The sequence below is a fragment of the Phalacrocorax carbo genome, chromosome Z (assembly GCF_963921805.1).
Source record: "Phalacrocorax carbo chromosome Z, bPhaCar2.1, whole genome shotgun sequence".
NCBI lineage: Eukaryota > Metazoa > Chordata > Aves > Suliformes > Phalacrocoracidae > Phalacrocorax > Phalacrocorax carbo.
Genome location: NC_087548.1, coordinates 23535988 through 23680166, shown reverse-complemented (window position 1 = coordinate 23680166; position 144179 = coordinate 23535988). Strand labels below are relative to the sequence as shown.

Below are 144179 nucleotides of genomic sequence, written 5' to 3'. Positions count from 1 at the left end.
TCAGCTGTCCCAGCTGTGTCCCGTCCCGGCTTCTTGTGCACCCCCAGCCTACATGCTGGTGGGGTGGGGTGAGAAGCAGAAGAGGCCTTGACTCTGTGTAAGCCCTGCTCAGCAGTACCTAAAACACCCCTGTATTATCAACACTGTTTTCAGCACAAATGCAAAACATAGTCCCATACTAGTTACTGTGAAGAAAATTAACTCTGTCGCGCCAAAACCAGCACAAGTTCAGAGATTTTTGGAAGCAGTAACTCAGTAAGGTAGTCAATGAGACTGTACTGCATCTTTTAGGTCAGTTTCTTTCTGACTTCTTGTACAACATTTAAAACCTGATGAAGCCCCAAGACATTCTTCTTCATTAAAAAACATTGCATGTTTTCCTTCACAGCCATGAACTGTGACTGGTATTTTAAGTGCTATTAAAACTAAGGAGTTGAATGTTGGAAATACAGCAGTAAGCAATTCTTTCACAAGCTCCTTCCTTTCTCCATATGCCTGTTTCTGTCTTACCTTCGATTCAAATTTTTGTTACTGTTCTTTCTCCCACCGTCAGGTTTTAATTGCAAGCCAGCAACACGTTGGCTATGTGGACAGCCATTAAAAAGGCAATCAAAAATCAATAAAAGCATGTGCAACATTTTACTACAATTTACTCACCTGTGTTTGGCTTTATGACAAGATATGGCTTGGAAAAACATCTTACCATGATCTACTTTTCCTGTTTCAATATAAATCCACTGTTATTCCCTACTACCCTTCAGTAACTTTTCTAAGGTTTTGCCTTGTATCAGGTAGGAACCTTGCAAAAAAACCAGGGAAATTTGCTATAACAGCTATGAGCTTTAGCCCCTCTCCTCTAGATCATAATCTGAGAAATAATATTCCAGAAAGGGGTTGGTCATGAGCTATTTTTACTTATACAATTCCTTTGGTGGGTACCTTAAGGGAAGAAAGCATTATTGTTCTCCTCTATTTGAATACATGCTACAGCTCAGAACAAAACAACCAAATGCGTGCAAAGCTGTTACATCCCCAAGCTGATATAAACAAGTACCTATCTTGCCTGCAAGAATTGATTCAGATTATAACCTATGCATTGCCATTACTTCAAGGCTGATACACACAAAGGTCTCAATGCATATGTAATGTGATGTTAAGTGGGGGAATAAGCTAGAGTCTGAGTACCCATGGCTCATCAGCCACGGCTGAGATCACCGTGCGCTGCAAAACCCAGACTGGTGCCGCGCAGGTGGTGCCCAGAACCACAGCTGGTTCTCAGCTGATCACTGTCAGCTCCAGTCAATGTGGAAAATAAAGATGACTCAGAAGGTGACTTTGCAGTGAAGGTGTAGCCTCTGGGTGAAGCTTACATAGTTTTGCAACTGCTTCATCACTTTGAATGATACCTACCAGCCACTATAGATTGCTGGACTTGGATTACTGTTGCTAGTGCACAGTAAGTTCGTGTTACGTAGACCCACAGGTTTTCTGAACAGCTGTTGCTGTTCTTTACTAGAGCTGGGTCAGCTTCTCCTGTTGAACAATGCATTTAACTTGGTCCCTCTTATTACATCTAAAAACAGATTTCAGTGTTTTCATTATTTAGAATTATTCACTGAATAATGCATGGGAACATCTTGCAGACTGTGTACTTACTCGCGAATGCTGTGCCACAGTCATTGCTTGCTCACTAGCTGGACTGTGTGATTGGTCACCAAAGACAAGCAGTATTTTTTCCGCTCTCCCTGCAGTCTACCCTCCCCAGATCAAGAAATATTGTCAAGTTGCATATTTTAAAAATCAGGCTAATCAGTCATACGCACTTTTTCACCGATACCTATAACATTTCCAAGTCCTTTGCACATTCCTAAGAGAATAAATTGTGTGTGTTCACATGTGCAGTCAATAAAATGTGAAACAAAGCTGCAAATGTAGATGAATAAATAAAGCCAGCTCTTAGCCTAGTGGGCAGAGTACTTACCTGGGAAATGGTGAATCTGTGTTCAGCTTACTTCTCAGCTTTAAGGCATGCAGTCAGGCCCCTGCAGCTCCAGAGGAGCCATCCTTCTGCAGCTGAGTCCTCCAGGTAGGGACACCTCTCACCCTTCATTTTGAAATTTTCACTTTAATGAATCAAAATTATGAGTATCCTGAAGCTGGGGGTGGGATGGGGGTTGGGGTGAGGGGTAGGAGGTGTGTGCGCAGAAAAACCAAACCAAAAACCAAAGCAACAACCAAAAAAAACAAAACTGAAGAAAACCTGATTTTGTAACCTCGTAGGCCGGCAGCTAGTGGGAGAAGGCAGCCCTGACCTGAAGCCCTTTTCTGGAGAAACCCTATGTAGTGCAGCACAGGCAGTGGCAAAGGGTAGCACTGGCACAGTGGAAAAACATTTTCCACATCTTCCAAGCAGCAAAGCCTATTTGCCCAGCACCAAGGCAGTCGCTACACTCTAGGTCCTGAGAGAATGGAGAGCGGCCCGGGTACAGCCCTGATTCAGGCACCAGGGAGGAGTGGAAATAGATGAGGATCTCTGGCTTCATGTCTCCTGCTGACTGGGTCCAGGTTGCTGCCTACCAGGTACGGGGAATTTGGGAGTTACCCTTTAGAGTGGTGTTATACTTCCTATGAAGGCACAGGTCCTGTTTTGACTTCTGAACCACCCTGCTGGTGTTGGACACCTGAATTTTTAGACAGTGCAAGGTCTACAAAGGAAGCCCTGAGCAGATGCTCTGAATCTGACCCCTTGTTCCTATTTTTGATTATTTCACTCCCACTAACCTTGGTGTTACTCCTCACCACTGGGGGGGGAGGGGGTGCAGTACATCGCAAGATCTCCAGCAGAGATAACAGAAACCTCTTCCTCCAGCTCTCTGAGTGCTGTGGCCCTGAGTACACCAAAGACACAAGGATGGGACAGGGGACAGGGGAGGACCCCTGAGGCCAGGCCCAACTAAAGGCATGAGACAGTCCTTCACACTTCCAATGAAAAAGTTTAACTTTTTAACAGATACATTTTCAAAGGAGGGGGAAGGTCTTCCAGAGCTGCCATAGAAACAAAAATACCAGAAGTGGAGAAAGGCCAAGGAGAAACCTTGAAGATAGAAGTTTTATAGGGAGAAAGGAATATAAACAATATTTGATGGGGACATTTTTAATATAAAAGCAACAAACCAGCGAAATGGGTCAAAAATCAAGCCCTGTGCAAGACCCTGTGTTTCTGATAAACGTTATTGATTTTGTAGGTGCCAGAGTTTTAGCATCAAAAAAATGATGGTGGCTACCGCACTATATCCTATGCTTTGTTACCCAAAATACCCAAGTGTAAGAGATGGTAACAGAGAGGGAGAGATACTGAAAAAACAGTTTGCATATTCACCTAGTGTGTTTCGCTCATTTGAACTAAGGTATAACATGGTGTAAGAATTCTATGTCTTGAATGACTGAACTCACACCCATTTGCCATTACCTGCCTTTACCTGTAGTGTCCATTGAACAAGAAATATTGACTGTGAGGACAACATTGTACAGCAGGAGATGGTGTCAGAGGAGTGGAGCTACACAGTGAACCACCCTTGCAGCAAATCCATCTCCCAAGAGACGTCTCGGTGTATCTCCTGCTGTCATTAGGTGGGTTTCCACAGTTACATCTTTGCTTTGTGCCAGTTAGTCCTTCTTTCTGCCAGTCTGTCTTACTCCATCCTCTTTTCCTGCTTCCTCTTGGTTTACATGGTTCCTTCTGCACTTTCTGTTTCATTACTTCCATTGTCCTTCAGAAGAAAGGGAAGTCTTATGTAGACAAAGGCTCATTTCCTCCTTAGTGGCAATGCAATAAGTCACCCGTTGATCATGATGCCCTCCAGCAGTGGATCCTCCCTTATCTCCCAAGACCCAGGGGAACAAGTTGTGTTTCCTTGGTTAAATACACACTTAACGTAATTCAGATGCTGCAATGTTTAACTAATACTTGTACAGATCATAAAATTGCTGTGTAAGGTGAGCATGGTAATAACTGATTCTCTTCTGCAGGGGTGCTGCTGAGTGAGGAGTCACAGAACACAGTGGCTGGCATGGCTAAAGCCCCAGTCTAAGCAAGCAGTCCAGCAAAACTGGGGAGCAAAGGGCAAAAGATGCATCCACAAATGTTCCTCATCCTGCCATGGGGACAGGGTAAGAAATCCCTTTTCCAGCAGCTGGGAACACTAGGATCATCACAAATTCTACTGGTGAAGCTACAGTGACTTTACAATGCATTTCAAGCTCTTTTTGACAGCAAACAGCCTGGAACCCCTTTTAGCTGAAGAAGCCCCATCCAGCCACCTCCCACCCTCATAGGATGCTCAAAAGCATTAGCTTGAGCATGATCCTCCTGCTTTGCTAGTAAGGAAAACTCTCATGCATCAGCACGAAGACATGAGCGCCCATCAAGGCAATTAGATGGCCTAGATTCTCTCCCGTTCAGGGACAATGACAGCGCCAAGGAGCTGCTCAAGCAGTGCAGTTTCCTGCCACATCTACTTTTTCATATCACTTAAGAAAGTTCTTGAGCACGGCCCCTGTAAAGAGAGGTGCAGACATTTTTGAATTGCTGCCTGCACTTGGTGACACACCACAAGCTCACACTAATGTTCTCAAGTTCAGGCCCCTCAAGGCTTGCATTTGAAGGCAGTTCCTTGTATGTGCCTATTTTCCATCTATAACATAAAAAACACCAACTATTGAGAAGCACAGCCAACAGCAATATACACTGAAATTAATAAAACTTGGAAAGTAAAGCAGCAGGCTACAGTCTAATCACTGAATGTGATGCGCTGTCAAATGGTAGGCTTGGTTTGGATGAGCTACCTGGGGTCATTTGCTCTGAGAATTAGCGGGGCTGGGAGCATCCCTGGGGTAATGATCATCACCTCTGGGGAAGAGCACTGTGCTCATAGCTCCCCTGTACCCATGTGGGAAAAATGGAGGTTGCTGTGGTGGACATTTTGGGTAGAGCTATAAAAAGGCACTCCAGTATTGTCATCCACACCAAGCCTCTGCCCAAGCCATCTCATCACACTTCTTGTCCCTACCAATGAGGCTGGGTGCTTGAGGATGTCACTGATCTGTGGCTGTCTCATTTTCCAGCCCTTGAGTGAAAGCAGGCCTCTCCCTTGAGCTGTGTGAACAATGGATTCATTCAGTTTTTGGTAACATCAAGAACACATTTGTTGTTGAGTCAACCTAAAGAAGTTTATTTGCTTTTTGGCAGGAGAGGTTTCATTGTGGATTAAAATTTTTAATTTCCCCCCAAAACAAGATGCTTAATTTCTTTCTTTGGATGGGGAAGGAGAACTATGTCTTTTTCTCAAAATTAAGAAAAAAGGTGTAGGGGGAGTTGAGAAGGCTTAGGATGGATGTCTTAAAATGAAACCAAGTTGCTTTAAGAATAATTTTGTTTCACAAATTTAATGGAGTTCCCTATTAAGCATGAGAAGAAAATGACCCTCGCTATGATTTAGTCTCACATTAAATTCATAGGGTTTAAAACTGTGCCTGATTTTGGAAAGTTTATTGTATTGCTACATACCTTCATAGCCAAGGTAAGGTGCTCGGTAAGAAAGCACAATTCCAGCAAAGATTTCTGACCATAGGCAAGGAGAGAAATCCCGGCACAGCGTGGTTTGCAAGCTCAGAATAGCACGTGCAATGCTGAATGGGGGTGAGGAGGTGGAAAGAGAAGGAAAGAGAATGGGGAAGTCTGAAGAAACACAGGATGTGCAAGAGGCACCAGTAGAGTGAATCAGTGTGATTTCCCAGTAAACATGAAGGCACAGTGGGGTGGGAGGGTGGGGGCAATGGGCAACACCCACACAAACTCCAAACTCCTGAAACCTTCAGGCAGGGGAGCAGTGGTGGGTCTTGGGTCACGGATTTGGGGTTGAGTTGTTCACGTCTAAGCAGTGTCGCCATTTGAAGAATCCATGAACCCTTTTCCTGCACTGCTGTCTCCAGCATCCTTATTTCCCCTTTCAAGGAGAGATGCTCAACAATATGTGTTTCTACACCTAATAAAAAGATGTGATTGGGCTAAAAACAAACATACAAACAAACAAAAAAACCCTGTTATAGCAAATGATTAACAATAATAAACACACTACAATATTACATTCCTTTTAGTGGCATACTTACAAGTAAGGAATGAGTATAGGATGTATTTCTGCTTGCCTCACTCCTGGACGTGATCTAAGAGAAAGAGCAGGGTTCACAGGCTTAGCCAAAACAACCTAGGCAAGAAATATCCTTCAAGCCTGGGGTAAAGACTGGGCTTCACGTAGGACCTCAAGCAAATTACAGGGCAGAAACAGAGAATGGAGTTGGACCTGGGCTACCAATGAATTGCAATAGAGTACAGCCAAACAGTGCTGCTAATCAGAGGTGTCTGGGGCTGGGAGACTGCAATTCAGGCTGGGGGACACTCCTTCCCTGCTAGCAGAAACCAGGAGGAGTACAGCAGGTAGGTGCCTGAAACATGTTCACTCCTGTCCCTGGGCCTGCAGCAGTATGAGCTGTTCCTCCAAAAAGTATTCCTAAATTCTGTCCTACCTCCTTGACCAAAGTCAGAGCTGGTTTCCCCAAGTCCTATTTGCATCACCCTCATTAACAGATTCTGTGCACGTCATCATGTTCTTAACATGACACATATCTATGGCCTTAAGTGAAGACTAGAGCAGCTGCAGAGTATTTGATGTTGAGGAAGAAGTATAAATTTTAGGTAATAAGAAATATTTTATTATCCTAATTCTGTAAAGTAAATAAGAAAATAGCCTGCAAACTAAAGATTAGAACAAAATATGCCAAAAGCAGGTTCTTAAAAAATTACCATGTTAGTAAATTATCTTTATTTCAAAGCAGTAAGGGGGAAACAACATCATCCCTCTGCCATTGCATACAGAGTCCCATTTGGGATCCATGAATAGGCATGTGCAGCCAACCTTCTTGCAATTGCCTGCAGGTTATGAATCTGGAGGTTGGTGGAAAATTTCAGATTGAGCCTGAACATTCACTTGCATCTGGACTTTAATGTAACAGCCTAAAGGGAACATTGCTTTAAATTTTAAATCGCACTGAACTTGATGAAGGGCTTGACACGGTCTGCAGGAAAAGGTCAGAAAAGCTGTAAATGTTTATTTCAATGAGATTAAACCAGTGCTTTCAATTCTGCTTTTACGCTTCCATCTATGTATTCACTTACAGTCTTTGCAGGACCATGCTAGTGCTTTTCTGTCCTAGGAAGCCTTCAGCATACGAGCACTGAAAGGCAAATCTGTGGCACTGAAAGGAATCTGTGGGCAACTGCATCTCTGTTGCTAACTCAGCTCATCAGTAGAAAAATCAGCTGGGCAAGAAAGAGGAAGCTTGGGCTGATTCAGGAACATTACCTCTTTTCCCAGGAAGGCCAAGGGCTGGCCAAGCTGGCAGGAATGCATCATGAAAAGCACCTTCACTGTTGAGAGATGATGGAAAATATAATGGACAACATAGCTTCACATAGATTTTGTAAGAGACTGTCCAAAGGGGACATGCAGCTGGGAAGTCATCACACTGTGCTACAAGTACCTATCATTTGGAGAGGGGGGGAAAAATATAAGTAGAAAATTAGACTAGACAAGACAGGCCATATTATAATACTATTCTCACAGAAAAGAGATGTCAGTATGTGCTGAGGTACTTGTGAAGGGTGCCAGAGACGTCAATGGCAACGGACAAAAGAGGAACGTTTTATCAACTCTTTGGGCTAGCTGGCTGCACACATTGCAAAACACAGATGTGCCTGCCCTGCAGCACACTTCGGAAAAACTCACTAGGCATTCCTGGTCTTCAGCTGTGTCTACTCTGGGCTATAAGCAGCATTGCCAAGCTGTGTTTGAACTCTGCTTAAATGCCAATGATTTCTACGGCCAAACTGCAAGAGTGTGAACTCAGCACCATGCACTATGTAGGAATTTGGCACCATTGTGCCTAAAATCAGCTGAAGTGTGCACTTCCATTCTTGAAGCTGGCTGCTAAAATTAGCTGGTATGGGGGAAAAAACAAAAGTAATGACAGGGGAGTGATGGTACAGTCTAATATGGTATGTTCTAGCACACACAAAAATAAGACAATTTAAAAAAAAGAAAGGGACTTCTTGTTTAAACTGAAAGAGTATTTTATGCCACTTCAACACATAAAAGCTGAGTTTAACTGTGGCCTTTTTGATACTACCATTTTATAACTGCAGGGAGCTACTTGACACTGACATGTGGTTCCTGTTCTCTTGCCTTAGGATATCACCTAGAGCACTATTCCATACTATTCGCTCTGTGCACTTTCTAGATGTTTGAATCACTGAACTAACTTGCACTTACACTGGTAACTTACCAGATCTGGGTTTTGCCCCAGCTTACCACACACAAAGTCTGATCTGCTGCCTTTTGTGTGTGTATTGCTGCTTATTTCCAAGACAAATTCACAATATCACAATATATTCACAAAAGATCACAATATTTGCAATTATTTAGAGGAAAAGCACTGTCCAAGGACAAAACACAGGAATGTAGATGCATTTTTGAGTTGTTACATAACATATAGCTAGAGATTACCTCTCTAGTACTGCTTATTTTTGTCTGATCCCAACTGTTTACAGTGGCTCGAGCACTGTCTAAAGGACCATAGCAAGCATACCTAGAGAGCATGTGCTCTCTGGTGTTGGGACCTGTGAGAGGTGAATTCTTGATTTAGTTTTCTCTATATACTCTTCCTCTTGTTTCCATCCGTACTTTAATGCATGGAATTCCTGGCCTACAATGCAAAGCAAGTAACCTGCGATGCATTAGCAGGAAGAAAACAGTGAGTATTCATGCCACAAACGTCAGGTTGCATAGGATCAAGTCCAGGCATGAATGGCTGCATCTGTATAATTTGTTGAAGTGATGCTGCCTCTCAGGATTATTTGCTGATTTCCAGTTTAGGAAGTTGCACTGCATGCAGAAATGAAGTTTATAGGTAGTATTTGGAAAACAGTTACTCAGATTGTCTCACTACATTTCCATATGACTACTGCATATATGTAATCATTATTTTTTAAGCCATTGAGTATTTTGTTCCACCTGGCCACTTTCTGAGAAATGGTTCTGTTTGTACCGGCTACTGAAAGCAAATGATGTCAATATTCTCCCAGGTCAAAAGCGAACCACACACAATGCTCACTCTGATTGAATTCATAGGCCTCCCCGGCTGTGACAACAGGTCCACAAAGCTGAGGTGCTGTAGCTAATGCCATTCATCATCTGGGGCATCTCCAGTAAAAAGAGGATGGGTGTAGGGTGAATGACAGTAGAAGTCTCATCATAATGTCTTCAGTTTATGTGAGTTCAAATGATTTTTAAATAAAGGTATCAATTCTTAGTATTACGATGCTGGACAAGACTGAAATATTTTACTTCAAAGAATGAATAGTTTCATATCTCAAGCATAATGCCAAATGTTTGCCAGATCTTTATCTTAGCCCAACTATTTTCAGTGGCTCCAATGTTATGTAAGAGACTGTAGCAAGACATCCCCAGGGGTTTATATTACTATTTGGCTTTATACTTCTTTCACTACTTCCAATAAATCATGAACTTCTTCAGATGTGTCACAGGGCATTCCATTTCCTCAACTGCAAGTGAAAAATCATGAATAATGCAGGTTGCTGACTTTTTTTCCACCCCAGGTTCCTATCTAGCTCTACAGTGACTCCAACCTTTTGCATCTGGTCTATTTTTGCAAACGTTCCCTGCACAATGGCTGTGAATCTCTCAGATTTCATGTATTAAGATAATTCTCTTCCAGTGCTATACATATGCATGCATTGTATTCAGCTCATTTACTGTAAGTATGAATTTAGCAGTTCTTCCTTCACACTTGAACATACAGAAATATGTGGAAATAATGGAAATATTATGTGGAAATAATTATTCATTGTTCCCTTGAACTAAGGCACCAATGTAATCACCCAAGTAAGCATGTAGCCAGCGTACTTTGTGCAGTCTGTGCTAAAGAGTATCACTTCAGTCTTGCTATTCAAGCTAACTAAAGTTACTGCAAATATGCCTTTAAGATCTTCAATCACACATTCAGAAAAGTTACAACCTATGTTTGGTTGGTAGCTATAAATGGAATATTTTTACTCACTCTCCATATTAAAAGAACATCAGTGGAGGAGGTGCTTACAATTTGGGGAGGGCTGGCTGGAACAACAGAAGGCACATACATCAACAGAGTCAAAGAGAGGAGTTACTAATTCTCTTGCACTCAACAGTGGCTATGATGCAAAAATGAGTTATGAAGCCAGTTAGACAGCCGCAGTCCTAACACAAGTTTTAGCAGCCTGTGCCGGCTTTGGTCTTTCTGGGCATGGTTTACATCATTTGCGAATTAGTGCAACAAAGCACACCTATGTGTTCTTCCAGACATGCAGCCCTGTTTGCCTTTGGAGCTGGCTTTGTCAGCTTCCTGCTGTGGAAAAAATTCTTGGGTGAAATTAACCTCCTTTCCCTGCAGGACCCTTGCCTGTTGTGTCCTGTATGGAGTGGGCATTACACCTGTGAGTGACAGATACGACCCTCTATCCCATCCTGGAAACTCTTCTGAGCTGACTGTGATGCTGATGGTTCTCTATTTTAAAATAGGTACTCCTAAAATATCATTTAAGAACTGAATGTGCTTCACCAAAACATCCATGAAATAACCCACAGGCATCCTCCAATCTGTCATTACCTGGTTCAGTAGGTACCACTACAGCCCACATCTGCTTGCTGAGGAGGCAATTGTAGCACTACCCTCCCAGTGCTCTTTGGAGAGGAGTACAGGTAAGGATAACTGTTAGGAACAGTCTCTGCTGCACCTGACTTTAACCAGAAACCTTCTGAATAGGGAATGACAATACATGTTTCGGGACAATAGACTTAAAAACATTTTTAACCAACTGGCGAGGTTCCTCAGCTCCCTTTAGGTTTCTTGTTTACAATGTCATGTTTAGTACTGAATATAACCAGTTTTACCTGCAAGAAATCTGCCAATAGAGCCGATGATGAAGGAAAATTTCTTTTCCAGCCATTCTCTTTAGGAACTGTGTCAAGGTGCTTTTCCCATATGTCACAAACATCCTGCCTCCTGGAAGGCACCTATAGGCACTCAAGCCTAGGAAATTCCCAAAGCTTAAACCTGAACAGGTCACTGCCCTGGCTGGCTGCATTCTGCCACATCCTGTAGATTACAGAGGGCTACTCTGAAAAAAACAAAACACCTGATTACTTTTTTGCTAATTTAAAAGTCCCTACCATGTAAACCATAGCATTTGATTACCATCATTGTCAGAAGAGGATGCTCAATAGCAGTTAATTCCCATACTCAGTTCTGGTATAAGCACGCAACAGGAGTTGCAACAGGAGCACGCATCTTGCCACAGTTTAGGAAGAGGAGATTAAATTTGATCTTTCTGGAAAGGTACATAGGTGAGGAAAGACTGGTTCAAGATCAGCTGAAGAAATTGCCTCAGCTAAGTAACCCATATTTGAGGCAATTGATTTTAATATGATCCCATCAGGAACTGTTTGGAAGACCAGCTAGTCACATTGTACACCATCATCTAAAGCATCACTTGGTTTTGCTGAGCCCAGACTGTGTTTAAACTGAATTCCCAAACTGTATTTTAACAATGGAACTCAGATGGGCACAGTCCGGGAATGCGGTTACAGCACAGGTGGTTCCTGTCAACATTACCCAAGTTGTGCTGTAAATGTGATGGGATACCAATGTTTTGTAACTATACTCATCATTACAGCAGTTTTTACAGAGCAATAAAGATCAAAACAAAAGCTCATTGACCTTCTTGCATTTAAGGATTCCATTATCTTTAATATAGAAATCCTTGAATACGGCTTACTTCCCATTACATATTTAAGTCCATGTTGTCTCTGACACTGTTTAATTCTCTCAAGATCTGAAAGCACTCTTTCTCTATGCTTATTAATTTTACATGGTACTTTGAGACAAGTTAATAATAAGATCCAACTCATCTACTGTCCCACTGTTGGGGAACCAAAATGCACGAATGAGAAACCTAGTGCTAACAGCAATGCTATTCAGATAAAGCTTTTTTTATCCAGCTGTGTCAGAAAGCTAAACAGTCTGCTGCTCCTGAACCCTCCAATTTTGTTCTGTTCTGTGGAAGACAGGAAACAATCCCACAAGTATTACCAACTTATAACTTAATTTTCCTTCCAATTATTGCATAAATTATGTTATTGCAATTTATATCTGAGGTTCATATGCTACCACACTGATACTACCTAAGCAGTGGAGACATAGATTGATTAGCCAGAGTATACTGCACAGCAGCAGCCCTACTCCTGTCTTGGAAAGGTACCAGGCTTGGGAAGGAAAGTCACCATGGCAATGCCATGCAGCTTTGAATGGAAGGATTCTGTCTGTGCTGATTCTTATGCTTTATGCTGGAGGCACAGGCCCATGCTGGGGTCTTCCGATACTAGCATAGTGTAAATGTTTACTCTTGTCTGACAACTTCAATTCAGGAATTATTATCATAGGAACCCACAAAGCAGCTCACAATGACTGATTTATTCAGGTAACATAGTCACTGCTGTATTTATGATTAGGCTAATTCAAACAGTAGGTTTTGCATCATTATTTGCAGTTCTGAAGTTTACTGAAGTAAACTCCCACCATTCACAGAAGTATGGCCTTGTTTAAAGACTGAATTTGTTGCACAGGTTTTGCTTTTTGTTGCCACCTGAGTCACATGTTGTGGGTCCCCCTCAGGGTAACATTTTACTTAAGAATAGGACCCTAACATGAGAGAGCCACCTCTTTCCAGGACTGATGTAGAGGGAAGGCAGGTTAGAGGGAAAATGAGTCTTTGGAAAGATAACCATATAAGAAAGCCCATGGAACTTCAGAATATTGAATTAAATGTTCTGGTGCTTGTTGGCAGAAGGAAGTGCATCATATGCACATGCACAAACCACAGACTTTTAGGAAGCTGGTGCCTTTGCTGTGGTTGTGTAGGTCACTTTACAGGCTGCGTGCTCTCACCTAATGTATGAACCAAAGAACTCTTCATGCACATAGATGGGAAATTGTAACTGGAAATATTGCAGATGAGCCCCTGCCTGGCTTGTTGAAAGAACAGAGCTGCCACTGTCATGAGCTGAGGGCACCTGTGTTTGTCTCACCCTGAGCTGGACCCTACCAGCCTGCAGCTCACCCCTCCGGCCTGAGGTTTTGAAGAAGGCTGCTTTGATCCCTAATGTGCCTGTTGACTGACATGGCTCCTACCTCCCCTGAGCCTTCTGGTGCACACTGGAAATTAGGAAGCTTCTGGGAGGCTGCAGGAGGCATTTGCTCAAGATATAAAATGAATTGCATATCTCCAGCAGAGGGGAAAAGCAGTCAGTTGGTTACTTCTGTCAGATTGCTTATTTTCTCCTGCCCTCAGTTGTAATAACTGTTGGTCACACCACAGCTCAGAAGACAGCAAGGACATCACCCCCACAAACAGTGTGAGTCACCTTGTTTTCTCTGTGATGGGGATTTTTCAGCATCTTCCCGTCAGCCCCCAGTTGAGCATTTCACCCCAGAGCAACCTGGCCCGCTTTTCACTTCCCTGTGAAAGCATGGCCCAGAGTCTGACTGTGCAACACTCCCTGCCTTGTCTTTAATCCTCCTCAGACATACTGCACAATTTTTCACCCTATGGTCAACATAGTTTCATCCCACAAGGTTCACTTGGGGCAGAAGGCTTTCCTCCAGCTGCAGTGGGCTGCTGGCATGCACTGGGAGACCCTGTGCCAGGGGACATTTTGTTCCATGGGGAACAACAAGGAAATGCAACAACACCACCACACAACCGCAGAAAAAATGCGCTGTCGCTAAACCTCATGCAAGAGAAAGGGAAGAGTGTGGTAGCAAGCCCCAGGAAAGGCTCCAGCAATGTCCGACAGAATAGCAGCACTCCTGTGTTTAACACGCCCGTTCCCCGCTTGCGCTGCTTTCCACAGCAAGGATGTTATCCCCAGGACCACAGCTCAAGCCCAAATCATGTCACCACACTCAGGCTTACCAATCCACTTTGCTTATCAAGCACGGCAGGCAAGCTTCATGTCTCTGAGCAACTGCACAACACTGCACAGCTGCACTGCACAGCTGCCCTGCTCCGGCCCCAAGCTGGCGGTCTCTCACTAGCAGCAGGGAAAGATCCTCTCCAAAAGTGCTCACAAGAGCTTTGGTGAAAAGTTTTAGCTACAGCTAATGCTAAACGCTGCGGTATGCTTCTCTCTACTGTTGTCTATAGGGAAGTCAAAAGCTGGAAGGTAGGTTTCTCCTGGGGGGAATTTTTAAAAAAACCAGGAGATTGGTGATTGCAGCCAGTATTCAAAAAGCTAGAACAGTTGCTCCACATTGGGATTTATTTCAGGGAATAACATGGAAGGAAGAAGCTGGAATGCCTTTATGCACTGTATCACACACACATATGTAAAATTACGTGTTCTGAAATGGGCTGTGGTTCCCATATTGCAATTGGAAAAGCTTTTAGATATTAAACACATTATTTTGCCACATACTGGCACTATCTAAAGTGTTAGCTATAATCCAGAGCTTCTTAGATGCCACTGAAGTTTCAAAGCATTTGAAGAACAGAAATGACTTCACTTCAGGCAGAAGCCAGTATATCCTCTTCTGGAACAACAGATTTTTATTTTTTTTTAAACCTCTATGGGTTTTATTATGGTGGTCCTATTAGCATCAATATATTTAAGGATGTGTCAGTGTTTCCATTCTAAACCCCTATTTTAAAGTGTTTTATAACTCAGCTGTAAACATATGGCACTTGGCAGAGCCAGACACAATTCTTCTGCTTCTATAACAGGACTTAAAAAAGTGTGCATGCACCCACGCACATATACAGCAATTGCAGGATCTTAGTCTTCAATGCAGTTCTGTAGCCCAAAATAATCTAAATCAAAAGAATAATTTGTCTTCAGCCTCTGACACAGCCCTTTATTTTCACTGCTCTCCTGTTGTAGTCAGTATAATTTGTTTTTTAAACCTTAAAAGCAACTGCTCTTACATTATACCCGCTTCTCCTGAGGGTTGTAACGTTACTGCCATGGGAGTTTCACCTAGGGAGGGAGCCTCCCTCATCCTCCCCTTGCGCATTTCTGCAGCAGGCCTATAATGAGCCGTTTGGTAAACAAGCAGCAGTCTGAAAACCTCCTTTAGCAGGCGCTTACAAAAGCTACCTTTAAAAATAATAATATTTTTAAACACTAGGCTGCAGAGAGCTTTGATACATTTGCAGAACTTCAGTGAGGGAAACAGAGCTGCCAAGAAGTAATTTTTTTAAGTTTTGATTTTCACTCCTGTTCAGCTTTTTATTTTAAGGTGTTGAAAAGAAAACAAAGGAAATTAAATGAAAAGCTTCTTCACTGAAGAAAGCCTGGCTGTTCCTTCCCCAGCTTCCCCAGTATAATCCCTCCTGTCCATTTCCAGATCTCCGAGGAGCCCTGTGTCTCCCACAGGCGTCCCAAGGCAGAGCAGACGGAATCCTCCCAGCACTTGTCAGTGGAGCTCTGGAGCGAGGGGTGCAAGTGGGGAGTCACGCCCAGCAGCTCTGGGCAGGTGCCCCCCAGGAGGATGTACTTTGCGCAAATGGCACAGCTCCCACCAGCTGGTAAAAGAGCAGGGCGTGCTCTCCACTGTTCTTCTAGGTCCTCTTTTTAGTGGAGTGATTTAGGGAAGTGAGAAGCACCACTGGCCTCACAGGGACTATTCACGCACAGAAACTCAGCTGCCTGCTCCCGTGTCTTGCTAATCCAGACACCTAAATCAATAAGGCTGTTCCAGACCTACATCTAGTTTTCATGTTAGTGATCCCTGAGGTCTGCCATGGGAACTGCTACTCACCCAATATATAGCAGAAGGATTTGTGGAAAAAAGCAGAAGCCAGAAGTATTTAGTCTTTTGGAATTACAGCTTCCAGAGACCTGTGTCTTGTATGTGCTTTCTGTAGCATCAAGAGGGCTCTGCAGTTGTGCTGCCAATCGTGAAATAAATGCAGCAAGCTGAAACCCACCACTGTTTGGAAAAGCCACACATCAAGGGCCCACTGAACAAGCCAAGGAATATTGTTTATAGCAGAATTCCAAAACTCTATAATTTCTGAATTTAATCACAAATCCACAGTGTGGAAGTTCAATAGGCAGTTTAATTCCTCACAATTCTTACCTACAGAAAGTCACCAGAATTGCTGGCAAGTTGAAACACCTGCAGAAGGCCAAGAGCTGCACAAATGAGTGTTCATTTCAAATGAAGGCACAGAGGTAGCAGTCACTCAGGCTCACGGGCGGGGTGGGATGGTGCAACACAGTGGGGCTCTAAGGAAGACCTGTGATCTCTCTCAGCCACATGCCCTGCACAGAGCTTACCCTGCTACCTTAATTCTCACCATCATTTGTCCAGTAGAGAGGCATTTAGTACTAGGGAAAGAAGAAACAAGCAGTTTCTCCAGGGCTACCTATGCCCATGGTTTATAGTTTTGTCCAGAAACAAACACATAACTTGGTTGTTTTGTCCCCTTTGCTGTGCTCTGGTCCAGCCATAGCATATCCTTGCAGCTTGTAAAAGCTGCTTGGAAAGACTGAAGCTATGGATATCAGCTAGCATGCCAGCTTGTTCCCATGCACTGGTCCACCAGTGTTTCACAGAACTGCAACACCTGAGGAAAAACTAGGACCTGTGGCTAAAAGCCATGTTTGGGCTTGGACACCCACCTTGTCCCCACACCACGAGGTGAGTCTATGTTTGCCCCTGACCACACTCATCTGTAGGCACACACTTGAATAGCAACAAGGATGAAACCCCTACAAAATTACTGGCAAATTCAGGCCCTGAACTCAGCAGTTGCTGAAGCTCAGGCTTCTGCTCAGAGCTATCAGTGCAGCTGCACTTCTCAAGCACCGGTCCAAATGTCTTTCATTTTATTTCCCATCAGTAGAAAACAGAGGCTCAGTATTGCTGCTGGTAACAGATAACCTAGATGTATTGTAAGTAAAGTGGAGTGAGCAATGAGATAGCACAGGGAGATTGCCAGTGTGGCAAGCAGGCCAGAAACACACATTATTCTCCAGTTCAGAAGGGCAAACAGGTGCATAAACTAGCATTTTCAACACTCGGCTAAATGGAGTCAGTGCCATTTTAGTGCATCCAGTTATATCTCCCACACACCCCCCCAGACTAAATAAACCATCTAGGTACTAAACAACAGGCAACTAAAAGACCACATCATCCTGTCTGGTTTGTCAGGACTTTTCTAGGAGTGGAGGACTTGTGCCTTGGCAGCGTATATGCTTAGTGTTGTTCTCCAAATTCTTGTTGTAATTACTGTTTTCCTGATTTGATTCTTTCCAACGAAAGACCAAATGTTGGAAAATCTTTGCCTTTTACAAAAAAAAAAAAAAACCAACCCAAAACAAACCAACCAACCAAAACCAAAGCTTCTTGTCAGCTTCTGGCTTTTATTGCCTGCATTTCCTGTGTAAGGAAGTCAACACGCTCACAAAATAATGACATAAAACTCTGAATAGCATCTTATCACTTCCTCATGAGCCATGACCACTTCTTTCTCAACTGAGAGCAGTATATATAGTCCCTAATTATTGCTGAGAGGCAGGAACTGACCAGTGAAAGGCTCCAGGTTTCCAGACAAAACCAAACCGAACCTGGCCAAACTCTTATTTGCTACATTAACAGTAATGCAGCCCAGCATAAGGAACATAGCATAACACTGTATACACCTTGCAAGTGATGAAATGGAAAAAGAGAATTGCAGAGGTATGGAAAAAGTCCTGGATCATTCCAGATGAAGAATACAGCAACAGCTGGGAAAATGTGCTAGTGCAAGAGTTAATCTTTCTCACAAGGAATAACCTTTCCTTAGCAGACTGACAGTTTCAGATCCACTTGAAAACTCTGTGAGTACAGTCTTCCCCTACAATCACCTCTCCGTAAGGCAATGCTGAAGTTTCTTTTTCAGTATTTAGGTATCATCTCTCACTAAAACTTCCCAACATGACTATCAGGCTTCTCAGATGCCCGTTATATGATTTAGATACAATATATGAAAGACATTCTAAATGACTAAGTAGCAACGAAGCAATACTGCTTACGACAGGCTATCAAAATTTTTAAGAGTGCTTAGTGTTTTTAATTTAGATCCTGGATTCCTGAGAATAGTTGGAGAAGTTCAGCTTTCACAACCAAAAGTCCCCAGACCTTACAGCAGACAGGAGTGGAGACAGCCTCCTCAAGGACATAAAAATTGCAGTGTGCTGGAGAACAAAGTGTGCTTAGGGTCAGACACAGAGGGGCACAAAGTCACCCTGAGTGACTGGGCAGGATCTTCCCATGGTTACTGCTGCATCCACACCATACCTGGAAATCAGCATCAGGTGGCTAGAAAAAAAAGGCTTTTAAACTCAGGAAACTAAACACCTTCCAGAAATACCCCCTTACCTTCTCCCTGACCAAAACTGGCTGGAGGGGTGATGGTTGTCACAGTGCTGTCTGTCTTTCACAGCTCTGTCTTCGCAGTGAGGCAGACAAAGCATGACTGTGAAGTACATTTGTTCCTTTCAGCAACAAGTTAGCAGGACAATCATGCCTTCCACTTTGGTGGTTATTTTGGAATATTTTTAGTTACGATACTGATCTACTAAGCATTTGTCAATTAGAGGCACAAAAGAAAACATGTTTTCTTCAGAAACCATGATCTCCACTCATTAACTGCTGTTAGGCATTATACGAATAGAATCTTGCTGGGAAAGCTTTTCATGCAGTTTTCTCTGTTGCAGCTTTAGCCTCCTGAACTGGGTTGGTTGTGCTGCTAAGGGTTCCTTAACACGCAGGCAACATGGCCCAAGCAAGGCCAACCTTCATCCCAGACCCCTTGTTTTCAGAGGGGACAGAGGGCTTCAGTGATACCATTTGTAATGCATCTGATGAGTTGCAGTCTGCCTGACTCATTTCCCTGTGCATTGGAAAAGCTAGGCAATAAAGAAAGCATTACAAATAGTCATCGTGCTGTTCAACAAGATTCAGGTCATCTGGAATTCGAGACCCCAAACCCCAAATGATTTTTCCTGCCCACTGACCGGGCAAGATTTGGCACTGCTTATCTCACAACTGTTGTTCTTACAACAGGCTTCCCAAGAGTGTCTGCCAAGATTACCCATGATGTAATTCCAGCAGTTACACCAAAGGAATATTTAGCTCTGTCCTTAATCACTCTTGTCCATTTTTTGACTTTCCAGAATCTTTCTATGAACAGTGGTTTGCCTTTGATTCCTGGGATGCCAAACCAAGACTCCTCTGTGGTTGGACAAGCAATTCCATGGTCGGAGTAGTGGGAAGGCAGATAGTGTTGGTTCTGCGTGCCAGCTGTGGCTGCTGCCTTAGGTCTCGGCTCACTGGCCCCCCTATGGTAAGCACGACTGAGCATCTCACCCTGCTCATTCAATGCTTTACAGATACTTCCAACACCATGGACCACAGGTACCAAGCAATATCTCCATTGCTTCCAAGCAAGCATTTTTCCAAATCCAAAGCTCTTGACATGACGTATACAAGACAAAGGCTAAAGGGGAAGAAAAGGAAAGTTAAAACAATGAAAGAAAGTTTGTACAAAACTCTGTAGAAGACTACTTACCAGCTGGCTCCTGGGGCAGTTCGCGATTGTGGTACTTTCTAGTCATAATTGCTCTCTTGTGAGGAGCTATAGAAATCTGTCAAGGTTGGTTTTAGAAATAACGTGCTTTATAGCCAATCCATGTTAATAGAAATCTTTGATCCTATGACCTTGCAGATGTCTGCAAGTATAGCAGCTGATGTAATTTTCTTTCTAAGGCAGGTTCTTTTTCTCAGCGCATACAATGCTCTACTTTTACTAATGTTAGGGATACTGATACTACCTGTAAGGATGGGTCACAAACATTTCAGCTGACAGGTAGGTGCTACTTGATGCTGACAGCCCGGGGCGTTAGCAGAGGTAACACTCTCTTGTCTTCCCATGTGTATGGAGTCTACGCTTCTACAGGGGAGGCAAATCCTAGCAACCTATTCTCTCAAGTAAAGCTATCCCTCACACTTTCCTGTTACAAATCTTAAAAAGCTTTTTGTCTCATATTCAGTGTACTTTGTAACATGCTGTAATACCCCTAAATCTCTATTGCCTGTTGCATTGTCACAAGGCAAGGATTGGACATAGCACTTTTTAGTTTGTGCTCCTTGCTTCCCTGCTTATCCTTGCAAAAAAGCATACTTTCAAGCAGACAAGCACTTAAAAGGGTGGAAAATGTTTTTCTGTGAGTGCTTTATCTCTAGCCAGAACTGCAGAGCAAGAGAATACCTGAGGGTATCATACTTCCCCAATCTATAAATGTATCAGCTATATTGCTATTTTTCTAAATCATATCCCACATCAAAAACAAAAGTCCCTGTAATTCATCTACTTTTAAAGCAGAAATGGAAGGCTGGATGATTTTTCAGTAAAAATCTGTATTTTAATAAAATTTAAGGCATCGCAGTGAAATAAATTTACTTCTAGTGCAAATCCACTCTGTGGAACTACAGATCTAAACTGGCACAACTCAGAAAGCAAAATTTCCCCACCATGTTAAGCAGCATTCCAGTTTGCATGCACTTCTGTTACTTATACCCATTTATATGAAAAACTTAATTGCAACTAGACAGAACTGAGAGAAAATTTAGCTCAAACTAATTTGACGGAAGACTAAAGCGTTATTGAAGTGACTTTCAAAAACTCTGTGTGAAAGCTTTCAACAGGAAACTACGGATATACAAAGAAAATGATGGAATATCCGCTTTCTATAGAAGAGAAATCTACTAATGCAAAGCACTCAGAGCATCTTCTACCCTCAAAAATACTAGGAAGTCAATTTTACTTTTTGAGAGTAAAAAAGGAAAAAAAATTAAGCAACACAGAATTTCATCTGTACTGCAAGAAGTGTTGCACCTATTAGCAGGTCTGTGCACTGTCTTGAAAGAGCTCCATCTGTTCTACTAGACAACGACAGTGAAAGAGAGTCTGTCTTCTTGTTGCAGCTCTAGCCTCAGAACATTACCTGCAGTTTCTCTCCATCTAATAAATTCCTTGTCATGAACATGCAATCTAGATCTAGCTCCACTGCCATTACATTAAAAACAAAAGATTTTGAGAATAAGACATGAAGCACTCCAAGGGAAGCAGTCTTGGGTTTCAGATGTACCTTACAGTCCGCGTCTCCCATATGTGCCTTTCTTTCTCTTTTTCATGCTGAAAAGTTGTGCAGTTTTCTCTAATGGGAAAACTGGAGGTGGGAATGAAGTAAGTGTCGAAACACTAAAAATCTAGATGAAGGTGACGTAATTCGGGTAACGAAAAATATCTCTCTTGGCTTCTCTTCTGGCAGAATCAATAAAGGCAATCTGAAGACAAACTTATGGGCAAAAGTCAGTTTCTTGGGCTGCAAGACACCCTCATAATACAGAAATATCACATCTTTCAGGATTTCACTCATCAAAAGAATGAGGATTCGATGGTAGCCTATTTGATATGGAAGAATCAGTTCCCTTCACTACTGAATAGCAATCCTGGATTTTAAAAAAGTTCTCATTTAAAGGAGTGTTGAAAAGCACCCAAACACTTGAAGACGATGATGGCAGTGGTGTTGAGCTGTGTATTTCAAATATATGGCTCCGCAGAGAAGATAAATAATTTGAGATATTGTCTTCTGACTACGCTTCCTTATGCTTCAGAATTAATTGCAACATGTAAAGCTTTAGAAATTACAGAAATATTTGATTGGATTTCACCAAAACAACCCTCAAGCTTTTTTTTTTTTTTTTTTTTGTGGAATCCCATTCCTGGGTTCTTCCTACCTCCACAAAACAAGAGCAGTACATATCTAGACATGTTTGCTTGAGAGATCAGACAAGCCTTTGTTGGTCCTTGAGGGCTTTTAACATGGAGCAAACTGTACTGCACAGCAACTCTGTTGACACGTAAGAGATTTTACTCAGTCACGAAAACAAGCCAAATAAACTTCCTTCAGTCCTGAAAGAAGAATAAGCCATTGTGCTCATCAAAAGCAGGTGGTAACCATCAGGACTGCATTTAATTCTGGAGCCTGATCTTCAAATCGGCTTCAGTTTTGCCATCTACATAACCCACAATATCCTTACTACTAAATTATTTCTAAGAGGCAAAAAAACCCCCAACCAACCCTGCCACAAACTATTACAGAATGGAGTATCCCTCTTGTTCCTTATTGCCTGAGGCAGAAAATTCACCTAGTACAAAATAATGAAGAAAAAATGTAATGACGATTCTATACTTGGAAGGGATAGAAGTCACAGAAGCTACAGGTTAGTACCATGAGGTCAGGACAACTAAGCTGTCAGCAAGACTTGGTAAAGACTCATATTTTACATCACAAGTTGTACAAAGATTCAGATATTTTTCCTCCTTAATCTTCCAGTAACACAAGACTCACTGTCAGAATTCATGAGCACGCCGGCATCTCTTGATAGTTGCTTGCTGCACACTAATTCTCTTCTCAGCTGAAGACACTAAAAAAAAAAAAGTGAAGGTGTTCAGACCATGTAGTCAAATATAACATCATGTAACATTCCTAAGATGATAAAGATGTTGGTAATGCAGAAAGCTCCTCTTCAATTTTCAACCATGCATATCCCATTCTTCGCTGAGGGCTGGAAAACTCATACAGCTCCTACAGAGCAAGGGCTCCAAAAAAGCAGAAATGTTGGCTGCCAGCTGGTGAGAAAGAACTCCATGCTGGGTGGAGCGAACTAGATGGCTCAAAATACACAAAATACTTTAGAAAACTCAATCCAAGAACAGCAAGAACTGTCCCTGTATATATTTGCAGCACATCTCAGCTCTGATGGACACTTGAGTGGGAACATACCCCAGCACACACTACCATCCTACACCAGGGCAACATGTCAAGGCTGTTGGTTGCATAGACCACATATCTTCAATCCCAGGCAGCATTTGGTCCCTCCTCTGATGCACCAGGTCTTCTTCCACCAGCAACGCTGCCATTCCTCAGCAGATTTTTGAGGAACAAAGCATGTCTTTCCTGGGCTTGGTGCTCATATTGCTCACCACCATAATGCATCAAAGTTGCAAGCTGGGCATTTAAGATCTAAGAACTACCTGTACAATTCAGCTCCAGTACACAGACACCATAAAGGAGGCAGAATCAACTTTCAAAAAACTAATTTTAATCAAAACAAAAAAATTGTTGATCATTAACAAGTTTATAAAACAGTGATTTAGTTACATAAATAAATTGATATCAGTGTATCAAATCTTAATTACTTTCAACTTCATGAGCATGTTTACATGGGTGATGAAGTACAACCTTTTTACCTATTATAATAAATAAAATGGAGAGCATGAAATAGTTTTTCTAAACAAAAATACCTACAAACATACCTCTAGCATGTTCTCTAATGAAGGGAACAAGAGACACTGGACAACTTTTGCACCAAAACATAAAAACTGCTTTAAAAAGCACAAGGATACAGAACCATCAGCTAAAGTAAAGACACTATACTGTAACCAAAGTTGGTATTTAATAATATAATGAACAGTTTGGTAGTTAGATCTCCAGTTTGGTTATTTTAAAGCATTAAGACAAGGCAAGATAGAAGGCTGCTTTGTTTGAGTAATTCTAGAGAAAATAAAATATATTAAAAAAACAAACTGAAAAGTAGAACAGTCATACCTACACAACTTTCTGTCCTGCACAAAGTCAAAATACCTATGCAGAATATATATATATAATATATATATATGTTATTTGTGCACAAAGGTTAGCTTATTATTAGCTCACTGCAAAGGCGTAATGTATCATGTCAATCATTTTGGAAAACATTTTGCATTTTCTGTCAAAAAGGATATTTCTTTAAGTCTTCTAGGCTAGGAGGCACAAACCCCAATTCTGGCATACTGTATTCTTAATGCTAAGGCTTGCTGCTCTGGCTGTGTATTTTTTGTTGTCCTTCTTTACTATAGTGCCTGTTACAAGCATGTGTGTATGTGTGTATACATATATATGTATACACAGGTTGTATAAATATATATATATAAAATTTTCCCCAATAGGTATCAGTCCAACCATGCAATCCAAAAGGTGGCTCTGCATAGATGCCCAGCATATAGTTCACCACCTGAGCCAACCCTGAAGCAAGGCGCACTTTAGTCCTTCTGATAGGTTTTCTTTTTTTGTTTAAAACCAAGCTACTGCAGCTTCAAGTATTTTGCATTACATAGATTTTTTTATAAATTAGTTAATGTTATATTTTTCAATATTCAGACATATACTATAATATATATACAGTACAATAAATGCTCTCATTCTTTTTTTAATTTTTTTTGATAAATCCCTGAGAATGTATGTTGACAGTCGCTAAGTTTCCACATGCACAAGCATTGTGTGCCATGCTTCTGGATGAACAGCACTGCAAAGCCACGTGGTCAGCCTTTTAACTATTAGCATTTCATTTGTTGGTTTGTTTAAATATGCTGAAATGTAAGGATGAGTTACAAAGGAGTAAAGCTGAATCCATTCGAGGTACTTATCACAGGATGGAGGTGTTTTGTTTGGTTTTTAAAGCCATTGCAATATATGTTTGTTTTTGAGGCTGTGAACGTATACAGAAAGAACAGGAGAGCGATGTGGGCTTTTGCCACTTGACAACATATACTCAGTGTAAACCAAACCTTTTTTAACCTCTCTCTCATACAAAACAGAAAAAAAGAAAAAAATTAAACACACAAACTTTCACAACATGACAGTTTAGTTTGCAAACGCAATATAACTATACACATATAATACCGGTGTGGCTCTGTTTCTTTAAGTTAAAAAGGATACAAAGGCAGGCTCAAGTAAAAACAAACCACCCCTCCCACCCCCAACCCCCCCATTCACACATTTTCATCAACCAAATCGCTCACGAACCAGCATCATCAGTTTCTTTTTGCCTTTGTAGATTTGCTTTAGGTTGTCAATAAACTGTGTAAACTGGATGTGACCATCATGAGCCATTAAGAAGGTCTCTCGGGCCTTGCTGAGGAACTCTATAAACTCACTATAGTGTCGCGGGCTGATGTGAGTGAGACGTGAATGAGTTGTATTAATGTAGGCTCCGATCGTGGCATCCAAGAGTTGCCGTAAAGGGGCTTTGTCCAGTGACATGAGCTTACCAGAGTTCCTCCTTCCATGAAGTCCCACCATGCCAGGAGTGGTCAAAGTACACCTGCGCAAAATGTCTGACAGTACTGTTGCACATTTGACACTTTTGACCACCAGAGGTATTATAGCTGCTAGCTCATTTTTCCCAAGGGAGTGGCTGAGCGCACATGCCCACAAAACGTCATTAATGGCAGGGTGTGTGTCCTGATTGTAACTCAGGTTGAGATGTGTCATGGCCAAAGTGGCCAGCTTGTAGGCCCGCATGGGGTAACCACGGTGCTCCATGTATCGTGCTATAGTGAAAAGCTGTGAGTAGCTCATGCCGGTTGTAGCAGCATCTAGAACGATTTGGTAAGCGGTCTCAAAAGCTATGTGATCCTTTTCACATAAGGTCAGTGCAGAGAGGGCACAGTTTTGAGGATCCTTCATGGCACACTGTAGAGCAAGCGTCCTAGCACTGCCAGCCAACTTCTCCTGCTGATGGCAGTCCAGGTGCAGACGGACGATGGTGCTGTTGGACATCACTGTTGTAGCAACAATACTAGTGGCTTCTGTTGGAGTGAAAAGTGTAAACCAGTTTTGCATGATACTATCCAGTGCATAAACACCTGGGGAGAGAAAGAAATGATTAGCCACAACTGATAAAACGTAGCAGATACAAATATTCAGCAAGAGAATACATCTGCAGCGAAGTCTAAGAGGTTGCTGTACATCCAAAGGATGTGCTTCAGCAAGAAGGGCTAAACCAGATAGCATGGCTGGAAAAGGATATTAAAACAAAGGACACTGTGCAAACTCTGTAGCAAACTCTGAAATGCAGAGAATAACAAAAAAGCCTGCAAGATAAGCTTTAATCTCCTGGTGTGACAACTGTGCTGTTTTACTTGTTATTTAAGACAATTTGGATAACAAGTTCTGGCTCATTTGGTCTCGTCGCATCACTCAAATGCAATCCTCACACTGAACACTTAAAAGAAGGCAATCTTAACTTCTTTTCTCACTGTGGATCTCAAGGCACAGTGTGTGCACAAAGATCGAAGTAGCCTAAATGGCTTTCTGAATAGAACACCATGGCATATCCTAATAGAACACACTACGCACACCTTAAGAAAAAAACAAACAAACAAAGAAACCCCAAACCTAACCCTCATCTCCTCCCAACAGGCTTTTCAGATACATCTTGTATCAAATTCATATGTGCTTGAACATTAAGATCCTTATTAGGGAAATACTCTGAGCAATATGAACTACTGGATATTATCTGAAATAGGTATTTTCCTTAGTATCACTTTATTCCAGGCATGTGTGTGTTTGGCAGGGGGAGGAAGGGGGAAACAGTGACTAATGGGTTCCATAAATTGAACCTTATAGCCAACTAGAGTGCCTTATTATTGCTAGAGGCAGTTTACGCACATCTGTGAGCCCACCTAAACCACACCCAGAGGTCCTCATTTTCTCTGTAGGACTCTGATGCTTCCTATGCACTCCTTCACTCATGTGCAACAATCCAGTATAGCCAGAAAATACCAGATCTTCATCTAAATAATCAGATTCCTTGCTTTACCAACTTGATTAAGTCTCAAGAGTACTTTGCATGACATTATAGGTTCTTTATGGGATACTTCTATTAGAATATGTAAACTAATTTAAAGCAGCATTAAAACCAGCATTTTATTTGCCAATATCCAACTGCACAAAATAACACCCAGGCACTAATATCTGTAAGATTATCTTAGCAAAGATATAAAAGCAATAAAACAAGAGCATTGCATGAAAACTGGCAGACACAAACCACTTTTTGGCTGAAGGCATACAAAGGCAAGCTATATTTTCCCATGCTAATGACAACATTAATTTCCCAGTTAAGCATAATGTGAAGAATAAACTAATCCATAGAATAAGCAGCAGCAATCTTCTGAAGTTCTGAAACTCAAGAAGCATCGATGTGAAACAATCCAACTTATAAGTATGAAAAAGGAATAAATAGGGAAACTTGCTTTCCAGAAATACCTTTAGTGGCAATTAAAACTGCTCCCTTATTTTAAGTACTTATATTGTCCCCACTACCACAGTCATTGAATTTTTTTTGATACAGCTACACAGTTTTCAGTGCACTCATCTTCACTTTCAGATTCTTTATCCTCATCTTGCAGATGGTAAACTGGAATACAGAAGCTAAGGGACACCTCATCAAGACACACAGGAAATCTATGACAAAGCCCAGAAATGAACAGAACGTCCTGCTGAGTGCACTATTCTCCCACTGCTGTCCTCTAAGTGTAAGGCTGGTTCTGCTCCCACCTTATTTTCACTTTACAGGATTAATGATGGATGCATTGGCATTAGGTTTCCGTTACAGTGCAGATGTGAGGCCTCCACATCATAGCCACAAAACAAAGAGGAGTTACACTAAGCTTGGATTGACTTAGGGGCTTAAAAAATCCCTAACAATGAGAACCCCTTCATGAGATCCTGTCTGCCACACAGTAGGAGGCATCCTCAGCATTTCATTCACCTTTTTTTTCTGGTTCCTCCTCCCACAGCTGATTAGACAGCACTCTCACCTGCCTTTCAGAGCAAGCAAAGTTGAAGCACAGTGCAACAGCCTATAACCATGAGCCTTTTCTCTACTACAGCCCCAAAACCCATGATGGAGGGGGCAAGGTGACATCTGAGGTATTTCCCATAGGCTATCCACAGCCCCACCTTGCAGGGGAAAAGTCACACTGCATTACTAAACTACTGTCTCACTTTTTTCCTATAAAAACCACTCATCATTGCCATGTCTTCTCACCAAAGGAATTTTATAGAGAACAGAAAGTGGGAGACATTTGCAGAACCTGGGTGTTGACAAGCAAGGTCAAGCCCTCTAAGATTAGCTGACAATAGAAGCATCTCAGAACATACCTACTTCTGTTGCACATGTTACCAACCACCTCACCATTTCCCGCCGTCGCCAATTCAGTGTTGACAGTGTCATCCGCATCACCTGTTAAAACAACACAAACAAAATACAAATTAATCCTATTTAAAAAAGGCAATATACCAACAATTAGGATCTTAAGTCACTCAAATACACTGAAGTTCAAAATGGCAGCCTCTTGCCCTCTCCACTCTGTTACCTCTTTTTTTAGCTGATATGTCAAACGACTTAAAAAAATATTCAACTGCAGATCCTTTAAGGCTAGGAGAGAGATTGTTTTATCCATGGGGCAGAAACACCCCCACACACACTCCCACCCTGCCCCCCATCCCACCCCCCCACCCCCCCACAAACCCCCCTCCCCTGGCCCAATCAATTATTAATTATTCTAATTAAATTATATCATGTCTCCTCCCTCTGCACAGTAATCTTTAAAGTAGAAATGTGTCAACTCCTGTTGGGCAAACTAACCCCTTCAACTTCCCTCACCTGCATTTATTTTCATTGACTTCAATGATACAAACAGGAGTTACTATCCTGTGATTTGACTGGCTGCTTATTGTGCAAAGCTATATATATACAATTCCAGATATATCCAGGTATTATTAAGATATCTTAAGATGAAGAAAGCAAGTAGTTTTCATCATACAATATCAGTGATCATACTGTGGTATTACTATTTGTAGCAAATAAAGAGCATAATAGGTCAATGATAGAGCTTTCAGCAATGATCTTTACATATTAAACTCAACAAATGCAATCACAAAACAGCCTTAAGTCAGCAGCATTTGTAAGAGGGTTCTCAACCCATATCGCCTCCCAAACCTAAGGTGACTTCAAAGTGGCACGTAGCCCTCTGCCATATTTGCTACTACTGCCACCTCCTTTAGTCCTACGCTGTAGATAGGATGATTAAGACAGAAAGATTGCTGAGGAGCACAAATGCAGATGATCTTTGAGAAGTCTTGTTATAAGCAACCATGAGTGGTTCCAAGCTGGCTTCCAAACATTCCCACCTTGAGGCTCTGGCAACTGGTTGTACATCACCCAAAGTGACAGGATAAGGCCAGCTTTGCTGGCCTTAGACATTGTGGTATCGTTTTACCTAAACAGTAATTTAAGGGCTAGACTGGAGAACAGCATTTTGAAAGAAAGCAAACTGATCTATAAGGAGCAATGCAACACATTTTAAAACATGAAAATATGGCTAAGGTAAATCATGGAACTAGCCTTTTCTTGAAGTCTGTCTAGAGGAAAAACAGGCAGCCCCAAGTCAAAATGCATCAGAGTGCAATTATCTCTTGCGTCAAAGGGAAGGAGTCTAGGTGAATTCCCGTATTGATGCACATGCAAATTGAAGGCTAACACTCTTCCATATCCACGACGAATTTTCAGCTTCCCCCAAGTAGAGTAAATCCAAGATAAAATACAAGGTTATGGACTGAATTCCGCTCTCGGTGAGGGAAGGAAAGAGGTAAAAAAAAACCAAAAGAAAACAATGGTATGAATGATGACTTCTCTAAAAGTCTTCTCTGATGACTTCCCTCACTGTGGTCTGTAAAAGGATCAGTAGTCACAAAAGCCTTCAGCATGTGTAGTGGGCATCATAGTACCAGTGTAGACAGTCCTAACTCAAGAACAAAAAAATACCATATCTAGTTTCTTGACATGGAAAAGTTTCTTGACAAACTATTTTGGAATTAGGTTCCTTTCATTTGATTAAACTCACAAGCTGAGAACAGCAAGAACAGGGCCCTTTACTGATGATAAAAAACCCAAGGACTTCAAATAAAGCATGTATTGATGTCCTGACCAAGTAGGAGCTAAAGTTAATTTATACTGCAGCACATGTAGCCAAAGAACTGTTTCAATTCTGTTCAATACATTCTTGAGCTACCTCTTCCTAAAACGGAGTTCCACTGCTGTCCAAGATCTATCCAAGATCTGTGGTATCAATTGAAGAGAGCTTCTCAACAAGTCAGGAAGTCTGAAAATGATAAGAAGCCCCTGGAAGTTACATAGCTTTCTGAAAGCCAAGCTCTCTTCCACACAGATAAACTTGACTTTGTCTTGATGGATCTTTATAAGAATTTCTTCTAGAGGAACAGACGATCTCACCACCCATAAGAGAATCAAGAAATAGCCAACCAACCATTAGCTCCTGCACCAATGTGAAACCTTTTCGTCATGCTCATTGGAAGGAGGTTCACTTATTTATTTGTTCATTCACAGGTTTGGGGGAAAGGACACCATTCGCCAAATACACGTTGAGAGATCACCTGTACTAGCATGCTCAGCAGTTCTGCCAGCAGTACCTGTTTGCATGTGTGTGGTAATACCTGCACTGATGCAGCACACAACATGCAAACAGAGGAATACAAGCCCCTGCTGTACCTGCAGATCTTATAGCATCTGTACCAGCAAGGTTCTCAAGGACAGAATACCCATGAGGTGCTCCAGGCCCATTTGGCTATGCTGATGACCTCTTTCCACAGCTAATATATAAACACTTTCCCTCTGCTGAGTCACATAATACATCCTGCCATTGGAAACAGGGACAAAGAACCCAGGAGTCTACACATTACTCCCAAATCCAGAACAATATAACAGGCTTTTCTTCGCACAGATCTCCGTGACAGAGTTGTAAAATTGCTGGTATCATCTCCTCAGCCCAACCAGGCCAACATGTCATTGCTGTAGCTGAGGCAGAACAGGATACCTGTGAGGACACTGCTGTTTAGTTTACCACATGAGGGGAGAAAGTTTTCTAGGGCGCATAAATGTCTTAAGTAGTCAGGTACTAGACAGTGCATACCAGACAATCTAATTGCCATTAAGTCAGGGGGCTAGGAAGGGGGAAGCATCTGTAGGCCACTAAAGACAGTGCTGACACAGAAGGTTTTTGCAGGAAAAGCATTAATGTAGAAATCTACACAGCTGTGAGTTACTACTAGAAGACTGCTATGTATCTTCCTCTGGAAATCAAACTACCTTTAAGATTCTTAGAACACCTTTGTAAGCTTGGGACAGAAAAGGGACAAGTTCTATACCATTTTGTTCCAAACCCTGGGAGTAAGGAGAAAGTATGGGTTCATGATATTTCTTTCACTAGACCTCACTGAAGACACTCTGATGACACCACATCAGATACCACAAAGGGGTATCCATGAATACAGTGGTATCCAAAATGTGTTGCTACCACTGAATGATACTTGGTGAATGCTTGAGGTCAATCATAACGATCTTTCTCTCTCTCTCAGGTAAACAAACATTTAAGGCAGAAACATACCAAGATGTGAAAAAAGCAGATTTTCACAGCAACCTTGGGAATAAGAGAGGCTACCGAAGCATACAGAGTCTCAGCTTTCTGATTAAAGACTTTAGCTTCTAAACGTCTAAATAGGCAAATAGTACCTTTCTTTGGCATGAGAAGCAACTGGGATAATATCCTTTCCCCAGAAGTCTTTCGAGCTTTGTTTACTGAAGCAAAGTAATAAATGGTTTTCTGATCTTTGCATGGTTTTTTGAAGAAGTCCCTGAAGAGGGATGAAGAGATATATTTTTGTTGAAATGAACTGTGTAAACTCCAAGATTCATCAGTGTCAGGCAACATTACTCCAGATACCTAAAACTTAGCTGTCTCCTTTTAGTTTGTGAAGTGTCTTCTAAGAGCCTGAAAACTGGTCTGAGGTTCTTGTACACCTCAAGCTGAGTCTGATGCATGTGACCATCCCACAGCTTGTGGAGTAAAGGATTTTTGATGAAGGAAGTGAGAAGGCTGCTGTTAGTGCAGTCTGCCTTAGAAACAGGTCATTATGGTTGACCTTGGCTTTCTCTAGTAATTCATCAAGCACGTACCATACCTCATTTAGGGGAAACAAAGGCACAAAATGCAAAGAAACCCCTTAAGGCCATGCAGAAAATACAGTGCATTTCTGGCAAGCAGAATGATTTTGCTTTCCAGCTGGTCCTACATATACTCCTGAACCCATTGCACTGGTCCTCTCTCACCCCTGGACACAAAAGTGGCCTGCAGCCAGCCGCTCCTAGCTCTGTGTTCCACCCAAATGGCACAAAGGGGCTGCACAGACCCTTGGTCTCTATTTACCAGTCCATTGAGCTTTGTATCAGGAAACAGAATCTAAAAATTACAGACAGAGCCTGAACAGGGAACGGTCCTCAGCACTTAAAAGCTATACCCACCAAAACTAGTTCAAATTCCTTTCTTTTACTGTAATAGTAATGAACAAGGGAAATACCTGAAGGCCCAACTCCAGGGAAACTTTCAGAAGGGTGATGTCTGGCAAGCTGTCCATGAGCGTTGCTATTTTAAATGCATCCTGGGCAAGTTTGAAGATGTGTGATGATGAGTGGATATTCTTCTGGATAGATTCTAACACTGTTCCCAGCCTTTGAACATCACCTGCAAGATGTAAACAGAATCACCAAAATGGAACAAGCTCACAAAACATGCAGAGATGCATTTTAACTGAGCCTGCTGTTGCTATGCAATAGTACAATGCTTCAGTTATACACACTTTGTTTCTAGTAACCTTCCACAATTAAATTGCATATGAATGAAAGACTAAAACTCCTCTAGTGCCTGGTGATGTTAGTGCACCACATGTCAGAAGTCATCCTGATTTGTGAATTTTAGAAATGATTGTCCACTCCTCGGTCTCACAGTCTGCATCCTGTGTCAGAAGAACAAAAAGCTGTCTCATCAGCCTCAAATCAAGCTACCACCAGCTTAACTACTTTGAAAATAAAATTAAGCGACAGGTTTAAGCTAGTTCAGTTTGTTGTACCCATTTCAAGCTCCTGTCGGACTGCAATTTGGATTCCTAAACACAAATTTTATAATCTGTTTACTTCCTGCAATATTAAAAGCGTACATTTAGTTGAGTACATAACTCACAGTGATATACCTTTGGCTGCTGTTAGCATGGTCGATGCCAGCTCACACTGCTGGGATTCGATGTGACTTAGGGTGAACCAGCGGGGATACCGGTTTGGAACAACTGACGCAATGTGGTGCGGGCGGGACATGTCTCCTGAAGGAGCTGTAGATTCCAATACTAGCAACCTGAAATAAGGAAGAAAACTTCCTTCATTAAATTATTATTATTAGGTTACGCATGTGCAAAACTAAAGCTGCAAGAACACTTGGACTTGTTTATGAAATGTCCCTTTTTGATTAGTAAGAAAAAGACTGGAAAACCTCTTCTCTTCTTGGGGAATCTTAAAAGTCCATTTGCCAAACTTGCCTAGATCAGTGAGCACGTACAGGAACTCACAAGAGAATTAAGCCGCCCATTAGTCAATACAGCAGAGACCTCCTACCGCATCAATACAACTGAATCTCTTCTGCTTGCCTCGTTTCAGTCTTTGAACTGCAGCCCTCAGGAAAGGAAGTGGAACAGTTCTCAACTGTGCTGAGAACGTGAATATTTTGTGGTATTTGGAACATACTTTCTTCACTTACAAATGCTCAAAGTAAGGAAGAGGGATATTCAACAAGTCATTTGGATTTTGATCTTGCAATAAATTCAGACATGAATTTATGTCCAAAAAGGACATTCTACTGGTCAACTATGACTACTTTTTGAAGTCCTTAAATGTTAGCCTACCAACATTATAAAATACACCATAATCTGATGTTAGGGTCCCAAACAGCAGTGACAGAGGAAGTTTCCTTTAATGTTACTCTTCAGATTCCATTTGCTAATTCTGAGGCAAAAATTTCTTTGAATATGCACCAATCTGCAGTTTTATCCACCAAGGAGAGTCCATACTTAGAAAATGCAAATTACTGTGTTTGTTATTGACTACTACAACACAAGTGATGGCCCATAACAGAGACTCAACCGATGGCCCTTACAATACACTAGATACAACCAGTACAGTAGATGCTACATAAATGCCAGTGCAAAAAGTAGGAGTGAAGAAAAATAGGCATTTTTATTCAACACAATTAAGCATAGTTTCAAGACATGAATGGTTAATGAGACGATGTCCAGAAGACAAGCCTTTCCAGTGCTTAGCTTCTTGATCAGCTTAACATCTGAGTTCTGTTTCTACCAGCTTTCATATGCAAGTGATTTTCTAGCAGGAAGTCATCTGGGAGGATAAAGGAAATCAAATCTCTTTTCTCAATAAAATTGCGATTACTGAATATTGAAAATCAAACAAATTGTGATTTTCTGTGATATGATATTTCTTATGCAATAAGCTCAATGAAACATAAGTTACAATTTCTTGCACTTAATTAAATACCTAAGTTCTTAAAGTAACTGGAGTGCATGTCCTTTTTTTTAAAGTAAGATAATTTTAAATGCCATCAGTTTTCCATAGGTTCCTCAAGCGTATGACAGTATCTTTAAGAATTCCCTGACAAATATAGTTTTGAATATATGGAAGGATATCTAGCAGGCATATATAAACACAACATACCACATAAGTAACTATCAGCAGATTATATTAACATTTTCAGACACACATATGTGCATGCTAATATAAAAAAATAAAAGACTTCCCTTTTGATTTGTAGCAAGAGTCAAACCTCTTCCCTAGTACCGAGACACCTCTTTTTATAGCTTTATACACATAAAAATAAAATTGATATAAACTCTTCAGCTGATTTTTTCCAAGCATGTAAAGAGGGTGGAGGGAGAGATGCATTATTAGATGTTTTCAATAAAGAGTAAAAATCCCAACCATTTAATGTAAAAAGGGATTATTAGGTTATGAGTAACAGTAAATAGACAAAAAGCATGAAAGAAAGAGGCTGTTTTGGGGAAATCTTTTGTCACTTTGAATTTCATTGCCAGCCTCTATGTTCTTTTGCTGTGAAAAGAAATGCTGTTGTGAATTGGTGGCTTTAATGAAAGTTTGGCAAGATGAAGGAACATCAGAACAAGCACAAGCAGATTTAACATTCTTCACTCCCCCCCCCCCCTTATAACATCAATTATTTAGCTAGGTTTTAGCAAAGCTACCTTGTGATTAAACATCACCATTAAAGTCTGGCTCCCAAAGCCTGGGTGAAATTCAGGCTTAACAAGGGATCAGCCAAACTAAGCCAAACATTCAAGTTCAGATTCCAAGTGAGCAGTCAACTAGGTCACTGCAGATCCACATTCTCCAAGGCTCTGATCCATATGTTTCGGTGCTGCAAGCAGAGAACTGTAGACAGAAATGACTATCGAGGATAGCACAACCCTGTCCTTGCAGACCTGAGGTGTACGCATGAAAGGCTTTATGGTCTCAATTTCCATTGATTTCATATTGAGTGTTCCACACACTAAAATAGGATTCAAAAAATGAAACAGCAACAGATGATATTGAATACAGAGAGGTAAAATACTCTACAGCTGCCATCATGGGTCATTGATCTGTGTAGACTGACACTAAACACTTCTGTCTGGAGAGCAACTAGCTGGGGTCTTGGAAAGTTAACTACTTTAATAAATGCTGCAGTGAAGAAGGAACTGTGCTCCACTTCTAAAAGCATGAGTGACTGCACAGATTTCTATGCTTTACCTTTACTAACTTCCACATGAGATTTTTGTCCTTGCCACAGCCACTTCCTCCCTGCCACGGAAGAAAAGATGCTCAACTTTTCCTCTTCTGATCCATTCACCCTCACAACCATGAGACAGACATTCAATCTCCATGTTTGCTTTCTTCTTTCCCCCTCAAGGCAGTATGAGGTTCCTTTTAATTTGGTTTGTATTGTGAGTCCTTTATATACTGAACTATCGCTTTGGTGTGAATGCAAAGAGTAATGAACCTTCTTCAGGAAAATTTGAGAAAAGCTGAGGAATGCAGACAGACATGGAATAGAACGTGTCTAAATCTGCCATCACCACAGTTCAAAAGAGCAGTCCACATTTCTGAAGAGAGCCAAATATCAAAATACAGAAAGACTGATTATTATCTAGGGCTGAACTCTCATCTGCCTTATAAAGCGATGACAAGAGGGCTATGGACAACAGCCCCGATTACGCTGATGTCTCCTGTGATTTTATCAGATGGAAGTGAACAGACAACTATTTCTTATACTGGTCTGTTTGAAAAGTAACTTATTTGGCTGAGATGACAGCTTCATACCAAAAGATGGCTGGAGCTGCCCATGACTAACTGGAGATTTCATCATTTGGATCTTTCAGTGTCTTGCTTTTTTTATTCCAGTTGAGAAAGGAAACTTCCAGAAAAAAAATTTCTCAGTTATGACTGGTTTCTGGGGAAAGCCCAAATCCTTGTTCAAAAGGAATGGCATGCTTCTGTCATCTTCACTGAAGCATTCAGTGCACCGTACAAAGCTGCTGATGGATGTCTATTCCAGCCTTTCAGCATGGTTTCAGTAGCTTAGTTTATGGAGGAAAACTTCACACAAACAATCTCGGAGAAACACTTTAAGATAGTAACTGAAAACACATACAAGAACACAAGTCTACTTTATAAAATTGAATTTTCTAAAGAACAGAAAAAAAACCCAAACCCCCCAAACAAACAACAAACCCCACCCACCACACCTTGTACTATCTTGCTGATCTGATATGACCAGGGTTATTGACACACTCAACTTACGATAAAAGAAGTGGGGTATACTTCGATGGCCCAGACAGCTTTCTGATCATACATTTGAATGTTCTCAACAGTTCATTAATAATGCATTTTTGTCTTTTCAATATATTCCCTAAAATGCTAATCATAAGCAGCAACTATGCAGGGTCACTCTTCATATTAGACTCTTTCCTTAACTTCCATTACTGGACAACTCTTGGAGGCAAAAAACCCAAGCTAAGTAGACCTTTGGCCTGACCTGATGTAGCTATGTTTTGTTCTTATGCGTGCCTTCCCCTTTAGTCCTTTGAACACAGAATTATTTTCTCCCCATTTAGCTTTCTGGAGAAACTACCTCCAGAAAATACACCTCCAAGCCACTAGAACACAACCTGTCTGGTAAAGCTAAATGCTGCTTATGTGGATAGTAAGTCCTTCAATCACTGTGCAATCACTCTTATAATAACGACAGGAAAATGCAATGTCTTTTTTTTTTTAAATCTGGGACTTGATTGCTCTTAGTATTCAGTTGCGGGCATTCTTTGCCAGCCATCAACTACAAGGTTCTTGACTAGACAATCCAGGTTGGACCAGTTTTTCCCCTGCATTGTATGCTGACAACAGATTTATTGCTGATCATTTAGGCCATTGAAACTTCCTTCAGAAAGCTTTTCTTAGCCACCATTACCAACCTGGCCTGCCTTGAGATAAAGAGAGCACACACTAAGCACTCTCTGAGAAACATCTTTTTCCTGCTTACTGAAGATAAATGGGATGCAAGTCAGACATTTTATTGTTATCTGACATACTCCATTTAAAACACAACACTCACCTGAAAGTGGGCAAGACTGCTTCGTTATGAAGCACAAGAAAAAAGTACTGGCTCAGACCACACCATATGGTTTCAAATCTATCATTGTGAGTTAATTTATAAAGAAGGCCAGTGGAACAGAGTCCCACTGAACAGGCTAAGCAGCATATGATCCCGAGAGCGCTGGTGAAATGCCTCTTTCCTCATTCCCTTGCCAATACCACCACACGCACAACCACATGGGTGAGAGAATGTACATGCTAAAGCATCATTTATCACAAGACCACGTGCCCTAAGAGTGGGATTCTAGAAGAATTTGTAACAGAGAATGCTGTTTTACGGTCACATACAAACACTAATTGTACATTTATAAATTATACTGTAGTTACTACTGACACCAATTGCTTTTACAGGTGACAGAATCAAAGTAATTTCTCCTTAAAGGGAAGAATGCTTCTTTCTTTCTAAAAGACTAGGTCTTGATTACCAAGCTTGTCCCGCTTTTCCGAACCACTACTTGGGCTCTTTCTAGACAACTTGTGAATACATACCGCATGGCTCTCAGTGCAGTTTTGTATGCCAATTCAGCATCATGAGGTAGGAGAGAGGTGAAGAGATACTTGGCAAATGTATGCATTGGAACGCTCTCTCGATGGATGACTTCGCCTAAACCACTATACGGTCCAGCTGTGGGAAAGAGAAAGAGAATGCCAGTCTTTACATACTGCTAAACCCCAACTTCTGGACCTTTAAGAACATTCAGTATACCTTCAGTTAGAATTGGTATTCATTCAGAGTCATAGTTTGCTGTACAAAAGGTAGCTATATTGCTATGTGTAATATACTTCACAGAAAATATCATGTATATTCAATAAATTGCAAGCATATTAAATTCCTTATATTCTTTGAGACAACAAGACAGACTGCAAACTGTAAAGTACTAAGCACAGTAGCAGCACACAAATTACGGAATAGTTCCGGTACTCCATGAGGCTCATTCAGCAAGCCTATGTATGGTATGCAAAAATAGAAAGTGATAATCCTAGCTTTGCCTCCACGTAGTTACACTGTGCACATGAATCCTTGTGCACCTGTTGGTGCGTGAGTGATTTATCACAAATCTACCAGAAAAAAAGAAGAGCGGTTACAGTGGAAAAATGGGTATCTTTAATTGAAGTTACATGACCAATCACCACAGCAGCATCTGATCCCTATTAATGTCTCACCCAACATTAGGCATTTAAATAACCCTTTGGTCTGAACTTGGTCTCCAAAGAAGACTGTGTCAGATCTTGCACCAAAGCAGGTTTTGTTAGTCCATTACAGCCACATGATCTTAAAAATTGTATTTGTTGTGGGAAAACTATCCCCATTGTTGAGGCAATGGATTTTGTTCACACTTAGTGCAGCCGGTGTAGTATTTCATAACAGCAGTGCCAGGACTGACAACAGCAAAGTTTAATGCAACTATTTCCTTGCTGAGTTCTGAATGTTCACAGTGCATATGAATCCCATTTTACCTTTTTTCTGCAACCTTAAGACTGTTATTCTTGTTAATAGGAAAACTATGCCAAACAGGTTTTGACTTCAGCACTAGAGGTTCAAGCATTAAATGCTGCAAGATACAGAATAGGAATCTTACATTAAGCGTTATGGGACAGCCATCAGTCCTAGAAGTTACTACTACTACTTCTTCTACTAGAGACTCCAACCCACCACACTTGGGTAGAAGGATGAATGACCATGTGAGTACACCACTTTGCTGCAGAATCACCCACCTCATTTAAATTGTTTCCTCCAGCGGTTCAAACTAACGTGGCTGACTCAACACTAAAGCAGACAAGGAGAAGCAGCCAAACTGTTTCAGCAATGTTTTTCTCACTGGTGCCTTAGCACAACACACAAAGATAAAAATCTCTAGGCATGAAAAAATTCTGAGCTCTATAGGTGGGCATTTCTGAAGACTACAGCTGATTACAAAGGATATGTCAGTGAAGATTTATTAGTTGACAGTGTGTCTCATAATCATTTAAAATGAAGTTGAAGGCCATTCAAAACTAGCTGGCATTGCTTCAATGAAAGTAGCCATTTCATGTATGTTTGCCAGTTGGTGGTCCAGTCAGAAACTCGGTTAGGACACGAAGCATACAAGACAAAGCATTTATATGAAAATATATTCTGTCATTAACTTAGCAGCCAAGCACAAAATTAGAACAGTTCTTGCAAAACAGTCTTACGTTCTGCTTTCCCACGCACTCAAGTGGTAGCTACATACAGCATGCATTAATCTGCATTAACAGCATAGAAATCAGCTTAATATTGGATTAAGCTTTCTTTATTATATCTACAGGACTTTAATTATAAAAATACAATTTATATGATTAGCACCTTAGAACACCACATAGTTTTTCTTCCATGTGAGCTGGCAGTTTCTGCCTAACCTGAAGTAAACTGAAGCTATTGCAGGAAAGCCAGATTTCTAAGCACACAGTAATACAGGACCATCGTTGCACACTGCTCACCACAGTAATTTTGTAGGTAGTTATATTAGCAGATTTCCTGCTATGATCACTTGTTTACTACTCTACAAAAAGTTAAAAAGAATTTCAGTGATCAAAGTCGTAAACTAGAATTATCAGAGAACACTTCAGAGAAATCCTGCCTTTTCCTCATGAAGTGTCCTTACCAGTAAATAGATGCAGCAAATTGATTTTATAATCCATAGGATCCCTGTATGGTGGTTAATAGCTGGATCCAGAGAGCAGCTGTTCTTGTCCAGAGGCCATAAAGCAGCAGTACAGCCACACCATAATGGAAACTCTCCCCACAGTGCAGCTTCTCTGCAGTTTCAAGTGGTACTATCAGTAGGTACCAGTCTTTAAGGACCTGGGCAAAAATAGTGACTCAAAGCTGAGAACCCTGAACAACATACCGCACCTCTTCCATTAAAGTTATAAAAGACAACTGTCTTAGAGAAAGAAAGCCAAACCGAACTGCTCTGTAACAGTCTTCACAACTTACCTAGAGCACTACCATGTTTGCCACCATACCTTGAGCAAGCACTCAAAACTTGGACCATGCCTTGGCTAATTTGTTCCTCTAAAGTTTTTTTTTTTTTTTCAATTTAAAAAACAAACAAACAAATTAAAAACCCAAACAAACCCCAAAACCAGAAAGACAACCTCAGAACCTATAAGCCTACCTCTGAACATGAGGCTGAAGTGCTACATGTTAAGCCTTTTTAAAAGCTAAGGCAAAAGTATGCACTGTTTTGTACTGATTTTATTGCAACACAACGGCTAATTCCCAAACACAAATTGTTTGTCTTGGTCAAAATTTAGTCATGAGACCAGGCCTTAAGCCTCAATATTTGACCACATACTTCAGTTTTCACGTACAACACAAACTTCAGAGGCAAGTTATTTTCCTAGTTACTACAAATAAAATATTACGTTTCTGTCCCAGTAATTCTAAGTGAATTTTCTGAACTCTTCAGTTGGGAACATAGGTAAAAATCTTCATACATTCACAAAGCTGTCAGTCCCTTTTTCAGGATACAAGGAAACACTTAGAATTTTGCTATCTGAGAACTTTTGATGGTAAGTTTTGTCTGTATTATTTAACTGTGAGCCTGGGTTGTATAATCAGGATACTGAGATTATGACAAGCAACAATCTAGAGAACAAAATGTAATCAAAATTAAAACAAAAGGCTTATAGGTCAATAGATGCCTTATCTCTATAGTCATGTGGTAGCTGAAGTATGTTTGATTTTCGTAAGAGACTGGAAACAATTTCGCTGGAGTTTTATGTCAAAAAAAACATCTGAAGTATGTAAGGCAGTTTCCACATGAACACTAGTTCTGTGTCCTTGTGCAAGTGAAGACAGTTAAAAGAAGTTAACATGTATATTGAGCTACCTTCTAATAGGAAGACTGCTTGTTTTCGAAAAATCTTCACCAGAGTATCATCCAATTCAATTTCCTGTAGCTTAGAAATGAGCTGCTCCTCATTTCGACAAACCTTCTCTTGTGCATACAAGCCATCTGGCATTATTCGTTGCTGTCCCAGCCCTATCAACGCTACTTCCACAGCCAGCGTTAAATAAGATTCCCCTTCTTCTAAGAATTTGTGTGCAGGCAGGTGCTGGTACTCCAGAGATTTGCATTGTCCCATGTTCTCTGTAAAGAGTGACACAAAGGAAAACACATCAGCAAATCATTCAAACCCATAATCTGCCTACAATGCCACATATACAAATGCTTCCTCTGTCAGTATTAATTTTTTTTTAATGATTTAAAATACTAGCGAAATCTCAAAATCCAATGATCCAATCTAAAATATCCCATCCAATTCCACATGGAAGAAATACACAAAACAATTAGATTTTAAATAACTCGCTCAAGTAAAATAAAAGTTCTCATTTTTAAACTTTACAGAAAGTTTCTCCAGCTTTGTGCTTATAAGGCTAAAATTGGAAGATCTGTTTCTGTATCTCCTTGAAGCCTTGATATGTAAGAGGAAGGGAAAGGTGCTTATACACCTGCACAGCTATTAGGATTGTACCTATTAGGATTGTATTAGGATTAGGAAGCTATTAGGATTGTACCAATACAATAGGCCTAGGGAATCCACAACTTTAACGCATCCTCTGTTTGCTAGTGCTCTTTTCAGGCTTTTTTATTACAGCTGTAAGTAACATACATTTTTATCATAAATACAATAGGAGTCCTACTTTAGTAAAGATTACATGTAAATTCCACAAAGACCAAGCCATATATTGCTTTAAAGAGTAATACCAGTTTATTTGGCACTTAAGACACACCATATGACAAAATGCTATTCCAACCTGTAGCAGTTTGCAGTCTAATGCGGGAACAAAAAGTTATAATGGACAGATGTAAGGAGATGGACAACCCCAGCAAATGGGAAGGCTGAATCCATTTGGTAGATTGCATATGTATAGGAGGAAGTTATTTTCAATATACAGTTTTTATTTCATTAAGTTCTTTGGTTGGGGTTGTTTTTTTTAATAATTGCAAAGAATCTGATTTCTGACTTCTTTTAATTAGAAATTTTTTCAAAATTGGGGGATATGGGATTAGAAATTTATTGAATAAAATCTAATTGAATAAAAGGAGTTTTAAGGCAAAGCCCCAGTAAGTTTGCCGATGTGTATGTAACAGCTGCAAGTAGAGGGATGAGTCCAGTTTCTGTCCACCCAGGTGGTGATAAGAAGCTACTGCAGAGGTGGAAAGAGACTAAGGATGAAGAATTAATCAGTTAAGCTCCTGGGAAGCAAACACTGAAATTAAAACAGGTGTACACATCCTATCCTAAATCCTGTATCAATACTGCAACACTGCTTCCCAATTCATACCATTTATATACCATGTACATTATCAATTTTAAGTGTTTTTTCATCATTTTGGAGTATTATGTATACTTGTAGTCCAATAACATCCTGGGCTGCAGGAGGAGGAGTGTTGCCAGCAGGTCAAGGGAGGTGATCCTTCCCCTCTGCTCAGCACTTGTGAGCCCACACCTGGAGTGCCACGTCCAGTTGTGGGCTTCCCAGTACATGGACATACTGGAGCAGAATCCAATGCGGAGCCACAAAGATGATTAAAGGACTGCAGCATCTCTCATATAATGAGTGTGAGACAGGTGGGGTTATTTAGCCTGAAAAAGAGAAGGCTCAGGAGGATCTTACCAGAAGGTATAAATATCTGATGGAAGAATGTAAAGAAAACAGAGCCAGACTCTTCTCAGTGGTGTCCTGTCACAGGATAAGAGGTAATGGGCAAAACTGAAATATAGGAAATTCCATCTGAGCATAAGAAAACACTCTTTTGCTGTGAGGGTGGTTGAACCTGCAGGAGGTTGCCCAGAAAGGTTGTACAGTGTTCATTCTTGAAAACGCAAGTGGACACAGTCCTGGGCAACCTGCTCTAGGTGACCCTGCCTGCAGCAGAGCAGGTGGACTAGACGATCTCCAGAGGCACCTTCCAACCTCAGTAATTCTGTGATTCTGTGATTTCCTGCAATATCTCTGAAAGAGGACAGAGCAATGTATACGGAAAAGGCCTGTGGCTATAAAGTCTTATTTCGTTTCACTTTAAGTGTGAGATATGGAATTGTCTTCAAGAATGAGGAACGGGTAATTTTTTTAAGTGCTTTCACATTTTACTTTAAACATTTTGCTGTCTTGTGTTTTCATAAGGAATGCAAATGTCAGTTCTTATTCTATAAAAACACTGGCTTTGAAGCTGATTCAGACAGGCAAGAGAGAAAAATGCCTCTGGTAAATGAAGATGTATAGAAGATTGCTCCCTTTGTTTGGCCTTACCAGTGAAATCTGAGAATCCATGGAAGCTCTCATCATCCACCCTGCAGGCTTCCATCAGGCTACTGAAAAGGGTGCCAATGGGGTCCAGAGGGTGTCCCACCCAACCTTCAAGATTCGTTACTGAGGTTACTCCTCTGTGGAGAAGCTCTGTGACAGAAAAGATGGAGGGAGGAGGGAGGAAAAGAGCACATTAGCCCCTCAAAAGAATTATAGAAGTAGAACTGATTAAAATGCTCTCAGTACAGAATTCAAAGTATTTCCAGTAGCTTCTGCTTAGAAGGAGAAAATAGTATCCTTCACAGTGAATTCACTGCCCTTTGTGGAGGAAAAGGAAAGAGGAAAAAAAGAAAAAGAATGAAGGGCAAACATTTTGAGCAGTAGCAAAGTGCATTATGAGTAAAAAATTTCAACTGAAGTGTCTTTTGAAATATCTATTTTCATACCAGTAACTTCTGAGAATGTCTTCTGAAAAAATTAGAGCAAAGAGTTTTTTTTGTAAAATAGTCACAAACAGTTTCCTCACTCAAAAAGATGCAGTACTGTTTTTACACTTTAAGTCAGTCTGATGGCACGGAATTAAATGAAAATATTCTAAAATATTCAATTTCAGAAATAAAATAGGCACTTTTATACATCTAAATATTTACTGAAATAATAAACTCAGGATGACATCTCCATTAAAAGAAGAAGAAAGAATAAAATGTTTAAATGAGGTATACAAGAAAAAATTGTCCTTTAAACTGATCAAGTGCATTTTTTGTCATTCTAAAACTTCAATCAACAAATACCTTCACAGATGCTATGTTCTGTAGCCCTCACCCATCATTTGGTTAGAACATGAAAAAATTGTTTAGCACAGTGAATTGAACGAAGTGTGGCTGTAGTAACAGATGTTAGAGATTCCCCAAATCCCTTTTTTTACTAAAATTCTTATGGCAACAGCTCCCCTTTGACTCCAACTCCCAAGTTTTCCTCCTAGACACATTCACATAACTGAACTATAAGAGATCAGACACATCATGGGTAGGCATTTAAAAACTGTATACAAGCCATTATGGATGCTCTATTTCTCTGCCTGTTACAAACTACCTTGTACCTGCCTCTGCTCTCTCTTGCTCACAAAGTGCCACCTTTCTGAGTAACCATATGTATTATCACAGAGCTTTTAAATCCTGCTTCTTGCCTATTTAAATGTGTGGGGCTACAAAATGAAACACAGCCACACTGACAGGACAGTGTTGTTTTTTTTTTAAAGAATCCACTGAAATGTAATATGAAAAACAAACAAGTAAATTATTGTCATACAAACAGATAGCATGTACTAAAGACGACAGGCAGAAGCAAGTAATATTACCAAAAAGGATTAATCATACTGACTTCTTACTGACTCACTTGTGTTCTATTTATTCTGTTGTGCCTACTTATGAGCTTCACTCGTGTCACGCCAAAGAAAAGCTTCAGTCCTTCAGTCATATAGACATTTAACTTTAAATCACGCAAGTGGTTCCACGGACGTCAGATCAATCACATGAATAGAAGTTAAGTAGAAGCATGTGACGTTTGCTGAACTAAAACCTAAAGCTGGGCTGTAGCTGCAGAATTCATCTGCTTATAGAGAAGACCAGCACATTTTGTAGTATTAAAAGAGTGGTTTTCAGAAATTCCATGCACACAGAAAAGCAGTGAGTGGTAACACAGGACCAACAGACTTCTTTCTGGGGTAGGATGGATTGCATTTCATACACTCAACATTTTATTTATAATAGCATAATATCAGTTGACGGCTATAGCAACTGCTCACAGGGAAAGGAAATTAACGGAAGTATTGAATGGCTAGATATTGCATTAGCAATTGGGAATGAAAAGGAGCAGTACTACAACCAGCACACTTGCAGTAGACCCTTCACACCTGCCAGTGGTATGTACACACATACACGTACTGGCATAGGCCCCTCCATTCTTATTCCCCAGTCTGAGGCACTAGAAAAGCTGCAGAGCTTAAAAGAACACTTGTTAAGGAAAGATACATTACACAATAAAAAGACATAGCAAATTCTACTAAGTAAGAATATGAAGTACTTTTAAGTTTTGCTCAAATCTAGGATCCACAATAGTGCTCAAAAATCTTCTTCTTTGGGTACCATTGAACAAAAAAAATGGAGGCACATAGGAAGTGCCAGATAATTTTTCTTCAGTCAAGTGTCTACCTTGTCTTCTGAGTGCCCATTTCTCAGAAAACATCTGCACACACACTTGAAAAATTCACGCGTATGACTTGACACTGGTATTTCTGCCTACAGTGCATGAGCGTACACATAGTTAAGAGTAGCAGTGAAGATGTAAAATAAATTTTGAATTAAAGGATTCTTGTAGGAGCTGAGAAAGTAATTCCAGTTTTTCCATGTGCATTCTTCAACCACAAAGCCAACCCCTTCTTCCACTGCCTCTTGAAACTAACATGGTTCAGTTCAAGATTGTATTGGGTAGCACGGATCACATGGCATAGAAAGTGTGAATATTCCTTCAAAACAACCTAGGGTAGTGCTCAGAGGAATACCTCAGAACATATTATAAAAAACAGTTTTTCAAAAACAAAAAAAAGGCAAAGCAATGCACCTGTTCGGAAACACTAAAATTTTAAGCATAAGACTCTTTTTGAGCAAACTGCCAAATCTGATAAATTTCTGTAGTGCAAACTTTGCCTCATTGTTACCCTCAACATCAACTTTAGGTTTACTCCTCAGAAATACATAGTTCAGCTAAATTATATATCAGAGGAAAAAAACAAAAGATTAAGCACCTGACATCCAAGTGCAAAGCTCTGTTTAAAAGCCTGTAAATTACACAGGATGAGTATTTTCACCGTGTAACCAAAAACCCTGATTCGGAAAAAGGCATTATGCCAGCCATATTGCAGAATGCAGAAGAGAGTCCTTGCCCTGCTTAGCTCACAACCCAGCTTCCAGAAAACCTCTGACATCCAGAATGTGACATTACCACTATGATTGTTTGGACCGAAGAGTTAAAGTCACCTCTTTCACTTTAGTTTCATAACTGGTTTTCTCATGCAAAGTTCCAGTCCGGTGTTACTGTCATCTCGGCACGTCCTTTGCCCTTCTCTCTTCCCCACATTTACCTTTCTTCTGAGCCCGGAACATTTCCAGCTGTTTCTGCTGCTGCCTTCTTAGTGTATTAACAATAGCTATTGCTAGCCTCAGTGCTTCTCGTGGGTATCCATGAGACCGTAATGCATCCACCCTCGCACAGGCTGTAGGAACATGTTCTAAAATGGAGAAAATAATTGAGGAATAGCAATGCTTCCATGTCTGCAATGGCCTGTTTTGCTAGGTAACACAAAAGGGCTTTTTTTGTTTGTTGTTTTTGTTTTTGTTTTTAAAACTATGCAAGAGAGACTTAAAGACTATTTCTGAGCCAGCATTTCAAGGGAGCCTCTGTTCTTTTTGCCAGGCTTTTCATTCATCTCCCCACCATCCCCCCAAAATAATGCCATAGAAAATGAACAAAGCAGCAAGTCATGGAAACGTCTTTCCGGTTTAGTCACTTACCATGCCAGAGGGGCCACCCGTGAGAGTCAAAGAGCGAGTTTTCAGTGTCGTCATGGTAACAGTAGTTGGTGTATAGGTCACTGCTGATAATGTGCTGTAAGTGGCTGTCCTGCCAGTGCAGATCGCACGCCTCAATGGCTCGAGTGAACACCGTCCGATGTGGCCTGTTCGATGAATCTGTCATTTTCACAAGTTCAGAAAGCTGCATCAGCTTTTACTCATTCATATGTGAATCAGTCATTCACTGTATTCTTGTCTTCTGCCTATTCACCAACCCCCAACTGACGGCAGCCTGCCTTGCACCCCTCTGCACAGAGCAGCCCTCAGATGACATTTCACATCGTATTACTACCCAACAGCTCAGACCAAGTGTGTGCCATTCACTTTGCATTCAGAAAGAGAGATCTACAAACCAGCATGGCCGATGCTAAACAGGACTTTGCAGAGGGAACAGCTAGAGATGAAGGACATTCAATAGCATGTACAGAACTCCCCTAAACAAACTAGAAACTATATGGCACACAGCTACTCAAGCATCCCCAGCTTCTCTCCTCCTCAGACCCAGAGCTGTCATGATGAGGGATGGATAAACATTGCATGAAAGACTTTTAGTTGTTCTCTTTGAGAAGTGACATTAACTTTGACCACTTGTAGAATTTTTTTTTCTTCATAAATATATACAAATACTGTAAAGAAAGTGAGGTACTAAGACCATGGGACTGACACAATCCTTACTGGACATCTTCCTATAGCAAAATTGCTCTGTTGACACGGCACTACGTCTGCGAACATTGAGATGCCATGTCAGCATTACCACTAGCCTGCCCAGATAGGGCTGAACATCACGAAACAGAGAAAGCAAGACACCTCTGTAGGGAGTTATATACTGAATGGACTTCTGTCCCTTGCTAGCTGCAAGATTTAGAAACGAACCAAGTCTATTTCTCTCAGAGATAGTCTTCCAAGAAAAACAAACAAGGAAAACCCATCTAAGTCCAAATCTGCCATCTCCCAAGCATTTAACTTTAACATAATTATATGAAATCTGTATCAAAATACTGAGGTTTTTGAGGATTATGAAGGTTTTTTCCCAGAAAAATATCCCGCATCTTCCCCAGTTATTAGCAAAATAGCCATCTTTGCTTAATGAGGACTGGATAAGGCTTCTGTCAGATTTGATAATCACATCTTAAGATCAGAAAGCATGATATCGAGTAAGAAGTGACACCTCCTCCAGGACGGCAGTGTTGTTTCTGCATGCCCCCCACACACCTGGCAATGCAGACTCTGCATACACAGAGGGCATCCCACAGATAGCTGCTTTAGTTTCTCACACACTCAAGTTTAATGCAGTTGCAACAGAAGTCTCCTTAAATAGGTATCAAAGACTTTGTAATCACGAACAAAATAAAACCCCCAACACCAGAAGGAATACAAGATTATAGTCAAGCAAAGAAACAAGAGGCTTTTACATGACATATGTCAAGGACATCCAATTTTCATGCAACGTGTTTAGAAGCACCAAGTGAAAAGTTAGAAAACCTAAGTAAACACATACTTGCTTTGAAAACGTTGCAGGCCCAGCACAAAAAAACCCCACCTATTTATCCTTTCTGCAAGGATAGTATTAGCAAAAATAATTTTGTCTGGTCAATCCTCAACAAGAAAGTTACTTGTCCCAGGAAAGAGTGCTGAATTCTGCAAGGCTAGAGTATATAAGATAGAGGTTATATTATATGTTGCAGTCAGTGCATATGTTTAGGCTCACCTTGGTTAGCATTTGCACCCTGAGGCAAAGCATTGGTTAAATTGGGCAGCTCGTTTCCATGGTTTCCATCTTCCCAGGGACAAACATCCACACTGTTCCATTTTTTCAGCTGTTTTAGCCAACTGGCCTTCTGCTCCAACTTGCAGTGGGGATTTAAGACTATACACATCCACAGAGCACCTGATTTTAAAAAAATTGCTAAATTATGTTTTCTATTAAAAACGCAGCAGCCAATGACTAATTGCAAACTTCTGTACTGTAATACTTTTTCTCCCCTCAAAGGCTACACTGCTCGCTCCCAGCTATGCCTAACACCAGGTAGAATGATTCCCAATGCAGGATCTTGCAGCTGGCGTGGCCCATCTGATGCAGTTGAAGGATGGTACCAAGCCAACCTTCTCAATTAAAGGGCATTAAGAGGTCTTTTGTATTAGAAGATCCAGGGTTCACAATGTATGGTTCAGACAGGAACATTAGTCAAAAGCAAATGAGAGTTCACATAAAGTTACAGCAGGAAATTACCCAAGTTTTTCTTCTAATTTTTGTACCAGAAGTGAATGTTGTTTTCTATGAACAAGGCTATGTATCTTCCAGCTTCACATTACAGGAACCAAAGAAGTGCACTAGTAAGACATGTATTTTGTAAACACATACTTCCACACTCAGAATCCAGCAGAAGTACTGCTGATCATATAACTCATTCCCAAACACATCTGGGTCTCGGAGATCCAGTAAACATTGGTTTTGTGCAGTCTAATAGGAATAAGGTATTTTTACTGCAATGACTTCAGTAATTTGGTTACACTAGAAAATTTGTTTTACATTTTCTGTTTACAGAGCTCAAAGGGAAAGCTAATTTGTGCTGAAATTTCACACATAACATCACTTTGGAACCTGCTCCCCAAGACTATCTAGCAGGGCAGGCATAAATACACCAGGGTCTCTATCAACAATTTTCAAATGGAAAGATTTTTCACTAGATCAAGCTGTCTCTTCATCAGCATGAACTTTGACAAAAGCATGAAGACATCTGAAAGCACTGTTTAGCAACAGTTCATTTGCTCATTAAGAATATGCCTTATACACTAGAAGAGATTTAGAGAATACGCTTAAACTATGCAATCTTCATGACAGGCTGAAAAAAAAAAAGGCATAAAAATGCAGCTGGTTCTTCTAGGATAATAAAATTCTCACATCCAAATATTCTTTACTAACTAAGAATGCAAAATGGATACCCAGAGCAGAGGCCATCACATTACATTCGTTCCTAAAGTAACTCGGCATGTTGGTATGCTACAGCACAGGAGCCAGCAGAAACACAGCTTGATCCTTAAGGGTGCAAGTCCCCTGTTATTCAGACCAATATGGAATAGGGAAGTAATACCAAAGAAATCTGAAAACCACAACAAAACTATGATACGGTACAGTGCAGAACACCAGAGAGATACTACACTACTGCAGATTATTGCTGCACAGTAGTTAAATTCAGTACAGCAAGTTTATTTGGGTTTTTTTGGTTGGTTTTGGTTGGTTGGGGTTTTTTTGGGGGTTTTGTTTTGTTTTTAAGTGTCTGAAACTTGCCATGGGATTAAGGCCAGTATTATTTTAAAAAAAACTTATTTTAAATCAAATCACATGACTTTCTTTAAACACACTTGTCAACACACTTCACTCTCCAGAGTCAAATTACAACTGGTTCTTATTATTAAGCATCAGTGCATTCAGCACTGCGAAGACAGAAAAACTGCATTTGTTGCAATCTGCAAAACTAAACAGAAGATGGGGCATATTGGAAAGTCTTGGAGAATTGTTAACTTGGGCTTTCTTATTTATTTTCAAAATCAGGTATCACTTGAGGGCACCAAGGAGCCACTGTACCTCTCCACATGTAACAAAAATGTCAATTTAATACTTTGTAACCAGATTCCCAGTGTTTTCAGACTGAAACAAAGGCAAAGTGGAATACCTTAACCACATTTGTTAATTATTTCAATTATCCGACAAGGTGGAACAAACTACTTACTACACCATGCCCCTACAAAATGAGTGGCCTTTTTCCACATCTCAGAAACACCACTAGAGGCAAGGGAATTCACTTGCCTTCTTCAGAAACTCCACTATGCATGTGGTACATCTAAGACGCGAGAGAGGGAAGAGGTACCCCAAAGTACCAAAATCCTGTAAAAACTTGTTTGGTTTAAAAAGGAAAACTGTATCAAGCACAACTACATTGTTAGCAGAGATAGTCTCAGAAACCCAGGCTATTTTTATGCAATTGAAGCACAAGGACAAGTGTATTTCTCATAAACCCCACATACACCACGTAAAATTTCAACAGAGCCCAACTGTACCCTGCTCCCAGTGACTTCAGGGTGAGCTGTGTGCACATCTGAGATCTTGCGCAGCTTTCAGTGCTGCCCAGTTCCCTGCAGGAGGAGGAGCGTGAGACAAAACTCCCCCACAAGAAGAGAAAGGAACAGAAAGAGCCTCAGGCTGAGCTCCTGTAGTGCTAACAAAGGCTACCATCTGGGAGAAGGATGCATAATGCCAATGACACCACACTCTTCAGCCTATTTGGATATCGTGGTGGTTTTTTTGTTTGTTTGGTTGGGTTTTTTTGTTTGGGTTTTTTTTTGGTGTGGTTTGTTTGTTTGTTTTTTGTATGTGTGTGAGTTTTTTTTTCTCTCCCCCCTCCGTGCCCCTGGCATGTGTGAGTTTGCCTATATTCATATTTCTTCCTTCCCCTTCTCCCTAAGCACTTTCCCGCTCCCCTGACACCTGCTCCATTCTGGCTCTTCCACTTCACCAGTTCTTGTCCTGCTCCTAGTGCTGTGAAGTCTGAGGAAAATGTGCACTTCTGCCCAGATTTTTACCACATGCCAACTGGAAGCAGCCTGGAGGATATTATTCCTGTTTCACTCTGATGTTGCTCAGTGGAAGCCCCCTGAGCTGGCCCTTAAATGTCACCACCAACCTGAAGGCTTACACCGGCCTCAAACAGGAGATTCTATATTTTCTGCCTAATGGCTCCCATACAGGGAAACTGCTGATCACACTTACCCCTTGCTATAGATAAGGCTTACAGAAAAATGAAGGGCAGCTACTTGTAATCTGTGGGGAAGGTATCTAAACCAATTTCCAGTGACTTTAGCCTGAAAACTGCTGTGGGCAACAGCCCGTTGGCAACTCAAGTTTCCCAAAATACATTCCTGGCATTCTCAAGTTTACCTGTTTGACTAGATCTAATGATGTCATCAATGCCACCTGCAATATGAACAAATGTCTCACTAAATGAAAAAACCCAAACCAACAGAGAATGTGTTTACGTTTACATACTCGGTTTTTCTCTCCAACACAGCTCACTCTTCTTCCTGCCTCCCCCTTCCCCAAGCAACAGGTATCTTTTCATACTGGTTCTCAGCAGGCTGACACATCTTCCACCCCCAAACTACATGCTACTAACCCAAAAGTAAAGTTCTGATTTGGATCCCTCGACTGTGACCTATGTCTTTCCAATACAAAACTCCTCAAGCACAGTGGCCAAATTATCACAATCCAGCGCACAAAAGTTTTTCCCCCAGAAGATAATTGGAAAGTAAGACATGCTGTGACTGCATTTTGATATTAACTTCCCAAAGGAATGAATATTAGAACTGTCATATTGCAGTGAGGAATTGCCTATTATGGTTCAACACTAATCCTTTTGACCTGGAAAAAGCCAGCTTTGCCAAAACAAACCTCTGGTTCAGACAGCCCTCCTTTTAAAAATGCATGGTTGTGATTCATCTGTATTATGCCTCACACTACAAAAAAACAGGTTACATTACTGCTATACACAATGCATACCTTCCTTGTACATCCAAGGGAACATCAGTACTTTTGTGTTTCTCAGTAGACATCCATACCTTTGAATTCATGGGGGAGAAAGGGACAGCATGCCTTTACTCTGATTAGGATTTAAACATGCAAATTTAAGAACATTAAGAAGTATTCAGTCACTGTAAAAGCACACACAGTAATAATTACACATCCTCTGTATGCATGTATTCATGAAGCCAAAGGAAGTGCAAGGAATGTATACAGGCTGTCCCAAGAGATAAAGCATTGCTCAGTTTTCATAAATCCCATTATATTTTATTCTTGCCCCAGTAAATGGGAAGATGGTGATGGAAACAGTTTTAGTGGGATGCTAGGACACTGACCATGACTGAAGATCCAGCGTACAATTCTGTTTGATTAGTCTTCCCAAGATATTTGCTTCTCCTAGAAATATTATGCTAACCTTGTCAGGGCTGCTGTGCAGCTAAGCTTGGGTCAGCATTTCCTCATTTACAACACCTATGTAATCAATGGTTGAGACTAGGCCTTTGCTGTGGAATTTTACATTTAATATACTTAATATCACTCCATTCACTTGCAAAATTAAAACATGGAGGAAACAGATGCACCTCTACTGTGACATTTTTTGCTTTTCCCATTAAAGCACAGCTTTGTCTTAAAAAATAAAAACCTACAAGCTACCAGGTTAGTAGTATTTATCATTTCAAAGAAAACGGAGCTAGGTAATCAAGATCATTCCCACCGTGCAACAGATAATTCAACTTCAGCACTTGCTGCACGCTTGTCACTGCACCCCATTTAGGCCTAATCAATTCCATTAAAAAAGCACCGTTTTCCAGCATTGGAAGTGCCAGAGTAGAAACAAAACTAAGAGGCAGAACCTATGATCCCTTTGAAGTGTCAGCAAAGGATTTTGGAGTGGTTTACATTTGGTTTTTAAATACATATGCACATTCACTGGGACAGCCACTTGGAAACCTCAAAGAAGGTAGCGTATGGTATTTATTGCTTCTCAAGGAGAAGGACAAGTGTGTGCAGAAAGACTGGCAAAGCCACCTCCCTCCTCCAGGCACGGAGTGATCTCCATTAGAACAAAGCATAATCAAAAGTCCCCCTGGAGAATGCTCCAATTAAACAGTTGCTTTTATGGAATAGTGAAGATAGGCAAAGCACTTCAGTGCTGTTCTCTCCTTGATAAGAACCTAGAGGAAAAGTACTCTCAGCATTCAGTTGGATCCAAGTTTCAATCTTATTCATAAAAACAATTCCTTAATGCATTCTGGTTTCTCTGTGCAGCCTTCAAAAAAAAAAAAATGCTTTCTATGGGTGCTATGTTTCTTGGAGAACAGAATGTTTCATTTTGCTCTAATTCATTCTGTTACTGAATTAAACTTTGATATATTGGTCTTGACAAGTGCTTCATGCTGATTGTATTGTGTATGATAGTATAATCACTCCCCATGCATTTCACACTAGCTGGCTGATTAATGTAATAGATTACCTGCAGCACTGATGGCAAGAGGGAATCATTGCCCTTCTGCACACTAAACTCTGAATGTGCGTTAGAGGGAGCAGAGGTGTAACCAAGGGACAAGAAAAAATGCATAATTCCTTAAGTTTCTCTTTTTCTCGTGCTGCATAGTGCTGGTCCAAGGGTTAAAGGTACACGGTATTTGGCTGAAATAAAATGGGTATTTACATCCTAAGATTCTATTCTAAGCTATCATCAACAACATGCATTGATCTCTGTGTGTCAAGTAATGAAAAACTCCTGGCTCTTGTCTTCCTAATTTTTCAATTCTTAGCACAATGGAAAAAGGAACTGACCAAGCACTTCTGTCACTTTGCATGAGCCCGTTGTTCTGGGTTATGCCTTTTTGAGTTTGTTTAAAAACTGCTGCATCTTTGCAGACACACTGCCATTTGACCAAAGGGTTTCATATAAGACCAGAAATTTGCTTGAAAAGTGCAGTTTACAATATCATAACACAAGACTACAATCTCCCTAAGACAGCACTTGGGATCTGTCACATGTTCATTAGATGCCCCTCTATGCAACTACAGTACCCTATAACGTAACCACCATAACAAGGCACGGGCTATTAGTCCACAAAGCTAGAGGAAACCATAAAGCACCTGCAAATGAATCTCATTGACTACCTTCCCCAATATTCACAAAACTATTAATTCATTTGTTCACAATCAACTGAAGGTAAAAACATCGCTAATACTACCACAAATAGTACAAAAATACTCTTTAAGAGTATCTTAACATGATTCTTCACAATTTTAATTAGCTGCCAATATTTACAGTTATGTGGTGAACACAAAGTGTGTTCCTGCCCAAAATACAGATCAGGTATTTTATCAAATATTTTAACTGGTAATTCAGTCTCAGCAGTCAGTCTATTTTCAGACACTGACAATTTTAGAAGAAAAGTTAATATGACTACTAACTATAAATACACTAACCTACCTTTATTTAAATTTATCACTGAGATGAATTAATTCTTCTCAGCTAATTTTTTAGGAAGATGTAAAACTGTAAAGCTTGACAAGTTCATCAAACAACACAAGATATTAATAAAAGAAAGGGATGAAAATACTTGTCTTTTTTTTTTTTTAAAAAGGTGGAGCAAGTGCAAATACTCCCTAGCATAGTGGGAAGTTCAGAAAAAAGTATGATTGGCACAGCTATGCTCATGGAATGTAAGTAACACACTGTAACTGGCCAGAACACATTCTGATTGTCTAGTGTGAATTCGTTCCTACTCTAAGATTTCCTCAGTTACTTTCATCTTCCGTTCCAAAAGCGATTGTTCAGTTTTTACAAAAACAGCACACTTCAATTAAGATTTCTAATACAAGAAGCTAGTGCAGCTCCTGGCTAGCTGATCTGCTTCCTGGCTACCACAACTCCAAATTCTTAGCTTATTTCTAGTTAAATTTATCCAGCTCCAACTATAATTTTCAACTACTTTTTGTTTGCTTGGCAGAAATGTCTTCCCTATCCATTTTCAGTCTACATAGGTATGTTAAATTATAATTTCCTTTGTTTTGCTTTGACAGACCTAAGCAGACTGAGATTCTTGCACTTCTCAAAGTTACTTTTCCAATTTTTCAGTTATTTTTCCAATATCCATTCAAGACAGAAAACTGGAAAATATCATGAGGCTTGACTGCTGGACCACAGTAAAATTCAGAGATATCAGTGAAGATTCAGTACTTCCTCTCCATAAATCTATGACTTCTCTCTATCTCTGGTATTTACTAGAAGTGGTATTGGAAAATTAAATAGCAGCTTAATGTTACTGAAGTATTACAAATAAAGACAGGAAGGAAAAAAATAATGTTAAGTACCAGCTTGGGCTCATAGCAAAACTCTGCCCTTAATCTTGGCAGTCATGATTCCACAGTTAGGGCCACAATGAGTTTTTTACCAGCTCCAATACAGAACAATTTTTTTAGGACATTTATAAGTAAATCAGTTCAAGAGCTTAGTAATAAAAACTTCAAAAACTGTTTTAATGTGGGTACTTCAAGAAACACGGCTCCTGCTGTAAAACTACCCCCCATCTAAATGAACTAAGGGGAAACCCAAACTTTCTGTATAGCATTAAAAATAAGCCCCTCAAGCTATGCTTATACACTAAAGTTAATTACTTTCACCATTATTCCTCAAATCTGGTAAGTGCCACAGGAAAGAATATCCTCTTTGAAAATAGCTCCCACTTACTGTCATACTCTGGCCCCATATTCCCTCATTTTAAATACCATTATGGTATATGCCAATAATGAAGGAGGAAGGAAATAATCCTCAGAGAAGATGGGCAGAACCCATCTTCACAGAACTGCAGCCTGGCTTCATTCACCAGGGAAGTGAAGGTGACGACAACAACCACCAAATCACGCCAGGGCCACAACAGCAACTTCTTGAAATTGTCATCCATAACTCAGGCCTTAGCACAGAAAAACTGTCTTGTGATGCTAACTCACAAGTACTGTTAATCTAGCACCTCCAATAGCACAAGTCATTCAAATACACTGACATATTAACAGCTTACTCTGTGAAAGAGCAGATGGAACCTTAAGTGCATGAGCTGAAGGCATACATGTTTTGTAACTGTATGGCAACCACACCATGGCAGCTAAGAGTAAACAAAATGAAAGTAAGAGAAGGATTATCAATTAAGCAAAGACAGCCTACCGGATATGATACAGTTGAAGACACAAATATGTGTAAGATATCACTCCACCCAGAAGTCCCACAACGAAAAACCAAGGGAAATGGCGGATCCCACCTCCTTTGAAACATAGGTCTTCCTACAGCTTTCACTTCAAGGCCAGAAATGTACTATCTGCAACTGATTAATCTAAACTTAGATTTGAAGTTAACTTTTTTGTACAGGTGCAAGGCATTGGTACTGCCCTTAGCATAATGAACATAATGAAATTAAAACTTCAGATGCTCAAAGAGATCATAAAGATATGGATATAAGCTTGGCACTTAGCCTTGCTGCACCATTTTTTAAATACCATAAAACATGGAGGAAAGTGAATGTTTCTATTGCATAGCTGATCCTGAAAAGGGACTGCACGGAGTATGCAACTCCAGACAAGTGCTATGAGAGCACAAAAACTGTAATGAATGCTTAACTTCAGTGATTCTTTCTCATGGCAGCCCGGACAGTCATCAAATCTGGCATCAGGAAAGAATTTCTCTAGGGGCATATTGGCAACAACCCTAGCCGATTTTGTCCTTTTTTCCCCTCCACTTAAGTACTAAGCAGAAATAATCTGTTTAGAACAGCTGGCACGTCCCATTCATGCAAGTTTGTCTCCCTAATTGCAAAGGGGAGGAATGCCTGAAATAGAAATATAGACGGAGAATAGCTTCATTTAGTTAAGGTGAAAAGAATCTAACTTGGTATTTTCTAGAAATTAATATAAAGTTCTATCAGAAAAATTCAGAGTGGTTTCAAAATTCAAAAAGAGCATTATTTAACACTCAATCATTAGTTTGCTCATGGCAAAATGATAATTAAATCTCTCTTAATTATTCTATAATGATTCCTTGCTTAAACTCAATATTTAAAATTAAGTTTTAAATGAGGAATGAAGAGTTATTAATAAAAATTTAGGCACGATCCTTTAGGAAATATATTGTACTACTTCTCCACATGACATGACCTTGTAAAATGATATTTTAGTTTTAAATTTTAACCAAAAACATATCACTCTAATCCAGAATGTGGCCAAAATATCAAATGTGAACTCACAGTAGACCATGAGGCGGTTTCAACATTAAAAAGCGGCCCACAACAGGGCAAAGTACAAGTGAGAAACTACTAAGAGTACTAGCACTACTAAGACAAAGACATGTTATTCCACTCAGGAGATACCTTTATGACAACAGCCCATTTAGTGTGAATAACAAAGGACTCTAAGGATGTCACCCAGGAAAGCTTTATCCCATGAATGAGACTTGTGGCAATACTATGAGGTTCCTACACCTAAAGACTTTAGATACCAACCAGTGGTTGAGGTAGACAGGAGAAGTTTATGCATTAAAATGGGGACGCTACCCAGCTGGAAGAACAGAATACCTTTCAAGTTCTCCTCAATGTTATAAAATAAGACAACCAACAGAGACCAGGATCAGCGTGACGCAAACCCAGGACACACTCACCTATTTTATCCGCTGCCCTGCAAGAGCTCTTTCGACACACCCTCCTCCCCATGACACAGCCATATTTTTTGTTCCACAAGAAACTAATACATGACTTAAAAGAAAAACAGCTCTTCTCCCCCTTAAACAGTTCTTAAATATCAAAATGGAGGAAATCTGCTAGAAATGTTTGTTTTAAAACATGCAAATTATATGAAGTTTCTACACCACAAAGGCAAGCAAGAGGATATAAAGATACTGGAAATGGTAGTTCACAAAAAAAAAAAATCTGATCCTGTAATCTACATGTTGACAAGCTGTTGGGCTCCATCACTCCACCAAGCAGTAGATACTTGTCTTAGATTCTTCTACTTGACTGCTTTCATCAGATTAAGCATCTGGGATTTAATTTAACAGTTTCAGCTTTATTAAGCTGTCACAAGAGCAGCCCCGCTTTGATAACAGTAGCTGCTCCAATTATGGCTTGGTTTAGGGTTGACAAGTATAATGATTCATTCGTGGCACATGAGAAGCAATAAAAGGTTGTTTTGCATTACAGCTTTAAAAATGTAGGCACTTTTTTCATTTAATTTGTCACTTAGCTTTTGCTAAGAGGACATTTAAATTGCAGTAAAAGGCAAATGGGGCTTTTAGTTTAAATGTAATCCCCATATTTAAATTATCTGTAATGGCGCAGTGTTCGAGTGGGAACACTATTGTTTCACAGTGGGCCCTGATGGTGACATGTGACATTTGTATTCAGGTCCTGTATTATCCATGTGGCTAAAGGGCTTCCAATTTCATTTCACAGCCAGAAGCCTGCAGAAAACACCAATTAACTTGCAGATCCCATTTGCCAACAAAACTCAGCCTCCTCCCGATGTCTGGCATCTGGCAGTGCTCAGCATTTAATTCCAAAGCAGCCTCACAGCCATCATCATCCCCAGGCTGGGGCACAAAGTCAAAATTTCCCCCTTTTTTAAGAAACTCTTTTCCCTTTTGTAGAGAACAAGCAACTTTTACTTAATGTTTCATGGATGAATATTAATGAATTACTGCTGTAGTAATATTGCCTGGTCCATTTTTCCCTCGAGACTACAAGGGTTAACTGACTTTTCTTCAAGTCAGAGATCTCAGCTCAACAGGCATCAGCAGATATTTACTGTGCACTTCCATATCCCCCCACTTTACCAATACATTTTAATTAAGAAGGCAAACCAAGAGGCTTCAGATAACCAATCCTTCTGATACTCTGAAGACTAAAGTCTTCAAACATGGCCACCAAGAGTTAAACACAAGTATCAGCATGTGGTATTTACCTATTAAGAAACCATTTAATCAGCAACAATGTTGAACGCTAAACTCTGGAAAGCACATCATGTATTACTGTAGCAGGTCGGAAGTGTTCACCAGCACACCACTGAAGTTGCATCTAAATTCTTCTAGCCTGAGAAGTATATAAGCAAGCTTTATAGCTTTGACCCATAATCTTGATCCTTCCAATACTATACCTTTGGAATTCTGTAAGTAGCATTTACCTCAACCCATTTTTTGATACAACATGGGAATTTGCTGAGCATAATTATCATATTCTTTCTCCTGTTCAAAATGCTTTAAGAAAACAACTAGCTAGTTATGCACAAGGCTTTTTTGTTAACTGGAGACTTTTGAATCATAAATTGCTTACAGAATTAGGACTTTGCATTAGATAATCACCAGGTTCATACGTAGAAGTGAAGTATTTGTGGGGTTTGGGTAGGGGTTTGTTTGGTGGGTTGGTTGTGGTTTTTTTGTTTGTTTGTTCGGGTTTTGTTTGTTTGCTTTTAAATCATCGCCAAATATCCAAACCCAATCTGACTTTTACTGAAGTCAAAAATTTACCATGAACTTCAGCAGGAACTCCCATCAGAGCCCAGCATGTCCTTCCAGTACCCTTGCCAATGCCCAATGCCAGGCAGGAAGCATCAGTTAAGTTCTAATGAAAGGCTCAAGTGACCCAGTCAAAGAGCAAAGCTGAAGTTATTTAAGTATGCTTAAAAACCTATGCCAAGATGGAACTGTCAAAGTGGCCATATGCCTAGCAGTTGGCAGGCAGCATATCAGGCCGAGCAAGCAAGCCTTTATTAATCAGAGTCTATATTTACATACCTTTTATGCCCTAAAATTCTCCGTAACTACAATGCTAAATTGCTGCCTACCCATGAAATGAGATCATAGATAAAAATTTTTTTTAGAGACAATAATATATATATATATATATATATATATGTGCCACTCCCAGATTACTCTGAACAGGTAATACAAAACATTAAGTAGGCAAAGGCCTGGCTCACTCCCTTTATTGATATTTTATTTCTCTGACATTCCAGGAGATGACAAGAAAGGAAGCCAACATTATTTTAGAACATAACAACATCACCCTCTTAAACCCAATGTCTGAGTTCTCTGCCATTTCTGGCACAGATCACGTGTTGCCAGGGCAATCCTGCTCTTCCTTCTGCAGCTTGCTATTCTAACTCTGGTCTCCCTTAAAATCTCCTTCAACTTTTGCACATTCACTTCTTTTTTAGATATGCACATTTCACCTGGAAAAAGGTATGTGTTTCATTTCAGTGAAACTCAAGGCAAAATCCTAGCAAAAACATGGCAGCAGCTTGTATCGTCACACAAGGTAGGAGTCAAGCTGGAGAGATTCACCCAATTAACAGAAATTTTGAGGGAACTTGCTACACACCAGTGGAAGGAATCATACTGGTGTGGGGAAGAAATGGACAGTTTAGCAACATAAATACAAGCTGCAGGTGGAAGAACCAAGTTAAGTTCTACCCTTAGCCTACCGCACACTTGAAGTGATTGAAATGTATTTGCAATTGAAACCGTAGTACATGATCAACGTATTTTGATCCTGCTAGAGGCAGCAGAGCAGTTCAGGAGTGAAACAACAGTGTCTGCCTCAGATTACAAGTACAGCAGCTGACATAGTGTTGAGGCTTTCTGCAGGCTTTTTGGGAGTGACACCTATAATTCCGATTAAACAGAGGTAAAATAATCAATTCAATTAATCTAAAATATTGCTTATTTAATGCTGCAGGCAGAGAGGTTCTACCTCTACCTTCAAACAGGTGCTGCCAAGAAATATGATGTTAATATGAAGCTGATGAAACAAGAAGAGGAGCTGCTAAGAAAATTTAACAAAACCTTTTGTTTAGTGGCCACATGTGGTAAGACTGCTACACGTTACAGACGGAGAACATTTTTTCTCCCTCTCCCAGAACCTACCAGCTCAACCCACATAAGCAATGAAGCGTGAGACCCTCCAGTTTTCAGTGTGGTGGGATACAATTTTCTGTGTACACGTCCAATTAGGCACATGCCCTGCTTGGCAAAAACTGTTATTCCCCAACAAGCCAAGGCATCATAAAAATAACATACTAGAATGGTTGTTACACTTGAAGTCAAGTAGTTACACCTACACTCTGATGGAGGTTTGCCTGCTCTGATATTAAGGCCTTCCACCACATAAGTCTATAATCTCAACGACATAACTAGTGCTTTATTAACCTAATGCTTTATTTAGACTGAACTTAATATATGCTAAACAGGTTATATCCAGTCCTAGCCCCACCAGTCAACAGGCAATCAATCATGGTCATCTTTAACCTTTAACAGTGGAAAACATAAGGTTTGTTTTTGACGCTTTCTGAATGAAGCATGCTATTCTTGCTTGGATTTAGTTTCAGTTAGCTTGATTTTGGACCTTTATATCAAGAGCATTATGGTCTTTGGCTCTCTTCTCTGCATTGTTTCACGATGTCCCATCGGGCATCATCTGTAAGGTTTTTAGCTTGCTTTTTATCGAGTATTTATTTCTATGTTCCACGCCACAAAACTCAGGCATAGCAATATTGGCCAGAACACATCTCAAGACAGACTCCTTTAAGTCTAGACTTAAGTGTCTTTCCGGACTGAGCAAGAGCACAGGTAACTACTCCAAGATCCATGAACCACAAGGCAATCCCATTCAGGCTGTGTGTTCTCAGCTTGCTTTGAGAAAGCCTCCAAGTCAGCATCCAAAACCTTACTACACCTAAGATATACACATCAATCCCTTCACTCATGCACTCAGTGAAGTATCTTTAAGAGAAACAAATCAGATTTACCACTGTACTTTAAATAATTCAGGTTGTCTTTTACCACTTTTATCTTTTGCACACTTACATACCTACTGGTTAGTAGTTTGTTCCAGTAGCTTATGTCTAGAAAACCAATGCTTGTGGTTACTTAACGTTATTTCCACTCACCTACCCCCTTTAAAATACTGGTGACATTTACACTCAAGTTGTTTTCAATTTCCCCTCCCTACTACAAGTTCCTATAGATTTTGAGAACTTCTGAAGCAGTAATTCAAAATTGTATTAGCACGTTTCTGGAACACTTTTGAGCAAGTGTCCTCAAACCTCAGCAGTTTAAATATTCCTTTCCAATTTCAGCCTGTGTTCCTCTCTCCATTGTACAACTAAGCCATGTATCTGATCATCACTGACCCTTCCTGTAAAGCAGTGTTAATAGTTTTAGCCTTCTATTATTTGTTCTCCTTTCCTGCTCAGTAACGGACTTTTCTTCCGTTGCTACCTCCTCATACTCTTAAGGAATCTTCCCTCTTTGCCTTCTATTTCTCCCTGGTTGTGAATCGATTTCTTCCTTAACCTTTCCAGTTTAGGACTAGTGAATTATATATTTCCCTTCAGTTGTGTAGCTATGTTTCCACTTCTTGCTTTATCCTTTTTAGATCCTTAGGTACTTACAACCTGTTGCAGTTGGACTTGTTTCATACCATGCTTCCCTCCTCCAACTGCAATTGTGTCACACTGTAGATGAGAAATTCAGTTTCACCCAACCTTAACTGAACAAACAAAACTGCAGAAAACTCTAATCTGCTTTACCTAAGTACCACAATAAAGTTCCTCTTCACCCCAAATATGTAATTGTTTCTTCATTACACATATGAACACCTAAATGATTTTGAAGTCTGTGCATTTACCCAGTTCATCCCAGAGCTGCCTATACTTGTCAGTCATTGCAGTTCCTTGTTGTCTCCAAAGCGAGAGACGAGGGTCAGCCATGAACTGTTCCGTTATCAGTGTCAACATGCGAGCTCCATTTGAATCTCTCATCTTTAGCATCTCTCGCACCTAGGAAATGAGTCTTTTAATACAAACTTGAAAAGAAACCAAAGAAATCACAGTACAGACAATATGTTGCAGTGTTAAATATTCCACCTCTTTTAAATAAGAAATGTAATTTATATGTGGTGCGAAATTTTTAAGTAGAAAAACCAGTCTGCCTTCCCAATTTTAACAATTTTTTGTTTCATTATTCCACTGCAATTCTTCAAAGACACTTCTTCCACAAGTCATCCACAGGTGTATTATGCAAACTGCTGCAAGACTAGTTTCTATAGGTTCCTCCAACATTGTAGGGGTTGGAAGGAAGAGAACAGCAAAGCTGCAGATGGTTGAAAAGTTACTTCATATCCTTAAACTGATCAAGACACATCAGATTGCGGTCCATTGCTGTACAGCTCATTAAGTTGCCATTGTGTTCCCAAGGCCTTCTCTTGTTTTAGAGCAACAGGACTGAGTAAGACACCAACAAGTACGGACTGGCTTGGGCAATGGGGGAAGAGAAAAAAGGCGAGGTTTAGAGTACTCAACACACCTTTGCAAAAAGCAAATTGAGCTGCTTCCCTGATCCATGGTATCCACCCTGGGAGAGGAAGAGTTTAACCTGTTCTTGGACCTGTTCCTCATCCAAATGCCAGCAGTTTTCATCATCTATGCTGGCACCCGCTGTTGGGTCAGGAGCACCTGCAGACAGCAAGAAAAGAAATCATTATGTTCTATAGAAGAAGACAGGTTCATGGATCCAGGGCAGAGGACTACTGCAGAGGTTTTTGGATTTGTGCTTTGTCCTCTTTTGGGTGTTTTAGCTTTAATCTAAACATTTTTTCAAATAGATTTAATTTTCTCCTCAGTAGTCTTAAGCACTTAGAAATTACTGCCTATGAGAAGGTATTTAAATAAATAATTTTTATAACAAAACATTAAAATTAAGGCGAGGTTTTCTCCTCCCATCTCAGCAGCTATACAAGAATGCTTTTACAGTGAAAATTATTTTGCATAGTGTTTCTACAACTGTGATATCAAAAGCACTCTCCCCAAAACACCTGTGTAATTCCTGTACCTTCAGCAATCTTGCTCAGGTTTAAGTGACTGCTAGTGAGCGCTGCTATTGATGAACATGAGGAAAATCATCACCTCCGTGCCTCTGAGCTGTGATGGCTCTGCAAAGCTAAACAAAGAGTAAAAAAAATCCCCAAACAAATCCAAAGTCTTAAAGCACTAAAGGCATTTCCATCAAAAATAAGAGTTACAGCTGCACAAAACTAGTGCTTCCAAAGGAGCATTTTTACATAGGCAATGTCATCAGCACAGAGTCAATTCAGAGCAACTCCACCTGAATTAGCCTAGCATGAACTGAAGTGACTAGATTTACATCAGGCAGTGCTTTGTAACACAGGCTGCTCTAACCAAATTTTGCAGTTGAAGTTGGTGATTCTCCACCAGTGGCCTCTTCTAAAGGCTGGCAAATTTAACTAAAACAAGGTCTTGCACCATCTGGCAATCCGTATTTTTCTGAAGACTGCACCTCCACTGGATATTTTTAAAAAGGTATTCACAAACTGAAAAGGCTGAAAAGCACTTATCTAGACTGTCAGGAAAAGAACTTAAGGCAGTGCATCACTATACTAGATGTAAGGTATTTTAAGCATGCCCAAGACTCCAGTTAACTTGATATTTTGATTTTGGGCTTGCCACAACTCTGTAATCTCTATCTTCCTTAAGGTTTTGAGAAGATGTTAGAAATTTAATCATATTATACAATCTGTCACTTTGAAATCCAAGTCCATGTTAGCTCTGAAGGAAAAAAAAAAAACAAAAAAAACAAAAAAAGAGAAGAGAGACACTGGCAGGGAAGGAAAATTATGTACTCAGATTAGTGAAAACTTGCTTTTTCAAAGAAGTCCTAAGAACCTGAAAAGCAAAGATAGCTACAACTCTTCAGATGTAAAGGAATTAAACATTGATTCTATTGAGTCAAGCCTTCATTTCACAATTGCAGCTCTGCCGTGTAGGTGAAGCCTTTAAGTGGTCACAGGGAATGCTGGAATCTTTATTTAATTAAAATACAACTGGAAGATTTAAAGGGTCTGAAGAGTGTCTTCTCTACTAGGTACTGCGAGAGTAAAAAAGTCTTCTAGCTTAGCAACTTCCTAAACTGTCTCCAATTTCAAAGCATGTTTTTATATAAAAACATATATTTAGACTAACAAGAAAATGTGTCTGAAGAAGTGAATGAACTCTCCTACCTTCCACACGAATCATAACAGTGTCTCAGAAGATAAGAATCAAGCCCAAGACAGTACAAAAAACAAAGAATGGAAAACCTCCTCTTCTGTGAGCACTTCCATTTTAAGTATGTTGGTTTTAAGGGGCTTTCAATTCAGTCAGTTACACAAAAGACATACTGATAAGTCTTCAGTTGCAAAGAGCAAGATAAAAAGGGAAATCAAGCCACAAAAACAAGTAGTGCAGCTATTGCACAGACCCAGGTTTGTAGTATCACCTTGCAAATAATTTAAGTATTTCATTGCTCTAAAACATAGAAAAAAGACCTGTGAAAAGGAACTATACACTTATATCTATCCCTCGCTTCAATAGAGATTTATCTCTAAATAATCTTTGTATGGCTGCTTTTAAACAGAATTAAAAATAGACCAAGATTCCTCAGCTAAGCTTCCCTATTTAGGGAAAAAACCGAAATTCCTTCCATAACTGTTTATATTTTATCAAAATCTCTCTGGTCATTTTGTACTAGAAGGGTAAATTTCAGCGCAGCTACCACAGATACTTTAACAACTGGATTCCTTTACAGGAACAAGGGTGCCTGCTGCCCTGGGCCAGCAGCACTGCCCCCACCAAGGCCTCTTCTTCCAGCATGATCCCAAATATACCTTCCCCAGGGGCTCAGCATCACTACACTTATACCTCTGTTATTTTCATGCTAGTAGGCTAGAAGACTGTAAAAGCTGAAGAGACCAAGCTAAGTGTCTGAGCCCTACGTTGCTGTTCAGCACAGGACTACAGAGATGTCCGTTTCAGAGCGATTTTTTCCCTAGAAGATCTTATCTAGGGTACACTCAGTATGATCAAAATTTTTAATCAGGATATATAAAGAAATTTCAGTATAAATGTAACCAGCACCAGCTACAGTTGTATTTCTGTACACCGTAGTTTCTTTAACTGCTCAGTTTTAAGTCACTGATCCTTCAACACCATTTGCAGTCTTCGTCAATAGCCATGGACTTAAAAAGCGTGGTGTTGGTGTGTCAGATCAGGCATGAGTCCAAACCATCTTCCCACCGCAGCAGCAGCCAGGCATCCTAGTTGGTGCCGCTAGGGAAGCCTCAGCTTCCACCGCCCACACCACTCTTGTTTTGGCATCAAGGCACAACCATCTCCATGTCTCTCAGCCAGGCACTTAGAGATCACTACATTCACTTAGTCAGGTGAACACTGATTTATTTAGCCTGTTTCCTCTTCCACCCAAACACAGATCACTCTCAGGCAACAGACAGAATTTCTACACTGCCACTTTTCTTCTGAAGACACGGGACTGGGTGAGTAGACAAGAAACTATTTGAACAATGAATAGGAGAGAGCTGCTTTAGGACCTACGAGATGAAGCCCTAGCAATAGCTAGCAGGAAGGCTCAGGGCAACACCAGGCAGAGCTAAAGGCTGAACTCAAAGGTGGTGTCCTCGCTTGGGGTGCGGCGCAGCCCCAAACAGGCACTGTGAGGCTTCGGCAGATGGGCAGTTTGGCTGTGGAGAGGAACATGAGCAGCCCTGAATTCTATCCAGCCGTGCAGTTTGGTACCAAGACCAAATCCCATTTCCCCACTTGTAAACTGGATATAAGTATTACTTCCATATTTGAGAGGGATGTCATGAGGATAAATTAGTTCACATTTGAACTATGAAAGTGAAAAGCACTGTGTAATTATACTAAATATTAAAACCTGTAATTAAACTGTGTCTGTTTATAGATGCTGATATATTAATCTCCCTCCAACCTCTGGCTTTAACTTCTGTCACAACTGGTCTTTGAGATAGGTTTTACATCATGTACATAGACTTAAATACAATAAATAAAGTATTTATGCTCTGTATATAGATACAGCCATACATACTCATGCTTTTTTACTAAAATTATTCAATTGCAGTCTTCACCATCAAAGCAGAAATACTGTGCACAAGTTCAACACTGAACAGACAAATAAAATTTGAAAACACAGTAACAGCCTTTTATATTTATGGTCATAGCAGGTTCCATGTTAAATATAATCAACTGAAGTTCTAAGAAGCAGAAGCATTAAAAAAAACCCCACTTTGATCATTCACATACCAATTTTAAGTGCAATTGCTTTCAAAATGAGCAACCACATTCAAGAACTGGTGTTGCGTATGGAGAACTTCACCTCAAAAAGTAAGACAAAGGAAAGCATGGAGCATTGACTAAAATAGGCTAAGAATTGCCTACATTGCAAACTATTCAGGTGCACACGAACAGTGAAATTTGCTTAAAACAACAGAAAGTAGTCTTTAAGGCAAACTGCTTCCTTGATCCTTATTTCTGAAATATCACAAGAGTTGTCTTCAGATGAAACCATGCCATATTACTCACTCATAGCCACAATGAAACTTTTTTGAACTTCATTTTATAAAAATCTTATTAATTTAAGTATATAAATGAAGCGTAGATCAGTTAAATTTTATTAAATGTCATCCCACAGCGGCATTAAGGAGAATAAGATTTGGAAAAAATCATTACAAATAAAAAGCATGACTTACTGAATACTGTGTAAAGATTGAATGCTTGCAGCTAGAAACCAATACTGCTGTACGCTGATTCACAACAGAATAGTAATTGTTTTTATAAACTTAGTGTGCTGAGATTATTCTAAACAATAATTACATAAAACCAAAGATCATAAAATTAATGATTCAAAAATATTATTATGCCTTTGATTTCCCAAATGATTCAAAGTTCAGACATAAATCACCTCATCTTGTACTTCATTTCAGAACTCTTGGGTGGAATATAACACCTGTTCAGCAGCGCACAGCTTCAAAGAAAAATGGCAACTCCTGTGAATCAGCCAGCGCTAACAACAGAAAATATGAAGACAGGACAGGCTATGGTAAGTTGCTGAGGAATGTTAATAACCCCCAACAAGTTTTTACCTTCCAAAAAGTTATTTATCTTCCATCTGCACATACAGCAAAATGCATAAACTTATCTGCTGACAATGACTAACCTCTCCTGCTAAAATCCAGATCTCACAAACATTACATAGCAAAAAGTTGCAAAGTCTACTTGTGTGTGGCAGATAAAAACTTCCTTATCGGTAAAGACTAGCACACATTATTTTCCTTTATTTTTACCTTCCATGTTTCAAAACAAAACCTATTTATTTGCTATATAACGTTTTATTCTAATGTACCTGAAAAAGCCTTTCCTAAAAATATGAATTTCATAAATTATGTTTTCATGTTATTTTGCAGCTATCAATCTTTCATTTTATTTTATATTGTACTACTTATTTACTTCTACTTGGGTTTCTGAAGTTCCTCCAGTTTTGGCTGGTCTTGTTGGTTCCTTCCCAAATCTGGTTCACTAAACTATTCTCATATTAAACACTGGAGCACTTGAGTCCTTCTTGAAAGGAAAGTCACCTGCCATTTCCTACGTTCTTCTTTTGCAACTAGTCTCTCAATCAGTTTTGCCAATTTAAGCAGGGCCATATGAAATATTCCATCATTTTTTTAAATAATGTATCATCTTTAACATTATCATTCCCTTTTCTAATAGACTGGCAATACATTGTATTTGGTTGTTTAGCCCTACCCTACCCTACAATTTTCCACTAAAATCCCCATCATTTAATTTAAATATACTAAGCTCATATTAACACATATTCACCTGTACCTCCGGATTGCCCTTTGGAACTTATGCAATATATAGGAATAGCACTAGATACTCTGAAATTTTCTTTTAAAGCAATTTTTTTGATAGTTCTTTCCTTCTTGCATACCTCCACCAGCACTCCTAATACACGTCACAGATTAATGATTCCTGAGGATTTACCTAGATCTGCCTGGACAAATACAGAAATGACTACTTAGGTATCTCTGCTTCTGAGAAGACAAATGTACTTAAAACACTTTCTCCCAAGTCCTTCCTTTTAAATTTGAGTTCATCCGCATGTGGTTCTGTACTGGTGAGTGACTCATATTGTGAGTTGGAGAATCAGAGAGTGGGAGAAAGTCTGAAGAAATCCATACAGTTCTTCTAAGAGCAGAGATTGTAACAGCAGCACTAAAGACTCGGGGAAGAAACAGTACAGCTTAAAATGTAAAAATGGAATTGGTTTGCTAGGATGTCCATATACCAATAAAAGGCAGACCCTTTTTCACTATGCATATAACAAATCAATGCTAATATGAGATTCATAAACAAAGACCTTCCCTATTCTCCCCCCGCCATCTTGCAGTTACTTTCCTATTTCCACTCAAATCTCAGGAATGTAGTTTGAACTTTCAACCAACTTATTTAAGTGAGTTTCATACCTAATAAAAGGCAGATCCGAAATGACAAACCCAGCTGATAATCCATCATCCTGACTGTCCTCTTCCTAGCCTCACACACCTGCCAGCTTCCTCTGCTACAATGGTATGAAAATTAACAGCGAGGAAAAAAGCCTCAGCTAAGCAGGATCCAAATCTACATCCAGCTTCCTGAGTAAGCATCCCCAACCTGAAACTCAATGTGAGCCAACAGTTATGCAGTGCAGATGTCAGGGTGTCAGTACGAATACCTATAGCTGTCCTGAGTACAGAAAATTAGACCCCACAGATCTCCAGTTTTGAAATCATCAGGAACATGTACAGCTGTAGCAGCGTCACATGAGAAAATCAGAACACAACACACATTCTCAAATATAAGATATGCTTCTGTGCTCTAAAAACATGCAAAATCCTCTTGTAACGTAATCACCACCAAGCGAAAATTAGCATGGCAAACACAGAGGAGGATTAATAATAAATCACTCAGCCCTCCTGAAGAAGTTAGTGAATAGGCAGCACATTCCTGGGCTTCTAACAGTACGCCCTTATTTTTTCCTGCTGTGAGGCTCAGTCATGAAGCAAGAAAGGATATTGTATCATTTATATCCACTGAGGAACTCAAGCAGATTTGTCATTGCAAAATCAATGTCAGTGTAAGTCACTTCACTAGTTCCCCCAGTAGCCTCCTTCACAAGGCGGCCAAAGCCAGTCATCAAATGCTGTATAAGACAGAATTTGGAGCAAGTGATCCAATTCACCTTTTGTGAAAGGTAAGTACTGCAGAGTTGTTCCATCTCCCTTGCCAGCTCATAAGCAAGTCAACAAGATTGCTGTGGTCAGAGCTCTTCAAACTCCCAGATCATTCTTACGTACGAATAAATGGTATTCAGGAGCTGATTTCTTTTGCCTGTCGTGGGAACTGTATGAAAACTAGAACAAGTGCAGACACCATGAGGGGGGGAGGAATTTAAAAACTGAAGTTTTATATAAAACCCTGAAATTAAAACACCTCTAGGTAACATTGAAAATAATTTTCTCCTCCAGTTCCAGATTCAGTACCTCCCTTTGATCAAAGCTGTTTCTGGGGTTTCTGTGCCTCTTACTTTTATAAACAAGTTTAAGTTTTTCCTCTTACTCACCTGTGCCTTCAAGCAGTGTTCAATATAATTCCTCTTCAAACACTAGTTTAGTGAGGTTAAGTTGTTCAAAGCAAGTCAGGTCTACAAGACAGTTTTGTATTACCGACTAAACATCTGCAGTACAGGAGATACGACAGAGTGACTGGTGATCTTACGTTCACCAGCCTATGCCATCAGAAAGAGAGATAGATTTCTTTTGGTTAACTTTATTAATTTATGGAATTTGATTAGAGATCAAAATCACAGAATTACAGTATGACTCCCAGAAGAATGCTTACTTGCTCTATAATCAGTACTTCTTCCTTAAAAGAATCCTGTAACTTTTTAACATTGTAAACGTACTAAAATAAAAATCAGACCATGATTTTATGGGAGTGTAAGAGGAAAAGAAGGAGACTATAGATAGTCTTCCGTAATCCAGCTTTCTTTGATAATAGCATTTTATTTTCTTACACTGCCTGGATTTTCTACTTCAAATTTTGGTATTTGATTAAGAAATACCAACAGTCAATAAAGACATACTGCAATCTTGTTTAGTAGGAAAACAGCAACATGTGTAAGAAACATTTTGGTTTTGTGGATAATTTTAAACTACCCTACCCAAATTCATTGTGGAATTTCAGAATTATCGAGATTTTTTTGTTTCCTATTCTTTTTGCTATTTGGGCTGTGATACAAACATCAAATATATATCTAAAAATACTTCAAATACTAATGAGTAATGAGATATTTTGACAATAAGAGAATAGCTGACAAAGACTAACATGGCTATCATTAGTGTAATTACAGCCTTAATGTTGACCAAGTTTAAGCACTCTCTGCAAAAGCTTGCCATTTCTCTTACATTAGCTGTAGTAGAGCTAACAGACATATATACCCATCACCTGTCCTTTCTTTCCCAGCCCTGCCTTCCCCTCTTCTAAGCACCCTTGACTGTTAGCATCTTCTATGCCACCCTCTTACCCACCATAATTCTTCCTTGCCCTTAATTCTTTATGTTCAGATGATCACCAACTTTTCCGATACATGGCTTCAGCTTACAACATCTGAGCATCCTCCTCTATTGCTTAATGTCCTGCATCTGCTTTATCTTCTTCACTTTCTTTGCACCATTACCAGGCAGCTCTGCCAATCACCTTCTCATTATGTTCGTAACTAGAGCAACTGCCTTGCCTCTGGTCACATCCCTATAGCCCCCAAAGCCAAAAAAAGCACTGCTCCTGCAATTCGCCTTCCTACACCACTGCTTGCCTGGGCCTGCCAGGGCCACTGGACCCTGAGGAGAGAGGCTAGGCTGCAGATGAGTCCTGTTATTCGAAGGACTCCCATCTTTTGTTCTGGCTACACTGTATCTAACACACATGTGTTTTTCTTTCTCCAATATTAAGCAGCTTGGTTGTGTTTGTATTGCAAATTCTTTGGAATAATGGTCATCCCTCTTAAATATCTAACACATAATAACTGTTCCCGTCAATGAACAAACAAAAAAGATATTTTTAGATATTTAGATAACTTTTTCTTCCCCTCTAAGCTGCCCTTAAGCCTACAGCTCTGGTCACCTTAGGGGATGTTTCTATCGGATGACCTTACAGAAACACAGGACTCAAACTAGCTGGGTCACCTCAACCCACAACTACCTGCTTTCAGTTCAGCAGGGTCCATAGACAAGCCACCTCAGAAGCCTCAAGTGACACGCAACACCCTTTAACAAACAAGACGTTCAGTACAAGAACCTGAGAGCCACTAAAACCACGTGCAGCAGAAAGAGGAGGAAAGATCAAGACCTTTGCTGATGCTGTAGGCTGCTGCAGCACTAGACAGGAAAAAGGCACTGAAATACAGGTTTTATACTTCTCCTGACTTCATACAGAAACCAAATCCCAAGAGATAAAAGTGTTTTTCATGAATGAAAAAAAGGTCAGTAACACCTACGTACTTTTATGCTTTGCCATTAAAACAAAATTACAAAATCAAAATGTCAGAAGATCAGTTCAAAAAGTAAAAAATAACAAAAAGATGCTGTTGGTAAGTTGGTAAGATAGTTCCTTTAAGCAACATAGCTATACAAAGAACACTACTTCTCAGTTTTTCGTACCTAGAAAATACAAGTGTGAAGTAGATCAGGCCACATATTAGCAGTGCTGGAGATATGTAGCTCATTGCTTATGAATTTCTTTGTTTTCCAAAAAGTACTGCTTTCTAAACATCTTGAAGTGAAGGTTTAGTAACAAATCCTTTTTGGTAAACACCATAGAATCACAGAATAATTCAGGCTGCAAGGGACTTCAGCAGGTTACGCTCCTGAATGCCACAAAAAAGCTCAGAAACAAAGAGGGAATGAAGCAAAACAAAGAACAAGTATCAAACTCACCATGGACTTGATTGATTTCTGAATTCTGAGAAAGAATTTCATCTGCTAATTTTTGAGCAGTTGGCAAAACTTCTGTGTGGTGGACTGTGATCAAATACTGTACAAATTTTTGTAGTTGGTCTCTGTTCATTTGAAAGAGTGTCTCTGAAATGGGAAGATGCAGTTTGACCTGATCTGGCTTGCGGATCCGGTATAAAGAGAGTGCCACAACGTGGGCACAGTAAAATATGTCCTTGTTTCCACAGCTACAGGTCACTGAGGTAATCTTGCAACGATCAAAGCTGATAGCTACATTGCAAACAGTTTCTGGCTCCGATGGCATTGCAGGCTCTGTCACCGTGCCGCTCAAGTGGAAACCTGCGCAGGGGGAAAAAAAAAATAATTTACTTAATAATGTAAGTAAAATACTACATCTCATTATCAGGAATCTTTCATTATTAAAGTAAAAGTAATTTTCTATTTCTGAGAAATGAAATATCTTAAAATACTCTTTAATTACAAATATGGTTCACCCTTTCTTTCATGCGTACTCTTTTCATCTCCAATAAGATAAAAAGCAGGGTAAAAAGCTAGTTTACAAGCCCTCTTTGCTATTCCATCACAACACTCATAAAAGTTTGATAGTAAGAAAAACATTTATTTGGTTAATTATAGCTGTAGAAGCAGAGCTGCATCCGATTAAGACCAGTGTGAAACTCCTAGTACCTCAGCAAGTTGGCAGCAATTTTCCAAACCCCCCAGCAGGCAGCCTGCAGCACCTACCAGCAAATTTAACCATTCTCTCAATAAGTAAGAGGGAAGTAGTGCACTCTAGTGGCACGAACCCAGGTCCTCACCTCAACTCTGCCACTGTATCACTGACACGCACCACTTAACCTCTTTGTTTTCACCTCTCCCACTGTGCTCATGTTAAAGCTCACCTTCACCCAAGCGATCCTGTAGGACGGCTATGTTTGTGTAGCTCTTTGGAGATGGCAACCGCTGCAGTTACCAATACGCAGGGTATCAGATTTGTAACATTGAATGAGACACACGTGCACCGTTTCGGAAGCCTGCATTATGGTCCTGTTTTCCACTCAGCATAATAAAGCACAAGGCACAAGATCTAGGTTTTCTTGTATTGTAAAAAGGTATGGTATAACAAAACAAAGATTTCCCTTCAGCAAAGATGCCACTAAATAATGCAGCACCCTGTTGAACCAAGGTTTCAAACTCTGAAGACCAGACCTAAACCCACCTCCTGTTTGCCCAACATGTAGGCCCAGGTTTGGCTTCCAATAGTCAATCACTGAATAGCAGAATTTGGGGGTTTCTTTCAGATTTTACGTAAGCATGACATTGATTTTGGCTGAAACATTAAGCCAGAGGCATAGATATATGGCAATAAAACTAAAGTTCATATGCCATACCAGTATTAAACTTGGAACAGATAGTGCATATAAAATCTGGCATGGACACTACAAGTAAGGCATTATACATTAAGCATTTATAATGGAAATAATATAAAACCACAGTCCCTCAAACTCCAAAACTGATTTAGTATTCTTGAAATACTAGAAAAGTGTATTGTAGGAAGCATTATCACAGGAAAATTAGGTTGGGGAAAAAAAAAGAAATACATTCATAGCTCTAGTCCAAAATGTTGGACTCCGATTGTTTTTAAAAAAGCTCTTCAAGTAACAGGAAACGGAGAGGAAAATTTCTCTTTTTTTCCATTTGTTTACACTGTACATTTCAGAGCAGGTTGTGCAGTTAGCATCACTGTTTGGATTACATTCAACTGCAGCACTCCATCTACCCTGAAGGTCATATGCACACACTAACCTCAACTTTGCAAGTGGATGTTTGCCCGCTAAAGTAGTTAAGAGTCAAGGCTGAAGAGGTAGTAAGATGTGAAGTGCACAGAGATGAAGAGGGGTGGACGAACAAGCCCAGGTGTACACGGTATTCTTGCTCTTGTGTCCATTCAACACTTGCACAGAGAAGGGAAGCGGAATTGCCCCTTGCATCATAACCCTCCTCCCTCCGCCTTTCCCTTTGGTTTTTAAGTAGTCACAGCATGCTCCTGTAAGTGCCTTCTCTCAAAAAGAGTGGCTCTGTTAATTAAAACTTAGCCAGCTCTATTTCAGGTTAATTCCCAGTAAGTGAAAGTTGGATTGGTGGTGTTCCCAGAAAAACTGCATGGGAGATTTTTTCTTTTTAATATCATTTTCCTGTGAAACACACAACACTGTCTCTCATCTATGAGCTGAGGAAAAGCCACATGCTTCAATACGGAAAGGGCCCAATCCCACTCCTTCCTACTCTCAGTAAGTACCTGAACTCCTATTAATTCCAACAGAATAAGGCCCAATTAAAGAATTTCTGTTAAACCAATTTTAAAAAAAGCCCAACCAGCTACTCCAACAACATTACCACTTTTAGTCTGTCCGTACATAATTCAAGCATTCAAAAAAGTTAAAATATTCCTAGAAAGGTGAATGTCTCCAGAAATATCTTGACTTAACAGCAGGCCTGCCTTTAAGCCCCTACACTGTTCAGACACAAACACAGCTCACCCTCCCTCTCCACCAAGATTTTTGGGGAATTCATGTTACTAACAGCAACATTTACAAACATGGATCCTGGTCTACACAATGACACCACTAATGCAGTCAAGTTACCTAACCTACCCTTCTTAAATTACAGAGGGTTTAAACAAAAACATCATCTTCCCTTGCAGGCTAAAATGTAGAAGCTCTGTACTAACTATGCCACGATGAGGTACTATGCCTGGTAATTATGAAACACTATTTTCCTCCTCTTTTTCTGTCTGTGCTTTTAAAGAAATTATAGTTAGTAAATATGACCTTAAAGAAGGTTTCAACACACCAGAAAAAACAATTCAGGAAATTTTGGCTCAGAAGCCCTGGTAGGAACATCAAATTCTACCTTCTCCACTGCCCCCAGCACTGCGGAGTAATCAACAGGGAGGGCTCTTCCCCTTCTGCAGATACAGCCTTAATCTTTTTTAAGGTAACCATCTAATACTCTCCACAGAAAGTATGAAAAGTTAGTAGCAGGTAAAAAATTGACACACTGTGCTTTGCTTGAAAGCTTTCACCAGCAGTAATTTATAGCCTGCTGAGGAGATCTTACATGCTCCTGGAAGAGGGCAAAAGGAATCACCTGCGCAGGGACTCAAGGATAATGACATTTCACTAACAGATCCAAAGAAAGAGAAAAGTCTCTTCAGCTAAAAGCTGCAAGCCCTCACTCCAGATAGGTATTTCCCTTCAAGGGGAAAATTCCTCATTTCCTCAAGGTTATAAACCTTTGCTGAAAATATTACATTACAAAAAACACCAAGAACAGATATGTTTTACTTTTAAACTAAAAGGCTCATTCATTATCCAAAGACAACAAAAGAGTTGCAGGCAGAAAAGCATGTGTTCACTACAGAAGCTATTTATAGAGCAGGCATGTTTCACCTTTTCCCTTCAGCTGCTGAAGTTCAAAATGTTTTACTGTTTTCAAACCAGCACGTGACTAGTAATTCAAGCTCTGCTGACATTTTCAATGCGCAGGGGTTTTACCTTCTGCAAAAATGCATTTAGAAAAGCAGTTGGAGCATTAAGACAATGTATCAGATGAAGCTCTTTTGCAGAGTGGTTTTGCTTCTCCTCAAACATGACAAAAATTATTAAATTATTTAACAGCCAAAAAAAAAAAAAAGGGGGGGGGGGGGGGGGGGGGCTGTGCCAAAGTGCCATCAGGAGGAAAGCATTAAGAAGTCAGTGAATTTTACAACGCTATTTTTGCCAGAATCTGTTTGACAGTGTCCGATCCATTAACTAAGAACATTGTGGGACTGTAAAGCTACCTAAATAAATAAAAATTCACATTACTACAATGTAGCATTTGCCAGCATAAGTATATATGCCTGTCATAAAAAAAATAAATACTTTAGAATAAAACAAAAAGAAACTTTGGACTGTAAGGCACTAAAGAGGAGAAGTGATAGTGGCACATGGAAAAGCACCAGCAGGTCAGCTTTTAGTTATTCAAGTCAAAAACAAATTTTGAAATTTGTTTCACCGATTCAATGGGATAAGCAAAGTTACTGCACTCAATAAGCATCTTCAATGACATCTCATAAGCTTAATTTATTTCTTCTGTCACCCGGTATTACAAAGCATCTTCCTCAATATACCCAAGGCCAAAAATGCATTTTAATAACATACACACCAAAATGAATAAAAACTATCAGAACAACAAATCATGTAAAATTATGAGATGAGGGAAGGGCATTATCCTGAGATTATATGGTGTTGTGGTTCAAGGAAACAAAACAAGAGTAAACCACAACTTCTAAATGAACTATAAATAGTAAATCTATCTAAAAATTTAGGCTGTTGGATTTTTTTTTCTCAGTAATTAAGAATTCAAAATTCTAAGATGTTCCTGTAGACACAGAAAAAAAGAGAAATTAAAGAAAAACCCTCTCATTCAAGGGGAACCACATTCATTTGTGATTCAGTCCACAATACATCAAGCTATTACTGAGTGAACTTTATCTAAAAACATAATTCTTTTTCAGTAAACTTTTTAGCTCCCTATTCAAAAAATACCAATAACATGACATCAAAACAAACATATTACCAGGTTAAAAAATAGCAGGCTATTCTTATGAACGTACAATAATAGTACTTTAACAAAATATATTAAAAATGCAAACCTGCACTGCATATGTTAAAAATGTATCAGTGTTGCCAAGAATTCCAGTGGTTAAAAAAAAAAAAAAATCACTTCAAGCTCACACTTGCAGTTGAAAGCTTTATTCAAATGCAGCCATACATCACCACTGGGTATTGTTTATACTTTACAGGAAATATAAAAAATGGCAGAACTAGATTACCTAAATACCCTAAAGCTTAAAAATCAGTGCTTTTGAATATTTTTCTGCCGTGTATCTTTTGGGAACACCACGCATGCTTCACCTACTACACACACATTATCCTAAATTAGGAAGTATGCTACCAGCTGTATTTGAAAAATAGATGTGTTCCTTAATACTGATCCACTGACCCTTTTTCCAAGTAGTTTACAAGAACCATATATACACTCCTAGTCAGTTAAATACATGAGCTGTTTTGCATTCACAGAAGAAAAGACCAGCAGATGACATTACTTATAGAGGAAAAAAAAAAAAAATGGAAGAGCTTGTTCTGGGAGCTGGAGTCTTCAGCGTGCAAGACCTATGTGGGTAACTTCCCCCTACATAACTTTACATTGGTAATCAGAATCATACCCTCTACCTTTAACAATCATTTAGATTAGCTTGCAGGCCTACCAGCTAAGATTTATTCAGCCTGCTATATTAATTGGCAAACACATAATCATTGTATAAAGTGAAAAACACCTCTACTTCATCCTGCCTACCAAACAAAGAGAAATGCTTATGGAAAGTAGTTTCCAACTATGCCCATTAGCTATTTTTTGGTAGCTTAGGTCAGTGGTTGCATTTTTTTCCCTAGACAAGCAAAAGTCTAAACCATGTTTACCTCATACAAATTTTGCCTTTTAAGAAGTGGTTTTCCTTTAAGATGGCAATGTAGTATCCTACATTCAATTCTGTCTGAACTTTGGAATGCTCAAAGAACATATCAACAACACACTTTGAAATTATTATGAAGTCAAAACTTTGCACGCCACCACTCAGCCTGAAGCTAATGTTAACAGCCTATTTATGAACCAGAGAAAACATTGATTTAAAATGGAAAATACCTACCCACAGTACCTTAAACATGCTGGTACAAAGTTAATGGTGAGTGTAAAAAAAAAGATTAATTAACAAGAGTAGCACATAAGATGTTTACTGCATGTAATGAATGCACAGAGTATAGAAGAGCTTACGTTACGAGAGCACTGGCACCTAGAACAAAATTGGCATTAACCCTGCACCCAAACACTAACAGAAGACCAACCCCAAACAACCACCCAGATTCCACAACTCCGTTTTATAAATACAGAAGCCATGATTTGATATTTTGGGATTTTTGCAAACAAGAAAGAGTGGAAGTAGCATTAAATAACTTCAGGCACACACTCCACTAACAACTTGAAAGTTCACTACTGCTGGCACACATCCAAGAACACACATGCTGTAATGGTAACAGCACTAGTGACTAGAACAGAAATATTTATTTGTCTCAACACTATGAATTCAAACAGTTGCATTTAAAATAACAAAATCTTCCAGGACTTTCTTCATCAGCCCAAATCTTCCACCAGTCTGAGACCCAAACCAGTCTGAACTGTTCAATTAATCACATTCGTTAAACAAAGGCTTCCACTAGCCCCTCAAGCCAAGCTTGATCACACCTCTGCTGCTCAAAAGCAGCCACTTCTCACTGTGGTCCAAGCAGGGGTCATGGATGACAGTGGCTGGGATACACCCATCCAGACTACTCTTCCCTAAGGAGTAGGAAAGGCTGTTCAAACAGCAAACAACACAGTAAAATGCCTCCCCCTGCCCAACAGTCATACAAGATCTGGACCATTTTAAGACAGATGTAGACTGCAGCAGCTCATGCTGTCTGGAGGTGGAGGCATTGAACAAAATGCACACCCCACGAGCGTGGCCTCAGGGGTCCCTCGAGGTTTCACGACTATCCCTGTGGTTAAACAACTTGCAACTCACCACACAGGTACCCCCATATGAACTACAGAATGACATTCTCACCAGCACTCCTCACAGCCTTGGATCACATACCTGCAAAACCTGAAAGTCGCCTGCACTCCAACTCATTAAAGATGGATATAATGAACCCCATTTAAGGTGTCTGTAGCATCAGCTTTGCGGGCAAAGCAAAAGCAGCAAAACCTTGGTGTAAGTAACAGATACGTTAAAAAAATGCTTTCTGGACAGCAGTAACATAACTCTACCTCTAGCACAGTGATGCTCAAACTGTGATGTAGGATGCTATGGCAAATGATGTTTATGCTTACAAAGCAGAAGCATAACAGAAGCAAACAAGCCTACTGAATTACAGGCTTAACATAGGGCCAAGCATTCCCTAGAAGTGTGAATGCTGACTGACTCCTGTCAGGTCAGAAAGGCTAGCAATCCATGGCTGCAGGCCATCCTATCAGGTATACAACCAAGCCTTTTTGTTGGGTTTTTGTTTGTTTGTTTTTAAAACAAACTTTGCTCCTCTATGCTCAGAGTTTAACAGCTCTTCTCTCAGTAAGACCACAAGTAAACAAAACACAAAAAGAAATCTCAATGTGAGCCTGGAAACCCTGAAGCTGATGGGTAGAAAAGTAGTTTACTGTGACACACCAGCAGCAGAAGATTATTTATGTATATATGAATTTTTCTAATAATATACCCTACAGAGATCATGTGACAGCTAACAAAAAAATCAAGACTGCCGAAAAATCATAAGCTTTGCAGAATGCAGACAAATTAACATTTTACTATGTATGACGCATGGAATACAGTAAGCCTTGAACTTTTGAGAGAGTTTTAATAGGCTATCTGAGCTGAGGCTAAACTTAACAGCTAAACTAGCTGAATCTGTGATACAGGAGCTTGCTGTGGCAAAAGTGTGAAGTAGGAGTCATCAAAATTACACTGGTGCTAAGGAGAAACTGGAAGTAAATTCAAAACTAAGGGTAAGAAAAAAGGGTAATTAAATACTCAAGAAAGCTACTAGAAGTAGAGTTACTCCAAAATAATTGAGCTTTTAACTAACCGCACTGCTCAGACCATCCAGTTAGCTTCCACTAAAATGATTATATGTGTATTGTAATAGAATATAAATGTAGACCAGCATCAGGCTCAAGTTTACATTCAACCATAACAAAGGCTGGAAACAAGAGCCTGAGACAGATTACTAATCTACATTTAAATTTTGATAAACAAATATTCACTGCTGGTGAACTTCACAGGCCCTTGTTTTTTGCAAAGGGAACAGATTGAGACAGCAGGATGTGTAAACAGTCTGCAAGGATCTGCATTCCAGGAGCATACTGAGGGTGCCCATGAAAAAGGACCGATCATGACCAGTCTTCAGAGGATCAGTGCAGAGGCATTTGTTGCTAGCTTTTGAGGAGGAATTCACTCTACTCTGGTGAGCAGAAGCTGGCACCCCTCCTGCAGTAAGCAGGCAGCAGAGACTCATGCTATAACCCAGGCTAGGTATATCCCAAGGTGACACCATTTCAGCTTTTACTGCTATTTAGTTCTCACATCACATTTGCATGGAGAAATTATGCTTACTTGCTACAGCACAAGCATAAATATCACAAATGTGAAAGTGACTGCAAATAAGGAAGAATAACAAAACAAAACTCAGATTAGACCTCCTGCTTTCATTAAAATATCCTTAAAGCAATACAACAAGAAACAGGCTGCTCTTACATTTATAAAAGTAAATATTTAGAGACTATCAGTTGTTTTAAGCAACTTAGAAGATGCCAGGCCTGTCAAACAGATACAATATGGTCATTTTTTAAAGCTACTATTTACATTCTCACTGCTAAGAGGAGAAATTTTCTGTATTACATGTCTACAGTCAAAGGTTTATATTCAGCAAAGAATCATCTGTCTCCAGCAAAAGGAAGTAATAGAAATTAAACCATGTGAGTCTGAAGAAAGCCTCCAGCAAGACCTGCTCATTTTTAAGGGAGGGAAAGAGAGGAAGAACCCAGTCTAACCAAATTTCTTTTTGTTTTGAAATTTCCTCTGCCAGTCCAACCACATCTCTGCTCTTTTCATATTCTTTATTACTGCTGTCAGGTATCCTTTGCTTATGTCACACAGGCTGTCTCAGCTTCACTTTATTTGTCTTAAGTTAGGGTTCATCTTCAACTTAATTTGTACAGTGCTTCTGTAAGGCTCCAACATTGCTCGGCTTTTACAAATACAGCATGGTTAGGAGCAGTTTTCTACAAGGCTTTTCAAAAACAAACTGAATTCAGCTAACATATGTCACAGAGAAGATAGGTGTTCATGAGAAGATAGGTGAAAGCAAGATGGAAAAAAACTTTAAAAATTACATCGTGCATAACTCATTAACACCACTTTAACATCAGGAAAAACTGCTTTCTCATCCGCTTGATAAGGGCTTGATCAAACCCCCACTGTATTTTTTAATAGGAAGTGGATGAAATCCTAAAAAGGCAACAGCAATCACCAAAATAAACTTGGAAAGAGATTTTTAAAAGATTAGAAAATTAAGCCAACGTGGCTTTACTAAGGGCAGATCATGCTTGACATATCTGGTGTCAAAGTGACAACAAAGTGACTTGACTAGTTGACATGGGGTGGGCAGTGGACATTGTCTATCTGGACTTCTTCAAGGCCTTTGATACGGTCCCCCACAGTCTCCTCCTGGAGAAATTGAGGCATTATGGCCTAGACAAGTGGTCTGTGCAGTGGGTGGGGAACTGGCTGACAGGCCACACCCAAAGGGTGGTGGTAAAGAGCTCCTTTTCCAAGTGGCAACCTGTCACAAACGGAGTCCCCCAGGGATCGATATTGGGCCCAATGTTATTCAACATCTTCATAAGTGATCTGGATAACAGGATCAAGTGTAGCCTGATGAAGTTTGTGGATGACACCAAATTCAGCGGGGAAGTAGACACTGCAGAAGGGAGAGCTGCTCTGCAGGGAGATCTGGATAGGCTGGAAGAGTGGGCCAGCAAGAACCTTATGAAGCTCAACAAGGACAAGTGTAAGGTCTTGCACCTGGGAAAACATAATCCGGGAGTGCAGCACAGACTGGGATCCACCTGGCTGGAGAGCAGCTCTGTCAAAAGGGACCTGGGGGTCCTGGTGGACAGGAAGCTCAACATGAGCGAACAGTGTGCTGCTGCGGCCAAGAAGGCCAACAGGATGCTGGGTTACGTCAAAAAGGGCATCACCAGCAGAGAGAAAGAAGTCATCATCCCGCTCTACTCGGTGCTGGTCAGGCCACACCTGCAGTACTGTGTGCAGTTCTGGTCCCCGCTATACAAAAAGGATGTGGACAGGCTGGAAGGGGTCCAGAGAAGGGCCACAAAGATGATCAAAGGACTGGGAAGCTGCCATATGAGGATAGGCTGGGAGAACTGGGTTTGTTCAGCCTTGAGAAAAGGAGGCTCAGAGGGGATCTCATCACCATGTACCAGTACTTAAGGGGCAGCTACAAAGAAGAGGGAGACTCCCTTTCTACAAGGAGTCCCATGGAGATGACAAGGGGGAATGGACACAAGTTGCTTTTGGGGAGATTCTGATTGGACACGAGAGGGAAATTTTTCACAGTGAGGACAGTCAACCATTGGAATAATCTCCCCAGGGAAGTGGTTGACTCGGCCACATTGGTTACCTTTAAGTTTCGGCTGGACAGGGTGCTGGGCCACCTTGCCTAGACTGTGCTCTTCCTAGAAAGGTTGGACTGGATGATCCCTGAGGTCCCTTCCAGCCTGTGATTCTATGATTCTGTGACTACTTCCTGAAAAGAGTGTGTCTGGATTTCCACAGCCATACTCAGTTTGGGAAAACCCTGCACAGGATGTCTGAAATACAGGCATCCTGCTGTAAAAGGTATTTAGGTCATTCCAACGAAACAAAACATGTATCTGATTTAGTAATTTAAGACTGCACTCAAACAGTTCAAGTTTAAGCTATGCAAAAGTGTTAGCCAATATAACTTTGAAATTAAACTCATCTTCAGTCAGGAAATGTTACAGTTGGCCTAAAAGAGGAAACTGCCACTCCCACTCCCATTACTAGTTATGGATTAAATAATTTTCTTTTATTTAAAAAGGGGAGGAAGAAAATAAGATATCAATGCTGCACTTGTGCCAAATGAAAAATGGCATTTATAACTCCCAGAAAGTAAGGGAGACCCTTTCTTTACGGCCATGATTCTGTTCTTCCACTTGTATACTAATTATTTACAAAGACTTAATTCTTAACTTGTAAAAGCATTTACAAAATGTTTTGGTTGCTTTAATTTTTTAACAAATGTTTGTGTATTACTGCAAGATTCAGGATGTTCACTGAACGCATTTTATTCATAATCAAAGCAGAAGTAAAAAGAGGTTTTTAAGTGTAGAAACAACAGTCACTATGTAGGACTTTGGGAGGGGCTCGGTTCATTTCGAGCGGTAAATTTTACAAGATAAATGTTTTCAGCAACTGCCTTTGGTCACCAGAGCATTACAAGAGATTCCAGCAAAAATAATGAAGTATGACGTAGTATTTCCTGACAAAGCAGCAGAGAAAAAACCACTAAAACCATACTGTTGAAAGGGTTCCAGGATGAGAGTCTGAAAACCCACCAGCATCACAAGTGAGTCACCCTTGCACGGCTGAAGCCAGCATAAGGGGAAGCATCTTTTTTCCAGCTGTCCAGGGCCAACTGCAGTGGAGCCCCAAATGCAGACTGGAATCCCAAGGAATTATTGTAATAACAATAAAAGTGTTTAAAAACATTAAAAACTGTGTGGTGCTTACTTGCTGACTGGGGCTAAACCGCAAAAGGTCATGCAACGGTCACTTATATTATACATCAGAATATCCTTGAATACTGGCACACAGCCTAAACCCACACAAGAGGACGTGTTATATGAAATCAGGTTCTTTTGGTTCACAGGTTTTCCATACTGTCGCTACACTAGATCCTAATTCACTTCTTGCTGTTCCAATGATTACTCGATGAAATCAAACCAATATATAGTAGTCATGGCTAGTGTAACCCATCCTCAAAACTGGCTGGTAAGACTTGCCATACTAGCACTCCTCCATATAGATGTGCACCACCTCTTTCCAGACACGGGATGCTGGTCAAATAGGCTTTATGTAAGAAAAATGGATTTCCAAAGGCACAGACAATTTTGAGTGTAAGTTGCTCACATATCTTTTTAGCTTTATATAACACAAATACATGCTATGTATGTTCCCTGGCCCCTTCTTGGCTTCTCTGATTTCTGGGAGCTGCACGCACAGCAAGCACTTGGAATATATAAGGGTAGGTGTGGGTGGGTGGGGGAGCCTGACGTACATTCTTCTACTAAGACAATGCTAGTACATTCAGAGCACACGGCTGTTCCTACAACAATGCAGGTAAGATTAATATGCAGTTTTCTTAAAGAGGTAATTTAGGAGCCCACCCCTTCCTCAAAAGCCACACACTAATTCTCCTTGAATAAGCAAGACACAGCATTCTTCCTTGCCAGAGCCAATAAATTCTTAGGAGTATTTACATCTAACCTGCAGCACCCAGAAGTTTAAAAAAGCTACTGTTATTCTGACTGTTAATAAAATTCTAGACAGTGTTCTAGTACATAACATGCATAGGGCTGAACAACAAAATGCAACATGGTGTATTCTTTTTTTAAAATTCATGCCTCACACCCACAAAATCAAAACTTTGCAGACAACACAGAGACAGTGAAAAGTTTGGAAAGGCAGGAGGAAGAAGGAAAAAACAGAACTGCACAATCAAGGAAGCAAAACTTCCGGAATAAATTAAAGAAAAAAATCAGCCTAAGGAAGGAGGACAAATTATACATTATACTCAATCTAATTCAGCATTCAGATTTATTAAGCAAGTTACTAGAATTCAGCATGCTGTGGTTTGGCCTCCAGAGCAGGTTTTATAGTACATAAGCTATTAGACTGAGGACCCCAACAAAAAGCATTATCTGGTAAGATATAACATTTCTGACTTTCACTGAGAAGACAAGGAACACCTTAAAACTACCTTTTGACAGAGGAAAAGGAAGCAATTACAAAACCACCATCATTTATTTAACTTTTACAGTGCACTGTGGGAAGACACAAAAACAAGCAGACAGAAGACAAAAAACCTCAAGGATGGCGAGACCTTCTGTCTACCAGCGAGCAAAGCAACTAGTTGCTGTCATGCAATGATGAGGTAACTTTCTCCGTTCCAGATCCCTGCATTCTCTTGCTATTTATTTTTGGGTTTCAGCTTCTGATAACCTATCTATACTACAACTATTAGCATTTGTGATAAGATGGTAGGTGGTATGCTTGTGGAAGTATGGTTAATACCTCGTTTTGTTAGCTTTGGTTGCCTACTAAAATAGTCAAGGATTTGGCTTGCTGATGAACATGAAACCCAACCCACAAGATCAAGCACATCGCTGACTAATTTTGTGACTCAAGGTTGTTTGTTGTTTTTACTTATCTCAAACTAGACATCAATCTTGTAGTGATACAAAATCTTCTTTTTTATGCAGGTATCATGCCTACAGGTCTATATTTTGTGAAAAGATGTTCACTGTCTATGCTCTTTACTTTTATAATCTACATAAACATAACTGGGAGAAAAAAAGGAAGACCATTCCAAGTTCCTGAAGAAAAAAACCCAGATGTTTATACAAACTCTGAAACAGATGCATGTAAAGACAGAGGGTGCCCTTTGCTGGTAGAGAGGCTGAACAGGAATCATGCCTCTAACATCAGTTTTTGAAATTATTACTAATGGTTACAGATTGTTTTCTGTCTTCGATTAAATTAAGATTAAATTCAGCACCATACTAGACTACTACAACATACTATTGTCACCTGTTTAAGTTTGTGTTGTCACAGTGCATTTAAATATCAAGACAGAGACAAGGTTACATATGAATCAGTTTTCAGTGTTGCCCAAGATACTCAGATCGGGACTTGTTACTATTCGAAGTAGTTCTCTAGATCACAATAAGAAAGGCAGGAACAGAACAGAGCTAAATTCTGAACACTGGGGTCTCATCAAAATAAACTGAAATACTTCAAAATTAGGCCCCTTACACAGAAGACTACTGATTTATTTTCTTTCTACTTTAAATGGTTCAAAAGAAATTTAAAATATCTATAAAGAATGCTCTTGGGTTTTTATCCCTGCAACAACATCCTCATCCCTTTCTGCATATCTCCCTGGCTCCCTTCTCAGTAGAGTAATTTGAAGGAAGAAGCTGGGTACTATGTCATGGTTGTCCACTTTTTAAAATTAAAATGATGACTCTGAAAAATACATCCATACCCTCTTCAGTAAAACTGGAAGGAAAAGAACTGTTTAACTAGCATCATGCTTCCAGAAGGTCAGCTATGATTTAGGTTATTTTTATCTATTGAGAAATTGTTTAAATCGGTCATTCACTATACTATGGTAGATTAGACTATGTAGCAAGGATTACTCTTCCCTACATCTGTTTTTTCCTGTTTACATAGTCAAACAGGAGGCTTCCTCCTCTGATAAGGAGTAAGACACATACTGGGAGCTGCAAACATTATCAGCCATTTCCTTAGAAATCTGCCCTTCCTCTCTGCAGTCTGAATCTCTGGACGAGTGTAACAGATGTCCATATGATACTTCCTGCCCTTCTTAAATTCTCCAAGCAAGTCTTAGAAGTTCAGATTCACAGACCTAGCTTGTTCCTAGCAAGCAATGATGACATTTTAAGGTTAAGTGGGGTCAGTTTCCTACATAAATATTTGAACATCAGACCAACTATTTTCAAAATACTCTAAAAACAAAGTAATCAACCTGGAATACCCAAAGCTTGTTGACCCTGCTTACTTAGCAAGAAAACCCTGTTCCTCAGCAAGAAAACTCCTAGTTTTCACCTCTCGCAAGACAATACCCATGAGATGTGAGAGTGCAGATTCAGTTGCTAACTGACTCTTCCAATCTGTAATATACATTAATTGTATCAAGAAGCATCCTCTCACGCTCTGATAGAGGGAAAGCATTGGCACTGAAAAGGTGAGCAATTTTCATGTATGCTTTTGCTTGTTTTTATTTCATCTATTGGTTGCACAAAAAAGCAAAAAGTAAAAAACAAAACATCCATCACCTCAGAAGAGGGACTGAAACCTACCACCACCTCACCCCTACAAGGCGCACTTCACAGGCCTGCTTGTCTATTTACAGTAATAATTCCTCAGTTTGAATACAAAGTAACAGATGATCATCCCTCTTTAAGAATTTACCCCCAAGAGCTCAGAAATGTTGCCCCTTTAAAAGCACATCTCAGCACATTCTGCTGGTCTTGGTTGTGGGAACACTCTACCCCTCCCTGTCACCCTCCAGTCTCTCATGGACTATAGAGCTGAAATTAGCTATTCATTACATGTGAAGGAGTGTCATAGAGCAGCACCCTGCTGCTAAAGACTGCTACTTTACATGGCAATTTCACAACTACAGCATCTGCTACCTTACTAATATGTATATTTAATGCTGCTGCATAATGTGCAGAATTATGTTGTTCATTGCCGGTTTGTTCAGATATTATGTCCTCTTAAGTAGCATTATTCCCTTTGAAAACATTGTACTTTTTATTAGGTCTTCTCCCTGGTGTTCTTTGTAGCAGAGCCCCAAATGAGCAGCTTATAGACTTTTCTAGACAAAAAAAACCCAGGACTCAGGGTGAGATAACCGAACGTGACAAGCTTCTGGCCTGCAACTACTAAGATAACTTAGCTTATTTCCTGGGTCTCACTCCTCAGTCTTAGTTTTACCTTGTTTTGATGCGAAGGAAAGTGGAAAGGGAATTGTATCTCAACAATTCGTGGGAAACCTATTCCAGGCTACTCTTGCCACTGGAAATGCGAACACTTGTATTACAGCAGTGGCTTTTGCAACAGATTTAATTCTTTCTACAAGAGGACACTCGAAGCAGTAATACCAAGTTCTCCTACATATAGCCATTAATCATTTTGTTCACAATAGCAAACTATATCAGAGGAAAGGAATCAAACTTTTAAACTAGAGAAACAAAGGTTTTGGAGTCAAGTGTTGGACTAGCACATTTAAGATATTTCATGTCCTTCAGGAAAGGTTTCCATATGCTCATATGCCAAATGCCTTCTTAAGACAGTGTCACTAAACCTCCCTATACCTAACTCATGGAAAACTTATGAACATGGTTATCCCAGATGACAAAATGGTTGGCCATCTAGTCTAGACAACAGTGAACACTAGCACATATGGTTCCCAGCTCAGATTTTTACTTGAATTATGTATTTTCAAGCAGCCCAAGTAAAGGTAATGAATCTACTCTGCATTACTGAAGTGAAGTCCTCTGGGAAACACTACTTTAAACCTGCTTTGGAGCAAGCAACAATCTGCTCTCTGTTGGGAGGGCAAATATAATGCAGGGCAAAGGAGATTCAAATATACTTCGCTAAAACAAGCGTTATCTCAACTAGACTTTCAGGATTATGCAAGCAGACATTCACTCTATAATTAGTTTTCAGATCATTTTGATATTAGGAAGATTTGGGGGCTATGGCAGTGTTGGGGGCAGTGTTGCTATGGCAACACTGAAGTACCCCCACAGGCTGCTTAGGAACAAAATCCCAGCCAGTCCATTCTCCTTCTTCCAAGCTACAAATCTACCAATGAGAAAGAAGTGGCAGGGACAGCCCTTGTTGGCCAGAGAGCGCCTCGATCTAGTCTTCTCTTATCTGCTATGAGCATGTGATAGTCAAATAGCCCATTGTCTTGATATGAAAGGGTGCAGAAGGCCTTCCATTCCCTCCTTTCTTTACTTACACAGCAGACAAGCTCCGCTCCTGAGGACCAAAGGACTCCGGTGGACTGGGCCTTTCTGCTCAGCCAAAACACACATGTCGGCTGCTCTGTTGAGCAACCCAAACACTGCCCTGAGAATTTTGTAAAGCAGAGCATCACAGCATTGCGTGACAGCTTACAGAAATCAGCAGGCTGAAGTAGGTTGCTCCCTGCTATGCATCACTGATCAGAGTGCAGACGGCAGATGCCGAGAGGACTATACAAGGGAGGAACTGCAGAAGGAAAGACCAACATCCCCCCCTCCTGCCGCTTACGCACATATGCGAGTGCACACAGAGTTTGCATGCAGTCAGAACAGGAAAATTGTCAGTTAATCATCTTTGTTTTGGATCTGCTCAAGACATTCTATAAAGCAACAAGAATATATTTTTTTTTGTGCTGTTATAGGAATATACGAAGTTCTCTTTAAAGCAATCAGCTATTCAAACAACACATCAATACCTCCCAAGATGAGGCAATGCTGACCCTATCAGTGAGGAAGGACTGTCACAACTATTGAAATCTATGAAGCACATGAGAGCGAGCACAGTCATTTCTCAAATTAATTATGCCAGATTCAAAACAAAACAACAAAAAAGCCCTCAAAAAACCCCAAAACATTTCTTGCATCACAGGCATATTTAACAAAGACAACCTCCTTGTAGTCCACGTGAAGAGAAACAACCTGAATACCAAAATCACGAAGCAGGACCAAGACTCTTCTAAAAAAGGCCAATATGTTTTCGTATTTTTATTCTTCTACATAAAATTCATCAGGTAGAAAATGGAACTGTTATATTCTAGTTTTGCAAGGTTAACATGCTTTTAAAATATTCCTGACAGAGATAAAACTGGTCAGAAAAAAAGAACTTTCAAGAGTAAGTATATCACAGTCCCCTCATTTTATTTTGAAAGGTGATGTTTGCTTTTTGCATGAGAGGGCAATGTAAATTCCAAACCTTCTAGACCATGAAAAACAGAAGGCAGCTGAAGAAACCACATTTTAAAGTAGGGTAATACTTCATTTCTGTAAAAAGCTGAACAGAAAAAATTGTCCAGTTGTCTAGAATATTAAAAGAAGTAACCTCTGTATTTTCTCTTCAGTCTGTCTTCCAAATAAATGAGCACTGGAAAAGCCACAAGCATTATTTCTCTTTCAGTTGAGTTTCAGTGATTTTGTTTTTAATCTAGCTGACCCTGCGACCTTACTATTTACCACATTTGGACACGTAATTTTTATATGAACTCATTTTTATAGTCAAACAAAGCGTTTCTGTGGACATTTGTAGGATCTGCTGCTGTAATGAAATGGTAGTTTAGTAAGAGAAGGAATAATTACTTTAAAGATGTACAATCTGACCAGCCCAGAAGAAATACTACTTGTAGTTATTCTTTCAGAGTTAATATTGAAATCAGGAGTAAAACTTACTGAAAACAAGCTACTTCACTTTTTTTTTTTTTTTGCTTGCTCAATTACCTGTTAAGCAAGGAAAAAGCCTTAACAAAAAGAGCTCCTAGCCTGCAGTTCTTCAGTAAGAAAACCCCTTTCTTAAAGCAGAGGAAACTTCCCTTCTTACTGTTCTTTGAGGGTAATGAAGAGACAAAAATTACTGTAGTCTCACTAAGTACCTGTGCCTCCAACAACCTAATGAAGTTTGTTTTGCTTTGTTTTCCCCAGGACTCCAAAGGCCCTGCTGTAAGGAAGCTGCTTACTCCAACTTACTCCGACACTTGGATGCTGCACACCACTGACCCAACTCCACCACCACTTCAAAGGGCAAAGAAAAACCTTCCAACACGCCAGAGGCAGTTTGCTAATGTTTGCAGCACTACAGCATTATTTATATTCATAATCCACAAAAATCATCTGCACTGGGGCGGGGGAGATCTAAGATCTATTTCTCCCTTTATTATGGATTGCAAAGGTTGTGTTGAAAGGTAGTGAAGCCACAGTGCGACAGCAGAGCTGGCTAAGCCACGGTAAGGCCTATAGCTATCCTGGATTAATGCCTGTGTGACATCCAGCCTCTCCGAACCCCAGGAGAAGGTCAGGCTGCAGTTGCCAAAAACTGCTTCCTACTGGGAGCACTCTGAAAAACAGAAGTTTGTATACAAAAGCTTGCAGGGTAAACTGACCCCCTCAGATGAGAAGGATGTCTAACACCAGCAGAAGGTGAACTCCAAACGAAGAGAGGAAAAGAGCCCACACTGCTGCTTACAGGGGAGCGAGCAGCACAACCTGTGAGTAATGTCTGCTCTAACGAAGAGCAGTGCATGAGAAACAGTCGGTCTAGACAGGATGGGGTGGGGGGGTGTCCGGCTTGTTTGCTTCAACTGTTTCACAATGCACTTAGCCCACATCAAAAGGCAGGGGGTGAGAGGGGGAGAGGCAGGCAGCCTTGCAGGAAGACCTACCCCATTTTTTAATAAAGAAAGAAGCCTGCCACCATTTATTGATGATACTTACTTCATCTTAGAAAAGGTTATTTTGCTGCTTAATAGCTGGAGGATCATATTTTCCCATAGCTGTGTCACCAGAGCTAGATCCCATTCATTATTTCCCAACAAACTTGACAGTGGCTAAGTTGATGCTAAGAGTCTTCCAGCCTCATGTAAAGCCTACTTTTAGAAACTAGGCAAAGCCACTAAGCTGGCTATTTTAATGCACCATGGTAAACAATTACCCAACAGATTAAAAATATAAAAAGAATGGAGTACTCTGGGCATCCACACCCCGCAAGAAAACGATATTCCTTCTTCCCTTAACAGCAGTTCTCCAGTCATACAGCAAGTAGCCAACTGTACCAAGTTTGAACCTTTCAGCTTGGAAGATGGAACAGAGTAAGGGTGAGGAAAGGACCTATTAGAAAAATTAAGCCTTCATGAAACCAGAAATTATTTGAAACATAGTATTTAACAGTTGTTTAAAATATGCATAACTACATTTAGAATAGTTACCCTGATTTAGAGCAGGAGCACATCTGTTTATGTGTAAGTAAATAGAGTCTGACAGCAATTTGGATCATCTATCAGAAAAAAACAACTGCAAGTTTAATAAGCATTATTTGTATTCTGCATAATAGTCTATTTGTTCTTTCAAGCCACTGCAGTGATAACGCATTTAAAGTCTTCCACTGTGTATTAAATCTAAGGTACCTAGGCAAAGCACAGCATATTCCAGTTGGATGCTTCCCAAACCATATCACTCAACTTTTTAAATATTACTGCCATCTGGCTACTAGGCTTTGTCTACCAAAACAGTAGCTGTGCACACATTTCTACAGCAGCTGTAGTCAAAAAATTTAAGTAATGCCATTTGGTTAAGTTGCAATTCACATTTAAAAAAAAAAAAGATAACACAAACTATTTTGTTAACCCAGTTACCATTGTACCTAGAAAAACTGAATATATGTAGCTTTGTGTTTTGCTTTCTTTCCCATTTCAGTGCTTTTATGTTCTTCAACACATTTCCCATCTACACTGGCACACGAAAGAAGTAACTGAAGAATGTGCGAAGAGCAAAATAAGTAGTCCTGCTTGTATTATCTGTAATTCTCTTCTGGGTAAGCACTAGTGCTATAAAAGTATGACTCGGAAATGCTGTTAGACTAGTACATCAGGTCATTCTTAGGGTGCATATCAAATACAATCCTCTCAAAGAAACCCCAAACCCAAGCTGTTTAGAGGCTGAAAGCTCTGATAAATTCCAGGGACTCTTCCCAGTGTCTGGGCCACATTAAACAAAACAAATATTTCAATTATGACTAATCTGAAACAATGCACAATGAAAGCCGGCTAAGTCTTGGGAGCAGTGGGAATATTTAAATTGGAAAAGAGCCTGTGGGGGTTTTTCCTATTCCTAATTACAGTACATTGTATTAATCAGGCCTGGAAACCACAAACCCAAGGCTCTTTGTGACCAAGTTGTCATGGCAGCACAAAACACAGCCAAGGCCTAACAGACGAAGAAGCATTTTCAGAGCTTACTATGTGTATATCTTATAGGTGTATAGGATATAGAGGAATTCCAATCTTCAAAAAAAAGCTGCAGCCTCAGAGAGCAGATAAACCTTGCTAGGATAAAAGCTAGTGATAGTGTAATTACAGCAGGTTTTTTTTAAAGTTCTGCTGTGCTTAAAACCTTGCCTAAAGCTCCATCCAGATACTTAACTCATTTCAGTATTCAAATAACCAAATATAAAAGAATCTAGCAGTTGCTTAAAATATGTATAACTAGAATTTAAATAGTTGTACCAATTTAAAGCAAAAGCACATGTGTTTGTGTGCAGGAAAATAATGTCTGACAGCAATTTGGACTAACTACCAGAATCAACTGCAAACTTAATAAGCTATGGGATAATTAACAAGTGGTGTTCGTACTTATGTGAATATGTTGAGCTATGTGCTGTTGGCCCAAGCTTTCCACCAGGAACTCTGCACAAGTGTGGTACATGCATATGCATTTCTTGTAGCAGCCACAGCTCATTCTTAGATCTGAATGAAGACTGCAGTCTGATAAAGCACCTTACAGTCCAGAACAGCTCTGCAGGCTGATTTTGCCAACACTGTAGTAGAAAAGAAGGGCCTCTTTGTTCTCATCCAGAGTCCAGAATTGTGTGTCCTACAGTTTGTTCATGTATTGATGTTTTAGAAAGAATTCAGTATTTTTGGAAGCAATAACTTGGCTTTTACTTTTGTTTCTCCTCTCTCTGGAATCAGATAACCACAGCCCCTGTGAGAAGTGATATGTTCTGGTACACTATGACTGACAAAGGTACAGCATCTGGCCAAGCTCTAGCCTGAGCTGGCTTGAGGTCTTTACACAAAGTTTCAGGCCAGAAGAGCAGCTTCCTCTTGCTAGGGATCAGAACAAAAACAAATTTTTTTTTAAAACCAAGGTGTATATACATTTGATCCACACACAATCAAAAAACCTGACACCACACAGTTGTCAGAAAATCATGCAATACACATGGGAACCAAGGAGCCTATCAAAGTAAAATACCGTCATCAAGGGATCATGAAGTGTCAGAAACGTTACCATTAGGGTTCATGTATGAACCATCTATTAGGCCAAAGAGAGAAACCGAGAAGGTAAGTATTTTCTCTTCCTGTTTCATACAAAACAGCTGTAAGAAAGTAATCTAAAAAAAAGCTAAAGGAACCACATTAGCTTTCCTCAAATATTTTCATAACATACAGTTTTTCATTCCCAGAATGAAATAAACCATAACATTAAAGATTCAAGTAACCAAATATTAATGAACAGTAATAACATGATCCTGAGATTTTTGATACTGCTTAGCTGCCAAGTGGTTGCAAATGACCAGTGCTGCCTCCTCTGATCCAGCTGGGAAACTTAAGGCAGGATAGTGCTTTAGATAAACAAAGCTAATACAGGTTACACAGCAGAACATGCCAAGCAAATCTCTGAACAGGTAAGTAATGGGAAAAATAGTGAACAATGAAAGGATGCCTTTCAGTTTCTGAAGTTTGAACAAATTCAAGAATTAGAGATTCCTTTTTTTGGAAGCAGACCAACGAGTGAGCAAGACAAAACATATAGATGAGACAAATAGACAAGGTACAAGAACTGCAACACCAGATTACTACTCTAATTCTACTTATCTTCTAGATTAAAAATTTACTACTGTGGTGCTTGCTTCAGAAACATGTCACTCTTTCAGGAGATTAATTTCAGATACTACAACTGGCAGGGAAGAATGGTATTCAAGTACTAAATCTAGTTTAACTTCTTGGAAAGAGGTAGAAAAAAGAATGTATTCCTTGTATAACAACATTAAATTTTGATATTGTCTTATATCTTCCACCCTGACCTTTTATGTGTTTCTTTTTTCTGGTAAATCTGATGATGACAGAGAGTTGGCACTGATGAACTAAGTGTTTTTTCCTATTTGTACAGCATATACTTACACACAGTTCCAGTCTTAGTGAAATCCCCAAGAGCTAGAAAAAGATTTATATTTAGTTTTTTAAATCTGACCTCCAAGGTATATACAGCAATCTAAACACTTAAATGAAAGGTTTCAAGAAGTGGTTTTATTCCTCTCCTCTCCCCTTCCCCCCTTCAACTCTCCAGTTTTGTGACAAGAAGAAACCTCCTTTTAATCCTCTCCTCAGCTTCTGACCCAAACCTAACTGCTTTTCCAGGGCTAAGTAATACCAGCTGGGGTAGGCATGGATGAAAGCATTATTCACTTGCCCTGGGCTTCACGAGCTGAAGTCTATGGTCCAATTTGCACAGGTTGTCTAGATTCCATCACCATCTCTCCAATGATGCATACACATCTAAACTCAAACGTAGCACAGGCCAAAGTTTAATTTAATGTTGTTGAGAAGAGGGAGGCAGAATTGTTTTGAAATTCTCCCTGAAAAGCAGCCTGTTGTATTAGAACAAAGCAGCTTGTTTCTATCGTTCCTTTGTTTGACAAGTTTGGGCTGGTTAGAAAGGTCATTTATGCCTCAAAGCATCAAATTAACATTTGAGGACATGAATTTTAAAAATGGCTATTTGCTTCTGTTCTCTGAATTGCTAATGATTTTTTCTTTAAAAAAAAGAAAAGAAAAAAAAGAAAAGAAAAAAAGAAAGAGACATAGTCAGACCCCAAAAGGAAAAAGAGACTTTTCCTCAGGCAAACTAGGCATTGATTTTATGTCCATGTCAGCACAAGCTGACTATATCTTAATTAAACCTCACAGATTAAGCAGATAGTTGAAATGGTGTCAGACAAAAATATTGTTTAATTACTGAAGAAATACTTTTTGGCATCTCATATACAACTTTCTCCCTCCCCTCCACATAGACAAGCTCCAATATCCACAATGTGAAATCTCCACAAACAGCAACAGCTTCGAAGCATGATTTGCACTAACTTGCAATCATCAGCACAATACTGTTCATCTTGCTAGTCAAACTACATCTCTACTCATAATACAAATACAATTAATAGTAAGTTTTGGGTTTTTTAAAAGAAATAAACTAAGCCTATTTGCTTTTAAACTAGATAAGGGCCAGGTTCTCTGACATAAGGCCTTCCACTCCCCACCTCTGAAAGCACTTGTGGTTTTCATCAACCCTTCACAACTAGCATCAGCTAAATTAAGAATTGCATTTCTGTGAAAACCTTACCAGCTTACAAAACATTTGCAAAACCACAAAATTCTTCAAAACCAACCAAGCTGAACTCAAATTATCCCAAAACAGGTGCAGTCTGAGCAAAAGCTCATACCTGGTCATTTGCTTTCTCCAGCTCTCCAAAAGCTGTTTGGCTGTGTTGCATTCATTCCATACACACACACCCCCAGTAGATGGAAGCCAGAAGATGAACTGCAGATAATGTTCCCTGCCCCACGAAGGTCTTGCTGGCTAAAGAGACAGTAATTTTAGGCAGTAATTCCTAAACAACAGCACCACCAGCTCAACTCGAGCAGCCTGCACAACAGTGGCTGACAAAGCCAGTGCCAACTAAGTTGTTTCAAAGAGGTGTGGCAGCAGAAGGACCCCAAGGTAGCACACACACAAGATGTTTATATTGGCAACCTCCCCGGGAATCATCTCCACTTGTTGAAAAGAATCATGCAGAATTCACCAGGGATTGGTTTTTAATGCTCCATTCGACAGAAAATTTTTATTTATGGAGAACAAGTCACATTCACTGTAAAAACTTTCAAGAATTGTCCAAACCTTTCAGCCATAAAGAATCACCTCCTATCTGCTCTTTCAGTCAGAACCCTTTCAGACTCAGCACCGCTGACAGCTCAGATATCTATTACCAAATATAACAATTCACTTCCAGCCAGGACAAGACTCACAGAAACTCAGACACTTCACAGTATCTTAAACAGACACTGCTCACCTGAAAATCAACTAGATTGTATACACTGTGACAGAGTAATCTGTAGCAACAAAAACACTGCCTAGATGTTGCTAGGCACCAGTTCATAGTAAGTACAATTGTAAACTGCTAGTACAAAACAGCTGTTGTTTTGAAGGCAGCAAAAAATTTCAGACAACAGAGCCTTACACAGGCAAGCAAAGTCAAAATTTTCTTCATGTTTCCACCTGTTGATGTGAAAAGTATCTCATTGCTTTATGCCAAAACAAGGAAAAGAGCAGTGAGAAAAAAACAACCTGCATAAATCTGCTTATAAAAATGCTGTTTTGTCACTTTCCTGTAATTGTTATTTCTGTTATTTGTTGAAACAGCAATGCACGGAAAAGAAATAGTATTAGTACAGAGCTACCCACAGAAGTTACTTCCGAACACAGACGTTCCAAACACATTATCAATTTTGCAGCTAGTAAGGTTTTAGTAAACCACATAATTTCATACAGGCAGGAGCAACTATGTCAAAACTTGAGAATCCTTCCACTTATTCTTTTTAATTTCAGTTAGCTTTACAAAATGTTGATAATACAGGTCTGTGCAGCAACTATCACTTCAAAGAGCATATTTCAAAATAAGTTCAAGAGAAAAGGTTTCCAAAATTTCATTAAGTTGGCCAAAACCAAGACTGTACTCTTCAAGTCTGCTCCCACAGAGAGAACAAATCTCAAGACCCAGGAGAAATGCAGACAACACTGTCTCAATGTACTATTACAGTACCTCTGAGACATAAGTACCACACTGTGTTACAAGAATTTGTCAGCTAGTACAAAAGAACGCCGTAATACAATTCAAGGCTAGAACAAGGTTATAACATGTTTCATCGAAAATAATCATCCATAATCAGCCATCAGAAGCAGCTAACAAAGAGGACAAAATCTCTTTATCTAACTGAGCAGGATCCAGCTTTTGCTAACTCTGGGCCTCCTACTAGCACAGGCCAGCCACAGCCAAACCACACCAACTGCTGCCTTGCTTTCAGTATGTAGACATACACTCAGCACAATGAGCCGTGCCATTAGCATCCTAAAGTTAATAAAATGCAGTTTATATTTTGCAGAATAAGGTAAGAGTGAAACACGACCAAATAAAAAAACTGAAATTCAAATAAAGACAGAGGATTCAAATCAAGGTTCAAATAAAAAAGATACAAGAGTTCAAAGTCATCAAAAAACTTTCTACAGGAACTGAAAAGACATATTAGAAGTTTAAGAGAAGACTCCATTTGCTCGTTTAGCTACAGTCCCCTGTGGATACAGTTATTTTACTGTTATGGGAAGTATTAAGAGAAAAATTTAAATAACTGTAACATCAGTCAGGCCAGCCACCCACAGACAAGTCTACACTGTGCAGAAGTGCTCTCTGAGCCATGGATTGCATTTGTTGTGGGGTTCCCACACACATCAAGATTCAGTTCCTCCTCGCTGCTGCTCAGCTGAGACTCCTGCAGCCCCCCAGGATCTTCTGGCAAAGGGCACCAATTACACTGTCACTATGGCTCACATCCTGGTGTAGGGACAATATGGGATGCCAGGTAGACAGGCTTGAAGCAAAAGCTGCCAAGTGTCTGGGGAAGGAGAGATGGAAAAGGAAGTGATATGCAGCAAATGGGATGGGACAGAAAGGTTGTTTATTTGTCACCCCTACTGTGTCCAAATCCCACCAAGGCAAGCATCAAGCCAGAGAGATTTTCATTCTCCTGATTCACCAAACCAGAGGGGAGAGAGAATAAAAAAAAAAAAAAAATCTACAAACTAAGAACAAAAAAACTCTACCTTTTTAAAGCTAGAGGGGCATTTCCATCCCCACCCCATGAAAATTAAGAAACAGCTCCAAAACAAAGCCATTTTTGTGCCATGGCACGTTAAAAAAGGGGCAAAGGGAGACACTGGTAAACTTTCACATTCACCTTCTGCAGAGAGTTCTACTCAGAATCACTAGAAATGTCTTCTGCTGCATTTAAAAACAAGTTATTTTTGGCACTCATAATACTTGGGAAACTAGTTCTGTTGAGTGTTATTTTCTTACCTAATCAAATAGCTGCCTAATTTATTATTCCCAATTTATCCACCAGCTGTGAGAGTGCTCTGCTCTCAGCTCTCCGGCTGCAGAAGTTCACCAGATGGGCAGTCCCCAAAGATAGACCTAGTGGGGGAAAGGAGGAGAAGAAAAAGTGGTGTCTTAATCACAGCCCTTTCTAAAGTAGTTTCTGTAGAAGCTGTATGTGAAGTTCCCTTTTAGTTAAAGCCTCAAGAAAATAAGTGAGGCATGGAGATGTTATGTTTCCAATTTCTTTAGTTGTTAAAACTCAAGGCAAGGATGCAAATTTAGCTTAAGTATCCCCTTCCCCAAATAGCTGGTGCAGGAAAAAACCCAACATGGCACTTAAATACAGTTAGGGAAAGGAGGGTCACCTAGGGAAAGCAGCTGGTACACATATGGTATTTATCAGGAGTTCGATCTCTCTTGCTCTCTGCCCATTAACAGAGGGACACAACACCTGTAATTGCAAAGGGATTGCTACTATTTGATTTAGCTTTTTTTAGCAGCATTGTGGTGCTTCTGCACACTTAACACTGACATTATACTGAATTGCTTAATACTACAACAGTACACATGGATAAGACATGTACAAGACAGGACCATCAGCCAGTAGAGCACAAAGGAAAAACAATGTGACATTTGGGTACTGGTACTGCAGCACTGCTCTATAGTTCTGTTCTTTTCAAAATTGCAGTAAATGCTATGCTGCACAGGATTTCTTAGTGGATACATTACTGGGTATGTTTTCCTTCAGTTTATAGGGGAAGCGCCTCTCTCTTTCCGAACTGCTTCTAGGTTTCTTTCATTATGGGTCACGATGTTGAGGGACTGCGAGGTAGAAGATCAAGGAGCACTGCACCTTGAAAAACCAGGCTACGAAAAAGAGAACTGAAACAGCAAATACGAGGAACGCTATCTACCATAACAACAATGAAAACCAACTATGGAACCAAGACCACTTCTGCCATGTTAATTTATAGATTTAAAAAAAAGTAAATGCACGCTTACATTTTAGTAAAATCCAAAAACCTGAAGATTAATCCATCTGCACGTGTCAAACTAAACCTCTGACGGTGACTTTTAGAAGTAATATGTTAAGCTTTATGCAGTATCTATTCTTTGTGGAAAGGCAGAACTTCCATGAGACCCCTCCTGTCTCAAACCCAGTACATGCAATTTCTGTTGAATACACAGCAATATTTAGGAAGCTTGAAAGTTCCAAACTCCTGTTTTGTATGGTCTATGCTGCATTTAACTAGACTTAGTCATTTTATAGCTCAAGAGGAAATCCCAAATTGGAATGAGAGGTGTAAAACTAGTCTGATTCACAGGGGCAACCCAGAGGCTTCCTTGCAGTCACACTACTGTATTACTACTGCTTGGATGCCCCAGACAGAACTTGAGGCACCACTGTGGTATGCATTGTCCAGCAGAAGTCATGAAATTTAATAATAATCTCCAACAGACAAGACAGGAAAAGGACAGTGGAGAAAGCAACACACACAGAGTGACTCACCCAGAGTCATGCAGCACCTCAGTGGCACAGAAGAAATTCACTACTTCTGACTCCTAAAGCCCCAACAACCAACTAGCTTATGTCTCAAACAAATTTTAAAAGGTGTTTTCCATACTAGTACATCTGGTCTTTTTTGGCTCCACTTACGACTTGGCCCCAATACCATCTGACAATGAATTTCATGAACTAGTCCTGCCTTGCACAAACAAGTTTTTCTTTTCAACAGTTTCAAAATTTGTTATCTCCAGTCTGCTGACTGTTCTCTCATTTGTCATCTTTAGTATGAGGAACAGGTAACTATTCAGATGCCACCTACATCTGCAATGTCATTCACAGGACAGGATGTGGGAGAGCAAAAAGAAATGGGCTTCTCTTGAGGGTTTATTTTCCATCTCTCTCCTCCTTCATAGATCTATTAGTGTGTTCCATCATGTATTTATATTTAAACTCCGAATAGAGTCCTGCAACCTCTATCTCTAATTTACAACAGGATTACACTATGGTATGCAAAACTTAGTGACAAGTGCACACTGACCTGTGATAAGAAACACTGCCCCAGAAGCTTTGCAGATTACTAGTGAAGACTAGAAGCACCAAGACTGGTTATAGGAAGAGGAAAGGAAGCCCCAAAAACCTGAATTAAAGAAGCCAAGGAAGCAGCTTCAAAGAAGCTGCCTGGACCTGCTTAGCAAGTATCCAGGCAGCCCAGAAGCCTCTGCAGTCAACAGTTCTCCCAAAATCCTTTAAAAACAAAAACAAAAACCATTTAACTAGTGCTCCATTTACCTATATGGCTGATAGTGAAGCATGCCTTCTGTCACTCTTCTGCAGCCTGCATATTTTCCAGGCACAATCATTCTTTGTATTTGTTTCAAAACAATCCAGAACCATAGATCTGTACTGAATGTGATTATAAAGCTGAAGAGAACATCACCCAGAAGGCAATCAGATCCAAAACCAGACTAATTTTATTAATTTTTAACTGAAAGCTTAACCCCTTGCCACCCTCAAAATACTTCTCTACATGTTTTCCTCTAATTTAAGAAAAAGGGGGCAGTCACGGCACCAGGCTGTCCTTACTGCTACAGAGGCAGGGGAAGGCACGCTGACGGTGGAAGACACACGCCACCTCCCAGAATCCTCCAGCCCTGAAACCTGGAAAGCGAGCGCTTAGTTTTTTGCACTCTCTTCACGAGCTCATCTGCAGCACTGAAAGCTAAATACAAAAGCAGAACTCGCGCCGTTGAGGGGGCGTGGGGGGTGCAGGACACATTTTTTCGGCGAAATGGCAACTTCGCCTTTACATCGGAGGCCCTGGTCTGACTGAGCAAGAGGAAGAAGGGGGTGGAAGGGGCGGGGAGGCCGCCGGCGCGCGGCGGGGGAGGGGATGCGAGAGGCGCGGGCGTTCCGGGGAGCGGAGGGGAGTGCGAGGGAGGCGGGGCGGGGCGGGGCGGGGCGGCCGGCCTCCCCCCGCTGCCGCCGCCGCCGGCCCGCCTGTCCCTCAGCTGAACCGCCCGCCCTGACGTCAGCTGGCGGCGGCGGCGGCATTCCTCAACAGTGCAGACAAACCCACTGGTGGGAAGCTTAGAAAGCCCTCAGCTGTAGTGAAGAAAGCAAAGGCTTGGCCGGGAGCCAGACTACTGAGCTCAGCATTTTGTAATGCACTTCCTTTTTACTTAACAGCTTGCATAATGCCTCGGCCCCTTCCACCTTTAACCCCTTATTCACCCACATCCCGAAATCGGGCTTACGGCTGCGGCCCTTTCTCACCGGCCGGCAACACCAGAAAACAAACGGTGAGGCTGCAGGGACCAGGGAGTCGCTCTCACGTTTACTCCTCAAAAATCCTGTGTCGGGAAAAGAGAAACGCACCTCAAGAACTGCAAAGCAGGTGCAGGTTGCGCAGTCACTTTCACAGCACGATCATCACCTTGATTTCCTCTAGTTCTACCCAAGTCCACGTGTTGACAGTCAGGCACAGAGACCGTGTTCACAGCAGCTCTGCTTTTAGTCAGATTTTCATGTATGGTACTTATACATAAATCCTGAGGTGCCACTGGTCAGACTGATCCACGCGAGCAGAGAAAGGAGCAGGCTGCCACAAGGTACGGCACTGGGGCTGGCTGCAGGGCCCAGGGTGAGCTCCAGAAGTTGCTGCCCTTCTCACACTGAGCTGGTCATCTGAGTTCAGAAAAGACTCAAAACAAGCAGATCTAAAACCAGAGGTGGGGAAGGAATCTAAGTATAGCTGTGGGAACAGCCTGCTACATCTGCTATGCAAATTATTTCAAATAACATCTACAAATCTGAAGAAAATGAAGGAAGCTTTCTGAAGGTCACGTAACCTTAGTTTCCACATTTCATTCACACAGCCCTGCTTTTTTTGAGACCGCACAGCTCCTATTTTAAAGCTGTGAAGACAGCACAGTGTAGTAAATTCCCTCCCACCACCCCACCCACACTGCTTTGTGACTCTCTGAAGAAGACGACCCATTTTCAGACTTCCTCACCCAGATAGTAGCTGCATTACAGCCATGGAACTGTTGCTGCCCAAACTCTCCCCCTCCGAACAGACACCTGTCTTTTGCAACTAATATCAAGAATAATGACCAGCATCAAAGAAAGCTTCACGATCCCTGAACCTCTTTTTCAAAAAAAGTTTTAAGAGTGAAGTTAAACACAAGAGCTCAAACTAGTTTAACGCTGTCAAGTGCAAGTATCACCAACAGCATGCAACAAATTCCCAGATAAAGCGTGCACACAGTCTGCCATTTTGTAATGTTCTCTCATCACAGATCCCCATTCTACAGCAAATATAGTTCTGGTTTTCTAAGCACATGCCATACAAAAACACTCTTCTAGAACACAGAGTTTATGCCCTTTTAGGTGAACATCTACCCAGTACAAACTGCCTCACCCAACAGGAGGCACTAATTTGAAAACAGTGGTCACCCTAAGAAATATTGGTAAAAAGTTATTTGATTTTTGACTAGCAGCATCACCTCAGTACCACAGCATTAGATATGGCAAACCTGAACCAAATAGTCTAAGAAATGTCATAGTAAAATTAGAAATAATGTTTAAATTCAGCTTGCAAGTAGATCGCTCAAAGTGTGCCATCACAGAAAATTCTTTACAAAAAGCAGGAAAGCATTTTGCCGATGTTTAGTTTTGATCAGCTGTTTCCAGATCCCCACTACCATTTAAAACACAAGTAATCAGATTCCTGTGACCATGTCAGATGACCCTAGTCGGAAGAACTTCCTGAAGAGGGACACGTGCAGTGTTGACAAGGACTCAGAAGTTACCTTTAAATGACAAATTAGATTTCCTAAAATGGATGTTTATGTTTTTATGATTAAAACAAGTTCTGTTTTTTAAAGTTCCCCACTTAAAAAAGAAAATAAACCAGAAAGATAGCCATCTCACCTAGCATTCCTCAGAAGAGGACATTGCTCAGGACAGTTAAAGCAAAACAAAAGCTTTGACTTTTGAACTGTAATTTTTTCACACTAGTTTTTAATTTGAAAGAGATCATAGTATCAACCTCTGCTCCTAAACTGAGTGAGCAGGTAGGGTGGGAGAAAAATGGATGCCTCTTGCCTCACAGTCCCTCCATGCCACCTATGCAGCCTGAAGCATGGTTTCCAGGAAAATCCCTTTTCCAGTCTTCTGTAACCACCACTCTGAGGGAAGCGTAGAAGCTCCAGCTGTCAAAACTCTCCACAGCTGAAGCTTTACAATGTTTAAGACTGCAACAAATGTGGCATGTACAATTTTAACTGATAGCATGAAGGATTTCAAATATTAACTCATATCTACCATTTCTATAACCTCTTTTACATTAAGTTTTATAAATCTTGCACAGATTTCATTGTGGTAGCAAGCTGGACAAGTTGAAGAGTTTACTACAACAAGTGAAAGCATTTTATCTGAATGCATAACTGATGCCAGTATCTAAATGCATGGAATGAATCAGTTCAATGCCTTCAAAGCACCAGGGTGCTTATTTGAATAAAAGTTCCCCATAGCTACCATAACCGCCACAACATACATATTTTAAGGCAAGATTTTATCAGCATATACAGCAACACAAAAATGCAACACAAGTGCACTAGGGGATGACTTAGTACTTGCTGTGGGGGCCATAACTTTTAGTTTTCTTGACTTAAAAAATTGGTCTCTGCTTTAAACATGTGAGCTCTGTATTTCTTTTACATTTAATTGAGTTGGAAAGGATCTGTTGCTATATCTGATCTATTCTATCACTGCAGTGTACGATTCACAGATTTATAAAGACATTAATGTTCCTGAAATACTCCCAACAATGCCAATTCCAAAACTGACTGAAATGTTCCACCAAGTAACTGACATTAGCATTAAAGGGATTTCAGTTATTGAGCTTCCACCTTCCGAGTTTTAGGTTTTCATTTGTGGTATTTGCGTCAACTATTAAAAATAGCTCCCCATGAGCCTGCCAGTTTCTTCTGTTCCAGTAATGCCCCTAAATCACCTTTTCTGAGAGAACACAAGTTGAGAAACATTTAGTATATCTCCTTTTCAGATACTACAGAGAATTACAAAATTGAAATTAATAGTTAGTTTCAGATGTAGAAGTGGACAGACATTTTAAATCTAAATTTAACTTTCTGCCATGTTTATAACACCTCCTCAGGGCAACCCCAGGTAGCTCTCATTGAGAACAATGTCGTTTGGGTGGTGTTTACCATATCACCACTGCAATTATCTCAGTAGTCCTCAAATGAAAAAAGGTCATCAGCACAGAAGCCAACCACATCATGTGCTCTTTCTGGCTCCTCTCCGGGATTTGAAAACACGAAAATGACTGATGGTCTACAGGCCATTAAGATCCTAGCACGTTTAGTATCATCTATAGCTTACCATTTGAAAAAGCCTTTGGATTGTTTTTAAGCTTTTCTTTTTAGCTGCAGAGGACAGTTTGAAAACTGCAAACCCCTAAAGTGTTACAAGAGGCAAATAAGGACAGAATTTCAAAATTATCTCCTAGGGGGTTTTATTGTTATTTTTTGAGCCTTTTGATTTCAGAAGAAGTTAATAATGATTTTGAACACTTCAGTTGACAATTACGCAACACCATAATTATGTACCTCTTTAGCCTGTGAAACCACACATTCATATCTTTGTTCTCATTCACTCTTCCCTTTTTTTTTGCTACACCCTTTTGCATCATAATTTAAGAATAAACTTTTCAGAGCTAGGACTGACTGAGTTTACATGAGTTTACACAGGATCTTTCACAAACTGGGCAAAATAAACACTGCACAGTAGAGTACAGGTGGGTAAAGACAGAGGTGACAGGGAAGTACTGGAGTGGCAGTGTACACAAGCTCTGCAGAAATCCTTCAGTCATTTACACACATCTCTACCAAATCAACCAAAGATAATGACTTCATAAACACTAACCAAATCATTCATTCTTTGTAAGGTGGGTAAGTATGAATAAAAAGGGTTCTAAACATTAATAGTACAAAAGAGAAAATCAAGACGAAAAGCAGTTCTAACACATGAACAAGGAAGTGAAGGGAAGCAAAAGGACAATTCAGCATAAAGATCATAGAGTTAAAATTTGCATTTCAAGAGAAAAGCTAAGGTGGCTCTTACAACCAATAAGCATCTTTATTTTTATATGCAGTTAAACATAAATTACTAGCCTTGCAACTATTTTTAAGGACAAACTCCAGTACTGAACGGCACCCTTTTTGAAGTTGGCAACTCTTCACAAGCTCTATTTAAGAACAAACTAAACTCTTATACTTCAGTTATGCAGATTAAGACATGGTTTTCTCCTGTGAGCTCTGCCCTTTCAAAAGATCTCGTTCTTGGTCATCTCTGCAAATCCATATTGCATTTGTAAGAGGCCTAAAAAAGGGGATATTCAAATGACCTTACCTTGTCCCTTACCTACCTTTAAATTTTGTATACTGCAATGGATAGTTAAGTGCACAGATACTGAGTGATTTCAAGCAACTGTTACTACCTTGCATTATGGTGTACCAATGAAGCTTCGAGCATCGGGCTATTCCATAAACTCTACGGCAAACACCTAAGGAATGACAGACGCTGCAGAGGAAACAATTCTCCTTCCATTTTCTCAGCCAACCTGGATATATTTTAGGAAGCAGGGCAGCATACATTCATTTTTTTAACCAGCTAAGACAGGAATAGGAAGAAGCTTGCCCACTGAGGCTGACATGCAGAACTACATCAGATAAACCAAAACCTTGAAACAGCCACCTGGGGGAAAGGGACACTTTGCTGTCAGCTATTTTTCTTCCTCCTCAGTTTGGATGGCAGGGGATGGTCATTGTTTCCTCCTTCCATCTTATATTTTTGGAAAAACTTCTTCAGCAGCCAGGCCTAATATAATTTAAGAGCTGGCTAGGAGAAACTAGATAAGCCAGATACAAAGGGGACTCCCCACTCCTCCTTGGACAAAGATTTGCTGCCTTAGCATAAGTACAGATTAGAAGAAAGAAGGTAATAAAGTATTCCATTAATGTCTTATGATTAGAATTGGGAAATCCATAGTGCCTCAGGCTAACATACCTACATGGATGACCTCATCTCTGTTACTTTCAGCATTAGGGAAGCAGCAGAAGCTGCAGAAGACTGCACCAGCCGCTGACACTCATTTTTGCCCCGTCTTCTCAAGTTTCACCAAAACTCTTCTCTGTGGTCTTTTGCCCTGAACTGAATCTAGGATCCAGCTAGGAAAATAATAATAATAGACTATCTTTCACTGGGTAAGTTCCCTGACCCACATCACCACACCAGGCCACACACAAAACGAAAACGCCACTTCTTCTAGCACAAGGAAAGTAGTAGGGTAAAGACAGAAAGAAGCTGCTGAAAGAAACTACAGCTCGTATTGACATTGCAAGAAATGTATGTAAAACCACAGCCTAAATCATACTTCAGTATGTATTGAGTTCCCCCACTGGCCACAGTACATGGTAAAATGTACTTGCAAACATTTAACCGGTTTTAGGAATTATTTTAATAGGTTTTTACTAGTTTAAAATGTAAATTTCAAAGTAAAACCGGCTAAACCAAAAATACAACAGCTTCCACACAGAGACAGTAGGTAAAAAACAGACATCGGTAACATCTGTTCTCACCCCACTGCACTTTCAAACTGTAAAAAAAAACAGAACCTACATGTCAATTAAGTTGCTGACCTGACACAAAAACACTGGTCCCTGAACTTTTTTGTTCTCACCACTACTTTACCTAACAAGCCACCACAACGTACACACTCACAAAGCAGTCTGGAACTTTCACAAGCACCCTGAATACACAAAACTGTACCCCATGCAATTTCAAGTAAAAGTCACTAATTTCCAACCTCTGTGTTTCATTATGACATGGTTCAGAGTATATATTGCTAGTTACACTCTTTCAGAACAGTTTTGCAAACCTCCAGCAAAAGTTAAACCTGCTTTCTTGAAATATCAAGCCCCTACAAGAAGAGGCATGAACCCTGTTATACAACATGCTGGAGTTTACTATGGCATCTTCCAGCCCTTACAGAGCGCTGTACTAGTTCAAACTGCAAACTCCCTTCTATTTTTGGCCTATAATATAGCATTCATAATAAAATGCAACAATCTGCAAGGAAGCACCATTAGCTAATTAGAACTGCAATTTTAGCAACTGAGTGTCATCACAGGGTTCAAACAAAACGTAAAGATACGCTGGCAGTATATTAGGATGCTCCAGCAGTACAGTCCTTACAATGGTGTATCGGACAACAGAAATCATCATACACAGAAGGAACTTCAGATACTTAAAATACAGCTCATAAGCTGCTAGCCAATTTTCTGTTCAAAACAGACCATTCCGAGGAATCACCCCTTCTTATTGACGTTTTAATGGATTAGAAAAAATTGGAAACATTCCTGCCTTACACTACCACAGAAAAGCCAGTTGTTAAAACTGTGGTATTGCTGAGACAAAACAAAATAAAAGGAACAAACAGGATTGCCAAGTGCATTGAAACATTGCAGTGTAACTGCTACAGGGCAATGCATAAGTGCCTCAAAGCTACCCTAACAAATGCCAAAAACGTGGGTAACATCATACTTACTATCCAAGAAAACCTACCATTACAGGAAAAAACACACTAGTATAATGCCAAACTTGCATGATGTTTAAACATCATAGCAACAACACCACCTACAGCGGTAATGTTCAGAGTTAATAATAAAGCCTCCAGGTTCTAATTCTATTTACAGAATGCTTGGGGGGTACCATTAATTTGTATCCTGGTGCATTAAAAGATTTTTGTCCCCACGTTAAGGATAGGATGTAAAAAAAAGGAAGAACTGTCCTAGCCTACGACAACAGTACTGAGGTCCCAGGGGGTTTGATCCAGACTGCCTTTGTAAAGGGGCAGTCTCTCTGAGATAAGGGTGAAGGTCAAAGCAGATTAGCAGCCACCTAACCTCTTAGCAGCCTCCTGGAAACTTCTCAACAGACAAAACAACAGAAACTGCCTTTGCAAAATTGAGACGTAGAAAGCAACCCAACCTGCGTAAGTCGTCATCTCCAAAGATCTTCAGGGAATAAAATGGCCCCCATGGAGTACCTGTGTCCTGTTTTCAGCTGGGGTAAAACTAATTTTCTTCCTAGTAGCTGGTACAGTGCTGTGTTTTGGATTTAGTATGAGAATAACATTGTTAACACACATATTTTAGTTGTTCCTAAGTACTGGTTACACTAGTCAAGGACTTTTCAGCTTCCAGTGCTCAGACAGGAGCACAACAAGCTGGGAGGGAGCATAACCAGATGTCAGGGTTTAACCCCAGCCAGGAACTAAGCCCACATAGCCACTTGCTCACTTTTCACCCCCCTCCCCCCCCAGTGGGATGGGGGAGAGAACTGCAAGAGTAGAAGTGAGAAAATTCATGGGTTGAGACAAGAACAGTTTAATAATTGAAGTAAAATAATAGTAGTAGGAATAATAATAATAATAGCAATCTACAAAGCAAGTGATGCACAATACAGTTGCTCACCACCCGCTGACTGATGACCAGCGCATCCCTGAGCAATGACCACTGTCCCCTGGCCAACTCCTCTCAGCTTATACACTGAGCATGATGTTGTATGATATGGAATATCCCTTTGGTCAGTTTGGATCAGCTGTCTTGGTGGTTGTGCACCCTCCCAGCTTCCTGTGCACCCAGCAGAGCACGGGAGGCTGGAAGAGTCCTTGACTAGTGTAAGCAGTACTTAACAACAACTAAAACATCAGTGAATTATCAATACTGTTCTCGTACTAAATCCAAAACACAGCACTGTACCAGCTACTAGGAAGAAAATTAACTTCACCCCAGCCAAAACCAGGACACCAGCACAGCTGACCCAAGCTGGCCAAAGGGATATTCCATACCATTCTGACCCGCTTCCTCAGAATGGCCAACTTTGTTGGAGAAAAGCCTCCTAAGTTTTAACACAAAGAACTTAGGAACAATGAAATACAAACAACATTTACACAGAATTTTCTTCTTGTTGCTCCTAGACCACTGTATTTCTCAAGGACTAAGTCACAATCGAAATTCACTACTTCAAACCCTTTTATTTCATTGCTGTTACTTCAGGGGATGCAACTTTAAAAAATGATAGCAGCTTTTCAAGTCTTTTAATTAGGTGGTGGTGGTGACCTCAGATTTTATCTGAAAACCTGATACCGCACTTAGTCACCATGCAAGGGCGTAAATTACAACACGTAAGCCAAAGCTATGCCAAAACTTCTACTGAGAATTCACTCCATGTCTCATGTTCGTAGGAAGCTGTCTTTTTATGGAAGGGACAGCCTTTGTAATTAGTATAGAAGGTGAAGACATGAATGGTTTACAGGTGAAACCAAAGTATTTAACTAACTGCTGTCACAGATTTGGTTGCAGCAACACCCACTTCTGAGCTAGAAAATACTTTTCTAAGTTCTCCTTCCAGGACGGTGCTGGCCAGAACAAGTGTCACTTCCCTTTCTGTCAAATGAAATGGGCTAGGTAAAAATCTACTGATGTACTTGCAAGCCAATTTCTCCTGTTGCTTCACTGGCCCTGCACAGAATGAGAGAACAGGAGAGAAAATGACTTAATTAAAATAATTTTAAACAACATGCAAGGCAAAGTTTTAGTGTGGATGGGACTGGTGAAATGAATACTTTGCTAAACGTGTCCACGGCATGGAGGCAACGTGAATGAGCAAAGCTCACTTGTCACTAATGTAATAATTACGAGTCCTCTGGCTGTACTTGAGATACTTCCCTGGGTCTGGCATGATCATGAACATTTTAGATTTTTAACTAGTCACTTATGTTCAGTGATCCATTACACAATACACAAACTCATATTTAATTACCATGAAATATTCTGTATTACATTCAAGCTTAACTCCATGACTTTTTCTGTAACTTAGATTTTTATATCCTCTTAAAAGCAACAGTAGTATTTCTGCAACGTATTCTAAACAAAACACTAAGTCAGCCGTATAATCTCTACCATGACCTTTTCCTGCATGTTTATCTCCACCTACTGCAAGGTGTCCTCAAGAGTATGTAGGAAGGCTACAGCTTTACAGATTTCAGGTCAGCTTAGGTCCACCTAAATGAATACACCCAACAAGAAGTGAGTATTTGACAGTTAGGTTGCGGCTATGACTTCATCCTTACACATCCAGAGGTAATGGCTGAAAATGCTTGAGGTTTTCCACCAAGTGTTCAAAGATGTAATCAGATCTTCACCGTGGGGGTAAAAAGAAAAGGGAAGGAGTAGGAAATTTTGCCTACAATCCCCCAGAGGAACACCATTTTAGAACATGAGAATTTGCAAAGGAAAAAAATATTAGAATACTACTGAGATGGGGTCAAGCACATAAAGTGGAATTAAAAGTCAAAGATACATTGCTTATTTGTTTCCAGAACATTGCCTGGCCTCCCTTTTTGTTTCAGTTGGCAGGAATTATCTACAAACACCTATAAAGCTGTATCATTACTGCACTTCAAATTTTCCTCTGAGAGTGAGGGCTCAAACTTTGACGGCAAGGTGGTATATGTATCTACATCTGTTTTATCACCTACTTTCCAGTCTTCCATCCATACACCAGCCTTCTATCTAAACCACAGCCTACCTGTATTTCTCAACTGTAATCACAAAAACAAAAAGAACTTAAAGTTGTTTATTAAAATGACAACAAAAACAATATCAGACCCTGTATGTAAGCTTTAGGATATAAACCTGTGTAAAGATGTGGTAATCCTTTCTTTTTTTATAAATCCCTCCTCCACTATGTATCTTCTGCAAATACAAGATGTATCTGAGTTGAACTGCAAACAGAAAACCCAGCTTTTCTTTATAGAAGCGAAAAAAGTCACCAGTACACACTTGTTATTTAGTAACCCCTTCACCTGCATGAAAATGCTTATTTTGTAGGTCTTACTGTACATGGAAATGTCACACAGACTGTGGATACTGAGAGCCTCTTAGAAGGCTTTCCAGAAAACATTTGTTGTTAAAAGAATATTAAATAATCTCACTTCTCAAATGTAGTTTTTGCAGCTGTTTTTCTTGCCTGATGCTTTCTCTAACTGTGATAAACTGAACCTATAAAAATATGATGGTTATTATGGACAAATAATCATTGCCTGGAAAACTACTTTGCTTTTCACAGCATTCTCTGCTCTACATTAAAACATTAATTTGACCAGAAGGTAGCCATTCAGATGTATTTTTCAACTGTAATTTTTCAGGTATCATCTAGTTGTAGGAGATTGATCATAAGATATATTTACATTCCTGAAGAGTCAGAAAGAGCTATCTTGACATTTGCTGGTGGAAGGGAGACTGGGAGAGAAAAGAAAGGGTAATGAATAAATCCTGACAGATAGCCTTCTCCACCTACACCACTGTTTCTGTTTCAGCTGAGGCTAGTACTAAAGCCAGAAGGTTAAACTACTGCAGAGCTCTGGTGACCTCCTATTAAAAGCACTATTAAAAAATGCAGCAGTTTTCTATTGTATGCAGAACAGAAGACACAATAACCAAAATTTCTCCAAAAGATATTCTCAACTCCTCTTTACCTGTGCTTTGCTTTATTCAAGATAACCTGAGGGAACTGGAAAAGGGGGGAAAAAGGGCAATCCAGGCAAACCTTCTGTTAGTACCCTTATGTCCAAGAGGCCTGTCTCTAAGAACCAAAGCAGCAGCTGGTCACTTGCAACCAAGTTCTATTAAGCAGAAACCAAGCAAATCATAGAAATTACTATAACAAACTTAACACTGGTTAGCAAATGATATGCTAACGGAGAGGAAAAAACACAATTCATGAAGTAATTCTGTAGCTCCTCCAAATAGAAGTAGCACCAATTCCAGTCCCCGTCCACTAACAGATTGGTATTAATTCTGCTGTTACAAATTCAAGCTTGAAAACTATTCCCCCAGAGTTAAGAATTAAATTGTTCTGATTACACAGGCAGGGCAAATGAGGAGTTGTGATTGCTTTTTAAGCAAGTGTTTTTATTTCACTGTTCTTTGGGGTTAAAGGTAGCCTGGAACTAGAAAAAGTTAAATTGGTCTCTTTTGATTGTTAGATGAAAAATAATTAGAAGCTTCAAAATGCTTAAACTCTTCACTTACATTAGGAAAACCATATCAATACAACACAGAAAATCCTGGCCTCACAAAAAAGTGCAAGTGCTCATTCATTAACAAGCTTGGAAGGACACTCATAAAGCAAGTAATTTGTATTTCACCTTCAGTGAGAATCACCATTAACTACTTTGAGCTCTCCAGACTGAAAAAAGCAAATTACTTCCACTGAGTCCTACTCCACCATGAGCTAGTCTGAAGAAACTGAGTGGGACTTGCACTTCTAAATAGACCAGAAGCTTTTTTAAACCTTCAACACATGGACACTGTTTACAGCTATCTCCATGGTATCACCAAAGACCCAACATGTTTCTTAAAGGTACATTGGGACCGAGCATAAGATTTCTCATCCCCAGAAGTGGTTTCCTATGAGCTGAACTGTAACTGCACAGTATCACTGAGCCTACTGAATGGGGGTTAAAGACCCAAACTCTAATGTGCCGGTGTATCCCATGGACAGCAGAAGGGCAGCTACTGCAAGCTCGTGCCCACAGTCCACTGCTCTCAGGGACTAGAAACTTGTCTCAACATTGTTGGCAGGCAGGTTTCACTACTAAAGCCTGATCACTACAGCAGCTGAACGGAACAGGTTAATCACCAAGGTCAACCCGGCAGGAATGTTACCTCGGAGTACCCGTCGTCCACGCGTACACCCGGGCCCAAGGCCGACTGGCAACATATGGCGGGGGGCTCGGACCCTTTAGAACTTTCAAGCACCCTCTAGTGACAGTACTGGGCACGCGCCCCACCGCCGCGTGGGAGGCAGGGGTACGCAGAACAGTTACTGACTCTGCCAGAGAGCAACCTTATGAAAGGGGAAACCAGCAGAGACGATGGAGGCATGTTCTGGAACATTCCCCGTCCACCAGCTTTGAAGATGCATCGGACGCCCAGACTAGCCCCGGCCCGGACGAGACGGACTGCCACAGAACTGTGGTGGTAGCTATTGCAACAGTCCCACTCCCTCCCTCCCGTTCCCTTTTTCACCTTCCCCCCCCCCCCCCGCCCCGCCCTATGCTTTTCTCTCCCACATCTATTTTTGGCCAAATAAAGTGACTTGGCACTTGACCCTGTTTTGAGTCTTAATTCTGTTTCCAAGAATGTAAAAGGAACCTAGTCACAATAACACACTGGAGTTAATCAGAAATTAAACGCAGCCGCCCCCAACCTCCCAGAATTATCTGAGGTTGGTTGGAAAGCAAGGGAGTTTAACCTCTGCCAAATAGTTCAACCCAATAGTGGATCATGACAACTCTCTTGGTCAGAACTTCTTTGCATGAAGCCTCTTGTGCCCAAGAATAAAAGAGGTTCTGATGCATTACCTGCTATGCAAGCCTCTGATCACTGATGTTCAGCTCTGCAGTAATGCAACCTCGATCTGTACTGCTGTACAGAAAATATAAAAATCTCCTCCATGAACAGCTTATAAAAGACATTTTATTTATGTGGCCAGGTGTCCAATGCTGGGCTCCCCAGTACAAGACAGACATGGACATACTGGAGAGAGTCCAGCAAAGGGCCACAAAGGTGATACAGGGACTGGAGCACCTCACATAGGAGGGCAGGCTGAGAGATCTCCAACTGTTTAGCCTGAGGAAGGGAAGGGCTCTCTTCAATTTATACAAATACCTGAATGCAAAGTATAAAGATTGAGTCAGGCTCTTGCCAGCGGTGCCCTATGGCAGGACAAAGTAAACCACAGGAGATTTCTCCTGAACATACAGTGTGCTGGTTTTGGCTGAGAAGGGTTAATTCTCCTCACAGTGGGGGATCGGCTACCTTTCCAGCTTCCCGCACTCTGCCATGTGGCGGGGGGCTGGGAGGGTCGGGGCCATGGTGGGGACGGCTGACCCCGACTGGCCAATGGCAGGTTCATTCCGTACCATGTGACACCATGGCCAGTGTATTAAGGGGGGCAGTTGGCAGCTCGGGGGCGGTGTCGGGTCGGCGGGCGGTGAGCAGCTGCGGTGCGTGCGGTTGGTTTTGTCGGTTCATTCCCCTCCACCCTCCCTTTCCCCCCCCTTTTGCCACCCGCAGGTTTCACGCCTCTCGTTCTCCTTCCCATTGCATTTTTATTCTTTTGGGGTTTTTTTTTTTATTTATTTTAATTATTAAACTGTTTTTATCCCAACCCACGAGCGTTTCCCTTCTGACTCTCTCCCCCATCCCATCAGTGTGGGAGTGAGCGAGTGATGCGTGGGGCTGAGCTGCCGGCTAAACCACAACAGTCTCTTTTGGTGCCCAACATGGGGCTCAAGGGTTTGAGATAACAGCTGCTGGTCACTGCACTATGCTCTCGTTTTTGCAGTTTGTGTTAAAGATTGGTGTTGGTTTGTTTAGTCTGCTCTGTTCTGCTGTGATTAGTGATGTTTTGCCTGAGAGATTTGTTATGCAAACACTGCTTTTCAGCTTTATCTGGTATTTGGGTTTTTTGCTGAAACTGTTACTGTACCACCTTGTTGAGGCGACTAACAATTATACCTCCTCCTCTGAGAGACTTTATATGGAGGAAACCCAGAATGCTATCTTTGCAACTTTCTCTGTGATGTCTCTGCCTCTATTACAACAACCTTTTTGTATCTTGAACAACCTTGGGTAGTTAAGATATACTTATTGTTAGTTTTTGGGCGTCTTGTTTTTGTTTTGACTAAGCAACTTAAGAATATCACCCAGTGATCTGCCCCAAGGCTTAATAGTTACGAGTGGCAGGGCACGTAACCCCCATGACCAGTACTGGAGCTGACTCAGAGAATCAACCTGTGCCAGTAACAGTCGCCCCCCCCCCGACAAGACAAAACATTGGAAGCAGACGTCAACTCGAAAAAGCAGGGCCATCACGAGGAGAGGAGGAAGAAGTCATAAATGAAATAGAGACCACCCGATCCCTGTCCTTGAGTGAGTTGCGAGACATGCAAAAAGATTTCAGCCATCATTCAGGTGAGCACATTGTCACCTGGCTGCTGCGATGCTGGGATTATGGGGCCAGTAGCCTGGAATTAGAGGGGAAGGAAGCCAAACAACTGGGATCCCTTTCTGGGCAAAGGGGCATTGACAAAGCAATTAGAAAAGGGACACAAGTCCTCAGCCTCTGGAGGTGACTCCTGTCCGGAGTAAAAGCAAGTTATCCCTTCAAAGAAGATGTTAGATATTGCCTAGGAAAATGGACAACCACAGACAAAGGTAACAGATCTAAGGGAATTAGCTGTGCTTGAGGTGGTTTACGGTGACCTGGATCCAGATGAAGCCCCATGCACACAACCCATGTGGTGGAAGTTTGTACGGAGCACACCATCCTCATATGCAAACTCATTGGCAGTAATGTCCTGAAAAGGGGACGAGGCACCAATGGTGGTGGAGGTGATTGATAGACTCTGGGATTATGAAGCAAATATCTCTTCCTCACTCATCTCTGCTGTGGAGAAACTATCCCAAAAGGTTCAGCAACTCAAAGAAGATATGTCCTGCTCCCCACCTCTACAGAGTAGTGTCTCAACTGTTAGGAATAAGCATCCTTTGGCTCAAAGGAGAGGATACACACCACGGGCAATCCTATGGTTCTACCTGCATGACCACAGAGAGGACATGAGGAGGTGGGACGGCAAGCCTACCTTGACCCTAGAGGCACGGCTAGGTGAGCTGTAAGGAAGAACAATCACTCAGGGAGGTTCTTCCAGAAAAGCTGCTGCTCCAGTTTCCAGTGAGCAGGTCCCCAGACAGAGGAGTAGAAGTGCTAATTTTATTTCTGAGCTTAACAGAGAGACTCTTGATTCACATTTACAGGAAGTGAGTTGTGACTGCCATGATCACGACTAGAGGGGCCCTGCCTCCAGCCGGGTGGAGGAAAGGGATAACAGGGTTTACTGGACTGTGTAGATCCGATGGCCTGGCACGTCCGACCCACAGGAGTATAAAGCTTTAGTGGACACCGGCGCACAGTGCACCTTAATGCCATCAAACTATATAGGGGCAGAACCCATCAGCATTCCTGGAGTGACAGGGGGATCCCAAGAGCTATTGGAGGCCGAAGGGAGCCTAACTGGGAATGAGTGGCAAAGGCACCCCACTGTGACTGGCCCAGAGGCTCCGTGCATCCTTGGCGTAGACTATCTCAGGAGAGGGTATCAAGGACCCAAAAGGGTACAGGTGGGCTTTTGGTGTAGCTGCCTTGGAGGCAGAGGAGATTGAACAGCTGTCTACCTTGCCCCGTCTCTCCAAGGACCCTTCTGTTGTGGGGTTGCTGAGGGTCGAAGAACAACAGGTGCCGATTGCCACCACAACAGTGCACCGTCGGCAATATCGCACCAGCCACGACTCCCTGATTCCCATCGATGAGCTCATTCGTCGACTGGAGAGCCAAGGAGTCATCAGCAAGACCCGCTCACCCTTTAACAGTCCCGTATGGCCAGTGCGGCAGTCTCATGGAGAGTGGAGGCTAACAGCAGGCTATTGTGGCCTGAATGAAGTCACTCCACCGCTGAGTGCTGCTGTGCCAGACATGCTAGAACTTCAATCCGAACTGGAGTCAAAGGCAGCCAAGTGGTATGCCACAACTGATATCGCTAATGCATTCTTCTCCATCCCTCTGGCAGCAGAGTGCAGGCCACAGTTTGCTTTCACCTGGAGGGGCATCCAGTACACCTGGAATCGACTGCCCCAGGGATGGAAACACAGCCCTGCCATTTGCCATGGACTGATTCAGACAGTGCTGGAACAGGGAGAATCTCCAGAACACCTACAATACATTGATGACATCATCGTGTGGGGCAACACAGCGGAAGAAGTTTTTGAGAAAGGGAAGAAAATCGTCCAAATCCTTCTGAAAGCTGGTTTTGCCATAAAACAAAGTAAGGTGAAGGGACCTGCACAAGAGATCCAGTTCTTAGGAATCAAATGGCAAGATGGTCGTCGTCAGATCCCAATGGATGTGATCAACGAAATAGCAGCCGTGTCTCCACCAACTAGCAAAAAGAAAACACAAGCTTTTTTGGGCACTGTGGGTTTTTGGAGAATGCATATTCCAGATTACAGTGTCCTTGTAAGCCCTCTCTATCAAGTGACTCAGAAGAAGAATGATTTCAAATGGGGCCGTGAGCAACGACAAGCCTTTGAACAAATTAAACAGGAAAGAGATCATGCAGTAGCAGCTGAGAAGGGGTTAATTCTCCTCACCATGGAGGGTCGGCTACCTTTCCAGCTTCCCACGCTCTGCCGCGTGGCGGGGGGCAGGGAGGGGCGGGGCCACGGTGGGGGCGGCTGACCCCGACTGGCCAATGGCAGGTTCATTCCGTACCATGTGACACCATGGCCAGTGTATTGAGGGGGGGCAGTGGCAGCGGGGAGGCGGCGTGGCGTCGGGTCAGCAGGCGGTGAGCGGCTGCGGTGCGTGCGGTTTCAGCGGTTCATTCCCCTCCACCCTCCCTTCCCCCCACGGATTTCACACCTCATTGTTCTCCTTTACATTGCATTTCTGTTGTTGTTTTTTTTTTTAAATTTTAATTATTAAACTGTTCTTATCCCAACCCACAAGTGTTACCGTTCTGATTCTCTCCCCCATCTACTGGTGTGGGAGTGAGCAGCTCGGTGGGCCTGAGTTGCCAGCTGAACCACAACATACAGAAACACATTTTTACTGCGAGAGTGACTTCCTTACCAGTCTTCCAGGCCATGGCTTTAAACAGACAGAAGCTTAGGAAGGAGTCAGATAAAATAGTTGATTCTTAAAGAACTTGCTTGTACTGCCCTATTGGTTTAATAAGCATGTCCATCAATATTCTTCAAATCTTGACTGAGAGGTCAAAATCTCAGAATCAAAATTCGTTTTCTCCCTGGACTAACTCTGCCAAAAATCCAGACTAAGGAGTTTCAGTTATCAACTAGTCACATAAAAAACCAAGCAAACAAAAAACAAACCCAAACACAACACTACAACCCAAGGAAACAATAGGCCTAAGCTATATTGATAACCATCCAAAAATTCTAAAGCTTAAATTCAGCTACCAGCAAACACAGAAGTGGTTAATGCCTGCCAAAAGACTTTAAAAGCTCAAAAGAAAAGGGGCAGTGTTTTTTTTTTTTTTTAAGAATCTCTTGTTAAAGCTCATGCTTCATGGAACACTTAGTTCTTGAAAGAAACCAGTGAGGACCTGTTTTTGGTTTGTTTGGTTTGGTTTTGGGATTTTTGGTTTGTTTCTTGGTTTTGTTTGTTTATTTTTAAAAAAAACATTTTAGTGCCAGCAAATACAAATATGCACCACTGCATAACTACTGTTGAGCTGTACACTCATCCACAGACTTAGGTATAAAGTACTGTACAAATCTGGTTTCTGTTCTCAGGGAAAATTAGGTTTAAGTTCTGCAGTCACTTTTATCAACTTTCAGTATGTTCCATATTAGTAGTATATGGCTCAGTCACGCAACTCACATGAATTCAATTTAAGGCCCATCAGCACTGCAAGAGTGTGTGTTCAACTGCAGATGTAGCCAAAGCTATATTAGCACCAGGAGTGTCCAATCACATTCTGTGCAGACACATGTCATAGTATAACCCAGCCCCAACTTTCTACAGAGGCCGTCAAGTTTTAAAACAGCAAAGGAAGAGTAAACTATAACTTTTAGTTAGCCTTATGCATAGAGCTCTTTACAGAATGAACCATGCTTCAAGAGCTGCAGATGCCCCTTGAAAAGGTTTAAGACTTTTTGAGAAGTTTCAAAAACACAACCCATAGTAAGTAAGAAAAGGAATGGATCTAAGTATCAAACCACAGAAGAATCCAAACAAGCTTTCAAATTACATGAGATAAGAGAAAAAATACAGCAATGAGAGTAATGGACAAGAGAGTCATCCCACTATTCATTTGCAACAGATGAAAATGACAGTACAAATCAAAAGTTTGGAGAGGGGGCCAGAAGAACAGGAAAGGGAACATGTTGATACCAGTGTCTAGCCAAAGAGAATGCAAAATGACGTCTTGTGCTCCAGTAACTCTTTCTCCATAATCCAAAAGGTGCCTTCAATAGCTGACAAAGAGCTTGCCACATGCGAGATTAAAGAAAAAAGTGTCAAGTCTATAACAGAGATAGGTAATTTTGGCTTGGTGGGGCTAACAGTGATTGTCATCTGTGATATTTCTATGTCAGAGTCAGCTCAGCTTTATCTCTAATACAGAAAAACATTTTGAACAGCATAATTCATTATATCTTTTAGTGTTGAGCACACTGTATTTTGATAACCCTATACATAAGTCATTGAACTGTTCTAACTCAGTTTTCAAATATGCACTATGCCCTTTAAGAAAAAAGTCCCAAAACCTGCCAATCTCTTGCTCTTTACAAGCAATGTAGTTGAATAATTGTGAAGTAGACAGATTTAAGAAGAGTGTAAAAAGCTTAGAAAAAAGGTGGCTGTAACCAACTTCAAATTGTTTTCTACTGTTCAGCGAACACATTGCATCTTATCCTCTGTAAAACTTGAGTCTGCTGTAACTAAGCTCAATGCCTCCTACATGCAAGAAATGGAACTTAGAACTACCATTTTTTTTAAGATTTTCTGACTGGCACAGAACTGAACAAGATAGATGTTCTTCAACTAATATAGTACAATAGCTTATTCTAATTAGTAAGTTTAAATATTTTCATTTTCAATATTGTCAGTTAACACTCCCAACAAAATATTAAACATGGAAATGTTATTTTGTTTCAGATCATAACTCTCCCAGGTTTTAACCTCTTTTCTCCAGGAAGCTTCCAAGTGTGCAGCAGTTCACATATTGAAAGAGATGGCATGTCATACTGGAAATGCTCTTCAAATTAAAGATGAAAGAAGTTTCTGTTGCTGGTTTTAGACTAGTAGATTTGTAACAGTTTATAAACCAAAATACAAAACCATCTGTTTGCCAATTATGAAGACTTCAAGGCAAAGCAATTTACTCTCAGCAAATGAACAAACTGAATTGTGCAACGCTGCCTTGCTCCATTTGTGCAAGAGCTTACTTGCTCTACGTCATTTAGCCTGTACAGTGCAATTGGGCTGCTTTCTTGTTATCATGCTCTCGCACTCGAGTTCCTCTTCTTCGTGCCTGGAGAACTTGATTTGATTTCTGTCAGCACAGCTCTCCCCCAGCACAGTCACAGATAGCAGCAGCTACACTTCAAAGCAGAACGTGCATTTCTCCTTAAGAAAGTTCTCTCTGAGCATTTTTGCCGAGTTATAGGGTTAAATGGCAGAATAAACAAACCTAAGAGTTAAAGCAGTCACAAAGCCAGATCAAGGGTTTGTGGTAATGGTTTAGATACAAAGGAAAAATAAGGAGATGAGTAGCATTCCTTTAAGGTTATCTAAGTAATAACACATATACAAAGTAAGAGCTACTAAGGCTGTGGAAGGAGCAGTACAAAAGCACGCACATGAAGGTACTGGTTTACAAATGTCAGGGGTTGCTTATTTTGAATTAGTATTTCCATAATACTCCCACATATGCCAAATTCAGGAAAACCCAAGAGGTCCAAGACCTACAGCGTTTATTTATTTAATCTAGTTTAACCCCAGCGACCCCCCCATTCCTCACCACAAGAGAAATCACACCACTTGTACAAGCACTTCCTTCCCTCTATTTTAACAGAATTATTCTCTGTGTATTACAGCTTTTTTTACAATCCAAAAACAGCATACAAAAGCATATAGTTTTATCTGCTAAATATTAACATCCTTAAAGACAGTAAGATAAAAATAAATCCTTGCAATTCAGTAACACCACAGTTGGGGGAATTAAGTTTCTAGATACGCCTCTGATTTGCGCTCACACTGCCAGCTGCCTTTACACTTGTGCTTCTGGAGAAAAAAGCCTTTCCTCTGCTACCAAAGGTCTTTGTTCTATGCAGAGGCCAGCTCACCTTACCCCTGAAAGCCTAAGCTTTTGTCAGCTGTTCACACAATAAACAGCTGTGGATGTATGGAAAACCTATTACCACTGGCAGAAAATGAAAGCTGGCAAGTAGTTCCTCTGTTTACAATAGAATAAAGTCTCCAAAACACAAACATTTCAACATATTCTGAGAGTTTTTTTCACCTCCCCCTCACACCTATTTTGTATAAGCCTTCAAAAGTAGTCTGTGCAAACAGCATGATAAACGTAATTAACCGCACAGTGCCAAAAATACCCTATCCCCCTGCTACATGCTAATATGAAATACAAGAGCATTAGCAAGAGGAGCAGCAGAGTCGTCACACAGGGTTAACAAAGGTTTTCCTACAGGTCCTGCTCCTGCTTTAAGTGAAACACTAGGTGGGCCAATATAAATCTAACAGGGTAGATGCGTATCAACTCTGAACACTGTCAACAGAAGTTATTCTGTTTTTTTTCCAGGAATGCTCAAGAATTTCATAACTTTCAATGAACTGGTTAAAAGCCACAGATTCCCTTCACCTGCTATGTTATTCTCTAAAATAACCTGCCAATTATGGTACAGTTCCCAGTTTGGTATTTTATTTCAGGTATAAACTCCAAATTATGACCAAGATAGAGCGCACGCACACACTATCCTGTCTTCTGAGGAAATAGATTCTTTCCTAAGAGACCAGGTTGAGTGAAGCTATTCCAGTTTTCAGCTGAAGTTTCTCCTTTGTGTTCTGTTCACTCTCTTTGTATGCATCAAATTAAAGCAGGCTTAATCAAGATGTGCCAAACTGTATTCAGAATAACCAGAATGCAAAAAGATATTAAAAAGCTTGCAGTCATCAAGTTTTTTAGCAAGACTTGAAGGATTTCAAAAGGTTCACAACCACTGCATCTAATGAGGTCGGTGTCACATTCTGCTTACAAATATCTAAATGTCTAAATCTCAACTGTCCCTTCATAATTAACACCATGGGGTTCAGGTTTGCCTTTTCTTCTCATCACTACTACATGGAGGGGGAGTGAGAGAAGAAAATGAACCGAAACCATCATCGAGCTCAGTGAGAAGCACAGTGTGGACCTGTATATTCACCATAATTCATCATTCAGTATAGATTTTTCCTTCTTTTAAGGATGCCAGTATTTCCAAAACTGGCACATGGCTTTTAGTTTCTCAATTTACTAAGTGTTCACAATGGTCTAATCAAGAATAGCCACTCCTGTCTGAAAGCAAGTTTCACATGATTTGAGTGAACTATGTTGTTCTGAGGCCTCCCAATAGCCAAGGCTTCAATCATTATACACAAAACATCTTCTATGCTTTATTATCTGGTACAGGGATATTCTTGGGAAAATACTATTAAAGGGCACCTCTTAAAAGACTCAGACTAGTTCATTTTGTGCCTGTTGTTTCTGTCCAACCATTCTGGGCTAAAACAGATCTAGCAGTTGCATCCTGAATCTCTAACAGATTCAAATTGATGGCAGCCTATCACTGTACACACTAAGTTCTTCTGGGATACATTTAGCAGGAATTCTGTAGTCAAAAATAATTTACCAGCCACTAGTTTGCACACAATATTGTCTTTAGAGATGGGTACATTTAAAAAGACTACTAGATGACCTAACTTGCCACCTGCACAGCATAACTGACAGGAACTCTGGCCTGAATTCAAATAGCACGAAAGCAGATAAAACTACACAAACAATGTTAGTAGTAGTAGTTATCTGAACCCAGTATGACCTCTTCCTCATATCTTCAAAATGTAAAAATCCAAGAGTTGTCTTAGACTTCTCCACTGGGTCAAACGACCATGTATAACTTCACACTTACCACAGCAACAAAAACTTCAGAGGCACGGCTGGTGGCACATTCACTGTTCCACAGAAATTGACCTGTGGACAGTCTTGCAGCAGCGATGGGAAAGTAATCCACAGGACATTACCCCTTGGTAGAAAGCGGTCAGCTTTCAGGAAGGTGCAAGATACAGGTCTGAAGAGAGGAAATTACAGCAAGCAGCTGATGCGCAGCAGCTTCTGGCCATGCACCCACAGGCAGGATTCTCACCTCCAGCTGGTGTGAAGGTATTTACGTAATGCTTCTGGAGGGCTTTGGCAAGGATGGCAAGTGCAAGTCTGGATTCCTGAACCAGTTCTGCAAAATTCTGAACTTGTGAGCAAATCTGTATGCAAAGAGCTAGGTACATTCTTTTGGGTTTTGGTGGTAGACTGTTTTTGACTCAACACCAGACTTGTGATGAGAACATTCACTCTGAACTGTCTGTTCCATTAAGAAACATCAATCCCAATAAGTTTTAAGCTTGGCAGGTTTAAGGAGATTCACTCAACTGTAGTACAAAAAAAATCCCAGGTTTTTAACCCTCTTTTAAGTCCCTTTCCAATAAAATAATACTTTTTTACTAAGGCAAAAAACATTTTTTCCAGATTAAAGACAAAACATGATCAATTATGAATATAACTTACCCAAGCTTCAAAACTGAACACTTTGGTTTTAGACTGTCTTTAAAGAACACCCTACATTACTCATGGAGATTGTTCTTCTTCCTATTTGCTAGCTTCACATGAGCAACAGCACTGTGCATCGCTCAATACCCTGTTCTGAACAGCCGTTTCCCCCTGATAGTGTTTGTCTTCAGAGTAGCAGAGGAAGTAGGGGTAGAGGTGGAGGAGTTAAAAGAATACAGCCATGATACCACACTAATTGGTACAAAAATTGAAAGACTGATATACCTGACTGCTCTTCATTCTTCTAAGTGGAAAAATGTTCAAGCTGGTACTTCTTTAACAAAACTGGCTTGCAGAAATCATGGTCAGCTTACATTGCTTAACCTGTGATCAGCTTAAAACATTATTTCACAGAAAGAAGACATGCAATTTTATAAGACTGTTAGCAGTGCAACAATGGAGCAGGAAAGACACCAGACTAAGTAACTTCACCTTCCTCAAATAAAAAATATTTGGTTTAGGAGCCAGAGTAAAGGTGTACAATAAACACCACCTGCAGCAGTTAGGAAGGAACTAGACATTTCGATTAGGTTGGAGGTCATGCAGGCTCCCTCCCAGCAGGAGACAACCAAGAGAAGTCAAGTACCCTGCTTAAGTGCTGTGCAACTTAAGGACCTGGACTCTTGCTCATGCATGCCTTAAAGAGTCTGACAGCCACAATTGTCTAGGCAGACCAGTAGGAGGGCTCTAGGAAGTGAATAAGCCGGATCAATCTGTCCACATTGAAGCAGGCTACTGTTGAAAGCGAGCCAGTAATAAGCTTTAAGCTCCCCCACTGCATGCAGTTGAGAAAGCCAAAGCATCCTCTCCCAGACAGGCCAATATAAAGCTCCATAAAATCTCTTTACAGTAAAGGGAAGCCATTTCTGCCCTGAAAATAGACTCATCTGCACTCTGAAGTGTGCAACAGGGCTTCCAATGCACTTTCTTCCTCCACCAGTTATAGGCAAGCTTAGTTCTGCATTAGTTAGGTCCATCTGGAATACAGCACACATCAGCTTTATTTGAGTCCTGAAAACAGATCATTTCAGTAAATATGCCTCACTTACCAGAACAGCTGTCTGCCATTTAGCTTCCACACTAAGCAAGTTATACAAAAGCACCAACTTTCTGCTCAATTGCTGTTCTACTTGGGGAAGCAGTAAAGATACTGGAACTCCACAAAGCTATTTTAGACTCTCAGTGAGGTCCATATCAAAAGTACTCAGTGTACAAGCAATAAGGTTTTCCCCCACCTTTGTGTCAGCCCTACAAACTCAGCTTGAGATCTCCATCATTTCCTTCTCAGATGTTACCACAAGTAATAAAGACCATGCAAGACAACTGAAGTCTCACCATGTCCCTGCAACCTCCAGTGAGATTGCTGAGTGGCAATAGATCAAGAAGCAAAGAGGAGACTCCAGCTCATTCTTAGCTGTGTTGGCTCAGCAGGCCTAACCAGACAAAAAGCTGTGAATACTTACTTTAGCAACTGAAGTCAACTGCTATGAATGAAAATAAACATAGAACATGTTATTTGGTCACCAAACATCTGCATAATAAGCAGAAAAATTGCCTCAAAAGTCTGTGTCATACGTAAGTATGCTGAAGCTCAGCACCATCCCAGAATAAGAGAAAAATATGAACTTTGAAGGCAAAAAGTACCTTTTGCAACAGCTATGCAGACAGAGAAGTGAATACATACAACTGGAGTAAGTAGTTAGGTATTCCCTTTCCTGCACTCTTAAAGTAAACATTTGTCTGGCTTTCTTTTAACCACCGCTGGTGGAGTGTGGGAGGGGTACTCATCACTTGGCCATGGTTTTGTAACACATAGAAACACTGTAGAGAAAGAGATGTGGAAGATGGCTCACTCATACAGACCCAACACACAACCTGGGCTCAGGAAAGGCCCATGCTGCTGTCTCTGGAAAATCAGGCCTCCTTTTGTCAGAAGTGACTTCCCAAGCACAGCAGCCATCTCCTTTCCCCAGGAAGCTGTCAAGGCTTCATGATCACTTTAAGCCAGTCTAAGTGTGACTGACACAGAAAGAAGCCCTGACCTTTTCAGTGTCCCCCTTCTTGCAATCTCCTCTTCCTTGAATGAACAGTAGCATTTTCTTGGCCAATACACCAGGTAAAACTCACCCAGCGAGAACTGAATTCATAAGCAGGCCAGTTCTCTGGTTCACCATGCAGCTCCACAAGCCCTGACATAGGCTGCAAGTTTGAGGACAGCAGTATCCCTTCGACAGCAGCCTGCATTTAAGCCAGCCTAAAGCAACCACATGACTTCAGGGTGAATAACACACAGTGGTCTTCACAGTGTGTGAAGTTCACAAATGACAATCACAAAACATTTCCAAAACACAAGGTTATAAGCACAGCAATGCGCATTTTCTGTTCTAAGAGTTGCACAATGAGGCACAGAGCAGTAACGAGTCACAGCATAGCAAGTGAGTCAGTTATTTCATTTACCATATTCATGACCAGAGTATTTCACAATGGAAAACATTTATTTTGATAAGCCTGTTTCACAGCCAAACCCTGGAGGAGTTCACTGAGTGACAAGGAGCAAGTTGGCTGAAATGGGCTCTTGGAGAAGGACTCCTGTGCTCACAACCACGCTGTGCTGCTGTATCAGCAGCCTTCCTTAGGGTAGCAGGCTTGGCCAACCAGGAATGTGCCCCCTCCCCAGAAAAAGGGAGGGGCAAGAGTGATAACAATGCTAAATTGTAACTGCAAATATAGTTTTAACTTCTCTCAGAGCACAGGTTTATGGCCTCTGTCATTTACAATATTTGTGAAGCAACCTAAGGTTACCAGCCTTAGAAAGAAGATAGACAAAAGGCTTGTATTTTAGCTTTAAACCCATATTTACGAAGACTATAGAACTACTGGTCTCAGCCTTTGATCAGCACCTTTACAACACAGCTGGGGTTTTGTAGACCAGTACAAGAGCCTCTGAACAGCTGACATGCACAGCTCAAGCTAATGGAAGCACTGCATCACTGCACCAGCATGCCCACGTCAGGGCTAACAAGCTGTAACCACCACACTGGACACTGCTATTAGACACATATACTGCTAGCAAACCTCACAACAGCCCCTTGCTTACACATATATTCATTCCTGTGGAAAAGCGAACTGACCAAGGGCCCAGCAGTGCTTCTGCCTGTGGAAAAGGAGCTGCTTGGTGCCTGGAGCAGGGTGCCAGGGCACTGAGCTGCAGGGGATGAGCCCAAAGGTCCCTCCCTCCACCCTATCCTGAATGTGCTGCTGTCAACTTACACTATTTGTACCCAGCTACTGATGGAAGATTAAATTACAGGCTACTTCTGCAGCAGCCCCACCCCCAGCCCACCCTGCAAACACATCCTTCCCACTCTACTTCTGGCACTTCAAACCAGCATCAGCTGCACTCTTATGCTGCTGACTTCCCCACCTCATTCACTCATTAACTTACAGTTGAGATGCTCATGTTCTGTCACAACACCACCTGTCCCACATCACCATCTTCTCACTCACACTGCCAAGCCATTGAGTACACCAAGGCCATTGCTGGTTCCAGTACGGTGCATCCCACTTGGATGCCTCTCACCAAGGGTTCCCACTGGAGACCTTTTCTGGATGCGTTTCAGGATTTGGATTCCTTTACCCTTCAGCACTTACAAAAATCGATGACTCCTCTCCCAGAACTTTTAACCTTTACCGGCTTTTGTGGTTCTTCTTTTACTTCCTAAAAATCACAGCTTACTGTCTCACTGCACAGTCATCCTCCTCTGCTTCCTCCTTTCCACAGTGTTTCTCAACACTTTACCTCTACTTCTTAGCTTCCTTCTGTTATTTAAGGAGAGAGGGGAAGATGGACCTCATATGCAGGATTCACTGAAGTGCATGCCCATGATTCATGTCTCTTCCCATTCGGCCAGTCTAATATTTTAGTACCTATCATTTCACACTTTGAGTAATCAGGAAGTAGCAGCTTTGACTTTACTGCCATCTTGCTCCTTTCACACTTACTCCACATGCTGGAAGTATTCAGTCTTCTGACCACATCAGTACCCTTCCTTATCCCTCTGAGTATATACAAGTCCTTCCTTTTAAACCCAGCAAAACTCTGGATCTCTTACCTACTGAGATTACAATGCTCGCATTTGTCCTACATTTCCAGTCTTTACCATTTATCTTCTACCCTTATCAACATCAGGTTTGTCTTCCACATGGCCTCCTATCCACAGGAAAAACTTCTCCAGTTCTTCTGATCACCACTGTGGCAACTCAGACAATTCTCTTCCTCTTTCCCCTTCCTATTTCCTACCTTGGTCTAAAGAAATGCCTAGTAAAGCTGTGCGTCACTCTTCACTAGATCCCTGTCTTTCCACACTGTACCCCCAATCCTTATTCCCAGGTCAGAATAATAATAGAAATGCAGTGCTTTCTGAAAAAAGAGTGTTTCCTTTGTGCATTTTATTTATAAAATTGAAATTGGGATGCAAGATTGAAAAAAAGAGAGAGAAAACCCCATTCAGCAACCAAGCACCACGCAGCCGCTCACTCACTCCCCCCTGGTGGGACAGGGGAGAGAATCAGAAGAGTAGAAGTGAGGCAACTCATGGGTTGAGATAAAGACAGTTTAATAGGTAAAGCAAAAGCTGTGCACAGAAGCAAAGCAGAACACGGAATTCATTCACCACTTCCCACGGGCAGGCAGGTGTTCAGCCATCTCCAGGAAAGCAGGGCTCCATCACATGTAACGGTTACTTGGGAAGACAAACGCCATCACTCCAAACATCCCCCCCTTCCTTCTTCCTCCCACAGCTCTATATGCTGAGCATGACGTCATATGGTATGGAATGTCCCTTTGGTCAGTTTGGGTCAGCTGTCCCAGCTGTGTCCCGTCCTGACTTCTTGTGCACCTGGCAGAGCATGGGGAGTTGAAAAAGTCCTTGACCAGTGTAAGCACTACTTAGCAACAGCCAAAACATCTCCTCGTTATCACCACTGTTTCCAGCAAAAATCCAAAACATCGCCCCATACAAGCTACTGTGAAAAAAATTAACTCTATCCCAGCTGAAACCAGGACAAGACACTTCATAACTTTAAATGTATTTTACTGCCTCAAAAGCTACAGGACAGCTAAGTTAGTTTGCCAACCTGCTTTCCATTTTGGAAGCTTTGTTTCATTTTGTAGGAAAGAATCTATTAGTTTCCATGCCTTTGATAATACCTGTTGAAAATAGACCACACAGAGGGAGTAGTCATTCAGACTATATCCTCCCCTCCTTAAATACACCTCTTCAGGGATCTGCCAGTATCTTTGACCTCTACCTTATCTCAGGCACCACCACCTCCCACTTCTCTTCCTGGCTTCTCAGCTACAAAGGTCAACTCAGCATTTTACTACCTCTCTTCTCTTCAAGTACATCATATTCAAGGAGCCAAACTTTTGTTTACTCCTAAACACTTCTTCACTCCTGCCACCAAACAGCCACTTATATTTATCATCTACATAACCACCTAGAAATCAAGCCTGTAAATTATTACCAGGATACATTACAATGTAAAGTTTGATCACTGAAAACTGTCAGTAAAAATGAGTGGTATGCTGCTTCTAAAATTTTTAAGTAGCACTAATCAAGTTATTCTGAGCTTCCTTATCCCATCAGATTGCCATGGCATCTGCTACATCAAGTCCCATTCCTATGCACTGCCTACCATTCATGCATTAGTAGCACTTTTAGCTGAAGTCACCTCTATTATTCATGCATTTGACGAGGAAAGCTGCATGGTGATGCTCTCACGTATCATGACTTGCAATAACAAAAAGCTAAAAAGCAGCTACACATTTTATGTCATGCTCAGACCTCTGCTCTAGAAGAAGCAAAACTGAAGTTTCATGCTTCTGTGCAATATAGCTACGCTAAATCCAGGCAGATAAAGAATATAATGGACTTTATATTTTATCCCCAAGACACTAACTGTAGTCAGTTTACAAGGCTTCAGTTTACAACCTAAATCAATGGAGAAACTGACACTCATTTTGCGTGTACAACAGCAGCAGCACAGCCAGTTGTCATTGGTCATAACAGTATTTCAGAATAAATGTGTTCCAGGTTTCCTTCCTTTAGCTAATATATTAAACAATTCATTTAGACTATTGATTTTTCCCTGCTTTTGAACTTTTAAATCAGCAGGCACAGCAGAATTGTCTTGAGGAAGCACAAGCCATGCTTAATGTAGTCACTGAGGCCAGCTTTGTAAATATGCAAACCAGTGTTTTACTAAGACTACTTTTGACCGTCGCAAAGCAGTGCATTGTATTCCACAAACAGGAGAAGCATCGTAAGTGCTTCATTGAGACAACTGCTGTGCAAGTAATCAAGAGTTTACTTTAAGGTTCTCTGCTCAACTTTGCTGATTTGCTCACATTTTCCAGAAGATTCCAGGAAGATTATCTGTAGACTTATTTGTTAATTCCTAACAATTCAAACATTTCTTGTAAAAAAAAAACCACAAACAAAAAACCCCAACACACTATCTGCCATCCTTTCAGAACAAAGCTACCAGTAAGTGGTAAAAATGACCAGCCACCAAGCATACAAAAACCTGAACACCACACTATCTACATTTACTTTTACTTTCCATAAACATTCTATCAATCCCATCGTTAATTACCAAATATGGACTGGTGCTCCATGAACTTTATGCCAGTCAAAATATCAAAGCTGAACATAGAAATTAAATACTGGTAGTAACGTTCACCAGCTGCTCTTGACAGGGTAAGCTAAAAGCTGATCTGCTGAAGAGAGTTTGTGCTGCCGCTATGCCCTGTACATGTAGCTGAACACTGCCATGTGGGGAGAAGGCAGGCCACTAGGATAAAATAAGAAAGAGTCAAACTTTAAGCATAAGGAAACGAATCCAAGACAGCCAGTGCTGGTAAAAGCCTTTAACCCAATACCTTGCTTTTAACACAAGTTTAAAAATACAAAAATAATTAGAATACATGCAAATTTGATCCTCTACTGTATTACAGATTGTAAATTTGTCTCACACTTTATAGAGCAGCTTATCCAATTTTAAGTGCCTCAACAGTTGAATGTTCTTTATTTCATTAGTCAGTATAAATTAAACATTGTAGTCAGCTGCACAATTCCTGAAGTTCCTGCACTGTATTTGCATTACTACCGGCTGTCAGTAACCAGTTAGCAGCTAAACTTGGCAAGCGTACAACAAAGTGCCTCATTTCTTAGAAGTCATACAGCTATGTAACATTTTATTTTCCCAGCCTTTAAAATTATCATTTGAATACAATTAACTTTTGTCCAAAATAAAGACAAATATATATATTAACACTTACTTCTATGAAATTTCTTTCTATCATGCCATTTTCCTCCATTTATTTTTCCAACAATCCCATAACGTATTAAATATCTGACATCAATTAACAATGAAAGATGACTTATGTAAACAGGCAGGTTGTTAAATAAAGCAAGACAAAAGGTAAGTCACCTGAATTTTTAGCACATTAATTCAGCAAATTAACTTCCGATTTATCTGATCAGCCAGCTCTACTAGTGTGAATTTAAACTTACTGGCAGGTTTTACTGCACCCTTCCAATTAACGTCAGAGTTTCTCAGCCATTGCCCATGCATTTCCAAAGCAAAAATTTCCAAATATTTCAATGCTGTCAAATGTACTCATTTACAAGGAGTAAAGGGTTAGAGCAGAAAATGATTAAAAAAAATTAAGCTCTCCTTTTTAAAGCGTGTGATGCTCTGCATCACAATTACCTTAAAATATACTCTAAACACTGTTAAAGATTCCCCTCTCACAACTTGTGTTTCATTTTTCAGAAGGATTTAATGAAGTGTTAGTAAAAATCCCACATTTGAAGACACTTCAGTCTATACTGAATTGTGTCAAACAAGAAAGTCTTTTGTACGACTGCTCAGCTCCTACAGCAAGCCTTTTATCAGTTCTGACTTAACCACAAAGGAATTCTCTACACTGTAGTTACTATTAGAAGGCTACGCTCCTCTGGTCTGTTTGCACATTTGCAGAATTAAGTCAGAAAAAACTATTTTAAGATAGCGACTTACATCACAAGTTTTCTAGACATCCTGGTCTTCAATAGCAGGGCCAAGGCAACAAAGATTGGACATGTATTGCCGCTTCATCAGAGAATAGCAGGGTAACGCACCACAAGGGCATCACGTAAATTATGGTAATTGGCATGTAGCTAGAAGAACGCAAACCAGCATGCAGTACCAGCCAAGATCTCTAGTGATGCAGGTCACAGAAGGATATGAAACCATGTCAAGGGCTGCATACCTATCCAACTGAGAGATGCATTTTACATAGGTAGTCTTAGTGAGAAGAAAAAGTGGAAGGTCAAGGAGACAGATCTCGCAGAAACAACAAGCGCAGTTGTTGGACAGTACTCAAGTATTCACATGCTGTCAGGCTGACTGCATTCCAAGCAATCAGAATTCGCATTAAATCTGTGCCCTTGTTGCACATAAAAGCTTTTTAAAATTTCAAATTAGTTCCTGTCACAGATAGCATATTCATAAATTAGGATAGCTTTTGTCAGTTAAAATGGTGTGGTCATTTTTTCCCTCCCTTTTTAAAGATGCAGTAAATTCTCCCACCTAATCCCCACAGAAAACCAGCCAAAGAAAAAGCAAATTAAAGTATGCCAGCTGTATTCCTATACTACCACAACATTGTACTCGTGTTACACTACTACAAAACTTCACTGTTTGTCTTGACATAACTAGATTACCTAGACAGCAGGTGACGTTAAAATTAGACCCATGCAGACATATCTTTTAGCATGCCATCTAATATACTTTGTCCTTCACCAGTAAAAATTGTTGCGTGTGATAATATACTTTTCACTCAAAGTACGTTAAATTTTTTAAATTAGAACTTTAACTGAGTCTTATGCAAGGGTTCAATTTTAACAGGTTCATTTCAAGCAAACAACAGGACAAAACGCAGTATTTTTACAGTACTCATTTTTAAGGAAACCAGTTTGTCCAATGCTGACTTTTAAATAGTTCCAACCTACCCTCACACACGGATTTTGCTTTTAATTGCTTACTTCTGAAAGTTAGAGTACAGGGAGAGAAAGAGCACAAGCAGGCATCAGTTGCTAGCATGACAACTGGCTCAAACTCAAGAACTGCTACTTACCAAAACATCTGATCATATACAGAGATGGAATCATTTTCTAAAAGAGAAAGCAAGCATTGAAAGTGGAAGCAAGGAAAGCCTTGAAGTTAGGGGAAAAATGAAACATAAGGAACAGGAAAAACAACCTAAAACAAACCATGAAAAATTGTTAGGTGAACCCAATATCTAACTCTTGTATAGAAGATTCCTTGGTTTAAAAACTGTGATGGGAAGTGATGTACTATTCATTTTCTCCTAAAAAACTAAATTAATTGTAAAGCAGTACTGACACTGTCCTATTATTTATCCTACCATTCATAATTACATAGAAAAACAGTATAAAGTTTTATTTTCATATCTTGAAATCACTCTAAAATGCTTACTTTCTCTTAAAATACAGATTAGATATTTTTAGAAATATCTGCAAAAAGGCAGGAGCCAATTTACAAAGTTTTCCACATTAGTGATCTGGTCTTGAAAGAAAGCTTTTTTCCACCTTTTCCCTCCCCCCCTTTTTTAGGGTTTCCAAAGAAATTATTCAAGGTCAAGGATAGTACATCCGAGCACACAAACTGAAAATAGCTTGCACATTCCATAATTAATGCATTGCATTCCAAATCTAAGAAGGAAACTGAAGTGCATTCAGATGTCTCCCTTTCAGGAAGAAATATTTTAAAATTAGTTTACTTGTTTCTGCTCCAAAACTTGGAAATATTAGTAGTTATTTCTTAAACCAAACTGAAACTGGAATCAATGAAGATATTTTCGCAAGACTCTACTAGTCTTGGAACTAAGTCAAAAAAAGTCCAGCAAAAAGTGAGACATCATTTGTTTACTCCCCTACTACAATATTGTATTCACAAATTCTGGATTACTTGTTTTAGTCATACATTCCTAACCAAACCCCACTGTCAGGCTGACTGCAGAAGAAGCTACGCTTATTCCTTCAGCATGTCAGCAGACAAACTTCTCCTCAAACAGGCAAAGTTTAACACAACCTTCTCCCCTTGGAAAAAGGTCACTACACATACCAAGACAATTTGGTGCCACAGGACACCGAGAAGTTTATGCAAAACACAGAGCTTGCATCTCCACAAATTACAGCCTTCGTTTTGTCACACGACTTAGTATTATTTGCATTAAATAAAAATTTATTACTAAATCCATGAATCCTACAGGTTTCATCAACAATTAGATCTATACTGCATACCTCAGTGAACATCATAATGTCTGCTAAAAGGCACATTTCAACTCACAGCACAAAAACATTTGTGCCAGCTTCGCTAACAAAGTACTTGGTGTGGTTTTATCAACAGAAAGGTGTTTCACATTATGCTGTTGGCACTCAAACAACTAAACCTTGAAGAAAATTACTTTTGTTTTATTTGCTCCACAATTTCATGTTATTTCAAGTAAAGATGGCTAGAAAGAATAAATTATTATTAACTATAATCATCCATTAAAACAATCTGAAATTTCCTGCCTACAATACACATTCCACAAGAGTTACATGTAGCAGTTACCAACATGGTCTTGTAATACTTTCTCTTCTTCCTGGTGAAAAAATGACTCTCCTGGTTTTGAAGGTAATCATCAACCTTTAGCTCATATTTTAAAAAAAGGAAAAGGGGGTAAAATAATCAGCTGTAGCAATAGATGACAAAAGCACCTGAGTCAGAAGATAAAACGGCGGGGGCGGGGGGCGGTAGGGATTGCAAGTTTTCAACTTCATTTAATAACCAACAAAAGAAACATCCAGGGAGCTCCAGCCATTATTTTACACTTGAGAAATTTTACTTTGTTGTTATCTAAAAAATATTTTGGTTACATCCCCCTGATCACACATCACTGAGGGGCTTCAGAAAAATGAGTCTGCAGCTCTACACTGACAATGCTGTTTGGCTGAACCCCCTTCTACCGACAAGGCAGTTTTCTAGCTCACAATATTAACATTAAATTCTAGAGTTGTGGTAAGTGCCAGTCAATTAATTCTTTACATTATTTTCCTTCCCTAGGAGCCTCTTCCCTCCAACTCACTCCCTTGCCATTCATACCTAAGAGGCACGACTACCATGATTACAAAGCCTCATGCTGCTGTGGAAAGGATGGTAAAGCCTTAAAGGAAGACCTATGAGCAAGCAGGGTCTGTACAACAAAGACAAACCGACCTCAAATTACAGACAGACAAGGATACTCTAGGAGTACTTACATGACATATCAAAAAACCACTTCAAGTACCTCTAATGCAGATGGCAGCTACAGCGGTAAAGCCAAGCTTTACAGCACTACAGTGAAGGCACTCTCCATCTTTCCTCAAGCTAGAAGAGTCATACCAGCAGAGGCACATGGGGTTTTTTTTCTTCTCCTAGAATAGCTGCATCAAGGTTTCTCGCCAGGTCAACTGTGCTATTGGAGGATCACACCTCTTCCTAACCTTGACAGCTGTAGCTGTGACGACAACCCAGTACTATATACTAATTCAGAACTAACCTCAGACACCAAATATACACTTCACCATCTAAAACTGTCTGCTTGCTCCTGGCATCTTCACAAACTTGGCCAAATGAAACACAGACAATTTCTAATTTTCCTTCCAGATTGTTGTATTTATTCACAAACTGCTTTCATGTTTAGACTGTAATTTTTACTAAAAATACTTGGTTTGAAATAAATGAATAACATATATGATTGAAAAAGCTCTGTTTTGAGCAGTTGAAAAGGTTTGCTTTGGAAGCCCACATTCTGGTTTGTTCGGGGTTTTTTGGTTTGTTTTTTTTTTTAATAAATTGAAGAAAATCCTTCATGTCTAATTGAAACATATCAAAAAGCTATAAAAACATGAATAAATTAAATGCAAATGGACTTTTGAAGCCAACTTCTTTGGAGAAAAATCTTTCAAAATTAAGTGATGGTAATTATGCTAGGACAATATCATTCAACTTCAATATAGGCTAGCACACAAATTTACTGCTTGATTACAAGAACATCAGTTGTGCGTATCACTAACATTGTCTTCCTTTTATTTAGGATTTTCCTTTCATCACACACGAGATGAAGCTGGGGTGGCACCAAGCAGGATGACATGAAGATTTTCAACACAGCATAGACACAAGGTTTTTAAAACTCTCCCACTTAAGTTGCCATGATAAAATTGTCTGAATGTTTATTCACGGCTAAAAAATGAAATAAAAGTAAAATTCAGAAGCAAATGGTTCCATTTAACTCCACTGAGCTGGAATGTATATGTCTCCCTCAGAACTCAAACCCTGCATTCCCTGTTTATAGTAATACTCAGAGTTACAAGTAAAGCTGTTAGAATTGATATGTAATAAAATGTACTTTGTCCAATAACTAGACTTTTCCATAGTACAATAGTAAACATTTACAGAGTTTCCATTACTCATACTGCAAAGAACAACTTCACATTTATATGGTCACTAAACATGCACTTACATAAACTCAACGTTAAGTTTTCCTCAGTGCTACGTATTCAGCCTTATTATATGGAACCAATTCCATCCTCCACCCAATATAACTCACTCGAGTTGAATTGGCTTGAACAGTTGCACCTTTCTGCTTCACAAGGAATATCTGGCTGGCAAGAGCCAGCATAATGACACAGCTACCTACCCAAATTGCACAAGAACTTTCCTACAGCAGGACCCAGCCTACCCAAGTGCTCCAAGACTCCCTCGCCAGGCAAGCCAAAGGCTCCTGTCAGAACAACTGACATGTTTCATATCATCAGTTTCCACTACTATTTTTGCACAGCCTTCCAAAGGAGGCTCACATAAGGGTGGGGGAACAAAGCAAGTGTATTTTCAGCAATAGGTATAGCATTTGTTTGGAATGCCTTTAAGGGCTCCAGAAGCAGCAGTCAACACTTCAGTTGTATTTATGCATATTTTCTTTCTTCACGCTGACCCTTGCCAACATTACTCAATGCTCCCCCCTTTTCGAAGCTGTACAAAAAGTTACTTTTTTTTTTTCTTTCACAACTACTCACTGAGGCCTATTCCACTGCTGAAAGCAAGTGAAGCAAAGCCCATGCTGGGTGTCTGTCTCCTAGAGAAGATTGCATCTTTTATTTATCGCCCCTTGGCTTTATTTTCACAGTGAATTCCTGGCTTAAATGTAGTCAGCCAAGAAACCCTCCCTATGTGCACTCCTGTCATTCCTCATCGCTTGCAAACAGAATCAAGTGCAAGCAAAAGGGGAAAAAAATTATCTCAGCACCGCCAACCAAACTAAAAAAGCCTTACTCCTGGTTTTATCGCTCCTAAAGCGCCACAGATGCACCTCAGACCTTTGGAAAGAGAAAGCCAAGAGATGAAACTTGTAAGAAAGTTAATTAGATCAAAAAAAAAAAAAAATTGAACTCCCCCTAGGCAGAAGGGAAGGGCACTAAGCCTAGGAGCAGGGACACAGCTTCCCTTCGGGGAAAAAAATTGATGGCACCTTTGCAAGCTGCCCGCCAAACCGAACCCGCAGCGGGCAGGACTGAGGTTTTGGGAGGGGAGGAGTGGGGATCCCGGCGTCCCCCCCACCCCGAGCTGCCGCCGCTAACAAAAGGCGAGCAGCAGCCTCTTTTGTCTGGCTTCTCCTTTTCGGGGGAGGAGGAGGGGAAGCAACAGAAAACTGAGGGGAGAAAAAAAAAAAAAAAAGACACAAATAAACATGAAAATGAGAACAAAGTGGCCGGGTCGCACAAAGAGCATCACCCACCGGTGGGGGCGGCTGTCTGCCGGGGGCGAGGGGGGGAGCCCCACCGGTCGGGGGGGAAGCCGCCCCCGGCAGACAGCGCTCCCCCCCCCCAAAAAAAAAAAAAAGCGGGGGATACCCACTTCTGCAGCCCTTTATACCCAGGCATGGAGGGGTTAACCAGGGGCGTCCGCAGCGGGTGAAGAGCAGCGGCAGGCGGCGGGGCTGGGGTGGGGGGGGGGAAGAAGGAGGAAGAGAAGGGGGGAGTATTGTTTCAGGAGGAGGAAAAGCAGCGCTCCCCCCTTCCCTTGTCACGAAGCGGCTCATCCCAAAGCAACCCCCCCCAACACCCCCCAGGCGGGGCGGATCGCCCTCCCTCCGGCTCGCCGCCGCCGCTGCCCTAGAAATGCCTTTGTTCGCGGATCTCCCCCCACCACCACCCCCCGCCCCCGCACACCCGCTGCCGGGGTCTCGCACCGCTTTTATATCTTTATTTTGGACCGTGGCGCATCCCGCCCCCCCGCCCCGGCTCCTTCCCCCGCCGGCCGCCCTTCTGCTGATTCATTTCCACCGGCGGTCCCCCCGGGATGGGGGGGCGGCTTCTCCTTGCTATTGTGGCTCGGGGTAAGGCGATGACCCGGATTACCGGGGGTGGGCGCTGGGAGGTGGCAGAGCCAAACGGGATTACACGGGATGGATTACCGGGAGCGGGCACGGCGCGGCGGGGGGGGGGGCTGGGGGAGGGTGGTCGAGTTAAAGGGACAGGCGGGGGGGCGGCCTGGCGGCGGGGTCCGCAGCCGTGTCACGCCGAGCGAGGGAGGAAGGGAGGGAAGGAGTAACTCCGTGCCCCGGCTGCGACCGGGAGGAGGCCGGCGGAGGAAGTTGCCCGGCCCGCATGAACGGCCGGGGAGCGAAGGGCTTGTACGGGCTGGGCCGCGGGGGTGGGGTGGGGGGGCGGCTCCGGGCCCCGCGGGGGGTGCCGGGGGAGGCTCCGACCGCCGGGGCGGCGGCGGACGGGCGGCAGCCCCCCAGCTGCCGAGCCGGTGACAGGGAGACCCGCGTCGGGGGAGGCTGGCGGCGCCCTGCCCGGCTGACGGCGGTGGCCTGGCTCCGGAGCGCGGCCCCGGCCGGTGACTCACCGACTTGCAGGACGTTATCGACGCAGCCGCCGTCGAGCAGAGCGATGCCCCTGCGGAAGGGCAGGCGGTTCTCGTCGGCGGCGGCGTCCGCTGCCCCGCCGGGCGCTGCGCCGGCCCCCCCGGGGGCGGCGGGGTCCTCGGCGCCGGTGTTGAAGGAGGAGTACATGCAGATCTCCCTCTCGCTGCGGGGGAAGGACCAGTAGACGATCCTGCGCTGCACCGGCTCCGGGATCCGCTCGAACCGCTCCTCCACCCGCTGGAAGGGCCATTTCTCCGCCACCTTGCGAGCCGCGATGTCCAGCAGGGACTCGGGGCTCTGGGTCTTGCCGAGCGGCAGCAGCCCCAGGGCGGCGGCGGCGGCGGCGGAGGAGGGTCCGGCGCAGAGCGCCCCGCCGCCGGGTCCGGCGCCGCCCGCCCGCTGGCCCGGCCTGCACCCGGAGCCATAACCGGGTCTGCAGCAGAGGCGCTTGGCGGGGGGAGGGAGCTGACCGCGCTCCGCCATGATCGCGCCGCTTCTAAGCGAGCGGCGGAAGTGGCTGTACCCTATAAACGGCTCCAGGAAGGCAGCGAGCGGCCGCGAGCCCCCCCTCGGGACACGCCCCCCTCCGACCTTATATGGCGATGGGGGCGGTGTCGGACGCACGGCCTACGGCGGGCACCGCCCTAATATAGCGAGGGGGCGGTGCCTTACGCAAATCACCGCCACAAACGTAAATAGAACGCTCCTGCTTCCCCCCCGCTTCCCCCCTCCCGCTGATGTCACGAGCGCAAGCCCGGGCGCGCCCCTCGCGCGCGTGGTGGGAAAAGGGGGCGTGGCCGGCGGCGCTCCCCCCCCCCCCATATGAGGAATGGAATGCGGGGGCGTGGCCGTCGCCGCCTCAACCCCCGTCACTTCTGCTGGGAAAGCCGGAAAATACGGTAACGACCGCGGGCGGAAAAAGGGGCCCGCGCTGGGGGAAAAAAAAAGGCCTGGGCTCCCGTCTCTGGGGCAGGAGCCGGGATGGGCGCCCGCCTCGCCCCAAGCCCGTGAGGCACCTCAGTGAAGCGTCATCCCCCTCTATTAGAGGTATTACGGTAGCAGCGTGCGGGACCGGCGCGCGCGCCGCGGGCGGGTGTGCAACCCGGTTCCAAGCCGGCGGCAGCCGTTTCGTTTTGCAGGTGATGGTGCTTGGATCGATCCCAAAGGTGAGGTCTGGTCGCCGCAGACCGGCGGGTGAGTCGGTGGGAGGCCGTGGCGCTGGCCGGGGTGTGGGAGGGGTCCCGCGGGAGGACGCCCGTCCCGCTTCGTCGTTAGTGGGCAGGGAGTGCTGCAGCAAAGCGTGAGGACGAAAGGATGCTTTTTATTTTCCTTTCTTCGTTAAAAAACATGCCGTCCGGGAGCGTGCCGGCACCTCAAGTTAAATGGCCTTCCTGAGGGGGAGGTGCGTGGCGGGGGAATGGGACAGTGAACGGCAGCGGCAGGCAGAGGATGTCAGGCTGCCGCAAAGCGCCGGGTAAACACCAAATGCTACCCCTGCTTGTAGCAAAGGGAGTTCTGGCCCAAATTGGCTACGTGAAACATTCTGAACGTACTGCACGACACGTATCAGGGCTTGCGAATAAAGCCGATACTCTCTTTCCTCTGGAGGGAGACTTCCATGTACCATTTTAGAACAATCAACGTTTTTTATTAATTAAATGTTTTGTAACTTTGGCTTGGAAATGGCCTTTTTGGCGACTCACAGTTGAAAACAACACCTGCTCCCCTGGCTCGGGTTTGACAATGAAGCAGCACCTGCTAGCATGCAATGCAGAAGCCGTAATTTGAGCGCCTGGTGGCTTCATCCACGCAGGCTGGTTTACCCAGCTAGACTACATTTTCCATGATGCAACGCAAGCCTGCAGCTGGGAGGTGCGCCGCGGGGAGGTGGCTTCACCAGGGAATGCAGCGAAAGAACGTCAAGTCTGTCAAGATCTAAGGAGTACGAGTAACGCCGAGTTGACTGGAAACTTAACATCTACGTTTTGTGTCCGCCAAAACTCCAGGCGAGAACAATAGCTGGCTTGCTGAACAGACGACTGAAGAGCTTTGCAGAAGCTGCATTTGCCATTAAAAATGGATGGGGCATTGAATAAACTGTGTCAGACTTGCTAACATTTTAAAGCATCAGCAGACACCCGAAGATGTTTTAGAATGAGCAGGCATTGGCTTTTCTGTATGTTTGTAAGCTCGTATCAGTAGAGTTGATTTGAAATTTTGCAGGTAGAGAGTTGTTTTACACCTAGGGCTACAATGTTTTTTTGCTTTCTCCGCGGTCCATTGCTCATACTGAGAAAATGCCTGATGTTTTTTAACCAAAGAGTTTATACTGCAGACTACAGACAGGGCCTAAACTATGTTTTGTATAGTTCATTTTTTGTACATAAAACAAGTCGTTTTTTTTGGGGGGGGGGATCATGAGAGCTACCTTCTGGGTGAGAAATGAGTATAAACTGGTGCTTGGGCTTCTGAGAATAGACAGCTCAAAACAATTAGTTACTCTTCAGGTGCCAGTTTCAAGAGTCCACAGATATATTGCTGGGGTATTGACTGGCTTCTTCCTCATTTTAGGCATATATTTTTAAAGTGGTCTACTGGATTTATAAACTTAACTCCAGCTAAATTTTGGAGGCGTTAGGGAGCCTGAATGCTAAAGGCCAGAGATGAGTGCGTAGTAGTTCCTGTACTATTAATATGGTATTGATTTCAGTATTGCTGAAAGCAGAGAAATGGAATGTGTAGAAGGTAAAAAAGAACTTCATGATTGCATGTGTATGACAGCAGAGGAAAATCAGATTTAGTTTTCACCCCATCACTTACTCTTTGTTAATAATTATTCATGTCTGGAAGCAATTTTTCTTCTGTGTTGTTCTGGCGCTATTTCTGTTTTAAAGAAGTGCCTAGCAAGTCAGTCAAA

At 41.0% G+C, this 144179-nt stretch overlaps 1 protein-coding gene across 2 annotated transcripts; it reads right to left on the bottom strand.

Annotated features, from left to right (window-relative positions):
* Positions 1-23360: 23360 nt before the first annotated feature.
* ZSWIM6 (zinc finger SWIM-type containing 6) lies at positions 23361-141761 on the bottom strand. Of its 2 annotated transcripts, XM_064439603.1 has the most exons (14): positions 141244-141761; positions 74110-74466; positions 64569-64717; positions 63892-64042; positions 49343-49522; positions 47575-47751; positions 47145-47291; positions 44009-44155; positions 41580-41840; positions 38212-38347; positions 33210-33367; positions 32541-32704; positions 28266-28347; positions 23361-25966 (listed from the first exon to the last, which is right to left on the bottom strand). In XM_064439603.1, the coding sequence occupies exons 1-14, from the start codon at positions 141743-141745 to the stop codon at positions 25104-25106; spliced, it is 3474 nt and encodes a 1157-aa protein (XP_064295673.1). In that variant the 5' UTR covers positions 141746-141761; the 3' UTR covers positions 23361-25103. The 2 variants fall into 2 exon arrangements, with proteins under 2 accessions (XP_064295673.1, XP_064295674.1); XM_064439604.1 differs by lacking the exon at positions 49343-49522.
* Between the last annotated feature and the right edge of the window lie 2418 nt (positions 141762-144179).

Coding starts and splice junctions, on each gene's coding strand:
- ZSWIM6 (XM_064439603.1), bottom strand. CDS start 141,745: ATGGCGGAGCGCGGTCAGCTCCCTCCCCCCGCCAAGCGCCTCTGCTGC. Junction 49,523..63,891: donor GCAGCTCTGGGATGAACTGG/GTAAATGCACAG, acceptor TTTTAAAATCAG/GTGCTCTGTGGATGTGTATA. Junction 32,705..33,209: donor CATGCTAACAGCAGCCAAAG/GTATATCACTGT, acceptor TACATCTTGCAG/GTGATGTTCAAAGGCTGGGA.